At 32.5% G+C, this 119,409-nt stretch overlaps 4 protein-coding genes and 1 long non-coding RNA gene across 32 annotated transcripts; 3 read left to right on the forward strand and 2 right to left on the reverse strand.

Annotated features, from left to right (window-relative positions):
* Window positions 1-1,098: 1,098 nt before the first annotated feature.
* On the forward strand, window positions 1,099-4,270 carry LOC148629106 (uncharacterized). Its single transcript, XM_088544100.1, has one exon. The coding sequence runs from the start codon at window positions 1,137-1,139 to the stop codon at window positions 2,115-2,117; it is 981 nt and encodes a 326-aa protein (XP_088400226.1). The 5' UTR covers window positions 1,099-1,136; the 3' UTR covers window positions 2,118-4,270.
* Window positions 4,271-8,758: 4,488 nt separating this feature from the next.
* LOC148629107 (interleukin-6 receptor subunit beta-like) lies at window positions 8,759-76,763 on the reverse strand. 22 transcript variants are annotated; one of them, XM_088543888.1, is made up of 20 exons: window positions 76,640-76,743; window positions 70,491-70,607; window positions 69,499-69,558; window positions 63,373-63,426; window positions 49,820-49,947; window positions 47,261-47,566; window positions 37,936-38,080; window positions 34,346-34,515; window positions 32,810-32,955; window positions 29,337-29,393; window positions 26,289-26,442; window positions 24,395-24,471; window positions 23,189-23,429; window positions 20,298-20,461; window positions 19,431-19,617; window positions 18,664-18,825; window positions 16,923-17,090; window positions 16,439-16,529; window positions 13,364-13,424; window positions 8,759-12,569 (listed from the first exon to the last, which is right to left on the reverse strand). In XM_088543888.1, exons 5-20 carry the CDS (start codon window positions 49,920-49,922, stop codon window positions 12,015-12,017), a joined length of 2,787 nt encoding a protein of 928 aa, XP_088400014.1. In that variant the 5' UTR covers window positions 49,923-49,947; window positions 63,373-63,426; window positions 69,499-69,558; window positions 70,491-70,607; window positions 76,640-76,743; the 3' UTR covers window positions 8,759-12,014. The 22 variants fall into 22 exon arrangements, with proteins under 22 accessions (XP_088400014.1, XP_088399998.1, XP_088400095.1 ...); XM_088543872.1 differs by lacking the exon at window positions 70,491-70,607 and having other exon boundaries at window positions 76,640-76,763; XM_088543969.1 differs by lacking the exons at window positions 29,337-29,393; window positions 70,491-70,607 and adding an exon at window positions 31,423-31,449 and having other exon boundaries at window positions 76,640-76,763.
* A 5,768-nt stretch (window positions 76,764-82,531) lies between these two features.
* Window positions 82,532-96,761, forward strand: LOC148629108 (uncharacterized). Of its 4 annotated transcripts, none has more exons than XM_088544056.1 (17): window positions 82,532-82,652; window positions 83,564-83,673; window positions 84,191-84,407; window positions 84,908-85,049; window positions 85,341-85,501; window positions 86,081-86,235; window positions 86,967-87,023; window positions 87,901-88,051; window positions 88,665-88,741; window positions 90,948-91,182; window positions 91,468-91,616; window positions 92,514-92,703; window positions 93,207-93,356; window positions 94,020-94,187; window positions 94,948-95,020; window positions 95,542-95,599; window positions 95,787-96,761. In XM_088544056.1, exons 3-17 carry the CDS (start codon window positions 84,302-84,304, stop codon window positions 96,294-96,296), a joined length of 2,382 nt encoding a protein of 793 aa, XP_088400182.1. In that variant the 5' UTR covers window positions 82,532-82,652; window positions 83,564-83,673; window positions 84,191-84,301; the 3' UTR covers window positions 96,297-96,761. The 4 variants fall into 4 exon arrangements, with proteins under 4 accessions (XP_088400182.1, XP_088400197.1, XP_088400190.1 ...); XM_088544071.1 differs by having other exon boundaries at window positions 84,191-84,318; XM_088544064.1 differs by lacking the exon at window positions 86,967-87,023.
* A 5,325-nt stretch (window positions 96,762-102,086) lies between these two features.
* LOC148629109 (uncharacterized) lies at window positions 102,087-110,409 on the reverse strand. Its single transcript, XR_015914979.1, has 3 exons — window positions 110,316-110,409; window positions 103,667-103,808; window positions 102,087-102,743 (listed from the first exon to the last, which is right to left on the reverse strand). It is a non-coding gene; the product is annotated as an uncharacterized LOC148629109 (long non-coding RNA).
* LOC148629110 (caspase-3-like) lies at window positions 104,271-118,922 on the forward strand. Of its 4 annotated transcripts, none has more exons than XM_088544152.1 (6): window positions 104,271-104,434; window positions 111,524-111,616; window positions 112,973-113,208; window positions 114,147-114,328; window positions 115,143-115,308; window positions 115,841-118,922. In XM_088544152.1, the coding sequence occupies exons 2-6, from the start codon at window positions 111,525-111,527 to the stop codon at window positions 116,068-116,070; spliced, it is 906 nt and encodes a 301-aa protein (XP_088400278.1). In that variant the 5' UTR covers window positions 104,271-104,434; window position 111,524; the 3' UTR covers window positions 116,071-118,922. The 4 variants fall into 4 exon arrangements, with proteins under 4 accessions (XP_088400278.1, XP_088400253.1, XP_088400263.1 ...); XM_088544127.1 differs by having other exon boundaries at window positions 104,273-104,434; window positions 111,473-111,616; XM_088544137.1 differs by lacking the exon at window positions 104,271-104,434 and adding an exon at window positions 110,229-110,246 and having other exon boundaries at window positions 111,473-111,616.
* The last annotated feature ends 487 nt before the right edge of the window (window positions 118,923-119,409 follow it).

Genomic DNA, 119,409 nt, shown 5'->3' on the forward strand with positions numbered 1-119,409 from the left:
AAAGTGTCTTTCTAGCAGCTCCATAAAAAGACGGATTTTTTTTCCAAAATACTCATTTATTTAAATTTAACAAATTGTTGTAGGCACGACCATGTATTTTCCCATTAGGGTTTTAACCTCCCCGACCGCCTGTTAGTAGTACCTTATATTGGGTATATAGAAAAGGGCATTTGAAATAACCAGTGTCAATTCGTATATGTTTACGTCTGTTGAGTTGTAACGATGTATATGCCTTAAAATATTGATTTGATCTGTACAGGGAGAATATTGTCTTAATATTATCGAATTTAGAGGATTTATCACAAATCGTCGGATTTTATAACCAACCCACACAAGAAATATGTAGCAAATTTAATTGTAACCGAAGGCCGGTTTGAAAAATGTATGTAGATCGAATAACTCGCACACAATAAAAATTGTCATGATTTTGGCACACCCATTAAAATAGGTATTATTTATCCAGATACTTGTGAAAGTTAGGTATCTAGTACAAGATCTAGAAGAAAAAAACAGAAACGCGGTTCGAGAGGATTTGTGGATTAAAACTGGGGACGGACGGACGGACAGCGTGATCGCTATCTACAGTCCGCTTTTCAATGGGTATGATAAAAAAAAGTTGCATGGCTCTAAACATATGGGTTTTATTTTAGCATATGGCAGATTTTCTCCAGTACTACAACGAACTGAAAGGTTTGTACTATAACAATATAATGTAAGGAAAAACCCGCAGGAAACTCGGAAACATTAATCGGACTCCGAGCCAAACAGTCGCCATTTTTCTCTTATGTGCCCTAAGCTTGGTTGAGAAGCAGTAACTACTATTAAATTAAACTGTACCACAGTAAAACATGATTTGTTATCTTCAATTTTGTTTAAATTTGTTCTTTTTTCCTTGAAATTACTATAACTAGAAACCCATAGTTCGAATATGGAAGAAATATTTTCAACAGCAAATAAGTTATTTAATTATCGCACACCATTATTATAATTTAATGAAGTGTCACTGACTATCTTTGTTTAAAAGCCCTACTTGCATGACTTGATCAATGTGAACACTGTCTACTAGTTTCATTAAATACCGATTGACAGGTAGACCGTAAGGCGTAAAAGGCGTAATATTGGTAATCAGAACCACAATGGCAGGTAGGCTAACATCGCGTTCTAAGTCAGCTAAAGAGACACACAAGGTTCGGGTTATCGAGCCCGTGCCCGAAGGAGAGCCTTGCAACCCTTGCAGACGAGATAAAATAGAGGATAATGCTACTTGTTGGTGCATCGATTGTGCCGAGGCTCTGTGTGCTGACTGCCATAACCATCATAGGAAATCTAAGATAAGCAGTAAACATAAAACCATACCAATAAGTAGTCCAGATGATATTAGCGAATTCATGCGGAATTTTACTCAAGCATGCTGTGACCACTGTGGAGGAAGTTTCACGTTCTTTTGTAGAAATCATAATATACTGTGTTGTCCGTCGTGTGTTACAAAGCACCAGAAAGAGTGCAATGAGATCATTACTTTAGATGATGCATCTGTTGATGCAAAGAAGAATGGTGTGATCGAAGACCTAGGAGCACGAATGAAGGATGCTCTTGTAACCTTAAACGAAATTGACATTCACAAAAAAGAAAATGTGGCTATGTTAAACGCCCAAAAAGATGGAATCAAGGCAACTCTTACGGAATTGAGGCGGAAAATTGGCGAATATTTCGATTCTTTGGAGAAAAGAGTTGATGAAAAATTAGCTCAGGCGCATGGTGAATGCATAGAAAAACTAGAAAGTCAAACTAAAGACTTGGAAGGCAGGATAAACGTTCTGAAAACTTGGCAGAATGATATAACACTTATTAAGGATTTCGGGTCTGATGTCCACGCTTTTGTGATGTCAAAGAATTTAGAAAACCTTATGTCCAGTCTAGAAACCTTCAATAAAATGTCGACGGAAAATTTCATCGGACTAAACATAACATTTGTGACCTCTACCACTGCCGAAAACTTACAACGAACAGTACAAACTTTAGGTGAAGTATCAGTTAACCGCTCTTCAACTGAGCTAATAATTACTCCGCGAAAATCCAATTATGGACGTTTAAAGAGCAAATTGGTAGACAAATGAAAAGTCATAATATCGCACATAAACGTTTTTCCAAAAATGTGTTGGTTAGTGTTAAATCCAATTACTATGTATACATATATTGTGACATTATAAATAAGTGTATTTGTTTCTTGTACTTCAAACAAAGGATTTTTATAATAGACTACAATAAAAATTCTTGGTTAGAATGTACTTGTATCGTTTTGCAAATCCTAACTGTATCTTCAAATTAAATTGGTAAATATTCCAGCGGCGCCTTCGTCTCTTAATTACCTGCCTGATAATAAGCAGAGAACTGACGCATACCCATACGAGATGCACCAGATATACACACATCCAGATTGGAGCAATCGGGATTGCTCACCTTAATTTTGTTACCTTTTGCTACACGTTATTTAATACTTGTTTATTTATGTTTCCAATTTTTGTACTTTGACACTGAACACCCAGTCATGATTTTCAAACCTTTCCTCTTTACTGTAAAGTGACATTTTTTCACAAGAAATACTTTCCTCCAATTAAATAAATCTCAAGGCCTTAACATATCAACAACATAACCGTGTATACATTTCTATCAATGAACTGTGAGGCTATGAGTAGTGCTCTATCCCTGATCCTCTTTTTTGTTTGCTGTTATAAAAGACAACAGTGGTGGATACAGGGGGTTCCAGGATAAGATGCCCCTCTTGTGAGAAAATCATGTTAATTTCCACACAAAATTTAGGCAAAACTAGAGTACTGTGCAAATAATAGCCTGGAATCCCCTTTCCAAAATCTCTGGATCTGCCACTAGGCCAAAATTGAACCCCCTACTGGTGCCCAAAATAAGGAAATATAAAATATATCCCTATGTCATAATGTACAATTGGATCTAATTTTGGTTGAAATCCATTGCACAGTAAAAAGGTGTCAAATAAAAATTGTAGGAGACAGACAGAAAGACATAATTTCTCTTCAATATATCCCATCCTGCTTTTCACATGTACTAAATATGACCTGGGGTAAGGGGCATAACTCTTGAAACCAGTGATATGTTTATATCACATTCAATTTCACCTAAGACTTTCAAGATTTAATTTGAAACAGAATGAAATCAATCCAAGTTACTTTGATGCTTATATGAGATTGATATAAAGAGCCTGAATACAAACGTTCCATGATGTTAAAGAGTTGTGTCCCTTACCTTATTCATTCATTCATTCATTCATTCATTCTTTAATTCCTCAAAATAGAGATTACATGAATTGCAATTACATAATTACAAATTAATTAACACACAAATAGGAAGTATTAAATAATAATAATAATGAATTGTATTATTAATTCATATCTATATACAAGTAAAGTGAGCAAGATATGTTCGTGTACTGATGACATTACATGCATTAGCTACAAAAATGTATTGCAACAACGTAAGCATCTTAATTATTCGCCTGTTGACTTTACAATATGGATGTAGCAGAGTCGTCTGAATTCATCGATATCGGAATCATAGAGTTCAGTGGAAGTTTTTCTACCGAGGAGAATTCGGACAAGCGATTCATCATCATACTCGCTTAGTTCTACGTACAACTCTAGAGGAAAATGTTCAATTATAAGGTCCATCCAAACATTAAACAACTCTGAAGTACTTGTGAAAGCGAAGCTCAACAAGATGGACGTTTGTTTTTTCTCGGTGAAAATTTATAGTGTAAACATGGATTTATTATAACATCTAGACTTTTATTGTGATAAAAGAAAATATCAGAAGAATTGAAAGGTATATTTGCACCGATGATTTATGCCGAGACACAAAAATCAGCCCAATCAGAGGCCTAGGTACAGTACATCAGATTCAGATAGTGATTATTATCGGCCTAGACCAAAACGAATGAACACTAAATCTTACTCATATTCCTGTCCTAAGCCTATTAATTTAACTATGTCGACAACATCCGATACAACATCTACCCAGTCGGATCAAACTGTTTCCACTGCCGACCTTTATAAACTAACGTTGACAGTAAAACAAAATCAAGATTCCCTGAGAACGTCACTCGAACAGAGAATTTCAAATTTAGAGACAAAATTTACAAACGAAATAAAGATGAGCATGAAAACACTAAAAGATGAAATGACTTTAGAATTTGCTCAAGTTGACAACAAAATAAAGGAACTGGAAACTAAAATGTCAAATTATAAAAGTAAACAACAAGAAATAAACAATGATCTACCGTCTGTTAGTATGAAAAATGTTCAGCCAAAACTTGTATTTAAAAACATTAAATCTGAAGGAGTAAATACTGATAGCCTGGAGACGTGTGTTAACGGAATACTAAGATCAATTGGGTTAGAGTTTAGTGTAGTTAGCGCTCAGCAGATCGGTAATCCGAATAACGGAAGAGTAAACAATACACAACGTCCGAAACCAGTTCTTGTTACTTTCGCAGATGAAAATCAACGTGTTGATGTCCTTAAGAACAAACGAAAACTAAAAGACATAAATGATTACAAAAATATCTACATAGAAACAGATCGTACACGACAAGAACGCATCAACGACGCTAATATGAGACAGATAAATCAATTCCAGAACTTCAATTTCGAGGCGGGCATGTAACCGTGAAGCAAAAATAACAGTTAAGCCAGTCAAATAGTAACGATGCCGAATTAAGACTGGCTTGTTGGAATTGTAATGGTTGGTATGTGACGCGACAAAACGATGATAGTAGGGAATTACGAGAAAGTATTTTAACTGCATTAAACTACGATATAGTTGGACTTTGCGAAAGTCACTTGAGAAATGATCAGACTATTAATCTGGAAGGTTATCATTGTATTGGAAACAATAGAAAACAAATTTCGAACAACGCATGGCGTGGTAGTGGAGGTATTGGTTTTTTAATTAAAAACTCGCTATATGACAATTTTGAAGTAAACATTCTAGACGATAGAAGAGGCGACATTTTATGGATTTATTTAAAAAAACAAAGATGACCCAGAGATAACTTTATATTTATGCGTGTGTTATCTACAACCCGAGCGATCGAGTAGAGGTAACATTGCTCAAGAATTCTATGACTGTCTTTTATCTCAGATGTATCTTTATAGTACAGGTTGTCCGATTTTCATTTGCGGTGATTTCAATGGACGAGTTGGAAATCTCCAAGATTTTAATGATTCATTAGACTATTTGCCAAAACGTATTCCTATTGACGAAACAAGAAACGCATTTGGTGACTATTTGCTAGACTTTTTGAAGGACTCTAACTGTTGTATGCTAAACGGACGTGGGGATTACTCGAAAGACAATTTTACGTTTGTTTCACCCATCGGGAAATCAGTAGTTGACTATATGATTGTCACATATACAGTACTTCCGAATGTTTGTAACTTTGAAGTAAAACTGATTTCGTCTCTGATAATTGAAAATGGTGTTCAACTTTCGACGAATGCACGATGACCGGATCACTCTATACTTACCTGTTCATTTAGAATCTCAGAATATGATCAACTCAACAAGAACATATTAGATACAACCGAAAACGTCACTGATACTACGAATATAAAATATCAATCAACACGTAAACATACCGCAAGACTTATTTACCAGTGAACGATGCATGCGATGTCTCGAAAATGTTATCGACTCTTTACTCGATATCCGCAATATTGACGATAGAATTAACACTATATACGAATCATTCATTGAAGCTATTCATCATGAAATGGACAACAAGGTTGACTACAAAGACTATACACCAAGTTCGAACAAACGTAAACGACGAAATGCTAAACCATACTGGAACAATGATTTACCAGACTTATTGATAGAAACAAACAAAGCTGAGAAAAAATACCTACAATTTAAAGGAGACAGACGGATTAAAAATGAACTGAAAAACACGTTTAAAATAAAGAGAAGACAATATGATAAACGTCTACGACAAGAAGAACGTAAATATGTGGCTCAAAGACTTGATAATATTAAAACGTTTAACCAGAAGAACCCGAAAGAATTTTGACGGGAAGTAAACAAACTTGGACCCGGGAAAGATACAAAAACAATTGATAGCGTGATAATGGGTGACGGTAGTGTTTCTCATAACCCAAACGATATTCTGTCTAGATGGAAACTGGAATACGCGAAACTTTTTTCTGGTGATATTCAGAATGTGGACAATGATTTTATTGAACAATAAGAACAATTAAGCACACAGTTAGAACAAGAATTTGAAAGTTTGAACCATACAAATGAAACGATTGATACTGAACAACAAAGTATAAACGATCCTATATCGATTGAAGAGGTTAAACGTGCGGTACATGGTCTAAAGAATGGTAAAGCAGTCGGAGTCGACAATGTTCCAAATGAAATTTTGAAAAGTGACAAACTAACCAACATTCTTCATGAACTATATAATGTTTGTTTTTCACATGGAATAGTACCTGATATGTGGTGCCAAAGTATCATCTGTCCGATTTTAAAGAATGGAAAGGACTACCGTGATCCGTTAGGATACAGAGGAATTAGTCTTATGTCAACTGTCGCTAAAGTATTTAGTCAAATAATGAATGAAAGACTTGTTAGATATCTTGAGAACAATAATCTATTGAGTGAAGAGCAAAACGGATTTAGGTGTCTCAGATCATGTCTGGATCATATTTATTCCTTATGTACAATTTTGCGTAATAGAAAACTAATGAACTGTGATACTTTCTTGTGTTTCGTAGACTTTACCAAAGCCTTCGACTCGGTCAACCATACTATTTTATGGAATAATCTTTTAAGTTCAGGTATACATGGAAATATGTTCAATACTATTAGATGTCTTTATTCGAAACTGAAAACTGCTGTCCGCTTGTCTCCCGGGATACTCACCGATTGGTTCTCAGTTGATACAGGAGTACGCCAAGGCGATAATCTTGCTCCAACGCTCTTTGCGTTATTCATTGACTGTTTAGTACCACAAATTAACAATTTATCATGCGGCGTTAAAGTTGGAAAGGATATGATAAGCTGCTTACTTTATGCGGATGATATTGTGTTTATCTCTGATAGTCCATACGGTCTGCAACGCCAACTTGACGTCTTACATGAGTGGACAAAATTAAACTGTTTACATGTGAATATTGATAAAACAAAGATTATGCATGTTCGTAAAACAACAACTGATTTCTCGTTTATGCTTGGTAATACAGCAATTGACTTCGTTGATAGATATCGCTATCTTGGTTTAACAGTCTCTGAAAATATAGACTACAACATATCTGTAAAAGAACTCTCAGTTGCGGCTAGCAGGGCACTTGGATCGTTAACCTCCAAATATCTTCTTATGGGTAACATGAACTATGCTACATTCGCAAAGATATACGAAAATACTGTCATCCCCGTAATGGACTATGCGTCAGGCGTTTGGGGTTTGAAACGATATGATGTATTAGACTTCAGTATCGGGCTATTCGTACTTTCTTAGGTGTTGGGAAAATCTCACCGATTCCAGCAATAACGGGTGATATTGGATGGACTCCAGTACATATAAACAATCAGTGTAACGCAATTAGATTGTGGTGTAGACTTATGAACTTACCGGAATCCAGAATTTGTCGAAAAGTGTTTAGTTGGGATGTTGAGATTTCGGCACGATACAAAAATACATGATTTAATAGTGTTAAAACAATTTTGAACAATAGTGGTCTGGCAAATTTACTTAATCATACAGACAATCAAGACTTGATATCGACAAAGTACATTATTGACTCAGTAAAGACTACACTTATAGACAATTTCAAAATCGAGTGGAATACAAAAGTTCAAGACATGCCAAAACTTAGAACATATAAGCTATTTAAGACCGATTTTAGCACTGAAGCGTATGTGAAAAACTGTTTATCGAGGAAACAGCGATCAGTTATTGCCAGAATACGATGCGGGACACTACCATTAGAAGTGGAACAAGGCCGCTATCGCAATATTCCGTTAGACCGTAGATTCTGCAAAGTGTGTAACTCTAACCTCATTGAAGACGAAAACCACTTCCTGCTTTTGTGCTCTGGTTACGCAATTAGGCGAAATGAACTTATACAACAACTATCTTCCATAAATTTTGACTCTCCTTTAGATGCGCTAAAAGAACTGCTGACGAATAATTCCAAAATTGTTGCAAACTATATCATAGACTGTTTAGATATACGACGTGGTGTTATATAAAAACTTGCTTATTCAAACTTATTTCACCTATAACAAATGACGTTAAATTTATACAACCCCCATTTTCTTCTTAACTTAATGTGTACATATGACAGTGCTTCGTAAGCCTATCTGACTGGCTGAAAATATATCTGTAATCTATGTATTTGAACATGAAAAATTCAGGTTGCACTTTCATAAATTATTTATTCATTCATTCATTCATTCATTCATAGTGCATACGAAAAAAAAAACAAAATACATTCCTCACTATAAATCACCATTTTTGATAAAGCTACATTTTTATACCTTTTGTTTGTTTATTTTTGTTTTAATATTGTTATTTCATTTGTGAAAAAATTCTTCATGATACTGGGTGGTTTTAGTGTTAGTCACTCATTGTGTGTTCTTTTTGTCTCAGAAATGTTCAGAGAATCAAACCTCTGACTACCTTATAATAAAACTCACAGTAAGAAAATAACTGAACAATCACTCATAATTCATACATGACTTTTTTTTATCACAAAAAATACCCAAAACTGACAATGTTAGAACTGGCAACAAATAAACAATATAATCTTAAAAATTGTAAATGGTGTTAAAAAGAAGCACAACACCCAAAGTATAGCTCAATATAAAATGGATTTTGTTTAAAAAGGCAGTTAGTATTATAAAACAAAATCACAAATAAATTATATCACATAAAACATAAACATTTCTAGTTTTTCTATCATCAGAAATGACCTTTTTCCAAAATGTTAAGATGTTATGGAACAATTTTACCTTTAAAATCCAGACCCCAATGCCACAAGACTTGAACAACAGGTAAATCAGAGAATATTTTTAATTTGCTTGGTTACTCCTTTGTTACTCCAATCAAAGATTTTGGATTTCATGACGTCACAATCAGTCAAGAATACTTTCAGACTTAAGTAGTTGTTCGAGTGTTGTTGAGTTGGGGCCTTGTAAGGTAATTACATAAGGAGTGATATGAGACAGTTTTTTTATAGTGATCTTGAGGCTAAATATACTGGAATGTGTAAACCATATGTTTTTTTGTTAATATTTTTTTTTACAGTTGGATAAAAAAAAATAGACAACCATACATAAGAAAGCAAAACAATTGCAATAACTTTTTTGTGTTTCATTTTCAAAGGTGTAGGGGCATTAATGTATGAATATTGCCTGAAAATATCAACTTTGTTGTAACAACATGAAAGTTGTTAACAACATAGTAAATTAAATAAATATAGGAAAAAATAATAGTTTTTGGCATTAGTTCATTGTAAAGACATCATAATGGTGCCACAATTTTACGTCATTAAATAAAAACTGCTGAGAATTGTGAATTTTGTTGGTTTTTCAAACGTATTCACTCCCAAGAAACAACTTCATATTTTAACATATGATAAACTATGTAACAATGAATATATTATCTAAATATGAACTTGTTTCTTGCGTGGACTCCTTACCCTTTTCAAAAATATGACCAGAAAGTGACCAAAAAGTACAAAATTGACAGAGTATCTGAATACTGGTAAACTACAAGCAATTTTTCTGGCCTATCAATGCAAGAATTATCAGAAATTTTCATGTTTTCTCATTTATAATGGATTCAAGTCTAATCTCCAAATTCACAATTAAATCATTCAACACTTTATGAATAAATTTCAGTTGTTTTTTAGGCAAATAAGACCCTTTATTGCCCCCTCTCCTTTGAAATATTGAGGTACAAAATAGGGTAATTTTACGTAGTGAAACATGTCTTAGCTTTAAAATTGCTATGGTTTAGAGAGGTGTTCAGTCTACAGAGGTTAAAAATAGATTTAAAATAATGTATTGGATTATTCAGGGCTCAGTTTAGACAGGTATTGGATTATTCAGGTTCCTTTTAGACAGGTTTCACTGTATCAATATAAATCTACAGTATCATCATTGCAAAATTAAAGGGATAGTCAAAGGTGTGCTTCAAAAACCTGTTTATGTCTAGGACCCTGCACATATGATATAATGTACTTAAACATATATATTAAATAAAAAAATATCCATAAGAGAAATAATTTGTAAATTATGGAATATTTAGATACCTAATTCAAACTACCTTTATTTTCAGTATATTTTACAAAGATCAAAATTTTTTAGTCTTGCATTACATGTGTTAACATTTCATGTAATTTCAAAGCTGTAGCTAAAAATGCAAGGGAGAGCCATATATATATATTTACATATAAAAATTCAAAGCAGTCCCTCAAAAACTTAGAGAAGAATGCTGGACAAATAATGAACCTCCAAATGGACACACAGAGGTAAATAAATATGGTGCTGGACTGATGGTTGCAGGACAGAAAAAAATACTTATTGACTTACTGACCTTTTCACTTTCCGCATTTTAAAACTAAAATGATACATGTACGTGTACAAAAGTACATGTACATGTAAACTTATAACATGTGTATTTAAAATTCACCACAATCACACAGTATATTATGCTAAAATATTACCACTTGTTATAAAAAGTCATGACTATCCATTCATTGATTTTGACACCTGTTGTACAGTATATTTCAAGTACAAATCAGACAAAATGGGAAAAATCTGAAAATCCATATAAAAAACCCACCAATCTGACAATGTAATTTAACTCAAGGAGATCTTCTCTATTTAAAAAAACATTATTTGATCTCAGTATTGATGGATATATTTGACAATTTTTCAATCAAAAGTTATAAAATTGATGTTTTTGGCAGTTATCTGCCCTGAAATTGTTTATTTGTAGTGTATTTCAATGAAATTTCAACTCATTTTACTAAAATTATAGGGAAAAAACTTGACAGTAATGCCCGATTCTTACAAAAACTACCAATTATATACAAAATACAAAACTCCTTACAATTAAATTGCATACTTAATATATATATTCTTCATTATTCAGATCTTAAACTTAAAAAGTTTATTTTCAACATTTTTCTTTACAATAAACATTTTGTATATCAGGCACAGAGATTCCTAATTAAATATGACTAAACTATTATTGAACACCTGAAAGAGATTAAGTAATGCACTCTAATAGCCCTCAATACATTGCATTGGTTCATACTCCATAATACATGTAATGCAAAAAGCTGCCTTAATACTTCTGAATTATAAATGATGAATATGGAATTCCTCATAAATCTGTAGTGATTGTACACGAGATCACTAGTTTTGCCATAGTTAGCTCTCTTATGGAACTATCAATTGCATGTTCTGTTCTTATTCAACTTGAAGTTTGAATAAACTAAAATATTTAACAATTTTTTTTTTCAATAATAAGAAAATTAATGTTAAGATTTGAATATTGTACAGAAGGTTTAATTTTGTCCATTACTATCAAAATTTATGAGAGTTTCCCATTCTTTTAATTTCTTCTATACTCCTCCATGCATCTACATGTATATTCTGATAATCATACTCAATTTGGTGAAATGAAGTATCTTTAATATCTATGGCAGTATACATGACCTGCTGAACTTTAAAGATTTCTTACATTTTTGTTCAGCCAACCTTGTAAAAGCATGTTTCTTAACTTTCATAATTAGCCCTAATGAAAAGTGATCCAAAAATGTCACAACTGTCTTTTTAATTATCCTTTTACATATAATGATAATCTCAATTCAAAATTATGATAATAATGCCATAATTTACAATAAACATTCACAAAGATGACATTCAAGCAACAGAAGAAATCTCACCCTGTTTAGAGTATGAATCTAAACACATCCAGCACTAGATTCACCTTGTACACAGTAAGAATCAACTTGATTAGAGTTATCTTCCCCTATACTGTTTTCACTCTGGAAATCTTGGTTTTCTGCATCACAATGTTTTGTACTGAGAGATACTTCCATTTTTTTCCTGCTGGGATATTTATGAATATTGCTGTCCTTACTTTCAGAGTGCATATTGGAAGAGTCTTCATCTGATTCATAATCAGTACTCCTCTGCTCGACATCACTATAGCCATCACTGTCAGTCTCCTTACTGCCACAGTAATTAGGCTGGCCAAATGTTTCTGAATTTTCTATACTGTGACTATTTTCTGAGTATTCTTTCACAGTTGAATGTTTTGGCACATGGCCATTCTGCTGCACATGACCAACCCCATCAGTGCTGTTATTAGACTTTTTGTCTATACTGTTCTGACTGTTGCCATTAACAGTTGACCCTCCTAGTCCACTGTCCTTGGGTGTGTTGAGTAATGGTTGCCGAGATTCTCCAGTACCACCTTCTACTCCATTGGTTTGTAAACTGTAATAATTGCTTCTCTGAAAAATAACACATACATAGCACGACTTGAACTGTTGCCAAGATTCGCCAGTATCATCTTCTACTCAATTGGTTTGTAAACAGTCATAATTGTTTTTTTTAAAAGGGCACATATATAGCATGATTTGAACTGTTTCCTGAGATTTGCCAATATCACCTTCTACTCCAATGCTTTGTTAACTAACATAATTTTTTTTTTTTTAAAAAGGGCACATTCTTACCATGATTTGAACTGTTGCCGAGATTCGCCAGTATCACCTTCTACCCCAATTCTTTGAAAACTGACATAATTGTTTTTTTTTTTAAAAAGGGCACATATATGATTTGAACTGTTGCTGAAGTTAGCCAGTATCACCTATCTACTCAATGGTTTGTAAACAGTCATAATTGTTTCTTTGTAAAAGGGTACATACATAGCATGATTTGAACTGTACAACACTGACACTCTGTATTAAAAAGTAGCAGTAGAGTCTAAAATATTATTCAATAATTTGAATTTCAGAAGTAACAAGCTTTCTGATTGAATAGAAAATTTTGTTTCTCATCCCACAGACCTAATTTTGTTATGTGGCTGTGATGTTACTTTTTTATGATTGCTCATTAAATTTTTATACTAAAATTAAATTAAAAGAATGAATGTTATATTTGTTCTGTCTATTTGAAATAAGCTCCATGTCAGTGGTGCACAGTTGAAAAATACCTGCTTCATAGGTTATTTAATTTGCATCACATGACTGAGTTACATTTTTATAGAAAGAAAAAAAAATTGACGGTAATTCCTTCCATAACTTACAAATTGGATAGTAGGTACATCAATTTTGCTCAATTCCTCAGACTGCTTTTTGCATCTTTTCCTGCAATAAAATAAAGAAGAAAATTACTGCCTGCAATGTTTTTTTTTATTATAAAGTTTATGTTGACTAAACAAACAAATAAAAAATTGAAGAAGTAAGTTTACTGAACAGCTTAACAAATTATCACATACAGACTCAGTCCAGTTTCATAAAAAATAACAGATTTAAGCTTAAAAGCTTTTTTTTATTTTATCCTGAAGCATTATTTTTTTACTGCCTATACAGGGGAAAGTGCAGAAATTTTTCCTGCCATTTTTCCATAATACATTTCAACTAAATTTGACCAATCAACAACTTAACAAGAGGCTATAAGGAGCCTGAATCGCTCACCTTGTTAAATTTTTGTCATTCAAGGGCAATAACTGTAACAAGGAGTCATCCAAAAAATTTGATCCCCACAAACTTTTGTAGGCCTTATCATTGGGGTCATTTCTATCTATTATAGTTTTCAAGATATTGGCTGAAAGCTGTAAAAAAAAATGTCATTTTTCACTTTTCAAGGGCAATAACCCTTACATGGAGTCATCAGACAACTTTGACCCCTTAAAGACTTTTGTGGGCCTTATAATAAGGATAAGGATCATTTCAGCATTCGAAAGAATTTGGCAAAACCTAATGGTTTGGAGATATATGAAAAGTACTTCTGGCTGAACCCTTTGTTCTATTTTTAGTAACATCAGCCATGTTTTTCCATGGATCAAAAATCCCTATATCAGTTCTCTTAAAAATACCCTAGGAACATTCATACCAAATTTGGTTCCAATTGGTCAAGTAGTGTCACAAACGGAGATTTTTGAATGAAATAACATTAAAAATAGCAAAAAAGCATTTAAAAAGGGCAACAATTCCAACATTGCTTCACAGATTAAAACAAAAATTTTAACATAGATCTCATTATGCTGAACACATTAATGCCATATTAGAATTTGGCTGAACCTAATGGTTTGGGATATATATGCGAAAAAATACTATCTGACCCCTATGTTCTATTTTTAGTAATGGTGGCCATGTTTTTTGGGGATCAAAAATCACTACAACAGTTCTATGCAGAATACGCTAAGGAACATTCAAACCAAATTTCACTTCAATTGGTAAAGTAATGTCAGAATAATAGATTTTTGAAAGGAAAAACATTAGAAGAGCTAAAAAATTTTTAAAAAGGGGGAATAACTCAAACATGGCTTAACAGATGAAAACAAAAATTTGAGCACATGTAGATCTCATCATATTGAACACTTCTAATACTGTCAAAATTTGGCTAAACCTAATACTGTGAAAGTACTTTAATTTGTAGATACCAATTATCGGGGATCAGGGAAGAAACACAAGTTCGTGGTTTCTTGAATTCATGGTTTTAATGTTTTCAGTATACACATCAATGGCAATCTCTTATTCGTTGGGAACCAAATTTCATGGTTTGATCTACCCATGAAAAGGACGAAAATTAGTATCCCACGAACAATAGTACTTTCACAGTAGTTGTGGAGATATTTGCGATAAACTTCTGTCTGACCCCTATGTTCTATTTTTAGTAATGGTGGCCATATTTTTCGACAGATAAAAAAAGTCCCCATATCTAATTCTATGATGGTTGGTTGCCAGGAAAATGAATGGTTGCTATGCAAAAAACGAGTTTTCGGGGTAGAAAGTTGATACGTTGTTGTAAACGTCATTTACAAAATCCAATTAATTACTCCACATTAAGGTAGTTGCCATTTATCCTGATAACAGGACATAATCCATTGATATTAGCCAATACAACTGTATCTGAAATCAAGAAGGGTTTTCCTCAAGTATCATGGTATACATTAAAATCCATTGCTAGGCGACAAAATATTTTCATAAACAAGAAAAAATGGTCATTTTGGAGGGCTACTATACCTTGCCTTTTAATGTGGAAAATATTAAGTTATTTGAAGAGGGAGCCAAAAATGGCCCTTGTTGTATCTGATCCTTTGGTTGTTATCGGTCTAATATTGTCAAGAGGAGAAGAATTTTGAAAAATTATTATCGATGACGATGTATACAAAGTGATGGCAATAGCTCACATGACCAAGTGAGCTTATAAAAAGCTTCATTGAGCACAGCATGCTACAACCACAGCTAGTTGAACTCTGTTCATTTGGGGAAAGTGTGGTGGACATAATATCAGTTTTTGACACACTTATAAATAGGGACTTACAGTTTATCATGCACACAACTCGTTTGGATACAATATTGCAAAATATTTTGAAATTCTATTTAAGTACTATTTAAGTAAGTTCTGCTTCAGGGTGCTTTTATGGATCACTCTGTACTTCAGGCTCATTATCTCAAAAACAGTAAATGATATAGTACATTTACTAGGTACTTCTTAAAGATCATGTAAAGGCAGCAATTTTAATAAGGAATCCAATTAAAAAATAATAATTTAAAATTGCTCCAAAAAATCAAATTACTTTTTTATTTTTATTGTTTTTATTGTTGTGGCTCCCTTTGGCCCTTTATAACTCAAAAACTGTATGATTTTCATGAGTAATCTAATAAAAAAATAAGAATTACAAAATCAGACCAAAAATTAAAAAATAAAAAGAAAAAATTTGGGTGTTGCTCCACTTTGGTCCCCTACAGACTGACAATGCTAAATGCTATTTAAACTCTATTAAATATTCTCAAAACAAAATTTTCATAAGAAACAAATTAAAAAAAGAACAATTGTCATAATTGAATTTGAAGTAAGCATTCTTCATCAAAGTTAAATAAACACAAATTTTATCCCTTTTGGTCCCCTTTTTTGCAGAACACAAATGGCCACAAACCCCATTAATTCATTATAGTAAGCTTCTTCTAGCAGCAAGTATTGATATCTAAAAATTTCATGATATCTGAATCACTACAACTAAAGTTATGGAACAGAAATGAAGACATCAACCACGACAACATCAACATCATTACATAATACGACCACAGTTTTTAGCGGGCGCATACAAATCAATGACAACATAAATTGTTAATAAATGTATAAGCTTGTCTACCTGCATATACATAGACCAATGATCATCAGCATTATCCCCACAATAGCAGTAACTATTCCTGCTACCATTGGTACATCAATCTTCTCTGTTTCTGTGCAACAAAAGCAAGATATGTGATATTCACCTGCAAGCTGCTTATAAAAATTCTACAAGTAGGACATTTAATCATGAAAAATCCAGAGACCAGCCCTTTAGATAATAGAATGAAGCAAATAGACTCAGAGTAAAGCCATCCACAAAGCAGCTGGTTCTAATGGTACAATCAAAATGAATACAAAATATAAGAAAATAGGTAATACTAGTATAGTGAAAATTTTGTGAGAAATACAATTAACTCAGAACTTTGAATAATCCTTGAGATGACATCTCTCCTTCTTAATGTAAATGTTTACTTACAGATCCTTTCCAGACTACAACCTAGTAACAAAATAGATTTGTCACAAATGAACTTTTAAAGATAGACAGAGAACACGAGATATCTTACCTACGGTCTTAAGAGATTTGTAAAGAACTTTTTGCGGTTTACTCCAGGGTCCATACTGTCCATTTTCCATCTTAGCTCTGACTTGAACTAGATACTTTTGTCCTCTGGTTATATCTTTAAGTTTGTAGGATGTAGCTGATGGACTCACTGTTATATTACGTGACATTCCTAAAATAACTAGAAATACTGTGAGCAAGTTCACGAAGAGAATATCCCCCATTTCAAATAGGCTTAAATGTAAAACGTTTGTTTAATTATCTGCTTTTAGAGTCATCCAATAGTTATTATATTCCTACATGCACATCTATAAATAATGCCCAACCTTGCTATGAAATTTCATTAACATCCCTTCAGCAGTCTTAATAGGAGTTGTGCTTACAAGGTTTAAACATGTTAAATCCTTAAACTGGATTATTCCCCTTTACAGTCCTCCTACAGTAATTATGTTTCTTTTTGCAAATTTACATATGGTACCTAATATTCCTATAAAATTGCATAAAAAGCCCTTCAGTTGTTTAGGAGGAGTTGCACTTATGAGGTTTTAATTTAGATTCCTCCAACAGTAATTATATTCCTTCATGTACATCTTCATATAATACCAAATCTTCCTATAAATTAAATTAAAATCCCATGAGTGGTTTAGGATAAGTATTAACATGTAAAACCTTCAATTTGGATTTTCTCACATTGGAGTCCCCTGGCAGTAATTATCAAATGATACCAAACCTTCCTATTACATTTCATCAAAATTCCTTGAGCAGTTTAGTAGGAGTTGCACTTAAAGGAAATGGACAGATGGATTCTTATATACCCCCATCCCAACTTTCTTTGCGGAGGGTATAATGACTAGACATTGCCCCACTGAACAGTTGAACCCTGTACATTTGGGGACAAATGTGGACACACAATTGTTATGGGGTATAGACTAAGCACTTTTGACACACAATTTTGCTGCCATTCTAAAACACCCAACTATTTTTTTCTGGAAACACAATAACAGAATGTGACTGCAAATTTACTTTGAACATAAATTCCTGACAATATACACACTTCTCTATGGTAATCTAACACTCCATTGAGATTTATTACAATCCTGCAAGTTGTTAAGGAAGAGTTGCAAACAACAAATCAGACATAAGATTTGTTGAAAAAAAAATACGCCTAAGTCCATCAACCATCATGTCTACAATATATGCCCAAACTCAAATGCCTGACAGCATGCACATCTTCTTGAGGTTATATTACATCCCACAAAGTTTCACAACAATGATGCAATAAATGCAGATTGACACACAGACAGATGGACAGAAAGACAGATGGACAGCGTGACAGACAGACAGGTGAAACCTATATATCCCCAAAACTTTGTTTGCGGGGGTTTAATAAAGTACATATTTCGTTTCAATCATGTAATTAAAATTTTACCCTTCCTACTTTACTAGTTAATTAGAAAAGACTTTTTCTCTCCACAGGACATGTACATATGTACATCCTTTACAAGACTGATACACAGTCATATGTATGCCACTAAAGAGATCTGAAGTTGCCTATGCCGAAAACTCACACAAAACTATAGTATCAGATCATAACAATCCATTCTACAATTATAGCAACCAATCAGCGAGCAATTTCAGAGGAGATGCATCCATAAGGAATTTTACAGAGAAATATTGAAAACTTTTAAAGCATTTGTTGTACATAGGACTACTTCAATTTTAAAACAAAGAAAACAATACCATACCTTGACATTTGACCTCTGACCCATCAGCTGGACAGTATGAGATGAGGTAGGAATAAACTTTTCCTGAACTTTCTGCACAAGAATAATGTGTCCATTTCATGTATAATCCATCATCTTGTTCTACATCCTGAGGAACCTCAAATGATAGTGGGGTTTTAGGAACTGTTGGAAAATGTAATAATCAAAAGTTTTATACATAAGCAAATATCTTTTTCTCTGTGCTTACTCCCTGATATCAATTAATTTAATATTGCTATCATATCATTTAAAAAATACTACAATGTATGTGGCTTTGACTTTATCAAACAATTTAATTAGATTACCTTAAACTATCTAATCCAAGCAGAATTTTAACTTTCATTGGCTAATTAAAAAGTATTTATTGAACTAGATATGCTCAAGATACATTACATATGAAATATCCTCTCAATGTCTGCAACGGTTTAGAAATCGGAGAGTAAAAAAACTAAACCCATCAGAAAACCATTTTGTGACCCACTAATGTTTTGATGGATGGAATACAAACCTAGACTTCCCAATAGTAGGGATTGATTAAAGGACATAAATATATTCATCAAAACTAGCCATGTGCAAAAAATTGTCAAAATCTTATCAGTTTTCTAAAAGGTTAATAAAGGACTATTGCCATAGATGGTTTCTTTATCTCTATGAAAGTCTGCTGGCCATGAATTTTTTAGGTAGGGCTTGGGAGATAAACAATACATTCGTAAATATTTTATTTTTAGCCTAATTAAGAATGAGTTTACCTCCATCTTTGAGGTATAAACACTCCCGATACCATGTGATACCACTACTAATGAACCATCCAGCTTTGTTGCCACCCTCCACTGATATACCAAACTGATAGTCAGAAAAATGGCCATGTTCTATATTTATCACTGCCTTGTAAGTGGTCACGTTCTCAGAAGTATTTAACATGGCACGTATTGGCTCCTGTAAATAAGTTAAAATATAGAAATAGAGACAGTTTTACAAACTTCATTTTATTGTGAATCAAGTACCGGTAGATATATATTATCAAAATTACTGTTTTAAGGTATTCTTAAAAAATAGTCATTCTCAAGTAATTCTATATTATTAACTAGAACCATTATCAATTTTTTTTTCCAAAAGAAGTTAATGATAATCAAATACATTTACTGCTACCAATATCTCTATTTCAACAAAGAAGTTTATGTTCCCAAAACATAGTGCAGGAACATATTGTTTTTGTTTTAACTTTAATAATTCTTCTTTCCTGCATACTTTCGTCCTCATATCTTCTAAGAAACAGCAGAAAGGATTGGAACAAAACTTGGCACAAAAATAGGAGACCATATGTGCAATCAATATCTGAATTTTCAAACATGGCAGACATTTGAACAAGGCCACCTTTTAAATACAAAAAAAAACATCATGAAAAATAGGAAAAAAATCATAGAGACTGGATACTTGATTTATATATAGGTCTCTGATATAGGTTGAAAATTTTTAAAATTCGAATAAATTCCAAAAAAAATCCTGGAAACTGATTTTAGGAGATCATGTGACAACGGGAACATTTAGGGAACATCTTTGTTGGTGTCCAACACAATTAATACTAGTTGATATAGGTTTTACTTTGGAAGACTTACAATACATTCTTCTTTAAGTCTGGATGATTTACACCACAGAATATGGTAAGTGAGAATACATTTGAGTTCAGGGTTACTGTCTGGTATATATCCTGGTCCCCATTGCACTTCTACACTGGTTTTTGATAGTCCCTGCACATTAAAAGAGTCTGACAGAACTGGTCCTGTAAAACAAAGATTGGTCCTGTAATACAGATACAAGGATTAGTCCTTAAAACAGATACAAAGATTGGTCCTGTGATATGGATACAAAGATTGGTCCTGTGATACGGATACAAAGATTGGTCCTTAATACAGATACAAAGATTGGTCCTATAATACGGATACAACGGCTGGTCCTGTAATACAGATACAAAGATTGGTCCTTAACCATTGTTGAGCTACACCCGGAACTGTTCGGGATTGGACCATGTTCCGCTTTATCGGTTCTGGCAGTGTGAATCTGAGTTCAGGAAAGCGCAATTAGTGTCCATCTGCAAGCAGTGTCACTGTGCTTTAAAATGAGGCTATCTGATACAGTGTTTATTAATAAATAATGACTTGAAAGCTAAAAGAAGAGGTCACGAGTTTCTGCTGTTTAAAAAAAATGAGATTTTTTGGGGGGTAGGGTTCATTTCTCGAACTTTTGCCAGAGCAGAATATTTCTGTAGTACTCTATTTCGCCTGGAAACTAAATAAGAATGATTTCTGTCACCACTATTTTGATGTCAACCCCTTGTATTGACTACTTCCGGTTTATGGACAAACAGAGGCCCAAAATTGGAAAAAATCCTCAATTTTTCACACGAATGACTCATCAGGGCTCCTGACCCCCACTCGTGAATGTAATGCACTTTATTTGGCTTCAATAGCCTTCGCAGTCTTCGGGCTGCAAGATGAATGTGCTTTGGACAAAAATGACCATTTTCGAGTGACAGACCCATTTTCACGCGTTGGTCCATCCACCCTCCCACCATCTCCTCACCCCATCCACCCCACCCATGATTACCCATCTTTAATTTATATCTGACAATCAGCATCAGCACCATTGTGCAACTAATTTGCATATAATTTGCATAAGTTTGCAAAATATCGAAATCTAAACTTTCGTTCAGAAATGTGCAGCACCACAAGGGTTAATACAGATACAAAGATTGGTCCTGTAATACAGTTACAATGATTGGTCATGTAATACAGATACAAAGATTGGTCCTGTAATACGGATACAAAGATTGATCCTGTAATACAGATACAAAGATTGGTCCTGTAATATAGATACAAAGATTGGTCCTTAATACAGATACAAAGATGGGTCCTTAATACAGATATAAAGATTGGTCCTGTAATACAGATAGAGATTGGTCCTGTAATACAGATGCAAAGATGGGTCTTTAATGCAGATGCAATGATATTAAAAATTGAACACTGATGAGAGTGCACAACAGAGAAATCGCAGACACTAAAGGTAGAGATTTCATGCACTTAAATGAGGCTCCGTCAAATTTAAAAAACAGTTAAATCTAGTCTTGCATTTTCTAGCCATATTTGAATCTTTTTCGCAATTAATTTTTTTTTAATTAAAATGACATGACTGTTATATTTTTTGGTCTATGAAGAAGTAAACTCTATCAGGCATGGTGCACACTAATATCCTGTGCAGTATCTTATTTTCAAATGTGCACCATGGGCATTGCATTGGCAGTTTTGATCATATTTAGGCTAATATTAGAAGGTTAGCCAATAAAGAATCAAAAGATGTTAAAAAAATGCTTTTGTCTTCCATTGTGACTGATCAACCAATGATTTTTCAATTGTAAAATTATAATTAAAACTTTTAATTGAAGAAGTCTAAAACTTTGAAGTTCGAAGTTATGTTTTATTAATGCTTTAAAACCATATTTTTATAATGTACCATTTAAATAAGAATAATGCACAGTCAGGACTATAAAAATGAAAAAAAAAATGCCCAAATACATTTTTCTTTGAAATATGAAAATCTTTTACTAGTTTATACAAGTAAATACCTTAAAAATGCATACATACATACATGTACATACATAAATAATAGTAAACACAATGTAACAGTGCACTGACTTCATGGACTTGACAAAGAATTAATGAGGCTTAGAACTACTGGAGAATTAGAAGATATACCAAGCATTTTTACTCCTTCAAGCCATTCTGTTCATCAAAGTTTTTGACAAGTCAGTGGAGTAATACTGTCTTCATATTGCAACTTAACTTTAAAACATTATATTTTAATCCCAAAGCACAATGCTAGCAACATCCAGATAATTTCAAAACAATGTAAGGTTTGTGATGTCATAACAAGATCATATATTATACCTCCTTTAGAATTCTATAATTTTCATTGGTCTACAAAGATGAATTCAGCAAGTTCAGGAGGGTGAAATACTCGAGTATACTACATTTTAAAGCTTCAATAGGTGGAGATGTTGCATTTTGCTTTGATGAAAGTTTCTCAAGTGGTTAATATGGGAAAAAATTTAGACAAATTTGTAAACATTTACCATTAATAGCAATATGTGCTCGCTTTTTAGGGACGGGGTGTGGGGGATGGGGGGGATGGGCTTGGGTGTATTTTTTTTTTTTAAATAATGATTCTTTATTTCTTCGTTACTTAACAAGGCAGGTTTTTCAATAAAACAATTAATTTTGGTTACTGCTGAAATATAAATAAAAATTTTTCCCTTGCTCGAAAAATAATTCTAATCAGATATCAAATCCAAGCCCAACCCCCTCAGGAAAAAAAATGGTCAGTGCTTTACACAAACTTAATGATATTCAGTATAATAAAACACATACTGCTGGCAGTATGATATCACTTGTAAATATATAGATACATTCAATGTGTTTTGACTGCTCAGATAGAAATTGCAGAAATTACTTACTCAGCTTTTTAGGAAATATGACAATATGAGCATCATCAATTTTTGGATAGCCAACAGATGTCTTCTGGGTAAGCTTGAGTTTATACTTCTTCTCTGGATCTACTGTTAATACATAAGATATAGTTTCTGCTGGTATGTCTTCTATCTCTGTAATATTCTCCTGTTCACCATAGGGTACTATATCTATTAGTGTGATTCTATAGAACTTAATAATACCACAACGATCTTTCTCAGCTATAGGCTGTAAAATATACACACACAAAGAATGGAGCCATGGTTTATCCATATTGTTAATATTTTGCTCAATGTAATTACACCCACAATTGCTGTACTCCTGCATTTTAAAAGGTCAGTCATTGTGACACACAACTATAATTCTAAAAAATTTATTAAAATTACAACAAAGATTAAAGAACCTTAGTGAGCGCGCTCACATACCCCATGCGTTGTAATGTTGGACAGTCAAGTAAATTTGTTCGTAAGAGAAATACATCAAGAAGGACCCCAATAAAAAAAAATACAAGCGTTTTTTTCCAAATTTTAATTAAATTCTGTTAATCAGAGTAGTAGTTTCAATCTTCAGACTGTGAGTTTTAGTTAATCCAAAGTAAATATCGTAGCTGAAAAAAAAACGTACGCTTGACCTGTAACTTATCATGTTGAATTTATATACTGCAAATCATGTCAATATCTGCAAGTGTTTAGAAAAAAAGTCTGGAAAACTGTTATTTCTGTGAATTTTGCTAAGTTAAAGGCTGTAATTTCAGTAAAAATCATTAGAGCGGAAGAGAAGATAAACTTGACCTGTAATTCATCATGGTGAACTTATATACCAAAAATAATGTCAATATCTGTAAGCGTTTAGAAAAAAAGTCCGGAAAACTTTTTTTTTTCTGTGAATTTTGCTAAGTTAAAGGAGTGTAATTTCGGTAAAAATCATTAGAGTGGAACAGAACATAAACTTGACCAATAACTTATCATGATGAACTTATATACCAAAAATCATGTCAATACCTGCAAGCGTTCGAAAAAAATATCTGGAAAACTGAAGATGGGCTGATGGACAGGTCAAAACATTATACCCTTTGCAACTTCGTTGCGTGGGGTATAATAATTTGGAAACATATTTAAATGTTTCTAGTTGTGAAACAATGTTCCTCACTTAAAATATAACATTCATCAGAATAACCAATATATTTTCCATACCTGCCAATATATTCTGATACTGTTTTCTTTGGCCTGTTCAAAATACCCAGGCCATAACTTTGGCACATCAACTGGCACTACAAGAAAATATAAGCATTTTAAGGTAAGGAACATATAATTACAATAAGATTCAAGATATGAAATACATTTATCAACAAACTACTGACTTAAAAACACACAATATGTCTGCCCTAACCCCACTTCACCATTTCTGGGGTTATTTAAAGTCCCATCAATATCTAAAATCACTCCAAAGCATAACACTTAAAAGTGATAAACAGAACCTAGATGTTTAATCAAACTATACATGTGTCACAATTGGTACAACTTATCATTTTAAAGTTTGATAAGGTCCCATGAATGATTCAGTTTTTGAGTTTACTTACACATGTATTGTCAGCAGTTAACCATAATAAAGTATGTGGCAGGGAAAAGTTTGAAAGAACCCTTAAACAATTTGGACAATATAGACACAAATTTGATACAGTTTATTTGAACTGTGATTAGATGTTTTGCATGATTCTGACCAGAATGAAAGTGGTCAAATAAATTATAAAAATTTGCAGTAAAAAAAAAAAATGAAAAAATATTCTTACTTAAGACTACCTTTAAACCCTTACTTCCAGAAAGTTAAGGGCCATAACTCCTTTAATCTGTTACAACATTTCTTTTGCAGCACAATTCCACAGGGTTTCATACACTTTTACTCAAATTACTGCCTGAAAAACCAGACGAGTGGTGGTTTTTTGGCCCTTTTTACCCCAATTTAGTTTGTCGTCTCTTGACATATTCACTATATCCATCTGGTTATACACTCCCGAAAGGAGTCTTAATGGTTGTATATCAATTTGGTTCAGCATAATTATGGCCCAAAAAAAGTATCAATATCCGGTTTGTACCTTCATTTTCATGAGCTGACAAACAGCAACATGGCAGCTTCATTTGCGTATACTTTGTAAATGCGATTGAGAACCGAACCCGCCCCGGAAAATATTCACTAGTTTCGATGATTAAATACAAATCGAATCATAGCCTTTCTAGAGTTGGCCAAAATAGTCCGCAGTGTGGGATCCAGATGTTTACAAAACTTACATCATTTAATATTACCCATAATTCTTCAGTACATAAAAATTGTGAAACTGTAACGAAACAAAATGAAACAACAAGAATTGAAACGAAACAACTTGAAAAAATGAATCAAAACGAAATAAAAACAAATTGAATGATACAAATTGAAACAATGAAACAAAACTAAATGAAATATTTCAAGATGTTTTGCACTTTATAAGAACCATAATGTTTATCTATGCCAGACAATTTGACCCAAAAACATTTCATACGATGACAACCCATAATTCCTTACAAGTGCTGGCAGACATTTTGGCCCATAGATGTTTCAGACCAATGCTTTAGGATATTTAAAACCATATATCATTACAAAATTTTCCATATTGGAAGGTTATAAGTATAATATATCAAATAAGAGCTGAAAAAATAATCTAAGGTGTTTTTAATTAATGTTTTTTTCAGGAGCATTAAAAGGTTTTACCTTCCTCATACTATAATCACATAAAAAATGTGATGTGCTATTGAACTGTTGTAAAATTGTATCTATACCAACTGACTACCGCTTATTTTTTATTACAGCACAAAAACTACTGGTAAATGCCGATGGACATTAAGGATGACAACAGCCCCATAACACAATACGACTGCAAACTTGTTGTGGTTACATATAAAACTGGACGCCTGTAGGATGATAAACAATGGAAACTAATAGGAAGTGTTCATTTAATAAAAACTAAACCAAAAAAATGTAACAAATCAGTTTTCAAATCCTTTTTGAGAAATTGAACAAAATATCTTTTGGAAACCTTATCTTGATGAAACTAACCATCTTCTGCTGTTTTTCTTGTTATAATTTCCTTGTCACTCCAGAATCCTGTTTCATTGCCATTCAGTAAAGGACGAACTTCAATGGTAATATTATATGTAGTATATGGCCAAAGCTTTGTCAATACTACTGAATATTCATTCTTTCTGCCCAACTACAATGAATGAAAAGATATATTAATAGAGTATGTACATATACATATACATTTATAAGTTACTTCTTTTAATAACAGGTGTACATAAAAACACATTGATTGATGATTATACAGATTCTTCAATAAAGCATAGTATATATACAAATAAAAACTAGGTTCTCTGACACAAAGGCTTCTAATGTTGCAGATAAAAGGGTAAATTGACTTTTCAATTACATTATATTACCAAAAAAGATTACTTTTATCATTAACGATAGCAATTTCAATAATCAATGAAAATAAAAAAAAAAACAAGCTAAAAATACATATCTTCAAGCAGAAATGAAACACATCATCCAATTTTACCTCCCTGTAACTCTCCTGTTATTGGAGTGGTTTTGACTATATTATTTATTGTTCATTGAACACCCTCAAAATAATTAGTACTGAATACCTTAAAATCTATTAGGTATCTTTATCATAATTTATTGTCTGCATCAATCCTATACTAATCTAGTGTTTCCTGGTAAGTTATGAATGCTATTATTTAAGTCTTTCACATCAATTAATTCAATGTGCATATACGCCCACTATAATCAGGGATTGTCCTATATGTTATAAAAACTCATTCTTTTAGTTTTGTTGATGTTAGTACATCTGCTAAATTCTTGTGCCTTTTATAAGCTATCATTGACTTTTTTAAAATATTTTTCTGCAAACCATATCATCGCCAATAAGGTGCCAATATTTTAGTACAGTTTTGTGCAACTTCTTTATACAAGGATTATATTTGGCTGTCATCATCAAAGGAATTTCCTTCACCTATGAACTCTCTTTTGTTTTTCTAAGAATTTCTATTCCCTATTTTAAGTAGCAGTCTTTATAAAAATTAGACAGAAGGTGATTCATGCATGTCAAAAATCCACCGAATTCACTTTTATTTCTGATTAAGAATCAGTTACAGACCACATTACCAGTCTTAGATTTTCATTTGGGTGTTGCGCTTTTGAGATAAAATTTATATAGATTGTACATGAAATAAGCACTTTGCAAGAGTTATCGTTCTTGATTTTGTTCGATATGGTTGATTTCAGTGGGAGATAAATGTATGATTTTCTCAAAAGTACAGATCTGAATATGTAAAAGTCAACTTTTACGTGAAAATAATAGCATATGTAGATTGAAAAAGAATCGTTTGTTTAGTGGGATTTTCTTCACCATAAAACTAGTACCCTGTTTTAAGAATACAAGCAGCAATTCTGAATAAATGAAGTAATAAAATGAATCAACACATTGGGAAAATTATTCAAGACCAATACTATATCTTAGTTCATATCTCATATTCAGGATATGAATACAACATTTAAAACTAGAAATACTGTGAGCAAGCTCATAAAGAGAATACCTCATTCAAATGAAGTTCAATGTATTACCCATAAGTTTATTTATCTCCTTTACAAGTCCTCCAACAGTAATTATATTCCTTCATGTACATCAACATGTGATGCTCAAACTTCCTAATAAATTTCTTCAAAATCCCTTGAAAGATTTAGGAAAAGCACATATGATGTTTTAACATGAAAATTTTAACATGTAAACCCCTCCAGTTGGATGATTTCCCCTTGATGTCCTCTGACAGTATTTACAATCCTTTATGCATAAATTCAATCAAAATCCCTTGAGCAGCTTAAGAGATGTTTGGCTTTAGAGGTTTTAACCTGTAAAACCCTCAAGTACAATTATCTCCCTTTTGAGTGCTCCAATAGTATTTCTATTCCTTCACATGTACATATGATATAATGCCCATCCTTTCAATAAACATTCATCAAAATCAACTGAACGGTTTAAGAGGAGTTGTGCTTGGAGCTTGGAAGAGGAAGAAATATGGACAGACAGACGGACAGACAGTCATACAGACAGAGTATTTCCCTATAATAAGCCCCCCCCCCTTTACACCTTCACCAAATAACTTTATCATTAAGAATAGAGACAATGTCTCCAAATATAACTCCATTTTTTCTTACTTTCACAGCAATAGTTAGGTTATGAATTTTTTATCAACTCACAGCAAGACAATAATTTTTTTAATAATATTTTGTAAATTTTTTAATGGATTATCATAAAAGCAGACAATCATGTTTTATAACATTGTTCAAATTTTATTACACAACAACAAAAGAAAATTCAAAAATTGCCAGTGCATGAATAAGAAAATATATTAGTTACAACAAAACATGACTGCTGCAAAAGAGTTGCTGCACCATTGAGTCATGTTGGCTATGAAAGAAGAATGCGCCATCACATCATACCAGAAGTTTATAAAAATCTGTATATTTGGGGATACTAATTGGACTAGCCAACAATTCATCTGATGTAAAAATCCTTCCTTGAAAGTTTCATAATGCCGATTTGAAAGGGTTAGAACAAATTTATACTTAAAATAGCTAAAATTAGGCTAGCAAATAGCTGGTAAGAAATAAAGAATAAAAAATAAAATCATCCCACCCGCCTCATACCTTTTTGTGAAGGTTGGATAAAAATCTAACAATTAAGTTCACTTGACCCAAGTTTCATGGACATACAATATAGAATAATATGGTAGTACATCCTGGTCTTAAAGACAGGAGTAAACTATACATTGATGAGAGTGAATGAAGGATGGAAGAACATTTAGGCACAATGCATCAATTTATAGCATAGTATTGGAGAAAAGTTAACTTAGCAAAACTTCATTAATATTTTAAGACAGCAGCGCACATGCAAACACATTACACATGAAACTTGTGTTGATCATTTTCAAGACTTTCATGTTAAACATCACATAAACATAAAAAAAAAACAAAGTTAATTTCATTGAATACATGTTAATTATTTGACTAATTTAACACAGTTAATGAATGCTATACCAGTCTTACTGAATTTAATGTATGATTAAATTGTTCAATCAAAGTGAGAGGTTCCATGGAAAAACTCTGAAAAATGGAAAAATTTAAGTTTAGATGCTTCAAATAAAACTATGATAAAATTTGATGAAGCAAATGCAAGAAAAAGATCACTACACTGAAGTATATTTTTTTGTATTCCAGACCATACAGGTATTTGTACTAAGGAATCAATTACAAAATGTAATATCATGTGCTACCAAATTGTTAATACTATATGGAATGGTACTGAAAAAAAATAGGTATGATAAAACCTTCGTACATGAAACTTTCATATAAGTATAAGTGCACATGAAATCAAATACATCTACATGTGTAACAGTGAATGTAACATAAGTTTGGCATTTATATTCTCATTTTACACCTTGCTTTTGCTCTGTTTTAAATAATCAAATATAAATTCTGTACCCATGTTAAAATGAGTACAAATCTACCCCCTCCATGAATTATTTCTTTAATAATGTATTGAAATAAATACCAAATTGTATTTAAGATAACTTACATACACATATTACACTAACTCCTTATTCAAGATATGTTCTTTGCATGCAAAAAAATATATAACCCTGTACATGTAATAATAAGACATCCACTTTACCAAACACAGGAAAGATAAATAGCAAATTAAAACAAGGTGGGAAAAGCAACAAAGACAATATAACAAGAGGCTCCCAGGAGCCTGAATTGCTCACCTGGTTGAATTTTGTCTTACAAGGGCAGTAAATTTAAGAAGGATTTCTATCATAGTTTTCAAGATATTAACTGAAAATTGTAAAAAAAAAACTAAAAAAAAACTGTCTAAACCTAACGATTTTGGAGATACATGCGAAAAACTACTGTCTGACCTCTATGTTCTATTTTTAGTAATGGCAGCCACGTTTTTCGACAGATCAAAAATCCCCATATCAGTTCTATGCAGCATATCCTAAGGAACATTCGTACCAAGTTTGGTTCAAATTGGTCAAGTAGTGTCAGAGGAGAAGATTTTTGAATGAAATAACATAAAAAATAGCGAAAAATGTTGAAAAAGGGCAGTAACTCCAACATGGCTTAACGGATTAAAATTAAAATTTGTCCACAGATAGATCTGATCATGTGTACACTTTTACCATGTCAGAATTTAGCTAAACCTAAAGGTTTTGGAGATATATGCAAAAAACTAGGGTCTGACCCCTATGTTCTATTTTTAGTAATGGCGGCCATGTTTTTCGACAGATAAAAAATCCCCAAAACAGTTCTATACACGATACCCCAAGGAACATTCTTATCAAGTTTTGTTCAAACTGATCATGTAGTGTCAGAGGAGAAGATTTTTCAAAGAAATAACATATAAAATAGCAAAAAATGTTAAAAAAGGGCAGTAACTCCCACATGGCTTAGGTCTCACTAACCACTTCCGGGTCAAATGGCCACCCCCCTATGTAGTACCAAAAACACACTGAACCTAGACATATGCATTGTAAGTGCATTATTTGTGTGTATTATGATTAAAAGTAGTCAAAATAAAGCTGAGAATGTGTACTTTAAAATCATATATGTAATTAACTACAAAAGTGTATGAATATTGTTTACATGTGTGAGTAATTTGCCTCCATGCTGTCAGTTAGCAGAACAGGTAAAAATGTGGATTTTCAGTATATATGCGAAAAACTACTGTCTGACCCTTTTGTTTTATTTTTAGTAAGGGCGGCCATGTTTTTCAACTGATCGAACATCCGCACGTTCGTTCAATGCAAGATACCCCAAAAAACATTCATACCAAGTTTGGTTCAAATTGGTCAAGTAGTGTCAGAAGAGAAGAGTTTTGAAAAATTGTTAACGACAACAATAACAATGACAATGACAACGGATGACGACGACGAAGGACACCAAGTGATAGCAATAGCTCACATGGCCTTTGGCCAGGTGAGCTTATAATATTCTGTGAACATAAGGTGGGAACCTTTCACAAGTTCTTGCAAATGCTAAATAACACATAATAAATTGGAACAAAAAAATGAGGGAAATACATAACTAAAACAAGACAGAAATGTCGCTATGAAAGACAATTGTGCCCTACCGAAAACAGCTCCGTTTGATTTAATGTCTAAAAATGAAGGCACAGTGACATTAATCTATCATAAATATAGATATAGAAAAGACACTAAATTCATTACAGTGCAAATCCAAGTTCTAAAAATAACAAACTGAAGAATATGGTTTATAATATTTGTATAATTCAGTGCATGAAATTATTTTTCTTTTGTAAGGAATATGTTATTAGGATGTATTGAAAATCCCCAACAAATAGAAATCTTGCCAATACATTGATTATGAATGGTAAAGAGAATAAATACCCTTGTGTCAAATCAGAGGAGTAGCAGTCCAAAATTGATTGGTACTGCAGAATGAGTAAAATATTATATTTTGTACATTATTTTTACAAGATTTTTTAGAAAGAATTCTACTCTTCATGAATCTTTTCAAACATCAAATTCAAAATTAACTATAATATTTTGAAATATAAAACAATGTACGACAGACATAATAATACTGCTGAACAAATTAACTACTGTTATTATGTAAAATCATTCATAGCTGAGAAATCTTGAAAATTACAATATCCAAATCTCAAGTGAACTTACATCTTCTTAAACCCTTAATTTTCATAATCTCTCATTGCAGTGACCTGACCTTAGATATTATCCTTCACACACGATACGATGCCCAGCCTTCCTATGAAATTTTAGAAAAAATTCATCAACAGTGTAGAAGATGTTGCACTTATGAGACTTACACATGTAAAACCCTTTTAAGTTCTAATACCTCCCTTTGTAAATACAGGAAAACACATTGTTATTATTTTTTGGCAACTTTGTCAGTTTTCAATTGTTCCTATTGCCTTATAAATCTTATCTCAGGGTACTGCCATGATACTAAAAAATATCAGTGATGTCCAATGACAGGGTTATGTAACACTGACTGTGGCATCACTGATCAATAGAAATAACATCAACATGAAACCTCGACAGTACATCACATCAGGCCCTGTCAGGCTTGCTGTTATTTTTCCTGTCTCAGCTTCAAAACTGACATAATTCCGTATTACTTCATGCACATAAACATGTGTAGCCTAATCTGCCTATAAACTTTTATTGAAATCCATATAAGAAGAAAATGTAATAATGAGATTCTTTCGTTGGATTATCTAGCCTTGTAAGTATAAGACAATGATTATCTTCCTTCATGCTTATCTTTATATGATGCCTATAATTCCAATAAAATTTCACCAAAATCTGTTGAACACTTAAGGAGGAGATTTGTGGACAAGAACAGACAGACAAGATAATTCCACATAACCTCAAAAATGTGTTTGTGGCAAGTATAATCAAATCTGAAAATCTTTAATGCAGTAAGAATCCTACAGAGAATTCAAAAGGGATGCAACGTAGATATAGTACACTAACCTGACAAGTGTGGGTTGACGGATCCCATTCTGGGGTATAACAAACCCTGAACCTTTTTGGCATTTGCAAATTAGAATGTGTCCACTTTAAGCTGAAGGCAGTAGCATTTTGTGATATCTCTAAGCTAGAAATCTTCGCTGGTTTTACTGTTTGATAAAGAAAATAAATGACTTAAGTTAGCATGCAAATGTATCCCAAATCTTCACAAAGAAGAAGGAGCCTGCCTAAGTAATGCATTTAAGAAAGCTCATTTCTGTGGAACACAAATCCAATAAAATTTAAGGCAGGAAAATTTCATGCTAATGTGCACATCTTCATATATTTTACTAACTACATATCAAGTTTCCTGAAATTGTATTTGGTAGTTTGAGAGGATGGCAAAAAAAGCAAGAGGCTCCCAGGAGCCTGAATCGCTCACCTTGTTAAATTTTGTCTTTGAATGGCAATAAATTTAACAAGAAGCTTACTAATAATTTTGACCCAAGATAAAAATGAAAATTTGACCACAGATAGATCTCTAAATCTGGCTAAACCTAATGGTTTTGGAGACATATGTGGAAAACTAGTCTGACTCCTATGTTCTATTTTTAGTAACAGCTGCCATATTTTTTGAAGGATCAAAAATCTAAACAAAACTTTTGTGCAAGATACCTCAAGAAACATTCATACTAAGTTTGATTCCAATAGGTCAAGTAGGGTTAGAGGAGAAGATTTTTGAAAGAAATAACATTCAAAATAGCAAAAAAAACATTGAAAAAGGGCAATAACTCATAAATGGCTAGACAGATTAAAATGAAAATTTGACCAAAGATAGATCTCATTATGCTGAACACTTTTACCCAAACAGAATTTGGCTTAACCTAATGGTTTTGGAGATATATGTGAAAAACTAAAGTCTGACCCCTATGTTCTATTTTTAGTAATGGCAGCCATGTTTTTTGATGGATCAAAAATCTAAACAAAAATTTTGTGCAAGATACCCTAAGGAACATCTGTGCAAAGTTTCATAATATTCCTCTCAGCAGTTTCAGAGGAGAAGATTTTTGAAAAATTGTTAACGGATGATGATGACGGCGGACGACAGACACCATTACCATGATACTAATAATTTCTGTTGTTAATCAAGACAATATGTTTAAAAACTTAATCAACAGAGTAGTGTACTGTAAATCGTAAATTTTCATGCTGTCTTTTTTCAGGATATTTCTGTGATCAATCTACTTTCATGCAGTTTTATATTCACAATATTCTCCCAAATTATAGTAAACTGTTCTTTATAAAAAAAAAATATTCACGACAGTTTCATTTTCATGTAAAAACTTACCACGAAATAGCAAAAAAAAAATTGCTGCAAAAATTTCACAGCCTACAGTAATTCATAATGTATTACTGCAGTGCAGAAATCCTGGATTTTTTTTTTTTTTTTATTAATGCTACATTATTAATTTTTGAACAGTTTCCTGTTTTTTATGTTCATAACTGATCTGAAAAAATAGTCAAAGAAAATGTAAAAAAAATATGAGTAAAAAAGCTTACCAAAATCCTTGATATCAAAACTGAAACAACTTTCTTTATAAACATGCCTTGCAACATTAGAAATATTGATTCTAATCTCATACTGCATCAGAAAGACATCTGGAATATAGAGTTTTAGGTACTGCCCACTATGTTTGATTTGCATTTCACCCACAGCCTCAAGCATTCCCCTGGTAATAAAAAAATTGAAAATAATGTCAACATGATTATGGTGCTCCTGTGCTCAAATCATAACAGGTATTGTGGTGCTTTTGTCTTAATCATAACACTCCAATCAACCTATGTGAGCATTAGTTGATTCAGATCAAAAGACTCTTTTACTAGAATTCTTGTTTTGGTACAAAAAATGCATTTGTATGTAATCTTAGACTCTTTCAGGTAAGAATTAAATGTTGTCCTTACTCAGCTGAACCAAAACAAATATGTGTTTTAGAATTAAATCATCAGACTACCATACGGTGTACCTATCTTCCTAAAATTTTATCAAATGGCTTAGGAGGTATGTGGATAGAAAGACAAACAGGGTAATTTCTATATACCCAACCCCTAAGCTTTGTTTGTGGGGTACAAAAATTGGTTTTAATTCAACAATATTAACTGTACTGGATGTTTAGAGATTTGTTCAATGTAAGACAGTGAGACAGTGCTTTACTTTAAAAACAGTAACAGTAGTGCTAATGTCACAAACTAGCAAGCTCAAATACCATTCTGTGTAAGAATCAAGCAATGAGTGGCACATCATTTTTCTCAATTTGGTCTTATTTGCCTCAAACATATTTAATCCATCTAGAAAACAACTAAAAAGAAATTTAAAATTCTGTAACTTAGATACTTTTTGACTGCTTATATAGGGAAAATGTGCATGAAAATTTTCCTGCAATTTTTCATAGTACATTTCTACTAAATTTAACCTATTAATATCTTAAAGGTTAAGAGGTAAAAATACTTGGATAAGGTGGCTGTATTTTTTTCTTCATATGCCACATCTTATACACATTTTGCCTGATTCTTATACAGAGAAGTACCCAATATCATAACAGTATGCAAGTTTGATACAATATCATTAGTTAAAAACATCAACCCCAATAAGAATAAAATTCTTCACAGGGTGCAGCATGATAGAGGAGAAACAGAAGAGGTCAAAACCCTTCACGCCATTCAAACTAGATGTAGCATAGAATTTTGATTGCCACTATTTATTTGACACAGGATATGAATTTGACTATAATCAATGTGGCTCCTTTTTTGGTTCAAGCTACATTCCCAAAATCAATCTAAGTCTTCCTTTTGTGATATAGCACCCATGGCACAATTTCACTGAAATCTATACACATGCACTTATGTCAAAACAAATGTCAGAGGATTAAGACAACCACAGCATGGTCACCATGAATTTCATTAACGTAGGTCAAAAACCTTTTACACTTTCCAATGACAATTGATTGAGGACTGTAGGTTTTTCTCCAAGTGAACTATTTACTTAAAACTTGGAAAAAGTCCAGTACCTTCCACTGTTGAAAGTGAATTAGTAAAATTATGCCTCTGACCTGTGGACTCCTTACCAATTTAAACTTCTATCTAACAAGAGGCTCCCAGGAGCCTGAATCGTTCACCTGGTTGAATTTTGCCTTTCAATAAATTAAACAAGAAGTTGTCCAACAATTTCGACTCAAGAAAACTTTGATAGGACTTATCATAAGGATCATTTCAGCAAATGAAAGCTTCTATTGGTAAAATAGTGTTAGAGGAGAAGATTTTTGAGAGAAATAACATTAAAAAGAGCAAAAAATTTCGAAAAAGGGCAATAACTCCAACATGGCTTAATAGATTAAAATGAAAATTCGACCGCAGATAGATCTCATCATGCTGAATACTTTAACCGTCTCAGAATTTAGCTAAACCTAACAGTTTTGGAGATATATGCAAAAAACTACTGTCTGACCCAATTGTTCTATTTTTAATAACAGCAGACATGTTTTTCAATGGATCAAAAATCCTCACATCAGTTCTATGCAGGATACCCCAAGGAACATTCATACCAAATTTGGTTCCAATTGGTCATGTAGTGTCAGAGGAGAAGATTAAAAAAAAAAAAAAACATTAACAAGAGGCTTCAGGAGCCTGAATCGCTCACCATGTTAGTTTGCCATTCAAGGGCAAAAAATTTAACATGGAGTTGTCCAACAATTTTGAGTCAAGAAAACTTTGGGAGGACTATCATAAGGATCATTTCTGCGATAGAAGTTTCTATCTATTATAGTTTTCAAGATATTGGCTGAAAACTGTGAAAATTCATCTTTCAAGAGCAATAACTCTTACAAGGAATCACCTGACAACTTTGATCCCTGAAGATTTTTGAAGGCCTTATAATACGGGTCATTTCAGGTATCAAAATAATTTTGCTAAACCTAATGGTTTTGGAGATATACGTGAAAAACTACAGTATGACCCCTATGTTCTATTTTTAGTAACGGCTGCCATGTTTTTTTGATAGATCAAAAATCTAAACAACTTTTGTGCAAGATACTTTAAGAAACATTCATACTAAGTTTGATTCCAATTGGTCAAGTAGGGACAGAGGAGAAGATTTTTTAACACCGTGTCAGAATTTGGCTAAGCCTAATGGTTTTGGGGATATATGGGAAAAACTACTGTCTGACCCTTATGTTCTATTCTTAGTAACGGTGGCCATATTTTTCCACTGATCAACAATCCCCACATCAGTTCTATGCACAATACCCCAAGGAACATTTCATAACATGTTTTGTTTCAATTGGTAAAATAGTGTCAGAGAAGAAGATTTTTGAAAGAAATAACATTAAAATTGGCAAAAATCATTGAAAAAGGGCAGTAACTCCAACATGGCTTAACGGATTAAAACCAAAATTAGCCCAGAGATAGATCTCATCATGCTAACACATTTCCCTTGTCATAATTCAGCTAAACCTAATGCTTTAGGAGACATATGTGGAAAACTACGGTCTGACCCCAATGTTCTATTTTTAGTAATGGCAGCCATATTTTTCGACGAATCAAAAATCCCCAAATCAGTCTTATGCAGGATACCCCAAGAAACATTCATACCAAGTTTAGTTTCAATTAGTCAAGTAGTGTCAGAGGAGATTTTTGAAAGAAATAACATTCAAAATAGCAAAAAAACGTCGAAAAAGGGCAATAACTCCAACATGGCTTAACAGATTAAAATAAAAGTTTGACCACAGATAGATCTCATCATGCTGAACACTTTTATTAATTTCAGAATTAGCTAAACCTAACGGTTTAGAAGATATATGCGAAAAACTACTGTCCTTCCCTATGTTCCATTTTTAGTAACGGTGGCCATGTTTTTCTATGAATCAAAAATCCCCTCATCAGTTCTATGCAGGATACCCCAAAAACATTCATACCTTGTTTGGTTTTAATTGGTCAAGTAGTTTCAGAGGAGAAGAGTTTCTGAAAAAATTGTTAACGATGACGACTAACAACGATGGACACCAAGTGACGGCAATAGCTCACATGGCCTAAGGCCAGGTGAGCTAATAATGAGACGAATAGAGAAGATTGAGACAGCTTTAAGTGTGAATACATACTTTATACCATATTTGACAGATATATTAACTGCATTAAAGGCTGTTTCATTCCACTGTCTGTATATGACACCCATATCAAAGGTACATGTCATGTCCCTCCAATTATCAACCATACATGTAAAATTCTCAACTAAGGATGGAGCATCTGAAAATATCATGAAATACTTAGTTAATTTAGATACCATTTTTATGCTAAAATAAATGAAAGAGAATAACCTAAAGTACTAGAAGTTCATTCATATTTTGGCAGTCAGTATTTGAGATTGAACCCAACCAAAGGAAGAAATTAAAAGATTAAAAAAAGCCTGAAAATGGAGTACAATCTAACATGCAAATGTAGTGTATAATTATTCATTAAAAAAAAACAGTTTTCTCTCATAGCTACTGAGAACTCTGTTACAAAAGTGTGAATTGACAAACAAAGATAGATGGCCAGATTAATGAACCTATAAGGTGACTGCAATCCTTCAAGAAGGACAAACTAGAAAAACTGTGAGCAATACCCACTAACTTGATACCCTCCGCTACCCCATTTGATGACCTTCAAATTGATTTTGATCAAAACCTGAAAAAAGGAGCTGCACAATTGGAAGGTGTAATAAAAATTCTGTGAAAGTTTCATTAATTTCCATTAAGTGATGTAAGAGGAGTAGTAAACAAGAGGCTCCCAGGAGCCTGAATCGCTCACCTAGTTGAATTTTGCCTTTCAAAGGCACTAAATTTAAGAAGAAGTTGTCCAACAATTTTGACTCAAGAAGTCTTTGGTAGGACTTATCATAAGATCTTCTCAACAATTGAAAATTTCTTTTAATCTATCATAGTTTTCAAGATACTGACTGAAAACTGTTTAAAAAAAGGTCATTTTTCCCCTTTCAAGGGCAATAACTCTTACAAGGAGTCATCTGACAACTTTTATGTCTGAGGACTTTTGTAGTCCTAATAATATGGATCATTTCAATTGAAGGAATTTTGCTAAGCCTAACGGTTTTGGAGAAATATGTGAAAAACTATTGTATGACCCCTATGTTCTATTTTTAGTAACAACAGCAATGTGTTTTGATGGATCAAAAATCCCCATATCATTTCTATGCAGGATATCCTAAGGAACATTCATACCAAATTTGGTTTCAATTGGTCAAGTAGTGTCAGAGGAGAAGATTTTTTGAAGAAAAACATTCAAAATAGCAAAAATCGTTGAAAAAGGGCAATAACTCTAACATAGCTTAATGGATTAACACCACAATTTGACCACAGATAGAACTTGTCATGCTGAACACTTTTTCCCCCACAACAGAATTAAGCTAAACCTAACGGTTTAGGAGATATATGCAAAAAACTACTGTTGAATCCCAATGTTCTATTTTTAGTAATGGCGGTCATGTTTTCAATGGATCAGAAATCCACACACCAGTTTTATGCAGGATACCCCATGGAACATTCATACCAAGTTTGGTTCCATTTGGTCAAGTGGTGTCAGAGGAGAAAAGTTTTGAAAAATTGTTAATGACGACGACGATGGACGCTAAGTGATGGCAATAGCTCACATGGCCTTCGGCCAGGTGAGCTAATAAGAGATAGGTCCACCTATGTCCCCTAATTCATACAAGAAACCCCCAAGTAAACTCGGATCAAAATATCAAACAAAAGGTACACAATGAGAATATATAGTAAAGATTCTGTGAAAGTTTCATTAAATTCCATTCAGTGGTATAAGAGAAGTAAAAGACTAAAGATGGGTACCCATGTGTAATGGAGGGAAGGAATTACAAACAGAAGGATGGACAATACATACAGCATCTGTGCATCAAATTATTTGCATCTGTATATATTTTTCAAATTTATATACTGGTTCCAGTGCATTGACTGCATTATAATGTCATAATGGATTACACTTGAGTTATGTAACCATTACAAACTGGCTCCAGAAACACTAAATTACTCCATTAAAATTAAATTCAAGGGAAATAACACTTAAGAAGGTAGACCTAGAGTAAGGGACACAACTCTTAAAAATCATTGGAAGGTTTGTATTCAGCATTTTACATCAATCTTATGTAAGCATCTAATTAACTTGGATTCATTTTAATCTACTTCAAACAAAAGCTTGAGAGGTTTGGTGAAATTGAATATGTCATTAACTTCATGAGTTATGTCCCTTACTTTAAGTCTACTTCCTTAATTACTGTAAACCAAGAAATTTTTGCATGATATAAACTTTCGCGGTTTTCGAGAGCCTGTGAAAAACGTGAAAGTTTATATCCGCAAACAAGTCGGGGAAATTGGATTGATCAGGTTGGGTGTCTTGTGTACAATTTTTCCATCGAATTTTCAACTTCTGGTTGATCAAATACAGTTATCTTTCTTTGATTTTAATTTTCGTCTTAATACCTAAAAAAATGTAAGATAGGTATATAAAATATTTATTTTTAGTACACAATAAGATAATGTTTTGTAGCATTAAAATCATTCATCCATAAATATCAATACGCAGTTGACAAGAAAAGTATTTAACGTTAACTATACAATAAATGGCGGTTCCCTGTCATATGAGAGGGATATCCAAAGGAACACATGACAAGACAAAGATAACTCATTTTTATTTGTATTTTATTTAACAAGATAGTCGTGAAAGTTTACTAATGCGAATATTAGTTGGTTTACAGTACCAAAATTGTTAAACCCTTTAATGAACTGTTAAAACTAAGTCAAATAACAAATCAATAATTTTCAAACAAAAACTGATTTATTCCATGGTTGTGAAAAACAGCCAAGAAAAGTGAATTTTTGTATTATATCAAGCTATAGAAGAGCTACCAGTATAGTCAAACAACACTTTCATCATTTCATTTTATACAAGAAATTAAGGTTATTTTTAAATATGTAAAGGATTAAATGTTATTTACTGTTATCTCAGTAATATGATTGCATGCTACATTTACTTTCAATTGTATAATAACAAAAATATCATAATCATAAATATTTGTAACATTTTTTCCACCATTCTGCTAAGCTTATATATTAAATTAAACATTGAATAAAAAAGTTGAATGAATGACAAACTTCAGATTAGAGAATAATCTCATCAAGGTGAGGCAGATTTGACCTACATTTATAGAACTCTCTTAAAATTCAATGTTCAATAAACCACCCTCACAAATGACCTATAAACTAAATAACCTGATTGACAAGTCAATAAACCAAGAGTAATAAAATAAATCATCAAAATATTTTATTGTTGATGCCTTCAAATTTATTTATTTCTATACATATCAAAGACCCTTAGAAAATTCACACCCTTCTTTTTGACAAATAAGTTATTTAATGGTTGACTGTACAATTGAGGGTTGGTTTTGACAAAATTACAACAGCAACTCAACAGGCAATTGAAAATTTTATTTATTTCCCTTCTATAACTAAGGCCGCCACTGTAACTATTGTTGAATTGTTAGGGACATCCCTGTTATAGGACTTGGGCCAACTTTCCCATTATTTTGTGTATAGAAAAGTATTCACAAGTTTATACTATAATTAGGCTCTTCAAATACGTCACAAGTCAATTATATATTTTGGCTGAATGGGAAATACTTAGACAATAGGTATAATAACATGATATAACTGTCCATTGACAACATATGAGAAAACAGTTACATGAATTAATAAATACCATTAAAACTAGTATGTCAATTATTTGTTAAACAATTGAAAGGTCTTTCCCTTGAAAACTATCTCTTTTAAATATACATGTAAACACAATTTGATACATAACATGCTACCTTCTGCAAAAGTTTGTTGTTTTTTGCAGTTGGTAACCTAGTCAAATGCAATTGTCAATGTTTCCAACATTACTTTTGTAACGGAAACTTGACGCAGTTTCATTAGATCAACAACAACCCTACTTTCGTTGATCTTTAGCATTTTGCACTTATTAACCCTAACTGGCTTCTTTTTCTGTATCAAAAAATTGATATTTAAGATGTACACATTATGACCTTTAATTTGATATGTGACAATCTAACTATATAAAAAACTTAAGTCTTGCACTCATTGACCTTATCAAACTCAGACCTTTCATTTGATATGACAACAATGTAACAACATTACCTTCTAAGAACTTTAATTTTTTGCACTTAATGACCCTACTTTTCGAACATGTATGACTTATCATGGTTGAAACTCTGATTTTTGAAATGAGCTCATTTAGACCTTCAAAATGATATATCACATGACCCCCTTCAACAAAGTTGAAAAAATGATGAAATATCAAATCTATAAATAGGTATTGATGAAATAAATAAAACCATTGGAAAATATGTAAATTTTAAGTTGTTGTAGTATCTTTGTTTTTTTATATTGGTCCTTGGTATTGTGTCAAACAGTTGTACTTGTGCTGATCTTACATTCTGTGTACTGCTCCTTTGTGTGTCTATTGTGGATTTTAAAATATATACCCTGAAAAACTAAAATTTCAATAGATCCAAAATGAGACAAGATATCTCAAATCTGAAAACTGTATGATAATCTACAGAACATATGCAATGAATTTGCAAAACAATTTGGGCAATTGCAGAACTCATTTTGAGCCAAATAACTATTTAAATATGATGCAATAACAAACTCCAGAACCGGAAGTTGTAGAGACATGAGACTACTACCATACATTTTAGGATTAATTTACCTTGATAAAACTAACAAGGTCAAAGTCATACATTTATGTCCAGGTCACAAACTGGATTCTGCAAAACATTTAAATTGTCATAACTTTTGAACAGACGGTCTTGGTCTCAAAATGAAGGGCTTATCAAGAAGGTCATTTCATACACTGTATATATGCACTTAACTCTTATCGTTTTCTTAACATCAAGGTCTGTAGTTTGCAGTGAGAAAGCTTTCTAGCACTTTATGACATTTGGCCATGGATGCAAATGAAAGGTCACATAGACCAAAGATCATTGATGAAGGTCCCATGTTTCTACAACTTCCGGTTCTTAAAATATAAATTTTAAAAACTTAAGTATGATATTTCAAGGAATATAACTCCTGTATGGTTTGATAATAAAATACATGTTTATGTTTATTCATAAGGTCTTCATCTTGTGTACATGAAACAGTTTTTAAATTGATTCTATCTATTATGGTTTTCAAGATATGAGGAATTAAAAGAAATTGTTTTAAGGGGACATAACTCTTAAAGATGATAATGAAATCCTTAGCAGGGTCATTTTCTAATTGAACCTGATGTCATCTACATGTTCATCAAGTATAATAATGATATCCTGAAAAATGAGTTCGGAGTACCATGTTGACCATAGTGATAAGACGCTAATAAACAGGAGATAACTTCTAAAATGGATAATGAAATTCGTCATGGGGTTATCCGGTAAAAGTCCTATAAGAGGTCTATCGATGGTCCAAATTTTGTAATGCTATCGTGAAAGATGATGAAACAGGGCCATGTCAAAGTAAATAATGAATGAAAAAAAAAAAAAAAACTAGCACTCTGTGACCTTTGACCTTGGGTGCAAATAAAAGGTCACATAGACCAAAGACCATTGATGAAAGTCCCATTTCTCTACAACTTGCTGTTCTCAAAATATAAATTTTTAAAACTTTAGTATGATATCTCAAGGGATATTACTCCTGTATGGTTTGATAACAAAATACAAATTTATGTTGATAAATTAGGCCGTCTGTTTATGTACATGAAACCATTTCCAGAATTAAAAGAAATTGTTTTAAAGGAACATAACTCTTAAAGATGGTAATGAAATCTTTAGCAGGGTCATTTTCTAATTGAACCTGATGTCATCTACATGTTCACCAAAAACGCCAATAAAAGGGAGATAACTTCTACAATGAATAATGGAATTCTTCACAGGGTCATCAGATAAAAGTCCTTAATGAGGTCTATCGATGGTCCAAATTTCATAATGATATCTTGAAAGATGAAAAGGTGAGGCCATGTCAAAGAAAATTTTGCAAATAACGGAAGAATAATAAAAAAAAAAAAACATTAGAAAAACAATAAGGTCTTTCCCTGGTAGGGAAAGCTTTTAATTATGAAATTCTGACAAAAAAAACAAAAAAATTAAAATAATAAGCCTGAGTCTAGGCTGAACCAAAAAACACCTTAACGGCAAATAATGTTGGTACAACTATCAGACCAATTGGGCTAGGGACACTACACTCGATTATTGTAAGATGTTTATATGTTTATATGTTTGGTACTTTAACACAAAAAGTTATATTTTCACCCAAAATCACATCATCAACCATGGGACACTATCAGAAGATGTGTTCTTTAATCACAAAATGCCAAAATGGTTGTAAAATTCTCGACTTCAAGTGACCAATTTAGAGCAAAAATGTTAAAAATCCATTTAAATGATTTTTGTTACTAAGTTTTGTGTCTATCAACCATCTGATTTTTCACGAAGTTGCATTTTTAGTAACACTAGCTAAGTGTCTTTTCTACAGATCCTAATCAAAATTTTGGTTTTTGAACAAGTTTTGATATTGGCACGACTAGTGGTCAGAATAAAAGGGAAAAAGGTCCAGGTCCTTTTAACTTTAGAAACATGAGGGGAGCCTAGTTAGTTGTAAATGAAAACATGCAATCCAGATGTACGGTACTAGTTAAAATCAAAGTAATAGTAACCTAAGAACTCAGACCAAAAAAAATGAAGTTCTTATTATGTAAAAATTACTTTCTGAACTAATTGAATGATCCAAGGGCAGATCCAAGTTCTGATAAGGTGGAGTAAAAAGATCAAAGGCCAAGGGAAGCAGGTCAAGACTTTTTTTAGGAGTAGAATGTCAATCCCTGTCCTGAATTTTTAGTATTCAACTTTTAGCTGATCAAGACTATAGTCACTGCTTTTCCATGATAGGCCTAACCCAATGTGTTTCAATTCCCATAACTCAAATCAAATGAAAAAAAAAAAACAAAAACAAAAATGGGAACACAAAGAAAAATGAATGGAAGGATGCATGAGTTGACAGATGGACAGAAAGGCAGGCAAAAATATTTTTGTTGTAAAATATATACTGGTAGATAAAGATGTTTTGGTTGAAAGGGAAGAGAACACAGTTTCATTTTCAGTTTGACATTTTGAGAATATCTAAAATGAAAACTGCTTCCTGTTTCACACCTAATGACCTATTTAAGTCACTATAATATATTTGAAATGCTATACCAACTTGACTCCTGACATATAAACAGAGATAAGGGACTTATTTTTTGTACAGAGATTGAATGAATGATTGATTTTGATTGACTGTTGGTGTTTAATGCCCAAGCAGCAATATTTCAGCTATATCCAGTGATGAACATGAAATGGATGATTAAATAAAAAACAGGATAGAACACAAGAATAATAGGGTCAATGAATTTCGATTGCAACTGGAAATAGGGAGAAGGGGTAGGGTCGGGCAATTTAGCTTCCTGCTGTCGAGTGCAAAGGTTCCTACTCTTATCGAATACCACAGTCCTACTCCTATCGAGTACCACAGCAGAGTTCTTTCACAGGCAAGAAATGTAGCATATTTCCCAGCATGCTACACTGCTTTGGTTTGCGGTCTGGTTTTCCATATTATAGCCTGACAACCCTAGCATGTAGTATGCCATGGGTACCCCATTCTCCCACCTGGGGCACCCAACCCAGTTACTCTGTAGGCAGAGTGCCCTAGACCCTGGCCAGTGTTCTGAGCGCTATTCTTTTGACACCTGGACCTGCACAGAGTAATGTTCATATCACAAAAATTTTGACAATTTTTCTGACAACATTTTTTGTTTTAATCGTGGCCCCATTCCTAATGGTCACTCAGTAAATAAGGCTGTATGTCTTACACAAAAACTATCAAAACCAAAAAAAAATATTAAAATTGGAGTTTTCCCATATAATATAATTGAAACTTTCATACTTGATTAGAAAAAAAAATTTGAAAAAATTCTATCTACAACATTGATTTTATATTGAATTTATGACATCCATGCATTTTTACCCATTATGAGTTCGTATGACTCACATGAAATTCTTTGTGCTACAATGATAACAATGCATAATTAATGATTTAGAAAATAATTCGTAAACTCTACTCTATCAATAACTACTGAAACAGTTCAAATATGTGGCCTATTCTAGATTTTGCTAAAGATGCACACACATGGACATTTAATTGTTAATGTTTAGTATATTGTGTTACACAAACCCAAACAAAGACACACAATAACCAATTACTATACTACAACAAAATAGGCTTTATATACGTGGAGGAGATAGCTGGGGTAGATTTGTACTTATTTTAACATGGATACGACATTTATATTCGATTATTTTACACCGAGCAACAGTGGTAAATGAGAAAAAGTGAATAGTATTGTAAGAAATTTTGATTGCTGTCTAGTATCAATTTCCTGTTTCATGGGATTATTGTTTGAGTGGGGTATTCCAAGCACAACAGTGCATGCAACTTCATGTTTTTATTTATCAACAATACAAATTTTGTTATACATTTATCACTTATAACTAGTGACAGTCTTCAGACTATTTGCTACAGCAAGATTTCATTCTTTATTCACATATCTTTGCATGATCAGTAAAGGACACTGAAAAATCAAAGATCTAGACTAATTTAAAGCAGTTTAATCAAGTAATGTCTGGATAATTGTGTAAAAAAGCTACGTATTTTATTTCTTTTTAAATAAGTTGTTTTATAGGTCTATATTATGAAATGTGTAATTATTCATTCCATTTTGTCTGCTCTTGGAAGATAATCACATTGAAAATCCAAGATTTTCACCCATGAATCACATTTTGCATGATTCTTAGCTGGAGTGCTACTTTAGAACATGATTCCTTATTTTTGTTTTTAAAGTTCCATAATTTTGAAATGAAAATTCAGAAGACAATGAAAAAGTAAAAAGGTATGCTTCTTCCTTACAGGGAGACAAATATTGTACATGTACCAAATATTCAGTAAAATCTCTTGAAAATCAAGATACAAAGCAAAGAGCCCCATAAGTTCAATCTTTGATAAGGGCCAACTTGAAAACAGTTTATATATTTGAAAATTTCAGTAAATGGTTAGAATTAATATAGAATGGATTAATGTTCCCCGTTTATATGTTAGATTTCAACAAACAATATCATTATTCCAGATGAATTTCACAAGATATTAAAACAAGCCAATGTTCAAACTTTACTTACATCACATTTAAACAAGCCTTACCTAAAGAAGCTTTCTCAGTGTGGTTCATGGATTTAAAATAGAGGTAGATAATATAGAAAATTCATGCCAATAACTAAAAATAATCACATATGCTTACATTCGAAGTATATGAACTTTCTTCCTACAAGGCAATCTTCTCCGTCAATTTTATAATAGCAATAATAATCCAGGTATTTTTGTGGACATGGTAGGTCTATAATGGGATCCTGCACTGTGATTGCGTACATTCCATTTCTAGCCACTGAATCAGCTTTCAGATTCATCATGTTATCACACTTTTTCACTTTCAGACGAAAACTAGACAGAGAAAAATTTGGAATAGAACCTGAGTTGATGTTACAAGACATGTAAGCTGATTCACCAATGAAGAGCAAGCTCAAACCATCCTTACTTGATAAGCCGTCTGGAAAGAAAACAAAAAGAGGAAAAAAAAGTAAACTCTCTTCAATCCAAAACAGATTTGCAATGCAGATTTTACTATGCTGAAAGTGACATTCTTTTATTCACAAGGAACAAAATTATCTGAAATTGGAAAAGTTAGGATCTTCATCTAAAGGGACAGTTGGCTGAAAAGGCTAAGTATAGAATTTATTTCTTTTTAAATGACACTGACAGATCTGCATAACAATCAACCAAATTTATTTGACCATAGAAGGCATTTTAAATGTCAAGAATGTGGAATGCTTTCCACATCAGCTTAAAACTGAGAAACTGAACAGTAAAACTTACTTGCCCAAACCCCTAAAAGACAGGGGCAGTAATACAATAACAACTGTACTGTGTGCTGCAGGAGGATTTTTTTTTTGAGAAGCTGAATGATACACCAAGTACTTACAACTGTGGAAAATAAACACTTTAGCTGAGAATAATAACTTATTCTGATGTTTTGAAGGGGGTTGAACATTTTTTCCCCAAATATTCAAACTTTGAGAAAAGGATTATGTATACAATGGTCAACTGAAAGTACATGTACATTACATGTATACCACTTTTGTACACACCAAAATGTCTGTGGCAAGTCATTATCAACATTTAACCTACACCTAAATACATATAAATACTGTCAAACACCCTATTTATGTATCTCTACCCTAACAACAGCTCTATTACCAATACAATGTATTTTCAGTTATTGTGCATGAGTTTAAAAAGAACTATGCATGCACAAATTACCATTATTAACAACAATGTAACTATGTAGTCATGAAGATAATTGAAGGTTTTTGTTTGTTAAATTATTAAAGGACCTTTATTAATTGAAAATATAAGTGTAGCTTTCCAAGTAATATGTCTATTTTGGATCAAATAAATATTACTGAAATTTAAACCTCTCATATGCAAACTTGCATGTATGGAAGAGAACCTGTTGTCTTTGCACTTCAAGACATCTTAGCCATTAGTAGGTGAATCTGATTTGACAGCCAGTTTTTGATCAAAAGAAACTGGGCTATTTAATCCATGAATCACAATGCTATTGTGGTGTTCATTAACAAAAAAAACACAAGCTCCACACAGTGACAGAGATTTGTTTCATATCTTACTAACCACTGCAAACAGGCCTTTCAAAATTTTCAGATATTTTCAAAATAAACATCATGTAAAATTGTTCATTTTTTCCCAGACTGTACAAGATTCATGCACTTTCTGAGAGGGCTATCTGCGGCATCTATAGTAAATTTTGAATGGTGTTGGAAGCTTAGCAAAAGCAAACCTATAGAATCATATCATAAAAGGCCAACAATAGAAATTGCCTTTTATTCAAACCAGATTATCAGAGTATTGTACAGGTACACAGCAATACATACATTTATTTCCCTACCAGCACCAAAATGAAAATAAAAGGACTATCTAAAACTGTGTCAAAAATTACATTCAACCAGAATTTCAATTTAAATATACCAGTATTAAGGAGGTTATCTGGTATTTGGAAAACAATGCAATAAAAGAGTTTTAGAAGCAAAACTCAAATATTTATGAAATTCACTAAGACTTTAGAAAGTCTGAAACACTATGTGTAACAGGCCAATGGGCTGATATAGTCTCTTTAATCAAAGCAGTTGTGGGAATAAATATTGTTTACAGTGTATTTAGATTGATGGTTTCCAAATTAGATGAGTGTGTTATAAGAGCTCTGTACAACATTAAGCAGATTTATTTAAGCTGCTTAAAAGTAATTCTGTGCAAATATTAAAGCAAGCATATATCTCCCAACCCTATTATAAAACCAACACAATGATTGAAATATCCTAATTAAAACCTTGTTTTCAGTTGTATGCTACACATTCCAACTAAGATTATACTTTTAGACTGGCTATTAATAGAATACAATAACAGTCACTCAGCATTTAATGACCATCCACTTCCTAAAGTTCACCATGGGCTTATCAATTACAAAGAAATTTGGAGTTCATACAAAGAAAAGCTTAATATTTGGGCTATTCTGGAAAAGATTTCTGGTGCAGACATTAAGTGAACATAACGGCCTAAGTGGCTTCAGGGTAGTTTGTTCACCTCAAGTGGTTTCAATCCTTGGCCAATAACACTGAAGATTTAAACTTTGGTAGTTACTGCTTCTTCACCAAGCACAGAGGTTAGATGATAGAGTGACGGCAACCATCGATTAATGGTGTGGTACAGTAAATAAATCTAGACATACCGCCTGGTAACTGTAGATTCTGGCAAACTTCTGGTTGGTTGAAGGTTAATGGTAGTCCTGTACACCATAAAGCCAAATGTATTACAACATAGAAAGTCCACATGTTCTCTCACTATTAATCTCTTGATCTAAAAGTGAAAAATATAAATAGTCTCTTCTCTTTGGAATTTATATTGTAAAAAGTAAAAATTATGATGTCTCACTTCATGAAAAAACATTAACAAACAAAAATACAACAATTTGGACTTTGATTACATTAATTCAACACAGTTTGCATAAGCCTTTCTTTAGTGGTATAGAGATGTAATACAACTTCATATCATTCTATGTTTCTACACTCTGTTATGGTCCAGACACCAAAATATCAACAGATGCTGGAGGATAACTCCACACTGCCAATGCTGACATCAATGACAACAGATGCTGGAGGATAACCCCACACTGCCAATGCTGACATCAATGACAACAGATGCTGGAGGATAACTCCATACTGCCAACACTGACATCAATGACAACAGATGCTGGAGGATAACTCCACACTGCCAACGCTGACATCAATGACAACATCATACCATTATATGACCACAAAGACAATCAATGGCTACAATGCCATTGTCTACATTTTTCAATTACTTATGGAGCTTCTACAATAGGCTAAATCTGTTAAGATTATGAAATTATCATCAAAGGTCTACTACTGGCATTTAGAGAGACATAATATCCTTAAATTTAATGGGCTAAAAATAGTGTATTACAGAAATTGAAAAAAATACTGGTCCAGTAAAAAATCTAAAACTAAATGACTAAGAGAAAATAATTATTTATTAACTTCGTAGCAAAATATCTAAATTTTTTTTTTTAAAACTACAAAGTCTACAATGCAGGTTTAATCATAAGATAACCTAAAACAAATACTTAAATGCATAACCTTACAACAGTTGAAGTACTACAGATAAGCTGAAGAATTTAAACCAAGATTAAAATGAAGACATATCCTGTGCACTGAAAATTCTTCCTTTTTTTTCTTCTACATTTAACATAAATTGAATTTTTCTACAATACATTCTTGTAATTTGTGATATATTGTGTTCCGACATGTATACATGTAATTCAATATCAAGGGGAGGATTATAAATTAACTTATGTCAAATCCATTCTGTTATAAAGTCTATTAAGAATGTTTACTGCTATATATGTGGCAATTTTTTTGTCTCCTTTGGTTTTATCCATCTCATAGCATATATATTTTTTGCCCAGGAACCCCATTTTCCTTCTCATTATTTCATTAACCACACCTAAAACTGTAATGAAATTCTTGATATTTTTGCAGGGTTTTCAATTCTGTGAAAGTACTCATATTCCTGGGTATCAATTTTATTGGTTTAGGGGAAATGCACAAGTTCGTTGATTTTTGAATTCATGGTTTTGATGATCCTGTAGTTTTGAAGTAAATAATCTTTTCCGTTGGGAACCAAATTTCATGGTTTACCTTACCCACGAAATCCACAAAAAATGGTACCCCACAAACAATAGTACTTTCACAGTAGATAAAATATAATAAGATAAAATCTATGAAAATTTTCCCACCAAAATTTCCAATGTTTATATCTCATAAATGAGCATACTGACCCAGCTATTTTTTCTCCTTATAGTATAATGTTCTAACATGAAAGATCTTAAAACTTTTCACAACCTTTTGAAATCCTTGTAATTCTTAATGGGAAAGAAGTTAGGCTCTTATGATAAATCATACCCACGTAAACAAAAATAAATAACCTTTAATGCAAAATGCGCTTTTATAAAATGCTCAAGGCTATGCAAAGTTCGAAATCCTAGAAACATAAGAGGATAGCCATCTTGCAGAATTCTCCTATCTGAAGGAAGATGATAGTCAGATTTTATTGATTTTTACTGATAGCTTCCGATTGGCTCATGACATCACTAAGTCGGTATCAGATGGTTTCACCCTCGTTAAATGTTCGCCCTGATTGGTGAGTGGTTTCGCCCTTATCAATTAACAGGTAAATGATTGATGTTTTAAAAAATAAAAGGTATTGTTATTCATGATAAACTAATTAGTACTCCAAAGAAAAATAAAAGAAATCGTTAAAAAAAACATGTTTGCAGAAAAGAAGTAATTAATCCTAATTAAGGAGCAATTAGGTATTTTATTGAAATTTTGATTGGTTTTTCAATTGTTAGGAAAATTAATTTAACGGACATTGTTATTACAGAAATATTCTTCAAACAGTAATTGACAATAGATGTTATTTTCAGCTTTAACTCAGCTTGCAACTTTTTGATCTCCAGTGGTGTACAAAGTTCTAGCGAAGGGCAGCAAATGCGGTGGCAGACTCCTTGTATCCAGTAATGGTTATTCTTATGGTGTTAAGGTATTTTAATCTAATATAGAACTGAATTAATATAGAAAAGAATTTTTACATGCGACGTATAAATATACCCGATGGTTGAAAAAGGGTTCTATTCCCAAGGTCCTAGTCACACTTCCATATGGTGTCAGCTGGTGAACAGCATATTCGTTTTCATTTTTGTATGAATTTTATGTTGGCTAACGTGACAGGGCAATTGTTTTTTAAGTTATTTTTTTTATTATGTTTTATTCATTAAAACTTTATTTTGATTATAATCTGTTTTATCACACTTATCTGATGTATTTGCCTGATTTATGTTGTATAATACATATTGATAAATATAATTAATAAATTGATGAGTTATAAGAGTAAAAACATATAAAGAGTTGAACAAAAAACAACAACAAAAAACAAGACAACATAAAAAAAAAGACAACACACAAATTGCATAGGCTTACATGCTTTTTCACAAGAGACATAGAATAATTATAGTGAATAAATTCAATGAAAATAATCAAGAATATTTTTTTATATGGATACTGACACGCATTTTTTTAATTAATAAAGCATCTGAGATTACTCAATCCTTAAATTCACTATTTTATTTTGATATAAAAAAATCAGGGCGAAACCACCCAGGGCGAACAAGATTTAGGGCGAAACCACTCATGTGCGAACCAAATCCACCCGGATTCCACTAAGTCGCTTTGGTACTGATACAAGTACTGTAAATAATATGTATACAAAGAATATTACGTAAATATTTATACGATCCTTTTTATCTCATCACAAAAACCTGATGACTTGTCAAGCTTATGATTGCATGAATGATAAAAGAGAAATGTTCTAAAAGTTTTTTTTTACCGGGAACACTAACATTCTTCAGAGGTAGCCATAAGATTTTCCTTACAAATACAAGTCATCTGGCTGCAAATCCTGTTGTTTGTCGATGATGTCTAACATTTGCTTACACGTTGTGCCTCAATCTCTTTTTCTATTTATTTTGGGTTGAATTTATGGGTGAAAAGTCCCAAATTTGTGATTTCTTCGGACATCGTAATCAATTACCTATTTACTTTCCCTTTACAAACCGACTTCGTGACGTCACAGTTAAACCAATCATGATGGCGCCCGTGAATAAATAAAATATACAAATTTTAGATGCCGTGACATTTTGGTTAGACACAGACAAAATGCTGTACTTAGACACTTGTTCAACCAAGTACCATTATTTTTAGAATATACTATATGCAGCATATATACACGTAAAATCCAAAATTTCACAGCTATTAGTTCACTCAAAGCTAACGAAAAACGCTTTTGATAAAGACTGGGTAGCACACAACATGAAGAAAACGTCAGAAAAAAGACAATGTGACATTACAACATACATGCGTATTTATCAACTATTAGACAATAAAACTCATTATTTTTTAGAATAAACATGATATTCTGAATATTTATACAATACTTTAAGCGCAAATAAACTTAAGTAAAAATACTATTCGTTATTACATTTTACAACGGTACGCAAGAAAGTAGCCAATGGCCAACGTTGAAAAAAAGATTTGTGACACAAATGAAATACAGACAAAAAGGCTTTAAACAAAAAGACTGATTGAACATTTTATATATATTTTCATTGGGGTTATGTAATAAATTGTCAATATAGTTAATAAAAGTCCTGATTAAAAAAAGCTGTCCGCATAACTTTAAAAAAATGTCTAAAATTCTGTCTTCAAATCGGTTTCTTTCCATTTTTACAATGTCCACATCAAAGGGGAGACATCTTTGATATAGTAATACGCTTTGAACTTATCATTATGTCCTGAAAAAACATGAGATCGTCTGCAGCAAAAACGGCTCTTTCCAAAAAAAGTTGGTTTTATCAAAATACGCCAAGAAACAACTTAGATATATTGGTGAAATGGGAAGCAAGCATTTCTTAATGTTACCCGTCCATATATGAAAATGGACGTCCTTGTGATCGAATAATGCTTTCCCTCCAAAATTAACGGGATCTTTCAAAAACAGCAAACATTTTCGCACATTTTAGTATCTATATTATCCACATTCTAATAGTAATATTTCAGTTTTTGTAACCAGCCCCGGTTCAATCGAATGTGACACCAACAACGAACGCAACGTCAAAAAAAAAAATTAAAATAAAATAAGAAGAAATTAGTGTCTGTCAAATTATTACAATTTGCAAAGCATATAGTAATGCATCATTATTTTTTTTTATAAACCACCTTTCAGAAAATGCAAAGCCAACATTTCAAAGTATTATATAACATGTTCGATTTTTTAAATGAGTTTGCAACTGATTTACATTTTGACATACATCTTTGACTTTTATGAAACTATCGAAAAAAAAGACAATGTGTGTTTACGATCCTTAACCTGCTCCATTCAAGTTGCAATACTTGACATACATTATTGATCTGTTCACTATCATTTCACTCGCTTGACTGTGTGAAGGGCGTGTTGATGTGACTGTTGTATAATATTTGAGCTTGTTTATGTTGTCTTAATCTCCGACTTTTAAAGGAAAATACGCGTAAGGAAAAACAAATCAATCATACATGAAATTTATGAATCTAAAAATTTGACAAGATTCGTAAAACTAGTTGAACACGCATTTCACCAAAAAAGCCACTCTTGTGAGTGATTTGTTAGAGTGATTTGCGACTGTTTTATGATTGGTTATGAATATATGATTGGTTATGAATATATAATATTTTCGATTATTACAATTTATGTTTCATTGCGATTTAACAGGAGCAATTTATGAATGCATAAGCGTGTTAGGTAGAACAATGAAGTTAGGTCATTTCTGAAAATTTGGTCTTATTTTGTTGAAATAAAGCTGTTTTGAGGCAGTCCGCACAGAAATTTCTAGTGTTTTGTCATAAATAAGTGCATATTTTTGAAATCCTTGGTGTGGGGAGGTTCAAGTCATTTATAAGTAATTTATTGATTATTGTTATAAAATCCAGTAGCCAAGGTAACATACTAAAAAATATAACTGAGTTTTAGTACAAATCAGGGGTGCCTTCCCAAAACTAAAAGCCAATTAATATATTTTATAAAATATCTGGCACTTAGACAATACCACAGGATGAAAGTATGCATGGAGTAGGTGGAAAAAGGGTAAAAATAATAAGACACTTTTCGATTCATTCTCTCACAATTTTAGTTCCAAAAGTTTGCGCGAAATAAGGTATATTAAAAATCAGCTATCTGATGCTGAGAAGAGAACCTAATACTGCAGGGGACTGAAACGTTCCAGATACCATTCTTCCTTTAAATTACACCTGTTTACCATTACATAAATTACATCTGTCTATGTTTTAAATGCTTAACTACATTTAAACAATATATCCACCGAAATTCAACTTTTAAATTTTAAGTTTTACAAAATTTGACGGAGATAACTTGGTGTGGGAAACAGTGTGCCTTAATGTAACTGTATAGTGCACCCTTAGAAAGATTATTATGGCCGGAATACATTGTACGTATCGTTACGATTGGTTCCCAGCTGATACGGATAATTGAACACGAAAGCTTGGGAATGACTACAAATCAATATTCGTAAGGATTCGTAAGAAAAATATGTATGTGTGTGAAGTGGATATTAGGCAATTTGTAACCAAATTGATTACTATTTTTAATCTATTTCAATTAAATGTCTTGTTAAATGTATGCATCTAATGATGATTGCGCATGACAAGATGGACAACACTGTTTATCATAGCAACATAAAATATGGAATTTAATATTGTTCTTTATGCGTATGTACTTTTATTTTCGGGTGTATGGGACCTGTTTGATGCGTTTCGTCCTCCGCCCTACTTCAATTTATGGGAGTCCAGCTGATTTCATGTAATTGCAACACCTGATGGCCCTATCCATACGTCCTAGATTTTGACATTTTAAACTTTGAATTGGACAAAATTTTGAGGGTCTCGAGGAGTACCTTGACTAAAATGGCAAATCGGAAAAAGACTGAACAGAAGGCAACTTCACAAATTCTAAACGAGACTAGGAATGTTTTATATGGAGATAATCAAGTGAATGAAAGCGGTGGTATTGAAGCAGTCCTCAGTAACTTACTTGCAGTGCTTGGCCGTATGGACACAAAATTGTCAACCATTGAAAAAAACACGAATCAGAACACTTCAACTTTAAAAGATATGAGTGATAAACTGACGTCTCTGACATCGAGAGTGATCACTGCCGAACATGACATCAAAGATGTAAAAGATAGAGTTTCAGAATTAGAAGCTAACACAGAAGGGACTGGGAACTTATTTGATGAAATGAAAACAAAAACCGAGGACCTCAACAAAGCTGTCAGAGATTTAAGAGCCGATAAAATTGATCAAGAAGATGAATATCAGACGGTCAAAGAAAAACTTGATTTACTCTCGGCAGACAACAACGCCCTGAAAGAAAAACTTACGGATCTTCAATGTAGGCAAATGAAATATAACCTGATTTTCACAGGACTACTTGAACAACCTGAAGAAGACTGTGAGGCTAAACTCCGACAATTCTTAGCACAGGAAATGAACATAACACAGCATGTTGAATTAGGGAATGTCCATCGCTTTGGCAAGAAGTCGGATACCTACAATAGCCCACCACGCCCTATTGTAGCAACATTCATATATTGGCGAGATCTTGAAGCGGTAAAAAAGGCAGGAAAGTTTTTGAAAGGGAAACATTTCGGCGTTAATGAACAATTTCCAACCGAGATAGAAGACCGTAGGAAAAAACTGTATCCAATCATGAAGGAGGAGAAAAAGAAAAAGTCTAAAGTTGTTTTAAAACGAGACAAACTATATGTTAACAACGAACTTGTTGTCCCAGCGGACTATCCTACCGGTAATCGTGTAGAGCCCCGCTACAATAGACAAGAAAGAAAATGAACACGAGTGAGTTCTACTCCCGATAGAGAAACATAGGAAGACGACCTTGAGAGACATATAAACCTGACCGATAAATCATCTGATCGTAACGGTTTTACAAATGACAATAGTTTGAATATCTTAACACTGAATGTTTGCGGATTAATAAGAAGAAGTCAGTACCCAGAATGTAATGAACTGATTGATAAATATGATATTTTGTGTCTTGTTGAAACTAAAACAGACGATAAAACTGTTATTGATTTAGAAAATTTTAATGTTATTATGAAAAATAAATATATTTTCAGAAGGGTACGTTCTGGGGGTATTATTTTGACTTTCAAGAAAACAATAGAAAAATACATTTAATATATTGAATCTGATAGTAAATATGTATTGTGGTTTAAAATTAAGAAGGGCATTTTGAAACTAAACGATGCAATTTTATGTGGAATTATATACATACCGCCTGGAAAACTCGGCATACTGTGTTGGTAGTCCATACAATGAAGTTGAAAATGAATATTTACGTTTCAGCAACAATTACGAATATATTTGCCTTATGGGCGACTTCAACTCAAGGGTTGCAGAAGCTAACGACTATAATGAAATTGTTTGTGAAATTCTGACAGATGCTGCCGAAAATACCTTTGGAACATATATTCCTTCTAATAAGCAAAATAAAAAGAAGAAAAATGATAAACCGTGGTTCAATGCTGATTGTAAATTAGCTCGAAGGCGTTATAAACGTTCAAAATGTCAATTTAGAAGTATGAAAACAGAGGCTTTGAAGAATCAAACAAAGTGACTAGAAAAAGAATACAAATCCACTTTGGATGTTAATATAAAATTACACAGGCAGCAGTTAAAAAGGAAATTAAATAATTTGAAAACTAAAAACCCAAAGGAGTATTGGAAAATTATAAATGGTTATAAAAAGAAAAAGTCACCAGATATTCAAATAGAAAGTTTATTTGACTTTTTCAAAACCCTTAACATGAATCCACACAATGATGATTTTGATCTACCTGAGGTAGATGTTGTAAATGAACAAATTAATCATGGTGACGATAATATTGTAAATGAATATTTGAAATATTCATTCTCTATCATGCCTAATGTATATGTTAGATTATTTAATATCATTTTTGATAGTGGCATTGTTCCCGATGAGTGGCTTCTTGGTAATATTATACCAATCTATAAGAACAAAGGAGACCAATTCGATCCAAAGAATTTTAGGCCTATTACTATTATAAGCTGTTTTGGAAAATTGTTTACCTCTGTCTTAAACTATAGATTGAACAAATTTTCAGAAGAAGTGAACCTGATATGTGAAAATCAGGGAGGGTTTCGACCAGGATACTCAACGATAGATAATTTGTTTGTTCTGAATTCCCTTATTGATCTGATAAGACAATATAAGAGGAATTAATTATTTTGTTTGTTTATTGATTTTGAAAAAGCTTTCGATAAAGTTTGGCCTCTTGGTCTCTGGAATAAAATGTTACTAAACAATATAAATGGTAAAATGTATAATATTATTTTCAACATGTATAGTAGTATTAAGTCGAGAATTTAATACAATGGTAGTATGTCTGAATACTTTGAATGTAATATTGGTGTTAGACAGGGAGAAAATTTATCTCCTTTCTTATTTGCCTTATTTTTATATGATTTAGAACAATTCTTCGTAGAGACTGATGTTAGGGGGTTGAACAGCCTATCTGATGAGATAGGTGATCAATTCAACATATTTATCAAACTATTTTTACTTTTATATGCTGATGACACAGTGTTATTAGCAGAGACAAAAGAAGATTTACAGTTTCAAATTGATAAATTTTATGAATATTGCACTCAATGGAAACTGTATGTTAATACTAATAAAACAAAAGTAGTCATTTTTTCTTCAGGTCGCATACCTAGAAATACACATTTTTCATATAACGGTAATGCGATAGAAATTGTTAAAGAATTTTCATACCTCGGTCAATTATTTTCAAGATCAGGCAGTTTAACATCAGCGAAAAAGATGAATGTTAAAAAGGCTATCATAGCTATGTATGATGTTCTTAAGAAGGGTAGACTACATAACCTGTCAATACGAGACCAATATGACTTATTTGACAAGATAGTAAAACCTATTCTTTTATATGGTTGCGAGATATGGGGCCATACTAACTTAGACATTATTGAGAGGGTTCATTTGAAATTCTGTAAGCTATTGCTTAACTTAAAGAGGAGCACGCCAAATGTTATGATATATGGTGAGCTCGGTGCTTACCCTTTAGCTGTTCAAATTAAGTCTTGTATGATGGGATATTGGTCTAGACTCGTAAATGGCAAATCCAGTAAACTTTCAAATGTACTTTATAGATATATGTATGAACTATATATTCAAAACATATTTGAATCTCCATGGGTTAACATGATTAAAAACACTCTAGATAATTGTGGGTTTGGGAACATTTGGCACATTCAGTTTGCGGGAGGTTTTCATTCAGAGTGGTCTACAAAATCTATTAGTCTGCGATTAAAAGACCAGTTTCAACAAACATGGAGATCCGACGTAGAAAACTCGCATAAATGCTTTTGTTATAAATTGATTAAAGAAAAATTTGAATTCGAAAACTATTTAGATATTTTACACGAAAAGGATGCTATTACTCTTTGTAGATTCAGAGTAGGCAACCATAGACTACCAAGCGAAACAGCAACTTGGCAAAACTTTGATAACTCAAGTTTATGTACCTTATGTAATAATGGAGAACATGGAGATGAGTTCCATATCATTTTCCAATGTCTCCATTTTTCGGACACGAGGAAGCAATTTTTAAACAAAAGATATTTAGAGCGAGTGAATGTTCTGAAATTTAAAGATCTGTTTCAGACAAAAAACAAGCATGAATTACGAAACCTATGTAATTTTGTTATACTCATCGAAATTGATTTTAAAAATGTTTCTCAAGGTTAGTCCTCTACATTGCCACTATCTGAAATTTGTCAAAAGGCTAAAAACCACTAATTCCACTTTCCATAGGCTTCTATGCTAATTTCACAATATTCAATGGCTTCTCTGGGCTTTACCTTAACTTTAACCTGCAGAGGACTATATATCAGCATGATTCTACATATGTCAGCTCACAATCCTCAGAATGGCATGTGGGGTTAGCAGACTTGCAGTGCAGTACTGGTCACCGGAAGTGAAGGGTCTATAAATAGCATGGGAAATCCCAGTGTTTTCACAAGATAGGGGTATATTTAAAAATCATTATGGAGATTAGGCTTCACATCACAAGAAGCAAAATGCACCTATAAAATGTACAGAAATGTTTTTCCTTTCAGAAACTCTTTACATTTTTTAAATAAGATGAGAACTTTTTTCACAGCACTATGAGGAACAGGGGTAATTTCTGCGTAGGACTATTTTTGCGTACGTTCCAAATGCTCATTGGTTGAATTGGTGGTCTGTAACCTAAAGAGTCACTTTTTGTCTTAGAAAAAATAAATAACTATACAGGTATCTTCCTACACACATACTGAATGCATTTGCAAAGTTTCAGTGAAATGTGACAAGCACTTTTTTAAATATTTGATTTTTAAATATAGGGTAACCAAGTTGTGCGAGCAAAAAAGTGACAATATTCTACCATACTTAAATGCATTAAATATTTGCAAAGAACTTTTTCTGACTTTTCAAATAAAAAATATCAATCACAACTTGTTTTTTAACAATATTAATGAAGAAATAGTTTTAAAAGTAATCATTTTCTGAGAAATTGGTCTATTTTTAAAAATTTATTTCTGACATGCCTCCCCCTTTTTCTTGATCACATGTCAAAAATCCTAAATCTTTAAATTTTCACAAAAGGTGAAATATTTGGCTTTAAATTTGTAAATACAGTGTTTTCACATTAAAACATGACCAGTAAAGGGCAACTAAAGCAAAAAATGTACTCAATAATGGATTTTCCATGTTGCCATAGGGGAATGCTGATATGGCCTTAACCGCAGTAATGAAAGTGAGTTTTTCCTCATTTCTAACCTAATTTTTGCTCAAATCTACACAAAACTTGATTTCAAGTGCTTATTACCACCATATTTAGGTAAATATAGCCCTCAAAGTTTAATATTTGATATTTTTTACCAAATGGTCTACACTTTTTACAAGATAGGACATAAAAATCAGCCAAAAAGACCAATTTTCCATAATTTGGACCTATAACTTAAAAAAATGCATATTTTGAAGGATTTTTGTAGTGTATTCCTCTCATGGCAAAGTTAACAAGATCTTCAAGTACTTTAAAGCTATTTCAAGAAACTTTTCATTTTGCCATTGCTTCATCATTAAGGCTAAAAACCACTAATTCCACTTTCCATAGGCTTCTATGCTAATTTCACAATATTCAATGACTTCTCTGGGCTTTACCTTAACTTTAACCTGCAGAGGACTATATATCAGCATGATTCTACATATGTCAGCTCACAATCCTCAGAATGGCATGTGGGGTTAGCAGACTTGCAGTGCAGTACTGGTCACCGGAAGTGAAGGGTCTATAAATAGCATGGGAAATCCCAGTGTTTTCACAAGATAGGGGTATATTTAAAAATCATTATGGAGATTAGGCTTCACATCACAAGAAGCAAAATGCACCTATAAAATGTACAGAAATGTTTTTCCTTTCAGAAACTGTTTACATTTTTTAAATAAGATGAGAACTTATTTCACAGCACTATGAGGAACAGGGGTAATTTCTGCGTAGGACTATTTTTGCGTACGTTCCAAATGCTCATTGGTTGAATTGGTGGTCTGTAACCAAAATGTGTTAAAATGTTATTTACTTAATCTTTTTTTTCTGTTATCTTATTATAGTTTCCACAATTGTCATGCGCTGAATATTTATGTATTAACTGTATTGTCTTCTCTGTACTGTAATGGTGTTTAGAGAATAAAAGAATCTGAATCTAAGCATTTGTAGAAAACTTGAGAAACTGACAGTGAAAGACTGTCTTATCAGGGTGAATGAATAGAAAAGTACCAGGCATTGATGGCTGGTTATATATTTCAGTATCTTTCGGAAAACCTAAATGAAATAATAATGGTTGAGTCCGATTCAAACAATTACAAATTTTATGAAAAAAAAAACCTGTCATTTCTTTACCAATTTTAAAGTAGGTGGCTGGGACCAAGATCCATTAGTCCATCTTGGGACTAGAATGAGATTTTAAGCCTACTTGAGGACTATCAATTCCCAAAATATTTATTTACTAGAAGGTCATCAATATGTAAACGTACCTATTTAACACATTTCTTCATTAGATTAAGTGTGAACATCACTATAAAATAAACGATTGGCTTAGCCTGAACTGGAGGCAAGTGTTTTGGCCCAGCATTCGCATCAAGGCGTCGTACATTCCTTTCTTCTGGTGCGAACACTCTCAGCCAAATTCCTGACATTTTTTACGCTATCTAAACCACAACCAGCACTTTTACAATTACATCATAGACATAACATCATTAAATAAATGACAAAGTCACAACAAATAAACAACTCTGTATGATGGGGTTTCCTGTAAGTTTTGTTTGTAAACAAAATTATCATACGAAATTATTGAAAATCTAATCACCACCTCAATTGTAATCAATGATATGTAGTTATATAATCATACTAGTGTATTGTCTGTGAATAATTGGCCAAATTATTGGCCCTTTGGCAAATAACAGATGGCCATTTTTATGGCCCTTTGGCAGAGAAAAAGTTAAAATTAAAAACACTTTTTTTTGTATTAATACGTTGTATGTGTATTTTATTTGTATTTAATCCACATTTACCTTTTAAATGTGGCTCTTGTTTATATATTTATTATTTTTCATTATATTTGGACCTTGCATTTTTTTTTCTGCTCACAACTTCCAGCAAAACTGTGCACATTTTTAGTATAATGATTTAATTGTGTGTCACAAATAAAGAACCAACCAAACATGAAATAAAAGAGCATTACAGACCATGATAATGACCAAGTTAAGAAAGCTCATTTTAACACCAAACTTTAGGTAAGCCTTCAAGTGATGTAAATAAGACAAAACCACACCTCAATAAATTTGGTGACACACTAATCTATCATCACATTGTCCTATAATTGTGGTACATGTACATGTAATTATATGGAGCTTAAAATTTAAATGTCTACTAAACCTCAAAATTAAATTTATGACATGGACAATGCAATTTTTAAATAGGTATATATGTACCAGTACACTAACCTTTATTTTTAAATGGTGTGTCTTCTTTGTTGGTCTTAAAACTTCACAACTAAGCTGTGAACAGAAGAAGAAAATGTTATTATCATACCTTTATAAGAAAATGAGACATAAAATCAAAATAATGAATATATCCTTTGAAAATAGGTGAAAAATGGGCAATTCAATACCCTTGTTTGAACATCCCACAAATGCTTAAATAACTAACAATACAAACAGTCAGCATTGAAATTTATCTATCAAAGATGTATTAGAAATTCATTTAAAATAAAATACCAGCTGTTCTGGGGCCTAGATTTAATTTCAAAAGAATGTTTTCATAAAATTTCTGAAAATTCTTAAAGATGTTTGAGATTCATATATGTAATATCTGTAATGGTCTCTTCAGTTAGCAGTAACTTGTAGCTACACATATCATGTCAGTGGTAATATAGCCCAAGCTGACATTAATAAAATATATCATTTTACCATCAACTGGTCATGAACCATATATAGAATCCACTTATGATGCAAAATTTGAATGTAAAAAGTTATTATATATCTTAATTTGAGTAAAAATTGAGTTTACAATCATTACTAAGGTATGTGATAATAATTGTATAGCCATAATAAGACTCTAACAAGTGTGTTCAGACTTCAGACAGCTGAAACTTAATTTGTAATATAACATCTGTTACCTTTATAACATGATATACCTGCTATTTTGTTCTTCTAAATAAAGTTTTTCTTATAACCAGTAAAGGTATAAGCAGTTTGAAATGTATTTGTAATAAAAGTTTCACTGAGCACAGCACTGTAGTCAGTTGAGCTCTGTTCACTTGATGCAAGTGTTAACACAATATTAGTTTTTGTCTCATTAAAAATAGGGAATTACAGTTCATTATGAATGCTATATTGTACAATATTTTGAAATTCAAATATAAAAGTCTGCTTCAGGGTGCAATCTGCATGGAACACTTTGTACCATGTTGCCTCAGACAGTAAATGGTAGGGCTAATTTGGTAAACGTACTTCTTATTTTAGTATTTGTATTTAGGCTGGGATTTTCATATGGAATCCATTTAAAAAAATTTCAAGTCAGGCCAACAATTAAAAAGTAGATTTTAAAGGGGTGTGGCCCCATTTGACCCTTATAACACAAAAACCTTACAGGATACCTAAAATATGATTCAAAATTTTCATCAGGAATCTAATAAAAAAAAATTCAAAACAGAACCAAAAATAAAAAAAAGATTTCTGAAATCTGATTCATGTTTTCTAGAGGAATCTAATAAAAAAAATTTCACAATCAGGCTAGAAATAAACATGCTAGCATCAAGAAATCAGAAAAAAACTTGTTTCTTGACCATTGCCGCATAGAATATTATGGAACAATAGACATTTCTATGCTTTTGTTGGGAGTTATATAGATAAATTCCATGAAATGCTTGTTTTAGGGCCGTAGTTGTAGACCATTACCCCCAAAATCAATACCAGCTTTTCTTTTGTAGTTTGAAACCTTACTACAAAATTTTATAAAGATCAAAAAACTAATACTCATATTATCACATGAAAACAAAGTATCTACGGATAACACCTAAATAAGACTGCAAATTTTTTGCAGTCATATAAAAACCAGAGAAATTGGTCTACAAAATCATACCAGTTCTGCTCAATTATAGTATTTTCCCTTGTTTTTGTGTATCTTTAAAAGGCGAGGTTTAATAAGGCCCCTATTTGTCTGAAAATTAGAAATTTGATACAGAGAAGTTTTGTTCAGTTGCCTATACTGAGTATCACATACATTTGTACATAACATATCATTCAAATTTGCAATAAATATTGGTCTATCGTTTTATTGACACCTACCAATATTTAAAATGTGTTAAATAAATTGCTCCTTCGTATCACAAAACGGCTTCTCCGTAAAACATGAATTACTCTAATCCGATGAAAATTTAAATCCAGATCACAATGTTTACTTTGTCAAATTGGCCATGATTTTGTTACCAAGACGATTTTCAGTTGTTAGTAGTTATACGAAAACAAGATTTACTGCTTTATTTTGTGTCAAAAATTCTTCTAAAGAATTACATCTTTTGTCAACATAGAAATTAAAAAATACAATTATCAGAAATTTGTCAATAATCGGCACTTAGCAACAAAATGGCATAATTACAATGGAATTTTTGTAAGTTTTTAATTGTGCATATCAATCATAAGTACTGATGATAGGTTTTTATAAACTGAGAAATGCATAACAAATAAAATGAAAGACAACACTGCCTTGATAAAAGAAAGGCTGAAGAAAATTATGATTAAATCGAAAATGGGCTTGAACTGACGTCAAGTGTAGAAGATTTGATAAATAATAATCTGCAAATTTTCTATCAAATATGCAAAAATTTAGCATTTTTTAAATAATTTCAGTCTTAGAAAGGCTCTGTTTGAACTTGATCCACAATAATCTTTGTGATTTCTGAATGCCACAAAAAAGGGTCTAAATCAGATTTTGTGCCACAATGTTTGAGACCTCTGAACCAAAATAAGTAAGCATTGGGAATTTGTATTTTTTTTTTCAGATACTATTCTTTTGACACATTTTAGGCTCCATGGAAAAGAACATTGATATAAAGCCATTCTTAATAAAAGTAAATCAATTTAATAATCATGCATATCACACATTTGGTATGTACTTCAGATTTTATTTATTTTGTAATTTTTGGTAAAACACTAGGCAGCCAAACATTCCAAATATTGTACCTACTCCTTTGACAAAGGCATCAGTATTAACATGATTTACCATAATTGCAAATTTTTTAATGGATTAAATGGGATTTTTTTGGAAAGAAAGACTGCTGAATGGGTAGGCCCTAGGTAGAATAAGGGATACTTCTGGTCATAAGAACAGTTATGAAAGTACAGGGTGTGGATAGAGGATACTCATGGTCATAAGACCAGTAGAGTTGGGAAAGAACAGCTAGTGGACAGGGGTATACACCTGGTTATAGTAATGGCAGATTTTGAAATTACAGGGAGTGGAAAGGAGGATACTGCTGATCATAATAAAAGTACAGTTGAGAAAGAACAGTGTATGGACAAGGGGATACTCCTAGTCATAGTAACAGATATGAAAGTACAGGGTGCGGACAGGGGATACTTCTGGTCGTAGTAACAGTTGAGTTGGAAAAGTACAGATAGTGGACAGGTAGGTACTCATGGTCATAAGAACAGTTGTGAAAGAACAGCGTGAGAACAGGGGTAGGGTGTGGAAATAACTAATTAGGACAATTCTAAGTTCAGAGACTATCATGTGGCCTTTATCAGCTGTGATAAAAATAAGGCCATTGACATGTATGGAATTATCTCATTCACGTTTTTGATGTTGATTTACTCTTTAAATAGCATTACCATGCATACACATTTGTCATATAAGCAGTTTTGTTGAATACAGATTATTACATTTTTCTTTTAAATTGTGTATGTAAAAATTAATTTAAAAAACCGAATACTGATAGTGACCCAAAACTCCAAACATTGATTGTATATACTGTCATTCATTTTCAGCTCAAATTGTTGTAATTTTTAAAAAAAACTTTGATTACAAATATACCTGGAACCTGTCTTAACAAGACCTTGGATAAACCTGGAACTTGTCTTAGTCTATATCCAAAGTCTGGTTTAGATAGGTTCCAGATATATCAAAGGTTTGGTTTAACTAAACCTTTGATATATCTGGAACCTATTTAAAGCAGACTTTGTATATACCTAGAACCTGTCTAAACTATACATTGTGTTAACCTGGTCCCTTGTCAAAACCAGACCTTTGATATACCTAGAACCTGTCTAAACTATATGTTGTATTTACCTGGTCCCCTGTCAAAACCAGACCTTCGGTATACCTGGAACCTGTCTAAACCAGACCTTTGATATATCTGGAACCTGTCTAAACCAGACCTTTGATATACCTGGAACCTGTCTAAACCAGACCTTGAATAAACCTGCAACCTACCTAACCAAGACCTTTGAAATACCTGGAAGCTGTGTAAACCAATCTTGGATTTTCTGGAACCTGTCTAAACCAGACCTTTAATAAACCTGGGACCTGTCTAAACCACATACAAGTGTATCTTCCAAAATCCCTATACACAAGTTATGTATTAAAGCATGTTTAAACTAAACACCTGCTTTAACTTAACAAATACTTAAGTCCAAAAGAGGTTCTGCTTGGACAGTTTTCACTGAAAAGATTTAAGCAATGGTAGTTTTATATCTGATTTTGGGTAAACAGCTTATATAACAGTACTGACATCAGATAACAGCAGAGTAACAATAGCCAAGAACATGTGGTATAACAAAGTTTGGGCATTGAAACAAAGCAGTTATTTAAAACGTGTGAAAGAGTAATCAAGGGAACCAAGGTTATAGCGGTAATCAAAAGAATGTAATCCAGGGACAAAGACCAGACATGGAAAACAGACATACACAACAAAGAACATAAAGTAACTAAAATTATACATACAAAGTAACAAAAGTAAATGAGCAACTCGGACTCCACTAAAAACTGGGAGCATGGACCAGGTGCACCGGTAGGGTAACAATCATCCATTCAATAGTTACAATTTTTAAAAATGATATAATGAGAATACCTATGGTGAATATTTCAATGAGACAACCCTACCAGGATGAAAATGTCAGCCCAAGGCCAACCATAGGTCTTCAATGAACAAGGAAGAAACCTTCACACCACAAGGCAGTTTGCACATGGCCCTAAAACGTCATTTTACACAGGTAAAGCGAAAGAGTTTCCCCTATTTTCTCAAATAAAATAAAAATAAATTAAAGGTGAAAACGAAATAAGACAAAACAGAGACAAGAAACTCCTAACTTGGGACATGCACAAAAAATCTTAATTTAGTTTCAATTGATTTAATGAGCTACATGTACAAGCTTAGACACTCAATATTGTAAGAGCATTCTGTATCCTGGTCTCCAGAATGCAGAAAGATTAAAAAAACCAAGAAGTTTGGAAGAAACAGCAAAAAATATTTTGTTCCAAAAATGCCTTTTCCCCATCTTTCATTCTAGATTCTGACAACCCTTAAACAACATAAAAGGGCAGCAAAAGGCATGACATTTCCTTACTTCATAAAATTTTCCATTAACATCAAGAAGCACAATAACCTGGGTTATGACAATTTACATTGAATGCTAAGATTATGTATCACTATTTCTAAGGATATTAAAGAAAGAATAAAGAGGGTCAGCGGCATTAGGCCTAAAAAGTCTTATTTCTGTTTACCCTACTGATCCTAATTTTTTGTGTCTGTCCTAAATTTTTTTTGCCATTTTTGAACAAGTGCTATTCAAGTTGGAACATGCCTACAACACAAACCAGTAAAAAACTTTGAAAAAATAAAAAAAAGTTTGTCTACCTACTAACCCTAGTTAGCAGAAACACAGGAATTTTTTTTCTTGCCCTTATTTTAATATACCTGTACCTGTACTTTCATCAAAAATGTGACTGACATTTTGGAAGGACAATTGGGTATTCTATTAACATGATAGTGATCAAAGTAACAAAATTTAAAAATCAATGGAGTTTTTACCAATTAATGTTTCAATTGTAAGAAAGATCTCTGTGCGACTGAAAAGAACTTACAATACTGATGGCCATTCTTGGTAAGAAAAAAATCATTTTTATACACATTGAAATAATTCATACGTGCATGTACAACTACACTGTACATGTAGAATACAATGAAAATCTATTTAAAGAATACATTGGTGAATGAATTTCCATGATAAACACTAATAAACACATAATCCTTTCATGTAAATGATCATTAAAAAGATGTCAAGTGTAATTCAATAATCCTTTTACCAACACACTCAAATAAGTTAATTGACAAGACAGTAAACATTATTATTAGAAGTCCTAACCTTCAAAATAATTCTAAAAACATTGTATTAATCCAGATAGGTTACCAGATCAAGCCTATTCTAGGTATTTGACAACATCCACCACTTTCCACCTCAATATCAATAATTCTTATCAAGCTTCAGTGAACTGTACTACAATATAATATCATACTTAGTCAGTAATGCCCCTCAAGATTAATACTTCCTACGAAGAAGTCATAAACTTACCTTTGATGAATTTCTTCTTGATTTTTGTCAACAAACTTCTACGATGACAGTATGATTTACCTGAGAAAAAAATGGATCAATATCAAGTATTATGGGATATCTCAAAATCCATGTGTGTTGTTCTGTAATTGATATGAAATGAAAATGGTTGAGGCACCAATTTTTGTTATAGAGTAATTATACAAGTAAAATATGTCCTGCTTGTTCTTTTACATGCAATCATTTCTTTGTTCAAAATGTGATTTATAATATGCATTGGTGATTTGTATTCATTGAGGCAAGGTAACCCTATTTAAGTGTATTATGATATTCATTTCTGTTATATAACTGAAATCCAAATTAACTAAAAAGGGAGGTAATTTTGTAGTCTGAAAGGAATTTTCACAATTGATTAAGTTTTCTCCTGATGTCGGTTTCAGTTCAGAATTTTCTTTCTGCTACTAATGAGAGAGACATAGAAAAAATATTTTCACAAAACCATAATTTCAATGTTTCTTAACATTATTTTGTCAACACTTCCCTAATTTTGATAAAACAAAAAAAAATACAAGGATGTTCATACATTTCATAATAAAATGAAAATTTTCTGAACTTTCACTTTCACTATCAAAAAATTTTCAGATCTAAAAATATCACAAAGATGGAAGTTGATGATGTCAAAAGTTTCCAGCAACTCTACTTGGTTTAATTTGGTTTTGACAAAAAAAAATCCAAAAAAAACCAGAAAATTTACATTCTGATCTAGCAAAATCACAAGGATTCACTGCATCTTTTTAATATTTATTTCAATGGAACAACAATAAAATGCTCCACAGGAAACAGTTTGATATGTCTGCAAATATCAAATCCTGAAGAGTTGAGACAAGTATGGACTCACTATAATTGATAAAGCATTTGAATTGGATTGTGATTAAATGTTTGACGAATCTGACCAGAAAGAAACTTAAAAAATAGGAAATCTGCAATCTTCATGAGTTAAAGAAAATGCTTACATGTTATCCCTTTTTACCCCTTCATTCTTAACACGTAAAGGCTGTTACATCCTTAATATTCCATCTTTGATAGCACAATTTCATACAGACCCACACACTTCTATTAAAATCATTGTCCTGAAACCAGAAAAAATGTTTTGGCCCCTAATTCAGTCAAATGTTTTGGCCGCTAATTCAGTCATGGTTACAGTAATCTTGAAACCCCATTATTTAAGTAGTCTAACTTTGGTGGTATGAAGTTTGTGATGCAATTTCATAGCAATCCATACACTTTTACACAAGTTATTTTCAGAACTTTCATTTTTTTTTAAAATTTTTATTACATCCAGAACTTTTAACTTGAACAAAAATGGAAGTGGCAACAGTTGACAATGGCATGGACAACAACACATACATTGTATGATGATGTTAGGACAACAACAGCACCATACAATTATCTACAATTCTTTTGTAGTTGAGTAAAAATATAAATACAGTACAAAAAAAGACATTCAGTGACTGATCACTGACATGGTGCAGTAAACATCTTTTTAATCTTTGAAGATATTTTTTATAATTTTTCTGCATTTAAAGGGGTAGAGTTAACCACTTTCAATACAAAAGAAAGTAACCAAAAAATCACTTACAGAGAAAAATTATTTAGAAACACTCTTAAAGTGGCACGTCAGAGTTCCATCAGACTGGGTGATTCCTTTATACCCAAAATTTGTTTACAGGTGTAAATATTTAACATTTTAGACCACTTAAAAGAGCTGGAATGACTAAAAACACTGTAGAAAAAGAATATAAAAAATAAAGTCCAAGGATCACAACCCAAAGATTATCTCATTGACCAACAACTAGGTCAAAAAAGTTAATTTACTTAGATTTTACTAAAAACCAAACATTAAGTCAGTATCTCAAACAATTTTCAAAATAGTCCACACAACTGAATGATGAAAATGGTAAAGATCCTGTTAAAGTAAAGGATTTTGTTTACAAAAATGGTAGGAATTGAAAAATCAATTTTACCATAACCATACATTTCATTTAATTCTATATGCCATGCATCATTTAGAACTGTCTGTAGTTATAATAGGCAGATGATTCTACCGAATTGAAAAATAATGCATCTTATAATGGGACATTATTTAATACCTTCCCTACTGCTATTGTTATTATCATTGGACACATGCTAAATTAAAAATCATCACATAGGAACAAAAGATCAAGCTCAAATTCAGACTATATCAATCCACTAACATTCATCTATTCCTATTCCAAAAAAGATAACTCTAATTCATCAAAAAATGTGGCCACTTGGAAATATTCGAACTTCCTCTGGACCACAAGGTAAAGTGTTTTTGGAAATGTAACAAATATTAAATATTTCTGCAATTTTTCTTTTTAATTGGGCACCATATCCTGTATTTTCTTACTATTTCTTTGTATTTAGCTTTCTTTTACCTTTTAAATGTGGCTATAGTTCTTTTATTTATGATATATATTTATGGGAATACATGTACAAGCTACTGCACAACTTATTTTAATCTATAGAATTTAGATCTTATAATAGACAGTCTGTGGCAAATTACTTGTATGGTAAAAATAAATCGACATGTCTGTTCATAAAATGGTGCTGGACGAGTTGTGATCCATTTTCTAGCCAATTATCACTGGATACCCTTGATTATCTCATTGCTCATCAGTGATTATTTACCTGTTATAAAACTTTCCCTTATCTGTTTAGAGAGTAATTAAGTTAGTTTTATGTTTTTTTATTCAAAGAAATGGGATTGCCACACAAGTTATAAAAAGACAAATAAGTCTGAATTCAGGTTTTTCTTGACCATTTTTATAATTTGACCTTTAAAATCAAGAAGTGTCAAGTAGTTTTAAAAAGTGGCAAGAACCATGAACTGTCTAGAAAAATGTTAAGAGAGGAAAAATAATAACAAGAATATTTGAAAATGTATCCATATTATGGCATATAATTCAATTTCATCCTCTTACACAAGTTACAGGTTACATCTGCCTCATATCAATAACCTCCTCTAAAATGTGAAAGCAATATCTTTAGCCAAGGTCATTTGTTCCATATGCTATCGGTCATGTGCATGACATACATAATAACATATTGTATATTTATGTCCCTGGTGTAATTAAATCCATTTAATCCCAAAAGGGATTAAAATAAATGTAGCCTGCGCCAGCCTAATCCCTTTTGTGATTCAATGTCCCGAGCTGTTTTCTGAGTGGGCGAACAAATCAGAAAACAGCTCGGGACACTGAATCCCAAACAGGTCAGGGAGACCACTAATTGATATATTTATCTGAAATGACATATAATCCACCAATTGACATATACAATGATAGACCAATTGACATATAATTCACCATTTTCTCAAAAACATCTTTAATTGAAAAAGGAGCATTCTTTTCAGGAATCCATGCTGGAGTGTGATGTCATTCTTGTCATTTCAGGTTCTAGATGTTAACACGTCATGCAAGCATTTAAATGAAAGTTGCATTTGAATGTTCATCTATTACTATTTTATCCATTACAGTGAACCTAATTACCAGTCAATGGAAATCAATAATGAGTGCAGTCAAGTGAACATGAGTTTCACCCAACAGGTAAGAGCCAGGTATTGTTCAATTGAATTGGACTAACTAACTAAGGGGGTTTTTAACCTCCTTGACTACCCTGTCTTGCACGGACGGAATTGAATAGGAACATACTGACCCTATTTAAATACTTGATCATCATCATTGGAGGTCAATGGAACAGTTGAAACAACAAAAGAAATATTGTAAATAGGCAGGCTCAAGAAATGCAGCTTGCTTCAACAAATAGAAAATACATTTTGGGCAGTAAGAGTCATATATTGTGTTTTATTGTGATAAGTGATGTACCATTCTAAAACAAAGATTTAATTTTGAAAAACAGTATATTATATGTCAATTGGTCTATCCTTGTACATGCCAATAGGTGGATTATATGTCAATTAGCGGTTCTCCATAACATACCAAAAGGGATTAATGCCGACGGATCTCCTGTACTTGGCGGTCGCAATACTGATATACCAGTAAAAAAAATTTTAAAAAATATTCCAGTATTGTGATTTTTTTCAAATTTTGAACAATACTGGTATACCAGTATTGTACTTATTGGTATTATAATTGTGTCTTAAATTGTTAACGTTATGTAAACACAAGTGTGAATTTGACAGAATAATGGACATGGCCCATTTGATGGCCAGTTATGGTAAAGTTACTCATCATGGCTTGTATTTTTCTAAATCACTTTTCTTTAAAAATAACATCGAAGTCATTATGACGAAATTTAAAGAAAAAATAATGAAGATCAAAGTCATCAAGAAGGTTTAATTTGATACTGACAACTTAATTATCTAGATGATATAGGATTATTTAGAGCATCATAGAACTTTGAAATTAAATGAATTAAAATAGTTAATTATGAATGATTAAAATAGAAAGTAAAATAAAGGACTGTTTATCGTAATGATCATTTAATCATTACAATAGAAATTTTAACAATAACAAAATAATAACTTTATTTTGCAGACCTACGATACCCATAAAAATATTTTCATTACAATTTATAAAGAAGGGTTTTTCTTCATTAATTTTGTTGCATATTTGACAAAAATGTTCTTCTCTAGAAAATATTTTGTATCTTAAAATTTCTAATGGAAGATAACAAGTGCAAATATTTTTATTCATACATTATTTCATTTTTGTCTGATCTGGTATTTTGCAATTATTTAAACCATCTACATCAGTATCATATATCAATTAATATATTTTTGGGGAAAAAATCAAAATACTGGTATACAATACTGGAATATTTTTTAAACCAGTATTGTGACCGCTAAGTATATACTGCTGTACCCTCTTTCCAATGTATACCTAGTCCCGATGTATTATTAATATCCCTTTTTTGTACGGAACTGATTGCACATGCTTGGGTCAGAGGTCAGAGGTTGCCAATACTGAACCAGGCTGGTTTCATGAAAACAACAAGAAAGATCAGATTGCTGATATTCCAGGTAATTTTCAAGTTTTAAGCTCAACATAGAGTACTTCCAACTTTTCCAAAACCTCTGTATGCCATATTATTGAAACCCTGTGCAGGTCCAGGTGTTAAAAGAATAGGCCTGCAGCAGCGCTAAGCTTGTCGTAAAAGGCGACTAAATAGTGCTCAGAAACCTAGCCGGGGGCTAGGCGCTCTGTCCACAGAGCAACTGGGATGTGTGCCCCAGGTGGTGGAATGGGGTACCCCTGGCGTGTTACATGCTGGGGTTGTCAGGCTATAATACGGAAAACCTGACCGCAAACCATAGTGGTGCACCGTGTTGGGAAAGATGCCACGTTCCTCGCACATTAAAGAACCCTGCTGTGGTATTCGATAGGAGTAGGAACCTTTGCGCTCCGCCACACAAGGCTAAATTGCCCGACCTTGCCCATCCCCCTTTTTCCAGTAGCAATCAAAATTTGTCAACCCTATTATCCTTGTGACCCATCCTTTTTTTTTTCATTTCATGTTCATTTTATCATCCATTTCATGTTCATTGTCTGAATATAGCTGAAATATTGCTGCTCGGACGTTAAACCCCAACAAACAAACAAACATATTATTGAATCCCATTTAGAAATGCAGAAACTACGCATGAAACCAATCTATGGATATTGATTTATTGGCTGCCATTTGTTTGGTTTATCAAACAACAATCACGTTACCAAAATACATCATGTGTCATACGAATTAACTATGGAAAGCCAGATGAACAAATAATGAACATTTTCTGAGGATTTGACAAATTAAAATATCAAACACATTTTCCCTCATCTCAAAAACATTCTGCTTAGAAAAATTCAATGGAAATTAATAGTTAAGCTGTAATTAACACTATACTCAGCATCACATAAATAAGATACTTTTAAAAAAAATCCCATACTAATATCTGCCATGTTGGTTTCTACGAGACGATTTGTTCACAAACCATTTAAACGTAATCAACATTTCCCTGCAACCCGATCACTGTAAACATGGCCGACTTTTGACAATGTAAATATTGGGACCGAGAATAAAATCTCACCGGAATTTAACGATTTAGGCTAGAAACCACTAATTCCACTTCCCATAGGCTTCTATGCAAATATTCAATGGCTTCTCTGGACTTTACCTTAACTTTAACCTGCAGAGGACTATATATCAGCATGATTCTACATATGTCAGCTCACAATCCTCAGGATGGCATGTGGGGTTAGAAGACTTGCAGTGCAGTACTGGTCACCGGAAGTGAAGTGTCTATAAATAGCATGGGAAATCCCAGTGTTTTCACAAGATAGGGGTATATTTAGAAATCATTATGGAGATTAGGCTTCACATCACAAGAAGCAAAATGCACATTATTATTATTTTGAAATGTTCCCTATTATCTCACAATTGAAGAGGTGAAATAACATGATTTCCCGCCATATTTCTGGTTCCCTGCTAATTTATAACTTTATGTGGTAAGACTCTTATTAAGTACCAGTTGTAACATTTTCATTCGGAACTTCTGGTTTTGTCTTTTACTAAAGGTAAAGAGCAGAAATATGGCGGGAAATCATGGTATTTCAGCTCTTCAATTGTGAGATAATAGGGAACATTTCAAAATATCCATAGAAACAAGATGGCGGATAAACAATACATTCAATGCAAAATTCTCGTAGGAAAAATAAATTTTGAATTTTTTCAATCTCGGAGGTAAGAACAAAAAATAATTGTAAGGGAATCGTAGAACAGAACGACATAAATAAAATGGCAAGTTTTTTAAAAGAACCGTCGAGTAATTACAAAAATAAACGCAAAAAACCGCAAACAATCTGAGGTGAATTGGACTTTTTTTTTTATAGTGGTTTTTAGCCTTAATCGCTGAACCGGAATGCACGGATTTGGGGTACGACAACAATAATGGCGGATGATTGACCTTCGACTTTCAGTCACTGGTGTAATAATTAAACAAAGACATGCACATAACATAATTTACAGCAGGGGAAAGTAGAATGTCAGAATTTCATTATTATGAATAATATAAGCGTCGTCATGATTAAAAGAAATAAAAGGTACATACATGTATGAAGAACTAAGGTTACTATACCTGTAACGATAAATAACAAAGTACTGTTCAGCGCTGTTTTCTCGAAAGATGAAAACAATCAAGTATCGTAAGTACTCATAGCTTTCAGGAAACCACCGAAGAATCTAATAAAAGATACAGGAAGTCCAAAAGTGTTATAAATAGATTAGTTTCAGGAATTCCTTGTTATGTTATTTCGTACCATATAAATGTCATGCCCTTTCTAGTACATGTTTGTATTATAAAGGGGTCTCACTGTATGTCGGTAGTTAACTGTTTTCTGCACTGAGAAAAAAAACAGGCCTTTGGAAAGTGGATTTTTATTTGAAGTCATCACCGAATATAACCTTTCATTGTATGAAACCTATTTTTCTGATGTAGCATTTTTAACACTCAGTAATTGCTTGCAAAAAGGTAAGGCAAATTTCTGTGCCTAAAAATGTTCCCCTTGTATCAATGAATTGAAAAGGAAAATCTCTAAAATCATTTTTATCAAAAACTTTGTAGGGATGTACTTCAACAACTTTTCAATGGATCATGATCACTTTTAAATCCTTATTTCATCTTCATTCAGTTTGATAGCAATTTTCCGAATATGACCATCGAACTTTTTTTTTTTTAAAATGGCTGAAAATCTCATAAAAATTTCGAATTGGTCCCTAATTTTTCCGCCCTAGAGAAATCGTGACAAATATGTGGTTTCAAAGTTTACACTTAGTCCCTATGCCAAGCACAACAAATACTGAAAATGTGCATCGTTTCATGTTCTTGATCTAGCCTTACCACGATATGGAGGGAACAGAGTATAATTAATGCATTCCATTAAAAAATGCGTCGTGAGTTAATAAAAACTCATTGAAAAAGGAACAGTTTTATCATAATACAACTTATGTTTGTTTGATGTCGGTAGTGCATGTGCAAGGATTTTATATTACAGGGACTGGTAATCCTAACAGTCTATATATATATAATGTACAAAAATAACTGTGCCTTCCCAGTCTTTATACTCATCTGGTAAACAATGTATATAAAGTTTATATTTGGCCTATGTATACTGATCATGAAGGAAAGAGAAATTATTCAGGATTTTAGTTATAAAAGATGTAAAAATAACAAATCCACATGACGAAGTAATGATGAAAATACTGAGCAAGGGTGTATTCTCAAAACATGCATTAAAATATGATAAAAATGTCAAAATTTACTTGTGAAAATCAATAATTACTTATTACTTATCAGTAGTTACCCCGAGGAAAAATGATGAAAGCTGTTATTTAAGTATTTCAAACTCATCATATAAAAATAATATCAGTTTAAAGAGGTTCCTGAATCTTTTAATTGACAATAAATTCGAAGGTTGAAACAAGCAGAAAGGCACAATTCATTCATTCATTTCTTTATTCCCCCAATATTGGGGTTATATGAACATAGAACATATCAACCCATATAAGTTATAACTATACATATAGAAAATAGTTACGTATGTAATACTGTAAATGCAAAATACAGTCAACAACATTTATAATACATATACATATCACATATATGCTTGGTGAGGTTGAGTGAAGTAAAATATATATGGTATGTAAGTCTCGTCACGTGACTCCGTGATTTCATGAGATTGGGTTCTCATCACCCATTCAAATGCGTAGAGATTCGTCATTAACATAGCATTGAGTTCAATGTTAAAAGCAAATTATCTTTTCAAGAAAAAATACTGATAAAAAATAACAAATATTTAGTTCTACTAGATAAAAATGTAAAGAAAAGCATAAAATAGAAGATTTTGCATTGTAACACAGCGTTTCAATTTCCCGGAAGTACACAATAAAATGCAGACCGGTCTTCGGATTTCAATACGGTCTACATCTAAAATTCCGGAAGGGAAACTGTAACTAGAACGAGACTTACAAATCCTATAGAGAGCACACTGACAGGTCAAGGATTCATATATAACAACATACGGACAGGTGTATAAAAAAAAACAACCAAAAACAAAGCACCAAGAAATGCTGACAATGTCACACCGTGATCCTACAAGAAAGCAGTTCTTTTGTAGGCCGCAATAGATCTAACAATGGGGTATAGCACAATCGTTTGAAGAAATTTAATTCACTTTTTATGAGTACTTGACTGGCTGTTATCCGAGCATAATGCAGTACAGTGACTCGTCATCACACTCACTCAATTCGACATAAAGTTCAAGCGGAAGACTATCGATAAGTAAGTCTCACCAAATGTTGAATAAAGGAAACGATGTTTTTTTTGGTCTTTTGTCTAAATAGACATAATTTTTAACTGGAAAACATTTACATTTCTCTTATTTCAAATAAATAAAAAAATGTATTGATTTGCAATTTCCAATCTTTTATCTTTAATTTGGTACATCACTCATTAAATTCCATCCAGTGGTTTTTACAAACACACTTAGCAAAGTTACCATATTTCCAACAGAGAAATTTGAGGGGAAAACTGCCAAATAGCAGCGGCATTGTTCTGTACAGATCATTACAAGTAACTAGTAACCTTTAATATACACTCCTTTGATTAGAGCTTGTGTTATTTGGTGTAATGTTTAATGGTGTATCAACTTATAAATAAATATTACTTGACTTGATTTTTTTACTAGTCATACTCCAGCAATGCTTGGAAGCACTTGCTTGGTACGAATACGATTATACGAATACGAAAACTTTATTCAGATTTGGTACATATAATAACTGACAACACAAGCTCTGGTGAGCTTTTAACTGAATGAACAATATATATCACATACACAAGACATGCAAAGCATATATACTGTATATACAAATAGACATGCATCGCTTAAAAGCAAATTACGAACACATACAAACATGAGCTACACATAACATAAAACATAAATTGGCAATAAAATAGAGAAGACTGGGTAAACTACCATAAGTACTGGTTTTGACCTGCGGCATATAATTATTGTACCTGAAGTATATTTATATTATTTCACAGTGACAAGACCACGCATGTATACAGGTGACAAATTATTCAGGATTTTAAAGGTTTCAACAGCCATTATTCTTTAGCGTCTAATATGCGAGAATGCATCCTGGAATGGTGCCTAGATACGGCAGAAATATATTCCGCTCCATTTGTACCAATGTATTAATTTCTTTGCTCAAATTAATATCCCCATCAGCATCAGAAAAAAATGTAAAAAGAAAAGACAATCAAAGAGTAATCATGGGAGACCACGATTCTAGCGGATATCAAAAGCATGTAACCCAGGGACAAAAACCAGATATGGAAAACTGACAAAAAACAACAAATAACATAAAGTATGTAAAATAATACATACAGAGTATCAAAAATTAATGAGCAAGTCGGACCCCAACAAAAACTGGAAGCATGGACTAGGTGCACCAGTAGGGTAAGCGTCCTAGATATGCTTTTTCTAGAAATACCAACATTTGCTCATAAAATGTCAAGTCCCGGGTAGACGAAAGAGGAAAGAAAAACTATGACACGTTGAATAAATCAGTTTTCATGGTGCTGATGGAAACACCGAAACGATCCACGAGTTCATGATGACGACCATAAAACTTCTGTAATGATGACTTCAGTTTTGTAACAACATAAACCTATTCCAGATGGCTATTTGCAAGAAGTCTAGCGCGATACAAAAAGTATGCGTGGTTACGGTAAGCTCTGGCATAACGTATAAATTGTGATAGGAAAATTCCATACGCAGGTGCTGAAGGGATGTTGTCACAGATGAAAGGTAAATTGACAATTCTGAATGAAAAGTCATCACGTTTGTCGTAAGTTTGGTCAACAGTTTTCCTTTACCACTGATCTTTAAGTGTAGGTCAAGATATGAGGCTGACTTCAAAGTGTCTGTAGTATCCTTTATCTCAAGTTCTTTGGAGGCAGATGCGATGTTTCAAATCCCCGAAACTAGGATTATTTAAAGATACAACGTCATCTATATATCGGAAACCGAGATTAAAAAATCTAGCTAAACGATATTCTTTCTTTGGGAACAGATCAGCTATAAAGTCAGCCTCATAAGAGTGAAGGATTAGGTCAGCAAGTAGAGGAGCACAATTTTTACCCATTGGAATGCCGACCGTTTGTTGAAAAACGCGTCCACCACACTGGACAAATGTGATGTCGATGAAAAAATCCAGCATTTTGAAAACATTTTTTCTGTATATTGGGAAGACGATTTGGAATTATTTTTTTTTACAAAGTATGAGGACTCTCTACCAAGAACTATATATTTGTATCTAGGTGTACCATCTTTTTTTGAGAAACAACGATGTATAATGTTTTAAAGTCGGGTGTTTAACTGAGTATGGGGAATAGAAGTATACTGTGTTGACAAATCATAGGTTTTAATGGTATAATATTCTAATAATAATCTTGAATTGAGGGTCTCCAGAAGAACTTTAATTGATCATTGGATTAATACCACTACGGGAGTAACAAATATTGTGGTAGGACTGGAGACCCGTCTTGACAGCTGTGAGTACAAAAGTTAAAAGTTTTTAAAGAGGTTTCGTGGTACATTTTGCAGATCCAGCTATGTAGCGTTGTTTGTATGGGTTCTTGTGGAGTTTAGAAATCCAGTACATGTATAGACGGTAAATCACAAACCTTGTCTTTGGTAGAGGGACCAAATGAGGATGGCACTGTTTATGGTTTTCCACTATCCTATCTTTTCTTTGGAGAGTGTAGTGGCAGTATAGGTCTTATCACTGCTATTATTTTCTACATCTACCTCTGATAATAAACATTGGATGGAATAGGTTTTGCAGACAAAAACAATGTTGTTTTGGGTTTTTCCTGCTGGTACGACAATATATTTGTTTTGTATATTAGACAATGGTTTTTTTTTAATCGGGGTCTTTGAAAATTGATATAACTGACACTCATTGATCTACTTAAAACTTTCATTTGTTTCAAAATTATAGACCTCACGGCCTTTACCTACTCTGACAGAGAATCAATATCTTCTTCTCGTTTTGTCCATTTTCTTGCGTAGTTCTCCACGACAAACATAAGAACTGTAAAGTTATAATTCCAGTTTATGGAGCATGTTCACGATATTTGAGACCTTAAGAAAGGACCTTACGTAGAGATTGGGTATCGATGATGCTTAAATCTCCCTTAACGACATGACCGGAAGAACCATATTTGAATGGAGAGTTTTTGCAAGAACAGTCAGGTGGTTTGGCCTTAAAGTCCTCAAAATAGATCTTTTGTTCCCAGTCATGAAATTTGCAGTGATCAGAAACAGTTTCTAGCATAGTTACATAAATTCAAAATCCATCATCCGTGAATGGACTTTTTCTTAAATGGCTTTTTCGGCTCTTCAGAGTATCACCGGCTTACGTAATGGAACTTGATGGCCTACACGACTCTCATGTTTAAGCCGATGTAATTGCCGTTACTGAATATTATCTTAGTCCATTTACACTTTACTATTTATGTTCATTGTTACACTGCTCTTTCCCACACATCTTCTCTCTTCCACCAAATCCACTGGGATGTCAATTCTGTCTCTCCGCACACTTCTGTAATCAATTTCTCCCTTTCCTTTTCTGTCCCTACCACTCCTAAGTTCTGAATCTAAGCCATCATGACTGCCCTGCACATATTTGAAATATGTCAAACGGGTCTCGCTTTCTGCTTCATTGCCCCATATTGTCTTCACTTTTAAAATTCTTTGATAATGAAGACTTCTCTTGCATTCGTAGTTGTGACCTGACGAAATACCAGTCAACAAACATTTGACTTCTAGTATACATCTTCCTTGTACAAGATAATTTCGCCCTATTCACAAATTGTTGGCTTTAAAAGGAAAAAAAGTTCACGCTCATTTGTTTTGTCTGACATGTTTTTGATATTGAATGACCCATGTCAGTTTACAGATCAGTTTCGTTCCACTGTAAACTTTTCCTTTGTTAAAATACTTCCTTTGTTATTGAGAATTTCCTAACTTAAACAAAACTACTTTTGACAATTTTAATCGTCGTGACAAAAGAGGAAGAAACATGTGAGTATTTTACTTGAAAGTTAATGTAAACTGCATATCAACTCATTATGTATATGATTTTGGTGAAGCATTTGTAATTAAAATGTAACAAAGTCTCTAACAACATTATTCGATCTAAAACACTTGATAAAAAGAACTAGGAATCAACGGAAATTCGAGTAACCGACATACAAACGCACTGCGTTATCTTTGTATTAGGTTCCAAAACTGCGTAAGACTCAATACAAACAAAGCTACATAGCAGGATCTTCTACTTGTTCAACATAAAAGTTTCTTCATAATCTTTTGAAAAACAAGAAGACTAAAGAAGCTATATCCTGAAATACCACATATTGTGATGTTGACAACACTTTCTCAATTAATAATCCTAATTTTAGAGAATGGCTTCCGTTTATTTATCCACATGAACCACAAATTAAAAGACACTACTGACATACTTCTTTTGCGCCGTTTTTATACTTTTACCTCGAATTTGACGACAGTAGATCCGTCAGGCTTCTGGAACAGGGTTATGTTGCTTCATGTCATCACTGAAAATGTTTTATGGTCGTCGTAATTAACTCGTAGATCGTTATGGTATATCCATCTGCACCATGAGAATAGATTTGTTCACCGTGTCATAGGTTTTCTTTTTTCGTCTACCTCGGACGTGAAATTATATGAGCAACTCGGCCAGTGCTTTAAGAAATCCGGTAGCTCGTCATTAATTTTTATTTCTTTGTGCTTGTTATTTTGGTTATTTTCTTTGTTGTGTATGTTTATTTTCCCTGTCTATTCTAGCTTTGTTTTAATATGTTTTGTTCATTATCTATTGGTTTCCTCCATTACTGCCTCAGTGTTTTTGTTTAGAAAAATATATTGGCCCTGTAAATACAGCAACTATCATATTTATTGTTTCTTATTTTGATCAGGAGGGTTCAGTGTTTTGTGTCGGGCAAAGTTTAGACATGCTCAATGCAAACGACTAGCTTACAAAACGTATCAGGAACATGGCATAGAATCAAAACAACGCACACATTTGGTAGGTAAAAGGCACTCCATTTATTGGCATTATGGAAAATATCAGCGATCACTTTTGGATATTATAAAACAAAAACTATGCAGAAGTTGAAAAAAAAGTTTGAAAACTTTCTTCTGTTGTTAAATGTGTTAGTTTACATTGAGAAAAAAAAATTCGCTTAAAGTTACGAAGTCATGGATATGGCTTTAAGCATGCTGGTGATAGGCACGTCAGTATTTGCAACTTTCTGGCTTTGATCGACTTTTGCATTGACTTGGTGACAAAAAATATAAAACATCATCCCGAAACTGTACTAGAAATGCAATAAACCACTGTAAAACAATACAAACATAAATAGAATATAGTCAATAACGTGTATACCATGTGTCTTGTATTGTGTTGTGAAAATTTCTAATGTTTTTCAGGATCCGCCAATGATTCATGTCTACGAAATTGTACAACATTTATAACAGCATCTTCCGATCGTTCAGTAGTGATAAAATTTTAATATTCATCTTTTCCTCTTCTTTTTATCCAGGAAATCAATAATTTAGAAAAGTGGGCCATAAGCTTTACGGCGAAAATTGTGGCCGAAGAAGTCTAGTCTTGCTGAAGATTTGTCGGTTTCTAAGGCTTACAAAGCGAAAAGATGTTCCAGATTGACATGTATAATTACATATTAATTTTCTTAGTTAGTGCCAGTCAAGCCAAAGTTTTCACTATTCCTGATGAATGTAATCACTTGAATAAAGAGGGTAGATATATGCTTTTTTAATACGATGAGATAAGAAATCCCGGCTGTTATTTATTTATTTTTTTTTGTCATATATAGACAGTAAAGTTTTTTAGTACAATTAAATATTTTTTAAAGGATATCCATTCGTGAGGAAAGAAATCCCTATTTCATCATTGGCAAATGACAAAAATAGTCCATCATTTCACCAGACAACTGAAATAACGGACTTTCCGCATGTAACATATAGTTATTTTTTTTAGCAAATATTAATTTTAATCGTAAGTTAATCAGTGTACTATGTTCACGGTAGTCTTAATTAATCTTAGATTCGGAAAATTTAAGATGTCGACAGTTGCATCAAGATGGTGTCAATAAATATTACATCTATCAAACTACAAAATATGAAATTTGTATATTTATCGTCAAAAATGTTTGATAATTAGTGTACATGGTGAAACAGAAAACATTTTGTAAATTAAACGCATGCATTTGCTTTATGATTAATTTTGTCACCGTCAGGCTATCAAACTGCTGATCTGACTTGGAACTGCTATGTTAATGTAAAGGACAACATGTCGTGTTGGTTTAATCTGGAAAAGATATTTCAGCGAGTTTTCCAACCAGGCATTGTGTTGCCTATTTCTATATATTACCAATGTGGGTAAGTTCATGGTATAAAGAATGGTAAGGTCACATTGCGGTTTTGAGTGAAATGCAAAATATTTACCCCTACCTGCAACCAAAAAAATCGCACAAATTCCTAACACACATTGTATACCAAGATATACGATTTATTCGAATATTCAATTGGCACCAAAAATACATCAGTGTAAAACAATAGAATCATAAACGTTCATTTGTTTCAGCCTATTTTAAAATTTAAACAAAACATCATGTTGTATCCCAACTGAAACACTTTTTTAAAGTTTGCCGTTTATTTTTTTAAATCAAGACTAAGGTACTACACCTTCAACAGAACACAGACAGATAGATGTTTGACATTTAGAGATATTATGTGTGAACCCGGTTTCACGATCATTAATATTTCTACACAGTTTTTTGAGGATTCGGTACCGTCACTCCGATTCATCCACTTCAATAACAGGCAATACGGTATGTTATGTTATGGTTACAGATCCAGTCTTATGTTTTAAAGAGTAATCAAGGGAACCAAGGTTATAGCGCTAATCAAAAGAATGTAATCCAGTGACAAAGACCAGATATGGAAAACAGGCATACACAACAAAGAACATGAAGTAACTGAAATCATACATACAAAGTAACAAAAGTAAATGAGCAACTCGGACTCCACTAAAAACTGGGAGCATGGACCAGGGTAAGTTTCCTCCCAAACAATTCGTCCGTGTTCGTACTTTTTTCGTTCCTGTGGGGTTGTTTTTTTACTTATTCACCAAAGCCATCCCTCTACCTATACGATGTTTTGTTTTTGTACCAGATAGTATAAAAGTTGAAAAATTATTCGGACAAAAGAACAAGAAACTTACATGCGAAAATACAAGTTGAACGCAGGACCTAACTGAATTTACAAATTCTGTTATCTTACTATGTCGACTTATAGAAAGAAGAAAGGCCGATCTCTCTTTTTGTCATATAAATGAAACGAGTCCATCATCCAATGATTGATATTATATTATTCTGTATAAAATTGATAAAACCGAATTTTCTTTTCAGTAATACCAATGACCGTTCAGAAGATAGATATTCATGAACCTGTAAATACAACATCTTTAAGTTTACAGTGGGAGCTCCCTTTAAGTCATAGACAAAGAGAGATCAGAGTCCGATTTCAATCTGAATATAGCAATGAAATACAAAATAGCTGGCAGGTACATATAGCACTCTGTTAATCTATCAACAAGCGGTATTTATTTTAGTCACAATAGGCAAAATATTTCTTGTCTCTTTATAATACAAGTTGCAATTCTATTAAAATTAGTTAATACAATTATTAGTACACTTAGTAAGAAACGCAAAATAAAAGATAGAGAGTAAAGTATCGAAATTGATTTGCAAAAATGATAAATATTTACAGCGTCGTGAGTAACAGACATCAAGGTTCTTCCCGAGGCAAATTTTAGGAAGAACATATGCAAATAATCTAAAGTCAATATTTTCATTATTTTTATGAATCACGGACAGAAACCTTTGAAACGCTTGTTTCCAATGCATACTCTCAATATATTTCTACTTTTCACTCGAAATATATATTTAAAGAAATGGTTGGAAAGTGGGTTAAACCGAGATTCCTGTGCAAAATTTCAGAGGAACAGTTTTATTACTTGGTAATGAAAGGCCTGTTTCCCTTCACTGGGTATTTGTTTTAAATCTTAAATTACCAAAGAATGTATTTGCATGAAAAATTTTATTTTCACACTTTTTTTAGAAGTGAAATGTTATGAATTATGCAATGTATGAGAACTTTCTAGAACGTTTCAGTTTAAAATAGATTTTAATAATGATTATATTTACGTTTTATTTTGTGTATGTGTGCGTCCTAGAGCTTGACTTTGAAGAACCCTAATTGCAGTCTATGTAACACTTAGGAATTTTATTACAGGAAATAACAAGGTTGTCAGAAAATGACGATGTGTGGTCAAAAATTTTCAAAAACGACGTAAGAAAGCAGGGTTTGGATCATCTACTTCATCAAAAATACTACATATGATTCTCATATATAAATGTTGGCTTGGATACATATATTTATTATATATTTGTGAAAAAAACATATATTTGATTATCATATGACAATCATGCGATAACCATATGTAAACTGTAAATTTTTTATCACATCAGGCTCGTTTCATATGATTTTCAATGTTGCAAACCATATATGATGCTCATGTGAAACACTTTTGGCTGTGGCATACAATCTGTTTAGATCATCATTTCATTGGGTTGTTACTTAGTCTCTGATAAAACACTGCACTACCGTTAGGCTTGGTGACACTGTGAATATTAACACCATTTATACGTATACTTGGATAACTCACTCAGAATGGGTATATGTTTTTGGTGCTTCAATAACTTTACAATAATATAATAACAGCTTGTGTCCTCAGACTGCTCTCGAAAACATACTTAATATAACTTCAACGATTTCTCGCTCATTTGAGTAGTTATCAAATACAATATCTTCTGATAATTACTGTCTGCAGTTTAAAACATGACTTCTGTTTAAGTGAAGTAATGTCTCTTTAGATTTTAGGGCGATGAATATAATTCATATATTACAATAAATGCTTAATGACAAGTCTGTGATTCAATCTCTTCCAAGTTTGAACATACTACCAACAATTCGTCGCACCGAACAAGAACCCAACTAAACATTTTTTTTATTACCATGTGTCTGTATGCATGCTTCAAATTGCCAATTTCATTTTTCTTCTCGTTTGAAACTGCAAAAATAATTATAGGAAATTTATTGAGAAAAAAAACGATAGAATTTGAACAAAAATATAGTTCAGTAGTTTTAATATATACATATATCTTAGCTTTCCTGCAACGATTGTCAGATCACATTGATCAACCTTACGGCTTTCACGTTGTATGATATCAAAGTAGATAACATTTTTGTCCAAAACGCAGAGAGAGTAGGCTTTTGGAGTGACTCTATAGAACTACGACTCAAGACAGCTGAAGACGGTAAGTAAATCGTCTAGTTGATGAGCTGGTTTGTTTCTGTCATTTTTTTTTATTTCATCGTCTTGCCTGTCAATAGAATAGAAAGAGTAATCAAGGGAACCAAGGTTATAGAAAAGATTGTGAAATTGTAGTCTAGCTTTTCATCCTTGAATTTATCACAGAAGCATTATCCTGCACTTGTTTAATTAATTGAATATCGTACGCGTCAGTCTGTGACAGGGGTTTGAACTGAGTTTGGTTCATAGAATTGCCAATAATGCTACTGAAACGCTGTTAATTTGTCCATGCCATACATTTGATTTTTTAATGTATTACCATTGATAATACAATGTAAAAAAAAAACAATCTTTAAAACAGTATTTTTAGTAGAATTATTACAATTTTATAGATCATACTCGTGAAATCAGTCATAACCATTATTTCGACTGAAATAAGCCGAACTATTTACATTACAAACTTCACAGAACCCAAAAATGTTGAATAAACTAATTATTAAATATTTTTGTTTTTATTTTGAATTTATGGTACAAATTGAATTTTAATTGCATGCTAAATTGGTGAAATGACATCCAATAGTAACTGTATGTTCAAAATTAGATTTTCTTTTCTAAAGTACCAACGGCTGTACCAAAGTTATTTCCAGGGTACTTTTTACCCGTGAATGATTCCCACTTGAAAATATACTGGAATGTAAGTACAAAAGCTGTTTTGAGTGTAATCAACTGAATATACGAAATAGTGTTTGTACACTATACAGTCAAAATATCTGATTTTTCGTTTGTATGTACAGTAAAGTTTGTATCCAGAGTTTCTCTAGTGCAAATTGGACTTATAATTTGTCATTCAATAAGTTAAACTTGGAACTGTTTAAAGTCAGTACATGTTATAATTCCGAAATTAAATATATTCTCTCAAAATTAAATGAAAAAATATTTTTGAATTATTCCGAAACATTCCTTTGAAGGTAACGTTTGTTTTAGCAATATGATAATTTGTATTTGCTATTTGTGAATTCATAATAATGATTCCTGATTCTGCTTGATTTCTATTTGTACTGTGATGTATATATATATATCAAATACAAGTACTTATGAATTAATTAATTACCCCATGTCCGTGTGTATCTCCTTGTGTAGTAGAACATCACGTGCCTTCCTTTTTAGACTGGTGTTTCTCGAAAAACAGAGGACATTTACACTACCGGTTCATCTGGTCCATGCTCCCAGCTTTTACTTGAGTTCGAGTTGCTCATTTACTTTTGCTTCTTTGTACATATTATTTTGGTTATTTTAGGTTGTTTGTTGTGTATGTATATCTTCCCTATCTGGTCTTTGTCCATGGAATACATTCTTTTGATAATCACTAGGATCGTGGTTCACTTGATAACTCATTTAGGTTTATAAAATTGAATATGTTTAATGTACTCATCTCCTCGTTTTTCGCTATTTTCTTCTTTTGCATGCACAAAAACAGAATATCATGAACTTTTATAAATCATGTGACAATTAATATAACAAGAATAGATATGGTGAATATATATCAAAGAGACAGCAACCTCGCCGGCATAAAAAAATGACAGTTGCAGGCCGCCCATGGGTCTTCAATAAATGAAGAGGAAATCACTGGACAGGCTGCAGCTGGCACCAATACAACTTTATACTAAGGTGCCCCCATATACTCCAGCAACATAAAAGTAAACTGGAAATGAAATGTAGAATGTTTAATGCTCACATTGAATATGTCACGATAATATACCTAACTTGTAAACAGGTATCAGCATATAATGATATATTAAATGACAAATCGTGCATGTGGTGTTTCCTGTTTTCATAATTTATCAAATTTGGCTAATTCGATCCATTGACATTTCATTAAATTCGAAACGTGAGGAATAACGACAATACTAATGCAACATGAGTTATCACTATTCAATCTTTACTTGAAAAAGGGTAACAACAAAATTAACGAACATTAATCCGATTCTTAATTTAGTCAAGTCCAAAATAAATCTGCCAAAATAGATATTACACCACCGGAGCAGCTGGTACCGCAACTGTCCTGACATAAGATCTTTCATATGTGTTAATTCTGTTAATAATGTCAACAGTTTGTCATTTAGATATATTAATATTGTTATTGTAAAATTTCCATACTTACTGATATTAAAACAGGACTTTAGAATTACACCTGACTGATATATAAAAGTACAATAGAGCGTAGATGTACCAAATACGTATAATAGCTATTGGCAGAACCTCTTCTTGCTTCGTCTTGAAACATTCTACCGATGTATCCGTCATAATGTGAGCAATGATGATGATCATGAGCCTTGAGTGTTTCTAGAAAACAAACCGTACGCAAAGATACTTATGAATCCTAATTTTCTCGCTTGCAATATGATGGGTGCCGCTGATGGGGCAGATAAGTTTTACTCGTAATTATGCAGCATCTGATATCTCTCAGATGGTTGTTTGTGGTATTTCATATTGCCAGCGTTTCATTTTATCTGTGTGTGTACAGTCTTGTTTTTAATTTATTATATGTAATTTCATTATGTTCTGTCTAAATTGTTTAAGTGGATCGTTTCTGTTTCCGGTTTTCACGTTTTGACCATACCATTTCATTTTTATGTTTGTGAATAATCTGTTTGTTCTAATGTTTAGGTTTTTGTTGATATTAACGTTAACTGTAATTATTCTTGATACTTAGATTATTCCATAAGCAACAAATGAAACCTTGCAATTATCAATGGAAGTAGTGTTATAAAGAACATAATGTTTATGTTTCAAATCATAACATATGAATCTGACAAAATGTGTTGACCATAAATGAGTTTACAAAGAATGCTTGGAATTGAAAGTTATATCAAAGTTATTTGTTTCTTGTATATTTGTAGCCAATTCCAGCAGAAAGAAGATGCGGTATCATTACAAATTACAGAATCAAAGTCACAGAGATCAGAAATATGTCCAAGGATCATCGGCAAACAATTTTAGTACCACCCGAGTATTTCTTCGCAGTTATCTCCGCAAATGCTCACTCCAATTTGTCAATATCGCTGACACAGAGAACAATTAAAGGCTACCCAGATGTTAAAGATGCGTGCATGGTTGTCCTCTCAGAAGCAACTCGTATGTGTCATTCTAGTATTTTGTCAATAATGAAGTTGGATCAAAATATGATACATGTACGTGTAAACTTGCAACTTTTTTATTGAATTTTGTACATATATATCTCACTATAAATTAAACCTATTGCACCCGGTACCAGCTACAAAATAACATTGATGCATAAGAACTTTTTTTAATTGATGTTATAGTTGAATTAGTAGTTAGATCAAGAAGGACTTGGTTGTCAGTAATTTAAACTATGATGATATATCAATGCCACAAATTTACTGAATAATTATACTGCAGGTCCATCACATCCAGAAAATTTTTTTGTTGAAGCTATTAACAATAACACAATTGTATATTCCTGGGAACAACCGTATGTCTACACAGAACAGAAAGTATCATCATTCACTATATATTGGTGTTATTCAAACCCACCAGGAGTATGTTCTGTGAGTTAACTTTAAGTGTATGACTGAGTTTGAAATGATATTGATATATGATATAGAACACTCGTTACGTATATCCTTATTAGTGTATCGTGGTATTTGCCAGTTTTTCCATAGAGATTATAGAATCGAATGTGGTATTCTTGATACTGTATGCATCAACCGTTTTATAATTTTTATTGCAATAAGCCTAACACAAAGCATTAAAAAGTAAAGTCTTTGCTGTTATTTGAACTGCCCTATTGTTCTGGCGTCGATTTCACAAAAAATTATAAGTTAAATTAGATCGTAAGTGATAACGTCACAACCTAAAATAGCATTGTGACGTCATTATTTACGATCAATTTGACACTTACGACTTTTCGTGAAATCGAGGGCTGGTTATGTTGTTATTTAAACTGTCATGTAGATACCTATAATGTATCATGTTCTCTCAGTTTTGGTTAAATTCCCAGTAAATTTGACTATATCTATCGTTATTTACAGAAGTTGCCATGATATGTTATTCAGTCCGAAAATTCAAGTTATACAGCATAAACCATATAAAATAACTAAAATCTCATGACCTAGCAACATAATTAGTCAATAGGTAAAGTGATTTAACAATGAGGGTCGGAGCCTTTTCACTCAAATTTTGATTTTGATGATAATGCACCAGTTCTTTGTTTAATCGCTGATGTCTCGACTAGCAGGAATATGAGAGACTTATATAACACGCTGTTAATCTGTGATTAAAGTTGTGTCAAAATGTAATAGTAACCTCTCTTTACAGTATATGGTAAGTAATTTAATTGTATCAATTTCCTAATAAATAACTTTTCGTTTCCTGAGATGACATTGTATTACAATATAGTGACATCTATTAATTGTCATTGCAAAGCGTTCCTACTTTTTACACAGACACCACTGCAGTCGTTGACATTATCTCAAACGTCCGAGTCTACATTAAGGAACAATACAACAATTACAGTTAGTGGACATTATACACTGTTTGATTTTGGTGTATCAGTAGAGGTGGAAACTGGTGACAATATCATTACTAGTAGTGGCATAAAATGGTTCCGTGACTGTGTTTATGAGCTGAATGGAGGTGTGCATTTGTTTGGCAATTGACTCAATGTTGACATTTTTGTATTTGTGTTTCGTTGTTGCAAACCATATCAATATGATTTGCAGATATGTATTAACCATAAAAACATTATTGCACTAGCAACCATGCAAGCAATAAATTAAAAAAAGTAAATGAAATATTCTTGCAACGCTTATCAAACGAAGTCATGATCTACTGTACAACAACTGTTATGAAACTTAGCACTCTGTGGGTGTTTCTAGAATGGTGTTCTTCACACATCAGTACAAAATACGATAGTCAGTGGCATTAACTTATTAATACTAGTATTATCACGTTGAAGAAAAGACTGATTGGTAATGTTTATATCTTAAACCTAAAAAAAGAAAAGACAAATCTCTCGTGTTTTGTTTTCAAAACGTGTTATTGTATTCTAATAAGCACATGAATGCACGTCATCAGTTTATGATATTGCATTTTATATACATGTATTACATATTCGTACTTAACATTTTGTTGTTAAGCACCACAGAAAATACCAGTATTTGAAATTTATCCATCTGGTGCCAACGAAGTATTTCTAAGTTGGAATTCTTACACATGCCAGGAAAGTGGTGGGGTCGTAGATGCTTTTCTAGTCAAGTACTGTACTATTGTGAAGAATGTCTGTCAAGGTATTATTATACATGTACATTCTGTAATCAATACAGAGATTTTATGTATATTAAAGAGAATTGAAATCATAGCTAGAAGAATGTGAAACCAGATGTTTTTTACCTAAAACAAAGGCACAAACAACGAATGTACCGACACCATACTTGTCATATTTATCTGAACAGTATAAGTATAAATTCTAATTGTCCAGTTAAACAACAGGTTAATAGTAAAAAGATACGCTACACAGTTTCAGTAATATACCATACCTACTGCAATAAAAACAAAAATGAAAACTGAATTCATGACAGTGAATAAAGATGCCTTTTTAAAACAATAAATTTCCACTGTCTTTCACAATCAAACGAGAAAAAGAATCGTGAACATGTCGACAACTGCGGTCAGGTGTTGCAGTTTTATCATGCAGAGGATATTAAGGATTGTGAACTCCTGAATTGATCATTTTTCAGCAATTTCTACAAAACAGCATCTTTCACTAAAAAATAAAATGTATGTCGAATTAATAAATAAATTATTAATTTGTTCCCATAATTTTCGTCCCGATTTAATAATAGTCGACATTAACTACGATCTGATTGCTTCGAAGTTGTTTATCGCTAGTTGTTGAAGGTTCGTCAGGAGTAGCCACAATCAAATAACACGAGAACAACCTTCTATTATAGACACAATGGTTATAACAGTTTCCCTGACGATGCACTCCTATTTGATCCGGGGTTTATCTGAAGGACAAAACTACAGTATTCAAATAGGTTTTCATTATAAATATGGACACAGTCGTGGACTTTGGAGTAAACCAGCGTTTTACATCGTTCCAGAAACAGAAAATTCAAGTATATATATATATAATTGGTATAATTGGAAATACAAAGAAAGACACATTATGAATAAATAAACTGTAAGCGGTTTTCAATTGTGGTATCGGAAAATGTTATCACCATCTCCTTATTAAGAATCTATACATGCACTTATACACACAGTCATTCAGAACACAAATCAGGAAAGAATTAAAAATTTGTGTTCATCTGTCAAGCAGGAATGACAGTAAGATGTTCCAGATCTTTTAGATGTTATAAAACAGATGTTTAATACAAAGACTAAATTGCAACATAAGTTTACATGCTTTAAAAAAAATTCCTAAAAGGATACCTATATTTAGGGCCAATATTGTATTGTATATGTTTTTGTGCATTTAAAAATACATAAAATCTTGTTTTCGCAAACCACACTTTTCATATATGAAATCCTATTGCAAATTTCGACGTGCTATACACGTGTTCCAAGGGGTAACCTCTCATCAGCAAAATTGCAATCAAATATATAGGAAGATATAAATCCTAAAATTCATTGCATACAAGAAGAACTCAAAACAAAAACTATCCAAACCATCACCGAAAGGTTTTACAATGTGCAATACAAGGAATTTAGCCGTACTGTTTTGGGTATTTTTACATCTGTAAAGTTCCAATTCATGTTGTAATCAAAGTGCAAGTTTAAAAGTCACAACAGGAGGATTAAAACATTCCGTTCAAATAGAAAATAAATATCTATATAACGTGCAAGAAAATGTTATAACTCTTTTTTTATAAATAGATTTTACACAAATTGCTGTAATTACGGTCTTAAGCCTAATTTGTGTTCTTGCTGTATACATATGGTGTAAAAGGTTTGTATTGCAATAGATACAATCTACAGCCAAATGGCAATAGTGCTTATCATTTGTCTCTGCCGTATGAATTCATCATGCAGATTAAATTATAATTGACCTTCAAAGTTTAGAACTATGTGACATATTTTTAGTCTTAATCACAATATTTTGTAGTTTGTAATGTTTCGCTAATGACAATGCATATTTGGAGATATAGAGGCTGGTCTGCAAATCTCTACAAGACATCTACAATGTTAAACTTGACATTTTAAATAACAGTTTGTTGAGTTTTCGATCGAAAAAAAATTAAGTTCAGAAAATAAATAATTAATAGGACACTGCATGTATACTCAACATTAGACAAAAACCATTCAAAGGTACCGACATAAAACACATTGTATTGCTTGAATTAATCAACAAAATCTAGTATCAGTGTTACTCGTTTTTTTTTCAGAATATGTTGATGTTGCAATGCAAACTCAAAATGAATGTAAAAAAATATAATTCTCTATTTTATCATATTATAATATTTTTTATAGAAAATGTTCAGCAAAGCTGTCGAAGAAACCAAGCATTGATTTCATAGAAGTTACAAAGGTATGTTTGTTTGTTTGTTTCTTCTTTATATATTTTAAAAATTATAAACAAACTATCTCAGCTGTACTGTTATTTAAGAAAATGGATTATTAAGATGAATTTAACCAGACTAGAGTTACATTTTCAACATAAACGTATTACAAAGTCGAAGGAGTATGTTATTAGAAGTTTAAATATATGTTTGCAGATCTCAAGCATCCCAAACGAAGAACACATGCCAAAACCCGGGCTGACTGACAGTGGATTGGGAAAATCTAGTTGTGAAGTATACACCAGACCTAAAGAAGATGATAATTTTAAGAGTAAACTTATCGATGAATGTGTCAACTCAGATTCTGAAAATTCATTTATTTCCATCAAACAAGACGATTACAGTGAGGTAGAACAACTATATTCAGATTCAGAAATAGAGGATGAATGGTCTACCAACAAGGAATCGCAGTCTAATGCACTATCTTTCTCAGAAAATAAAATTAATGCAAGCGAGGATGAAATGTCTCGTCATAATTGTATTTGTTTTACAGATATGACAACAAGCAACGCTCAGACAACTTCCATATCCACTGGTTCTTTATCATTATCTTCACCTGAGAAATCTGACAACTGTGGAACCATCACTTCCTATTGTCGAGCAACCGAAAATATCAAATTTGAAGATATGCCCCTAATATCACAGACATCTACCACTATTTTGTAATTATATCAAGAATATCTTTCTGTTGCTCCAATTATTCAGGTACAATGTAAAAAAGAATATGCCATGAAAGTCTTTATATGAGAATACTTGATAAATTTGTTTGATCTCTTTGTTTGAATTGCACAGTTGTTGTTTTATAACTGTTTGTTAAATATGCCGTACGATGGATTGTTAGCTGTATATCAGGTTTAAAGTGGTGTGTGCGTTTTTGTAAGTATGTGTATTAATATTGTTTTAACCTGTTGTAAATATTGCAAAGCTAGAAGTTCTGTTACAACTTGTAGTATTCCCTTCATTACCCATATTTTATGCATTGGCACCGGTTTGATAATTCAACATTTAACATGTTTGTATTCTTTTTACAATCTTTATGATGACTATTATACACTGCATGGGGAATACCTAACCAGAAAATTTATGTTACTCAAATATAACATTTTATGAATAAAGTAAAGGTACACCCCGCCTTGTTTGTGAATCTGTGTAAAGTAACATATTGAAGATGTGTTTATATTACAATGTATATTGATTTTTTTTGTTTTTGTTTTTGTTTTTTTGTTTTTTTTTGTTTTTTTGTTTTTTTTTTTTTTTTGTAGTGCTTTAATATTTGACTCGATGATTATACTTTCGCCGTTCATGGGAAGTACACAAAATAATTTCTTTGGCATCAGTGAAAGATTCATCCGTGGTACAAACAGAGCTATATAACCATGTTGAGCATAACAAGTGCCGTGAACGTTATCAAGCGAATTCTGTGTCATTTATCATCTTTTACTATCAAAAAGGGGGATCCAGGATATTTTAATTGATTTTTATGGTAGTTAATATATGATTACAGAACAAAATTACAAGCAAATGTTTGAATATCCATCTTTGAAAATTCCGGATTTTCTTTTATATTTTTTATTCATTGTCCCGCAAAAAATCTTATCCTTTCTACCTTTCTACCATTAATTTACAAATGTGGATCAATCAGGAAGTCACGCAGGGCATATTACAGTAAAATAACACATATAAATGATATGATGAAGATGAAACCTTTTAACGCTCCCGAAGAAATAAAAAACAACTTTGATAATTTTTGTCAGCTCGATTTGATATATTATACTTATAACCATCAAGTATAGTAAACTTTGTAATGATATATATTTATCCTAAAGCATTATACTAATTGTCATGGTCTGATATGTCTGGCATTCATAAGGAATTATTGGTTGTCATGATCCGAAATGTCTTTTGGTCGAATTGTCCGGCACTGGTTAACATTATGGTTCTTATAATTTGCGAAATGTCTTAAATGATATCATTTATTGTATTTAATTTCACGTCATTCTGATTCATTTTGTATAGTTTAATTATGTTTTTATTGTGATTTGATTCATATTGCCGAATTGATTCGTGTCCATTCTTTCTTTTATCGATTATTTTCGTTTCATTGTGGTTCGTTTTCGTTTCGCAATTTGTATGACCCGAGAATTATGGGTAATTTTGATTACGTAATTTACGTAAACATCTGGGCGCCATACTACAGACTATGAGGCCAACCGTATCTTGGAAAAGCTATGATTCGACAAGTATTTAATTATCGAAACTAGCAAATATTTTCCGAAACTGGTTTGGCTCTAAATCGCACATGTACAAGTATACGCAAATGAAGCTGCCATTAAGCTATTTTTCAGCTCCTGAAAATGCAGGTACAAACCGGATATTGATGCTTTTCTTGCCGTAAGTATACAGAACCAACTTGATAATACAACCATAGACGCTCCCTGCGGGAGCGTATAATGCTATTGAGAAAATCTTTGCAAAATTTATATAGATTTTGTGGGGATTTTTTACTATTTCGCAAACTATCAAAAATGGTATATGAAAGGTAGAGATGTATGAAGAACAACTATCTGACACTTTCCATATTTGAGAAAGAAAATAGGGTGGGGTCACCGACATCTTTTTCTTCTAATATTCTATAGAACATTTTCCCGCCAATTATCTCGGGAAGATTTTTACCGCCTATTATCTCCCTTATATTTTACCATGCAAATCTTTATTTCATAAATTCTTTTTAAATAATTTGAACATATTACTTTCACATCAAATAACACTGTTAGTTGTTTTAAAATTATTTATGTATGTATTATTTTTGCACGATGACAGAAAAGAATGCTCCGTGTAATAGGTAGTATATACCACATAATAATTTTTTTTTACTATATGAGTTCCTCTGGTTCTTTGGTGAATTGTTCAAGGACTGACTGAAAGAATGTGCAATGACATAACTTCGATGATGTGAAAGCTTGTAAATTGTAGTGACACCAACCCAGTGGTTTGTCCAACCTAAACAATGCGAATGAAAAATAATGCGTGTACTGCTACGTTATGTATGATGATAAGGAAGTAAAAAGTGTATATATTTTCTCCCATTGTAAGCCGGTTAACTATCTCGAGTGGAGAAATCTTGTAATCCTCACTTTTTCTGTTTAGGGTGTTGCTCAACGACTTAAATGTATATGAAGAATATAATCAGGGAAACCAAGATTTTATGGTGTAAATAATTCGTGGAGGGGGTAGATTTGTACTCATTTTAACATGGGTACGGCATTAATATTCGATTATTTAACACCGAGCGATAGTATGAACTCAGGTGTCATATCCCTTTTGTTGTACTGCAAGTCAAATAAGTTTTTCACTTCCGGTCGATGTTAATATTTTATTACCGTATTGATAAATTCATCACCATTACAGCAAAATTAGAAAATGATATAACAAAATGAATATGTCTAGAAAAGCAGAGGAAGACGCATACTCTAGTGGTGCACCTGACCTATGCTCCTAGTTTGTTTTAACTCACCTGGCCGTAGGTGAACTATTGTCACCACTTGACGTCCGTCGTCGTCGTTAACAATTTTTCAAACATCTCTGAAAATCCTGAATGGATTTGGATGAAACTAAACACGATTGTTCCCTGGGGTATCCTTCATAAAATCCATGCTTCAATATTTGATCCGTCGAATAATATATATAAAAAAAAACTGGAGATGGTTTTTTTTTTTTTTTTTGGTCCGTCGAAAAAACATAGCTACCGTTACTAAAAATAGAACATAGGGGTCAAACAGCAGTTTTTCGCATACATCTCCAAAATTGTTACGTTAAGCCAATTCTGACATGTGTAAAAGTGTTCAAATTTTGGTGAAAATCTATTGACCCATGTTGGAGTTATTGTCCTTTTTCGACATTTTGGGCTATTTTTTATGTTATAATTTCAGATATCTTTTTCTCTGAAACTACTGTTCAGAATCAAATGAAACTTGCTTAATAGATTGTTTCTTAGGGTATTCGGGCACATACTGATTGTTTCGAATTTTTAAAACGTCAAAAAAACATGGCCGCTGTTACTAAAAATATAACATAGGGGACAAAATACGTTTGTTTTTGTTTTTGTTTTTTGCAAATAATTAAAAAAAGAACCGTTGAATGTAGTAAAATTCTTATGGTACTTGCTTTGATTTCAACGGTGTTTGGTTTACATAGTAAACATGGTCTCCTGTATGAGTTGAATGGTGATGCTGAAAATGTATAGCCATGATTTAACATCATTTTAATATGTTCTTTTCCAACAAATATATAATGCCCCCTTAGACCCGGTGGAATAATACAGCATGGGGACTACTGTCCATTTTTTCCCAGAGGTTCTAAAAACGCTTTGAAGGTATTTCAACATTTTACAGTGCCTTAAGTACACAGTTGAACTTACAGCATTTATCAGTATGTGTTCTTTTTCAACAAATTACTTAGTTAATAGGGCATGGTTTGCCAGATGAGCGATTCAAGTTCTTCGAGATCCTCTTGTTTGAGTCCCGGTCGCTCATTTACTTTTGTTTCTTTTTATATTATTAAATTACTATTTTTTTAATCCACAAACAGCATGGGTTCATTAAATAAAAGTAGCAAGTTTATTATAAATAGTTTAAAAAAAACTGTATGTTGTCCTCGAGTGCCTATGACCAATACATATACGTTTTATTTATCTTTTTTAATCGTAAATCTCACTTTTCTATTTCCTTTTGAATGCATTAGTTTATTTTTCAATTAGCTTTTTGTTTTTAGGTTAAAATTATGTTTTATTAGCTCTGTGTTTAAGTTGGCTTATTAACTACATAACATTGTCGTTTTGTAGGACAAACGAAAAGCTATTATCGAATTTCTTAATTTGTATGACCGCCAGTAGCCTATAGATAAAAATCATTTTGCACGGAAGAAGATAAATAGGTCATGGTTGGTACCGCTTGACAATTAAGGTTATGATGAATGGCGAGTGAAAACATTTTCAAACGCTGACGATACAACCGTGACAAGTAATTGTTTTTCCGAAAAGCTAGCTGTCTCTTAGCTTTAATTGTGGTTTAAGATGCTTAGCATATTGACTTTTGCGATATTGAGACAAGATTTTTGTTGGTTACATACTGCTATGTAATTGAAGATGAAAATATCATAGTTGTTAAAACCAAAATTAAATTGATCAAGCGAAGAAATTAATGAATTAATGAAGCAATAACAAAAGATAGCTTACTTTTCTTTTCTTATGGTAGACACTTGGATAAATGTAGGAGTCACAACTATAACTGCTCAATGAGAAGTGGTAATCTGAACGAAATTCATTCTAGTGAACCCCGTGCAGGTCCGGGTGTCAAAAGAATAGGCCTGCAGCAGCGCTAAGCTTGTCGTAAAAGGCGACTAAATAGTGCTCAGAAACCTAGCCGGGGGCTAGGAGCTCTGCCCACAGAGCAACTGGGATGCGTGCCCCAGGTGGTGGAATGGAGTACCCCTGGCATGCTGGGGTTGTCAGGCTATAATACGGAAAACCTGACCGCAAACCATAGTGGTGCACCGTGTTGGGAAAGATGCCACGTTCCGCGCACGTTAAAGAACCCTGCTAAGGTATTCGATAGGAGTAGGAACCTTTGCGCTCCGCCACAGGAGGCTAAATTGCCCGACCTTACCCATCCCTCCCTTTTTCTAGTGGCAATCAAAATTTGTCGACCCTACTGTCCTTGTGTTCCATCCCGTTTTTTCATTTCATCTTCATTTCATGTTCATCGTCTGAATATAGCTGAAATATTGCTGCTCGGACGTTAAACCCCAACAATCAATCAATCATTCTAGTGAAAGTAAAGTAAATATTCAACTTCACAGGTTACTTACTAAACTGATATGAGTGTGAAGATAGTCAAATGTTTACCTCAGCAAATATGAAAATTATTATTTTTATTCAAGAATTATATCCAGTTTAAAGTGTTCATCATTATATTCGATTGTGAAACAAAGTTTGGTTGAGATTATGTCTGAGAATTCTGAGAAATATTGACCAAAACGTTAAAGTTTGATTATTTTACTCTCAAGATATATGAGAATAAGTTGTTTGGGCATCTTCATATGGAGACTTTCCTTTTTGTAAAGTTTCGTTAAATTTGTGCAGCAGTAAAGGGTGACTTGTGAGACGTGTGAAAAGCGCGCGAAATGTAGCTGTACCGTGTATTTTCGGTAGATTCCGCATATTTCCGTAACAGGTTTCTATATATTTTCATCAATAATATTTTTAAACACACACAAGTTTGTTTGGGTTATCCTAGTTTAAGAGCCGCCATCCCGTGCCGTGTGTGGAGCCAAACAAGCGACTTGCCAATCTATTAGTCCTTGATATCAGAAGAAACCCAGAACAAATGGAAAACAATATGTCATCAAGCGAATGTGTTTGACATATCATAGGCAGATACGAAGAGGTGCCAGGCCATATGAAATTGAAAAATGTTTTTTTCATGTTACAACATTGAAACTACTCAGAAAACTCTGAGTAAAGTGCAATAAAAGCATATTTGTTATTTAACATTGCATTATCAAAAAAAAAAAATATGATTCATATTTAAGTTTTGTTCTTGAGAGAAACCTGGGGCGTCACGTTTGGACCCTCTGATTCGCAACTGCGTGTAAGATGACATGTTAGCGTAAAGTTTCACCACTTGCAAAAATGTCCATGTTCTCGAATAGAGTAAAAGTCTTTTAAACGAAATTGCATACTGTATATGGTATCAGGTCAGATGAATTATACAATATTGTTTAGATACAACACGCGATGATGCTTGTGATAATTTCACAGTCGTGAATACCCTTTCAGGCGTTGTACAACCGCTACTTACGGGGATTCTGTTAGTTTCTAAATATAGCGTTTATTAGATGACCAACAACTGTTTGTAGTGGAGTCCAGCCTTCTGGATATCTGCCCGAAGAACTCAGTCAGATTATACCCTTCTAGTGACTGTGTAGCTGCGTTGTTCTCTGGCCTACACCGAGACCCCATACTGCATGGTCTTGGAACGTTTCCTCACTCTAACCACCTTGGAGGTAAGCCAATTCGAGAGTGTATGTAAAACTCCGTTGTTTATCCTAGAGTGTCTATAAAAAATACTATAATTTTGTCGATTTGAAGTAGTTCATACACGTTCGGACTGAGTTGAAAGTGCTTTATTTTATTAATATGAGTTTTTTTGTAATAATTTTAAAATCATTTTGTCAAATACAATGTTTTACATAGCGCATGCCTATTTGTGAAACGTATTGTATATGCATTTCCGACTTCTTAACTACATATGTCTTGGTGATTTAAAAAAATATATATTTTTTTTGCCGGTAAAAAATCAATCCTTTTTATAAAAAAAAAAAACTCGGCGTCACATAAATAACATACTGTTAAAATTTGAATAAAAAAATTTTCTACGACTTTATTGACACCAACCGTCGTTTAAATTGTCTTAAATGACTTGCTCATTCGTTTAGCCAAACAGCTTCTCAAAAACAAGTCGCTTATTAGCTTAAATCATGCGTAACAAATCCTTACGGGAAAATCCCATACTAATATCCGCCATGTTGGTTTTTACGGGACGATTTGTTTACAAACGAAGTGCGTAAGTTCCCGTCGAAATCCGGTGAAAATCGTCTGCTTGATCAACTTCTCGGTATTATACGTTGTTCGCGTAAAATAAATCCGAGATATCCGAAATAACACCGAATTGCATTCTGGGTTCTTCGGTTTTTGGACAAACCATTTAAACGTAAACAACATCTCCTAGCAACCCGATCACTGTAAACATGGCCGACTTTTTACAATGTAAATATTGCCACCTAAAATTAAAATCTGACCGGAATTTAACGATTCAATGTTTAGGGAGAAGCCGTTTGGCTAAACGAATGAGCAAGTCATTTAAGACAATTTAAACGACGGTAGGTGTCAATAAAGTCGTAGAAAATATTTTTATTCAAATTTTAACAGTATGTTATTTATGTGACGCCGAGTATAGGAAATGTTAACATATAAATACCTAAATATAAAACAAACCGTTGTGCATTTCTACTTTAAAATGATAAAGGCTGAGGACTCCAGAAATTCCACTTGTCAAATTGTGTGTTTCCTGCTTTCGACTGGTCCCTGAATCCATAAATATACCAGTTCAGGGAAATTGTCTAAAATGAAAACATATCAAAAACCAAAATGACAAAAGATTGACAAGAGATTCCCGACCTGGGGCAGGCATTGAACTCTAGTTCAATGGCGGGACTCCAACCCTTTCCGACGTCTACCATTGGTAGACAACAATGTAAACAAATTATGCGATGAAACTCCTTTCAAAAGAGGTTGGATATCTAGTCCGAATTTCCTTTGACCCTGCAAAGGTTATAATTATATACATATCACGAATATCCAAGTAAAAAAAGGAGGGTGCAGGGTCAGAGGAAATTCGGACTAGCTGGGTACCAATGTAAAAAACAACAACAATCAAACACACAATAAAAAAGTAAATAAATAAATAACGAAATAAATAAATAAAGCTTTATAGAAGACTATAAATATCCTTGCATATTCTAGAATTTCCGGAAATTTACTATTTAAACCGGTTTTGGCTCTTTACTTTACAGGTTACCTCAAGATTGGAAAACCCCTTTCTCGTTGCATTTTCTATTTATAGGATTATTTCTTGCAAGTATTTTACTTCCTAAGAGTACCAGTTTTGGTATATATTGGTGACAAGTAATTAAGTCGTTTCAGTAGTTACAGATCAAACTTTGCTACTGTTTACTCTTGTGATCGCGTAAGTATAAATGTAGTCTTTCTATATATTTTGTTTTGCCTTTCCGGTTTGCCACAGTTTGGTTTTAAAACATTCTGTCAAAATACTCGATAATCTACCGCCTGCCTTAACGCAGGTATACGGTAGATTGTCATCCCCTTCTCAAAAATCTTCGACCATAGCGACTCTTCCTAACCCTATGGGTTTTTAGTTGAATGTAATGGAAGAGCATGCATAATCATGTCTTCTTCACAGACGCAGACTCCTCGGTGATAGTCCAGTGGCAAACTGTTTCTGCTAAAAGTTGTCACTTTGCCAAGAAAATTTAATGACTGTTGCAAATGATATATATGTATCACAGCACCTGCCACCTCCCCTCACATTTGTTTTTCATCTCAAGTACATTAGGCTGCAACTAATCCCTTTTGGGATTCAGTGCAACAAGTTCCCTCCTTTTCCTTTTGTCTTTATATAGCCATGTGTTGGTGCTTGCCCCAAAGTGTTTCCTTTAGCTCAGACTAAACTGTTCTCCTTTGGGTAGTATCAGATCTGTCCCATTTTCTTTTCCCAGGTAGTGTCCAACATATAACTTTCTTTTACAGACGGTCATTTCCCATTCTTAACACTTGGTGCAACCATCTGAAGTGTCTTTGTTTTAGCTCTGTAGCAATGGCTTTACATTGACACTTCCTCAATTTAAAAAAAAAACATTCGTCATTTTTTGCCAAAATATTTTTTGGATTTTGGAGAGCTTGCTCTTTTAAAATAGTACTTCAAAATTCTAGAGATCACTCTGAATGACAAGCAAACACTGACCAATACAGACATACCGTAGTGCTGCAGACGCCTAAGGATTTTTCTAACTTTAATGGGCCTAGAGGGTATATGGATATATCATATGTCAATGGAAATGTAAATCAATGTAGTTTTTGAATACCATTCTTTTCTAACTGAAAAGTGGTAAAGTTTTTCTGCTATTTTGCATTAAATAGAGGATGGGTCAAAGATCAATCGACTCCAATACACTTTGGTAAGTGATTTAAGTGAAATCGTTCATTGTAGTTATCGGAAAACGTAATATGTAAAGATGATATGTATAGAATTTCAAAAATGTAAAAAAGAACTTTTTCCAACAAAAGTTGACTATTTAATTACAGAACAAAAATGCCTCTAAAATTGGTTGCATTTTAGTGCATTTTCAATGATTAAGAGATACATTGTAATAAGACACCATAAAATATTACAATGTATATCTAAGTATTCTTTACTGAATAACAAATAAAATAGACACAACGTTCTCGATTCGATCTGCAACATGAGCTTTGCAAAATGAGTTTGAAGTTGCAAAATTTCACATATTTGAACTATTAATTGTACTAAAATTGTACAACACCGAATCGTTTCCAGACAATTTGTCTAGTTTCCAGTCTGTTTTATGAAAAGAGACACATGTAAAGTATTGAGTCTACCTTACGTTTTGATGAAAAGACTTAAGGTTTTGAGATTTATTTTTTGTACATACAAAAATCATACATATTTTTTTTGTTGCATTTGTCTTTATATGCTTGAACTTCAAATAAAGCCTTAAAGATTTAACCATGAATCCAGGATTCTCAAACAAAAAAATGTGACTTTGGGGTTCATGATAAGGCTAGATTTGTAATAAATTTGACAATACATACTCAGAACTTTGAACTTTGCATGGAAGCATGTGCAAACATGTACATGCATGTTGTCACAATATTTATGTCTTATGATGTTTAACTGTGCGCCAGGCTGATGCTTGTTATGCAATATCCTCTGCAGCGGCCGACCTACACTGTGAAAAAGAGGGTGCCAGCCGGGGTTCCTAAGAAAAGGGGATATGTGCTAGGATATTATTTTTGCGTCGTAAATATACATGTACAGAGCAGTTGTAGTAAGTGGTTTGTGCATTGAATTGTGCATTACTTCTGTCGTCATATTTTGACAAAAAAGAATAGTTGTTTTGAACATTTACAATGTCATAGTTTTAATTTTCAGGCAGCTAATTGTGTCTGTCTGCTTGACACAAAGAATGAATAAGTGAGCCACTTTATATTTTCACTCTAATTATGATTTGATATAATCTAAATACCGATAAGAATTAAACTGAATATGGGATCACAACTGTAAAAGCATCTCCGCTAGCCAAGGGTTATGGTCTTGCCCCCTCCCTTCACGCAATGGGAGGGGTAGGACCATGACCTTTGCCTACTGAAGATACTGCAAAATCTAGGAATCGGAAATAAGCCACTCATAACTTGGAAACTTTTCATCGGTCTATTCGATAGTAAAGGCTGATTTTATTTGAAATAATGCATTTACAAAAAATCTTTGTAATATTCTCTTTTTCACTGTCGCATACTAGATGACTTTTAAGCAATGTAAGAGTTTCTCTCCGGAATGACATCATTTATATAAGAACAGATTGACAAGGGCTTAAGGAAAACAGAGAAAAGGCGTTAAAATTAACATCCTACCAATGAATCTGGTCCAAACCCCCAGTTTTTTTGTTTTTTTGGGGTTTTTTTTCATCAAGCCTGGCTTGCTAGTTAATTCTTTAAATTTACATGTAATTCTTGGATATCCTGTTCTTCATTCCAATTTCCTTAAAACGAACATTGTTGAGTGCTCAATTATTGAATAACAGAAAAAAATATGTCAAACTTTTATCTATTTGCTTAAAAAGCACTTAAAATATTGATCATGTCAAAAAATAAGTTACTTTGGATAATATTCATAGTTTTCTGTTGTACGAACAGTTCAGAAACAGAACAGGTTGTCTGGGAAATGATTGCATATTTTACAATTTTAGTATGATTAGTAGTTAAAATATGTGAAAATTTGCAACTTCAAACACATTTTGTAAAGCTCATGTTGCTGATCGATTGAGAACGTTGTGTTTATTTTATTTGTTATTCAGTAAAGAATATTTAGATATACATTGTAATATTCTACAGTGTCTGACTATCTCTTAATCATTGAAAATGCACTAAAATGCAACCATTTTAGGGGCAATTTGTTATGCGATTAAATAGTTAACTTTTGACAGAAGTAGTTCTTTTTTACATTTTTGAAATTCTATACATGTGACCATTACATGTTACTTGTTTTCTATTACCTACTATAAATGATTTCACTAAAATCTTTTATCAAAGTGTATTTGGGTTGATTGATCTTTGACCCCTCCTCTATTTAATGCAAAATGGCAGAAAACTTTACCGTTTCTCACTTTGATAAGTCTGATATTCAAAAACTATATTGATTTATTTTTCCATTGACATATGATAAAGCCGTATATTCGCTAAGCCCATTACACTCAAAAACTAAAGCACTTTTTGATACCTGTCTGCAGCATTACAGGTCTTTATTTAGATATATGATCACCATACAAGAGTATTGGTACATTCTCAATGTTTGTGCTTAAAAATGATTAACAATATTCTGCCTCAAGTTGTCCTAAAGCATAGGCTTTGTACACATACTTAGGTTTCTATATTCCCTGTAAGTGTTCTTATCAGGTCAACCAAATTTGCTGAAGCATTCTTTCATGTCTTGTCTTTAGGAGCATCATACAGGACTTAGACCTGGTCCATGCTCCCAGTTTTCAGTGGAGTCCGAGTTGCTCATTTGCTTTTGTTACTTTGTATGTATGATTTTAGTTACTTCATGTTCTTTGTTGTGTATATCTGTTTTCCATGTCTGGTCTTTGTCCCTGGATTACATTCTTTTGATTACCGCTATAAACTTGGTTCCCTTGATTATTCATTCTGGATAAATCATGTTATAGAAAGATTCAACTTCCTTTTGTGGCATGTAATTTAGTCTTGTGTTGATTTTTTTTATAAGCTATTGCATTTCACACAGTATTTACTCATGCAATACAGGTTATAACCAAAAGGAATAGAGATAAAATTGTTGGGAAAAAAAAACCTTTTTCAAATAAACAAAATGATGTAAAAGTTCTAAGTACATGTACATTTTTGTGTATGTACATGTAATTTCTAAATTTTCAGACTGTCGTATTAAATTGAGGACCAATTAGTATCTCTCTAATATTGTGTAGTCATCTTTATTGTTTATTAATTGATAATTGGTTTGTTATGTTCCCTTACGTTACACAGACATCTTTTAATTGATTCTTATTGCGTTGGGTTATTGTGTACCCATATTGTGTTGTCTACATTTGCTAGAGGTAGAGGTAAAGTTAGAGGTAGGGTGGGGCCCATTGTTTCTTTAACACATTCCTGGTTTCCACTTTTTTCTCTTTTTTATTGCCCATAAATTGGCGTCTGTTGTCGCCGTTAGCAATTTTTCAAAACTCATCTCCTCTGACACTACTTTAGGTGGTACCATAGGGTTTAGGTCAATTTTGAAAATTTGGTCTCATTTTATTGATATAAAGCTGTTTTGTAGCAGTCTGCACTGAAATTTCAAGTGTTTTGTCATGAAAAAAGGACATATTTTTCTAATCCTTGGTGTGTGGAGGTTCAAGTAATTTATAAGTAATTTATTGATTATTATTATAAAATCCAGTAGCCACTGTAACATATCCAAAACTAACAGCCAAGTACTATGTTTTATTAAATATCAGGCACTTAGACACTTGCATGAAGGTGGTGGGAAAAGGATAAAAATAATAACACCCCTTTTGATTCATTTTCTCATAAGTTCGCACAAAATAAGGTTTTTTGAAAATCAACCAGCTGAACTTAATACGGCAGAAACCCTGAAATGTTCCTGAAACCATTCTTCATTTAAATTACACCTGTTTACCTTTACATATATTACATCTGTCAATGTATATATGCTTTTACATTTGAACAGTATATTCACCAAATTTTAATTTTTCATTTCTAAATTTACAAAATTTGACTGGGTCAACTTGGTGTGTGAAACAGTGCGCCTAAATGTAACTGTATAGTGCACCCTGACCAATTTGAACTAAACTTGTTAGGAATGTCCCTTTGGGTATCCTGCATAGAACTTGTGTGGGGTTTTTGATCCATCAAAAAACATTGCCACCATTACTAAAAATAGAACATAGGGGTCAGACAGTAGGTTTTCGCATATATCTCCAGGTTTAGCCAAATTTTGAGCAGGGTTAAAGTGTTCAGCATGATGAGATCTATCGGTTATGAAATTTTAGTTTTAATCTGTTTATCCTTGTTCGAGTCATTGCCCTTTTTCGACGTTTTTTTGCTACTTTTAATGTTTTTTCCTTTCAAAAATCTCCTCCTCTGACACTACTTGACCAATTGGTACCAAACTTAGTATGAATATTGCTTGGGGTATACTGCATAGAATTAACGTGGGGATTTTTGATATGTCAAAAAACATGGCGGCCATTACTAAAACTAGAACATAGGGGTCAGTCAGTAGTTTTTCGCATGTATCTCCACAACAGTAAGGTTTAGCCAAACTCTTTCAATTGCTAAATGATCCTTATTATAAGGCCTTCATTGGTCATCAGGGATCAAAGTTGTTTGACGACTCCTTGTAAGAGTTATTGCCCTTGAAAGATGAAAAATAATGTTTTTGTTTTACAGTTTTCAGCTGATATCTTGAAAACTATAGTAGACAGAAAGAAACTTGCAATTGCTGAAATGATCCTTATGATAAGTCCTACCAAAGTCTTATTGAGTCAAAATTGTTTGACAATTCCTTGTTAAATTTATTGCCCTTGAAAGACAAACTTTAACCAGATGAGCAATTCAAGCTACTGGGAGCCTCTTGTTTCTTTTGCCTAATAGGTAAAGATTGTGACTGAAGAATAATTATTCAATTTCAAATAATTGACACATACTACGAGGTAAACCAATCAATATATGAAAAACATTTATTGCATGACTCATGATTGCTTGTTAAACATTTTACTTACTACTTATCTAACATAGCCACATGTTTTCTCAGCACTGTATTGTAATTTCGGGAAATGTAAGTAAAGTACATGATCTAAAGATTATACAACTTCCTTTTTCATTACACATGCCCTGGAATAGTATTTTAAACTACCTTATTGACCCTTTGGCATAAATAGCTCTAAATTGGTATCTTTGGTATTTTTACTAGTACTTGTTCCATTAATTAATAGATATTTGAGAATTTTAGCTTGTCCATTAAATATAAACTAATGCGATGTTTTCATGTTTAAGATAGGGCTGTCAAGCTTTTTCTCTATACAAAAGATGCTGTTTTATCGGTTATCATGCCATATGTTCCTTTTCTCTTTCTTCTACCCTGGACTTGACTTTTTATGAGCAACTTGTTTCTAGAAAAGTAGAGGATGCTTACCCTACCGGTGCTCCTGGTCCATGCTCCCAGTTTTCAGTGGAGTCTGAGTTATTAATTTACTTTTTTACTTTGTATGTATCATTTTAGTTACAATGTACTTTATGTTTTTTGGTATGTGTGTCTGTTTTCAATGTCTGGTCTTTGTCTCTGGATTCTTTTGATTTCTGCTAGAATCTTGGTTCCTTTGATTACTCCTTCAAAAGAAATTATATTAAATACTTGCATGTATAAATATGTATCCTTCAAACAAGATAAAATATCTAATAAATTTTATCTGATAAGTAATAAAATAGATTGCATATCTTGCAAAATTTGTATAAGATATCATATATGATATATATGTGATATCTCATAAATGATTTTTTGAAAGATATGTAATAAAGTTTATGAGATATCTTTTAAAATTTATGATACTATATAAGATACATGAATCTCCTATATTTAATGAGATATCTGATAAAGAAAAAAATAAAATCTTTCAAAAACTTGGTTATCTTATAAAGTATATGAGATATCTTTAAAGAGGAATAAATGTTATTTTGGTATGCCATAGATATTAATATTATATCCATTTCATCAAAAGAAACTCACAGTTCAATTTAACTGATAAATGTAACATGGGCCCCTCTAACTATATCGAACAGACAAAACTGCCAATAGCACCACCAAGAGTGAAATGTACAATAAATTATATTCTTTTTGGTTAAATATTGATGATGTGTTTATTTGTTTATAATTTGATAGTAGACTACTTGATCCAGTTTCATCTATCTATTTTCTGGTACACTTTTGAAGAATGGAGCAGAGAGATTCAGAACCTGTTCCTGAATCAAAAACAGTTAAAAAAACTGTTTCCATACCACACCCACCAGTGCTAAATGGAGAAAGGTATATGACTCTTTTGTTATACAAAAATAATAGCTTAATATGAATAAGTTGTATTATAACTAACAGGTCTGAAGCAATATTTTAAAAGATATGAAGTAATATGTACCAAATCCTGAAACCTTCATCGGTGATAAAATTAAGTAGCTGTCTTTGTAAGAATCATGTAAAATCTGAAAAATGTGATACACCCCAAAAAAGGGGTAATTTTTGTAATTAAATTGCTTTATTTGTCTATACTATGAAATGAGTAATTATTCATTCAAATCTGCCTGCTCTTAGGAGATAATCTACATTGAAAATCCAGTAGATTCTATTGTATTTGAGCGTCATTTACAGAGTTATCTCCCTCAATTTTGAAATCTACGGTACATTCTATATAATTTTTATCTCCTAAGAGCACGGGTTATATGAAAAACCACATGTTATTTTCTGTTTACTATGACAATTCAAACAAAATATCAAAAATAAAAATATGTAGGCTTTTCACCCATGAATCACATTTTGCATGATTCTTAGCTGGGGTGCTACTTAGTAGTTCTATTGGCAATTTGATATACGTTTTTACCACCTAAGAGAAAAAGAAAAAGAGATGTATCACAGGAGCCTTATTATTTAACCTTTATCCAAGGAACGAGCATACATTTTAACTTTCTACATGTATGTCTATCCTGTTGTCTTTCATTCATCTGTCAATTTTCTAACACCATTTTAGACAGGTTGAGTGATCTGCTATATAAGGACATTGAATACCACATAAAGGGGATGACCCAGGATGACCTACCAATCATGTCAATGAGATACCTGAATGTCATTATTACATGTTTACTTTAAGTTGTTCTCACTTGTTTGAATACAATTTTGAAGTACATTTTAAATTGATGTCTCCACTTAACAACTTTCATTATTGTCATCTTTTTTAACTAGAATATTAAATGTATATTGCATAAAGTGGTATTTCTGCGAACTGATTGGCTGTCAATATTTGCTATCTGAAACCAGGTAGTATTTGCATACAAGTCCGATGTACATGTATAGGTTTCACAATGAGTTATGTTCATCAGATATTGTATAAATTGGAGGAAGTATCTTGTGAACTATACTAGATATATCATAAATTATGTAAACCAACCCCCTGCATGCCCCTACCTTGATCTGCCACTTAAAGTTTACAATTTAGTATAGAATGCCAACTTGGTGACATTATATTTAAACTATATTTCACAAGTGCAATTTATATATTGCATGCTTATTTTGGAAAAAAAATTTTGATAAACAAAAAATATCAGTTTTAATGCATGTATCAATGATAAAAAATATTTTGCCAGTATTTGACTATCTGGGTTATTCTTGTTGTAGCTCTTCTGAGAAGATGATATCCAAAACAAAACTTGAAAGTGAAGAATACAATTTTAAAACTGGAATTGCGGTTGTTATAAACAACATCTCATTTGACCGACGTCTAAATCTTGGTGATCGAAAAGGAAGTGATGTTGATGCATCATCTCTGTTTCAAAGGTTTCAGGAGCTTGGATTTGACAGTGATCTTTTAAATGATGCAACAGAGGAAGATATGCTGGAAAAATTTAAAGAAAGTAGGTTTTTGAAGAAGAATGAAGTTACATCAGTTTTTAGTACAGTGAAACTTGTCTAAACTGAACCCTGAATAATCAGAAACCTGTCTAAACCAAACCCTGAATAATACAAAAGCCTGTCCAAACCATGACCCCTTCTTGAAGTTCCCTTTAATCAATTTTAATGTATTTTAACCTGGGTAAACCAAACTCCTCTCTAAACAAAACAAATTTTAAGTCTGAAAGAGATTCGGTTTTGATAAGATTCACTGTACTCTACTGACTCTCAAATATTTTTGCATGGCTACTGATATCTAGGTTACAGGTCTAAATGTACATTGAGATTTGATTTTTCTTTTCAGGTATTTTTGAATTAAAATATAACAATTGTTTTAAATTGCTGGTTAGATTATGGCATATAAACGACTTTGGGTCAGTTTACGCTGCAACATAACTGTGAAGCCAAAGTATCCAGAGTCGTTTATATCCCATGATCTAGCCAGCAATTGAAAACAATCCTGAAGTAAATGGTTTAGGAGACGTTGCACTTACAAGATAGATCAACAAATGGATAGATGGTTAGGCTAGGTGGTTAGGATAGATGGATAGACTAGGTGGTTAGGATAGATGGTTAGGCTAGGTGGTTAGGATAGATGGTTAGAATAGATGGTTAGACTATGTGGTTAAGATAGATGGTTAGGCTAGGTGGTTTGTATAAAGGTCATAAGCCTTTTCGTTAATAATATTTATATGAATGATTCCTTTCAATACTTTTTTCCCAATGCTTAGAGATGTTGAGCTGAACTCAGTTATATATACTCAAAGACAATGAACTCTTGACCTAGTGGCTGAAATTCAATTACTATAATTTGTTTTAATAACATGTATAAAATGTTTTAATTAATGAGCTATCATCACATCCATGTATTTTATTAATGTTTTTTTTTATTAATTTCTAGTAAAAGATGACAAGGAATACCTTAAAAGTGTAGATTGTTTGATAGTTGCATTGCTTACCCATGGAAAAGAAGATACAGTTTATACAACAGACAAAGAATTAAAGATTAAAACAGTCATGGATTACTTCAATGCATCAAACTGTCCAGAACTTATTCTGAAGCCTAAAATATTTATTTTACAGGTAATTAAACTGTTGCAAAACAGTGTTACCATCATTTTGCCATTTTTGCGAACTTTATGGTATTTGCCACTTGCAAAATTCTTGTAGTACATGAGACATTTCAGAATACTCTCCATTGTCTTGCTTGGGGTAAAACCCTCTCCCTGAGTTGGGAGGTTGTTGGCAAAAGGCTTTAAAATTGATGGTCACTGCTTTTTCCCCAAGCATAGAGCATATAGGAGATAGAGTGACCACTGATTGGCTCAATAAGAATACAGTGTTTGAATGTGGTGACATGCTCACTTGTGGACTGTAGCTTCTGTGAGATCTGGATTAGTATATGGGACATGTAATATGATTTGAACCTGTGAAGAGATAATGCCTTTCTCGTCTCTATTTTAAGAAATATTTCAATTGGTCATAACCATGTCTTTGATACCACAAGCAAATTTATGTGGAACAAATGCCAGTAATTTTTTTACCAATGCCTATTCTTGTTATTGTCAAATGTTCCACAAAGGACCAGGATGATATATAATTAGGTCCTTTCTCACATTTCAATGTTTTCTAATTAATTGATGTATGCAAACTTTCAATTTTTCTTTAAAATTTTTGGTGCTTTACTCCATTAATATCTGCTATAGAACAGATGTGACTGATGTTTTAGATTATAGATTATGATAAAAAAAAAGAATTAATATATGTACATAACTATGATACTTCCTTATCACTATGTTCATGTAAAGTTATCATCTTCGTTGTTTTATGGGGTATGTTTCAAAAAAGGTATACTTAGCTTTCTTATGTTCTTGGTTTATTGTTTAAATCATTTCAGGCATGTCGGGGTCAAGATGTTGGTTCAGGTGTTAACATGAGTGTTTTAAGAGACCCTAATCAAACTGATGCCAAAGCAGAGACCATAGATTATGATCAGAACTTTGGTGAGGTAGTCAGGATACCAAATGAAGCAGATTTCTTGGCAGTTTATGCATCCTCTCCAGGTATAAAGACAGTAGCTAAGTCAATTAAGTTTCATGTTTTCTGTTTCTCATGATTCAGAATGTAACTTCAAATTAGAAATCTAATTTTAGTAATATTCTATGTTATAAAGAGACTTATTTCCACATTTCATTTTTTTGTAATAAATTCATCCATTTCATCTTTCTTAAAGTTGAATGTTGATTTTTATCTGCAATGGTTAAAGAGTGATAAATTACATAGAAAGCATTGAAATTCATTGCAAAAGCGAGATAACTCCATTTTGTGCAAAATTCAGAACTTTAAAATTATTTTCTTAGTCATCTATTGTCAAGTTTAAAAAGTGTTTGTACTGTTTGATACACATATGATATATACATACACATATGATATATACATTTCATTGGAACAAAAAAATCAGTGGCATAAATTTACCATGTGCTACCTGTATCATAAGAACTGCCTGATTTTACATCGACAGCCTCTAAAGTTGTGTTGAACCTTTTGAGTGGCACCTTTAACAATCTTTTAATCTACTGTTGCTTTTTATATCAGGATATGGATCTTTCCGGAACACAGAAAAAGGTTCCCCTTTTGTTCGATACTTGTCAGATGAACTTTTGAGAATGAAAGAAGGGGACGATTTCTACAAAGTACTTACTAGAGTCAATAAGAAGGTTGGATTGGGTTACAAACCTAATTTTAATGGAGTAGCCAATCCTACACAGATGCCATGTTTTGTTTCACATCTTACCAAAGAATTGGTTTTAAAACCTATAAAGTGAGACACTTGGGTGAGACATTGCAAGGTCCATGTAAAGTTAAACTCTCTTTACTTGTTCTCTCAGGTGTTCATTTTAAGTCTGTCTTATTTTTATTTATTATTCAAAGTTTCTATTTCATAGAGTTTTGCTAAGTAACCTGAAATATAATTTTACAATCTAATTTTTTTAAAACACTGCTGGATTTCACAGAGTTGTATGTGTAAAGTGTGCGTGTAAGGTGTCTTATTCTATTCAAATTTTTTATTTCATAGAGTTTTGATAAGTTACCAAAAATATAAATTTACAGTCTGATTTTTTTATATCTCTGGTTGATCTTACAAATAAGTTGCATGTGTATGATTGATTGTAAGGTATATTGACATATAAATACATTGATATTTTAAAATAAGATGCCTCATCACATAGGTAAAATAATTTTCTACTCAATTTAGAGTACGAAACAGATGAGTCAAATAAAATTTAAAGACATTTTCATTAAAAGGCAGAGCCAAGGTTCTTGTTATTGAAGATAACTTACTGATGTGGTTAGGGTTTGAGAAGAAAAGGAGAGTGTCTATTGAAAAAAAGAACTGGTCTTTTTTGCATATCTTTTAAAAAAATCTGTCACTAATTTTTATCTTAAAATGTATATATTTTGCATGCATGTATATTTTGTTATTGATTAACCAACCTATGATTTGAGATATTTTTTTCAAAATAAATTTTGCTTAAGACTCCATTGGGGTTATGAATATAAAGTGAAACTGATTATATTAAACACATATGTCCATTTCAGTTCATCATATTACAAAAATGTTATTGGTTATATTTTAAACTTAGGATATTGCAATGTGTGTTTTTATTTTATACATATAAATTAAGCAGTAGTCCATGTAAAGATAAGGCATATAAAGGTACAGATAAACCAGTTTCCATAATTTTGTATTGGGCTTGTAAATCTTGCTTTTGATTAATTTTTTAACTAGAATTTCTTCTGTTGAATGCAGTCAAAAACCAAAGACAGATTTGTGTTAGCTTGTGATTTTCAGGTACATCAATATTGTGCCCAGTTGTCATAACTTCCTATATTTTTATTATTATACCAAACATTTTGTGTTTTGGTAATACTTAAGTGTCATAGTTTCATCTATCAATTTATTCATTTGTGTTTTTTGTTATCTAGATATCTACGCTCTATAAGCAACCACATCATATTGTTTAGAGTGGGATTTTGTGTTCCATTCTCTTGAATTCATAGAATCTGATGACTTGACTAACAAGTCCTGTTGCTGAAATACATTTGACACATGGACAGGATGTATATAGGCCTAGCCTGCTATCCAATCCTATTGATTATAATTCATGAATGAAATATGTTTAAAACAGTAATCAAGGGAACCAAGGTTATAGCGGTAATGAAAAGAATGCAATCCAGGGACAAAAACCAGACATGGAACTCAGACTCCACCAAAAACTGGGAGCATGGGCCAGGTGCACCGGTAGAGTAAGCGTCCTCTGCTTTTCTAGAAACACCCTCCGAGTTGCTCATTAAAAGTCAAGTGCGGGGTAGACAAAAGACGAAAGGAAAGCTAGGACACGTTGAACAAATCAGTTTTCAAAATGCAGATGGATACCCCGTAATGATCGATGAGTTCATGATGACGACTATAAAATTGAAAATTTAATGACATTTTCTATACTAATTTATGTTTCCTTGTTACATTGCAAAATTGCGTTTAAAGGACATTAATTTTGTTCATCTTTCTGTCATTTCTCATATTTAGCCAGTTTGGTATAACATTCCATCATATTTTTGTCGAAGCATTTAGGCCAATTTCACTGTTGGATCTTGTGGTGAAGCACAACATGTATCGTTCTAGGCAGTGTTTTTTGCGGAAATTATTTACTTTGTTCAATAAATATCGTAATAACATATTTTTGTCAATCTAAAGTTTTTAAAATATTTTTTATTTGTGGTTCCTGTGAAGAATGTATTTGGTCGGAAATTTGGAAACTGCAGTCGATTCCCTCAAATTTGATATACACTTGTTAAAAACAAACTCATGACTTTTGTTAAAACATCTTGTTTAAAACAATATATTTTTATCACTAGTGTCACTGTTAATGGCTTTTGTTTTTATAAAAATTATGTTAAATATATTTCTGAAGTGTAAATAAAGTCATATTTTATTTTTACAATAGAATATTGATCATTATGTTCATTCGAACACGTGGTCACATCGCAAAAATGGTGGGCCATTCAGAAATATATTTAACACTACAACTGTTAAAAAATCTCTTCTTGAAATTCAAAAATTTCCATTTTATAATAATTATGTTAAATATATTTCTGAAGTGTAAATAAAATATTTTATTTTTACAACAGAATACTCACAGTTTCCATTCAGAAATATATTTAACACTACAATTATTATAAAATCTCTTCTTGAAATTCAAAAATTTCCATTTGTTTTTTATTACCATTTTATATATGTTACTCGGTTTACACCCAAGATTTGTTTTGTATCAAATTTCTGTTTGCTCTAAGTGTTGAGTAAGACAGGATTCCCTCTAAAATATCAGTGTTCAAATCATGTAAATTGGAATTTAAAAACTTGTTATGCTAATCTCATCTTAGTATTTTAACGGGCAGTGATGGCGTTCCTATGAACTCACACAGATCTTACTGATTCATATATAGAGACGAGACTTTAAATTGTTGATGATTGTTTCATTTTGTTAATTGTGTTCTTTTGTAAATAACAATGTCTTACAAGGGTTGGGCTGTATGTCGAACCTTGCTGTTATATGTATTTTCCTTATAAATGTCCAAAAAGCTTTTATAATCAAAATTAAAGTCATTCACTTCTTTTTCTCTTTGTTCTGTGAATTGCAGATTTTGCCCATTTATCAGTTTTAATTTCAGTAACTTTAGTCTCTACAAAATAAAACGATTTAAAGAAAAAAATCGAAATCAAGGGATATTTGATGTATTTATAAAGGAATTAGATGTTTCATCGGCGTGTAAAAGCGTTTTCAACGACGATGAAACATTAAAAATGAAATATCCAATTTTTATAATTACCTTTCTTTTGTTTCTCTTATTTTATTTCAATTATAGGAAAATAGGCAATACACGGTGATCAATAAAAGTAGCCCACTTAATTGTTTGCGTAGTCAATATAAAAAATGTGTTCGTGATCCATTGAAATAAGTTTATTTTAATGATATGCACAGAAAGTATAGGGTGTCCAGAGGCCCTAAAATTCGTAAAAAGTCCTTATTTTCAGTTGGGCTAAAACTTTTTAAAGAACTTTTAAGTTCAAAGGGAATTTCTTAAAAAAAACTTATTTTTCATGT

This window comes from Perna viridis, chromosome 1 (assembly GCF_037379345.1).
Source record: "Perna viridis isolate PV_CMFRI_1.1 ecotype Kerala chromosome 1, ASM3737934v1, whole genome shotgun sequence".
Taxonomy (NCBI): domain Eukaryota; kingdom Metazoa; phylum Mollusca; class Bivalvia; order Mytilida; family Mytilidae; genus Perna; species Perna viridis.

Bases quoted from the DNA above. Each gene is read 5' to 3' on its own strand.
- LOC148629108 (XM_088544056.1), top strand. From the start codon at position 84,302: ATGTTCCAGATTGACATGTATAATTACATATTAATTTTCTTAGTTAGT. The intron at 85,050-85,340 runs GTAAGTTCATGG...TTTTAAATCAAG, and splicing joins TCTATATATTACCAATGTGG to ACTAAGGTACTACACCTTCA. The intron at 92,704-93,206 runs GTGTGCATTTGT...TTTGTTGTTAAG, and splicing joins TGTTTATGAGCTGAATGGAG to CACCACAGAAAATACCAGTA.
- LOC148629110 (XM_088544152.1), top strand. From the start codon at position 111,525: ATGGAGCAGAGAGATTCAGAACCTGTTCCTGAATCAAAAACAGTTAAA. The intron at 113,209-114,146 runs GTAGGTTTTTGA...ATTAATTTCTAG, and splicing joins GCTGGAAAAATTTAAAGAAA to TAAAAGATGACAAGGAATAC. The intron at 114,329-115,142 runs GTAATTAAACTG...AAATCATTTCAG, and splicing joins CTAAAATATTTATTTTACAG to GCATGTCGGGGTCAAGATGT.
- LOC148629107 (XM_088543872.1), bottom strand. From the start codon at position 49,922: ATGTGGACTTTCTATGTTGTAATACATTTGGCTTTATGGTGTACAGGA. The intron at 47,567-49,819 runs GTATGTCTAGAT...TTTTCTTTCCAG, and splicing joins GAATCTACAGTTACCAGGCG to ACGGCTTATCAAGTAAGGAT. The intron at 17,091-18,663 runs GTATGGTATTGT...TAGTTATTTTAG, and splicing joins GTCAGAGGTCAAATGTCAAG to GAATGTCACGTAATATAACA.
- LOC148629106 (XM_088544100.1), top strand. From the start codon at position 1,137: ATGGCAGGTAGGCTAACATCGCGTTCTAAGTCAGCTAAAGAGACACAC.